At 42.7% G+C, this 144,179-nt stretch overlaps 1 protein-coding gene and 1 non-coding gene across 2 annotated transcripts; both read left to right on the top strand.

Moving 5' to 3' along the window:
* The first annotated feature begins 7,570 nt into the window (after nt 1-7,570).
* Nucleotides 7,571-100,122, top strand: LOC147894764 (uncharacterized). Its single transcript, XM_087385233.1, has 22 exons — nt 7,571-8,738; nt 8,872-9,175; nt 22,032-22,286; nt 25,017-25,141; nt 25,261-25,305; nt 44,079-44,160; nt 47,865-47,933; nt 48,008-48,178; nt 48,399-48,464; nt 66,093-66,161; nt 66,296-66,403; nt 66,554-66,630; nt 66,922-67,209; nt 69,319-69,464; nt 69,569-69,648; nt 69,737-69,781; nt 85,007-85,123; nt 85,226-85,277; nt 85,485-85,555; nt 98,512-98,573; nt 98,694-98,745; nt 99,017-100,122. The coding sequence occupies exons 2-22, from the start codon at nt 9,005-9,007 to the stop codon at nt 99,098-99,100; spliced, it is 2,235 nt and encodes a 744-aa protein (XP_087241359.1). The 5' UTR covers nt 7,571-8,738; nt 8,872-9,004; the 3' UTR covers nt 99,101-100,122.
* Nucleotides 100,123-112,223: 12,101 nt separating this feature from the next.
* Nucleotides 112,224-112,297, top strand: TRNAE-UUC (transfer RNA glutamic acid (anticodon UUC)). The gene has a single exon. It is a non-coding gene; the product is annotated as a tRNA-Glu (tRNA).
* The last annotated feature ends 31,882 nt before the right edge of the window (nt 112,298-144,179 follow it).

Raw genomic sequence — 144,179 nt, forward strand, 5'->3', positions numbered from 1 at the left:
TGAGCACAATTTGATTCAATAATGCTAAAGTAGATTATTTATCCATAAGATGTATAAGTTAACATCGACATGCACAAAAGCATGCAGGGACACACACATATGCACTAGTACAAACTTAGTAGAGGATGTTGTTAGCTTGGATAGTAAAAAGAATAGATCACTCGAAACAAGATTATGCTCAAAGAGCAATTTTACTATTTACTCTAGGCAAGAGGAGCTATGTTTTTTGGCCAGTTAGTATGTAAGAAAAGATTTTCATTTGACATCTAAGAAGAGCTTTTCAATAATCTAGTTTGTATAAATGTCTCATGAACAATTTTAAAAACATTTTAAAAATAAAATAAATAGATTAAGATCTTGCTATACAAGGCTTTAAAAATTTGTGATAGATGACGCTAGCCATTCCTTCAATTCACTTAATAATCTCTTAATGTGCAATCAGCAAGAGGAGTTCTTATAAAATGAGATGCTTTCTACTCCTTTTGTACCTTGCTTGTGATGCAGAATGAAGTCACGATGTTAATTTTGACATAAAGTTATGCATGCCTTTAAGCTTTTATATGATTACATAGAGTTGGGCATAGGTGTCATCACACTCACGAACAACATTAAAGTGATTTGTATTGGAAAAATATCATGATCAGAATATATAGTGATGTAAGGTCAACGTTATGCATGGCTTTAAGAAAAATGGCTTTACAACAAGTGCATGTGAAGACATCATAGTTATCGTGATCTTACTATGACATGACGTAAGTTAAAAGCTAGCATAAGCATACATATGTATTATTGGCTTGAATGAGATGAGGGCTTAAGAGTTAGAGAACAACAAATTATAATTATGATTTCGCATACCAATATTGTAATGATGATAGATCTTTGTATTCTCAAAGTCAGCGGAAATTCTTTTGCTTTTGCTATCCCTCTCGAAAATGTGGACAAGTCATGCCCAAAATATACAAAAACGAAAGCAAGAATGCACCATGAGGACACAATAGGCATGCATGATTAGTATACAACATATTTCAATCAGCATGCCATAATTCACATGGGAGCATGCATGCATGTGTGTACATGCATTCCAGTTGCACTCAAACACATGCACAAGAGTTCTAAGATCTTGTAGACTACACAAGCTTAAAGCTAAATGATTCACTATTTACTTTTCAATATCTATAGAAGCTATGGGAGATTTGTTGAACTGCTATAGCTAGTTATACTTTCTATAAAGTCATGAAAAACGAGTGCTACATTGATTCAAAAGGTCGAGTAATTTTGAAGATATCTTATAGCAATAGCGAGCTTTTGAATGATACGTGCACGAGGCTAGCAATAGATCCCAAATGCAAAAGGCAAATCATTATCTCAAAGCTAAGTAAAATGATTTAGATCATTATTTGTTATAGTTGAAAACATACCTATACTTTGGTTGGTGACGTTTGGATAAGAGTATAGCACATAAAGAGTGCTTTTCTCGATAGTAGTTATACATGCATTTCTCGATAAAAGTTATACATGCATTATAAAACCCAGACATGGCCTTTGTGATGCATAGATTTTCACGTTCTTTACATCAAGGGGGTTAAGCTTTCATATCTAATAGGAGTGCTCATTTTCATTCCTTGGAATATATAATGGATTTCTTTTCTACGTTGCCCTTTTCATGTTATGATGAGTTAAAAGTCATCGTTAAGCACTATAGAAGAGTGCTCTTTCCCTCCATACATGCATTATAAAACCCATAGGGTCTTTGTGATGCATAGATTTTCACATACTTTACAACAAGGGGGTTAAGTTTTCATATCTAATAGGACTACTGGATTTCATTCCTCGGTATATACAATGGATTTCTTGTCTATGTTGCCATTTTCATGTTTAGGTCAAGCTAAAAGTCATCATTAAGCTTTATAGAAGAGTGGTCTTTCCCTTCACTATTCCTAACAAGTTTTAAACACGATCTTGTGCATCCACATGAGATCATAAAGCTTTTCAGAGAAGATTAGTGGTTGATATACATTGCATGTTGTTAAATGAATTGACATGGAAAATAGTCTCAAGTAGGATGTGGAAGAACAATTCTCTACATGAAAAGGAATATTTTTTGCCTTTGATTTCTCTCTTTGAATCAGAAAGAGTGGGAAGATTGATGAGCATGATATGGAGACAGGGACATGTATTTAGGAGGCAATAAAAGCAAAGGTGATGAATGAGGTACATGGTAAAGGTTACAACACGTATAGGTGGTGGTTTAATCATGGGAACAAAAGTTAAGGTAGGTGGCGATATGATGCGATGGTGGACAAAGGAATGGTGTTTGCTGATGTGAATGTTGGGCTACTAAAACTATTTCCAAAATGGCAAACTAGAATCAAGGTTGGGGACTAGAGACCGATATCTATGCTCAATACCTAATTGCCAAGGTATTGTCTATGCGGATCAAGGATCTATGCATAATCGTGATGGATTGGGAACAGTGTGGGTTTGTTAAGGGTAGGGATATATTTGACAATATGCTAAATGTCACTACTTCCCTGGATTATGCAACCAAAACTAGTCAGAATATAATCATGTTTAGTGTAGACTTGGATGAAGTCATTTGGTGGAGAGTAGCGCTTAGGCAAGACCTGTTCACCTTTCATGATCTAGCAAGAGCACGAAGTCTCTATAGGAAAGGAATCAGGAGGTGGGAGGATCTTGGGAATGGGCGGGAGGCTAATTGGCTTCCCCTTGAGTTGTTGGTTGTGCTAAGTATCGCCTCAATCAGGGAAATTTTGATTTAATCTAGGGTGTGATGGAAAAGGTGCCTAAAAATTGGCCAACTAACTATATCTCCACAGAGGTTTGGAGAGTGAAACAATGGTTTGTTGGCAGGTCGAGGCTAAGTAAAATTCTAGCGAAGGATGCTTACACATGTTTGATAAGCGATTTGTCTTTAGTCCCATACCTAAATAAAAAATGGTCTACGAGAAGGGGTAGCATGGTGGAAGAAGATTTTCCAAGGATTTTTGTTATGACTAAATATATCCTACTAATGTGATGTAATAGCATAATTTTATTTGTGCCTTTATTTTACTCGAAACCAAGTAGGTGGTTTAACTCATAATATTTACTAACTAGAAGCATGTTTGTTTGTAAAGAAGACAAAGCATTTTATAAGCTTGTGGATTAGCAAGGGAGTAAAATATTCATTTGTAACCTTTCATACAGTAGCATAATTTGTTCAAATCCTACTAGTCCTTCAACAGCATGATGTAATTGAGGGGACCGAGAGCTAGAGCTCCCCAACTTAAACAAAATTTATGTTATGACTAAATATATTCTATTAATGTGATGTAATTGTATAATTTTATTTGTGCCTTTATTTTACCCATAAATCTATATAAGGTGAAAATCTTGATCCTAATACTTTTTGCAATTTGGAAACCAATTAAATGGTTTAAGGGTTACACATTGTATTTATGAGCACAATTTATATTCTCATGCAAATTGGACAAAAAAACTTGATCCAAGAAGTTATTCAGATAGTATGAAATGCCATATTATTCCCAAACTTTTGTATTTTATTGACAAAGGCTTTGATTGATTGTAACCTAGATTTTATGAATATCGAAAGAGCAAACAACTATGCCATTATTAGAAATAAATAGCTGTAAAAAAGAAGAAGAAAATAACCATGCCATTGTCAGAATTTGATTGAATGTTTATTTGAAGACTAGAGTCCCGAGTTACATTGTTAGTACAAAATAGTCGAAAATCATAGTGTGTGGTAATGTATTACTATGAGACGAAGAGATGTAGAAACGTGTTTCATTTATATTATCAAAGAGATAAGGGATGGATATGAAAGTTTCCCTTTTATTTGAGCCATTACTAGCGAAAGGAAGTGTCACCTCAAAAGATTTTGCTTACATCAACATATCTCTAACCTTTTTGCTTTTGATTACAAAAATCATTTTGAGACCTTTTCCTTTTTCATCCAAACAAATACATGATTAGAAGATCATTAGGCATCCAAATATCTATTTCGCTATAAACTTATGAAGTTTTAAATATGTATTTGGCTTTCCTTCTTTTTTATAGATATGTTGAAAAAAAAAGAGGCTTTCCCACTTTGATAAAATGGAAAAGGTTCCTAGTCTAATCATGTAGCTCAAAATGTGTCTTACCTTAGCTTACATATTCAATTGAATCTTGCTACACTTGCATATGCCTTAAAAGAAATCTCATCCCATGCTATAATATTTTTTAAGATATTGATGGCATGATGTTGGAACGTTTTTGGGTTGCATGTATAGGCCATTTGTTTTGATAATTTTAAATAAACACAATTTGATTCAATAATGCTAAATGTTTAGATTATTTATCTCTATGATGTATACGTTAAGATGCACATGCACCCGCGCATGCAACCACACACATGCACACGTACACATATGCGCTAGGACAAACTTAGTAGAGGATTTTGTTTAGCTTGGATAGTAAAAAGAATAGATCAGTCTAAACAAGATTATGCTCAAAGAGCAATTATACTATTCACTCTAGGCAAGAAGAGCTATGTTTTCTAGCCAATTACTAATGTAAGAATAGATTTCCAATTGCCATATAAGAAGAGGTTTTCAATAATCTAGTTTGTATGAATGAATTGCGATATAAGAAGAATTTTTCAATAATCTAGTTTGTATGAATATCAAGACCTTGATATACAAGGCTTCAAAGATTGGTGAGAGATCATGCAAGCCATTTCTTTAATTCATTTAAAAATCCCTTAATGTGCAAGCAGCGAGAATTTTAAAAATACAAGAGGAATTCTTATAAAATTAGATACTTTGTACTCCTTTTGTACCTTGCTTGTGATGCAAAATGCAGTCACGATGTTAATTTTGACATAAAGTTATTCATGCCTTTAAGCTTAATGATATCATTACAAGAGTTGGGCATAGGTGTCATCACACTCACGAACAACATTAAAGTGATTTGTATTGGGAAAATATAATGATCATAATATATAGTGATGTAAGGTCAACGTTATGCATGGCTTTAAGAAAAATGGCATTACAACAATTGCACGTGGAGAAATCATAGTTATCGTGATACTTACTATGACGTGATGTAAGTTAAAAGCTAGCATAAGCATACATATGTATTATTGGCTTGAATGAGATGAGGGCTTAAGAGTTAGAGAACAAGAAATTATAATTATGATTTCACATATCAATATTGTAATGATGATGGATCTTTGTATTCTCAAAGTCAACGGAAATTCTTTTGCTTTTGCTATCCCTCTCGAAAATGTGGACAAGTCATGTTCAAAATATACGAAAACAAAAGCAAGAAAGCACCATGAGTACACGATAGGCATGCATGATTAGTGTACAACATATTTCAATTAGCATGCCATAATTCACGTGGGAGCATGCATGCATGTGCCATGCATTCTAGTTGCACTCACACACATGCACAAGAATTCTAAGATCTTATAGACTACACAAGCTCAAAGCTAAAGCATTCACTATCAACCTTTCAATATCTATAGAAGCTATGGGAGATCTTTTGAATTGCTATAGCTAGTTATACTTTTGATATAGTCATGAAAAACGAGTGCTGCATTGATTCAAAAGGTTGAGTAATTTTGAAGATATTTTATAGTAATAGCGAGCTTTTGAATGATACATGCATGAGGCTAGCAATAGATCCCAAACACAAAGGGCAAATCATTATCTCAACGCTAAGTAAAATGATTTAGATAGTTATAGTTGAAAGCGTACCTAAACTTTGGTTGGTGATGTTTGGATAAGAGTATAACACATAAAGATTGCTTTTCTAGATAGTAGCTATACATGTATTATAGAACCCATACATGGTCTTTGTGATGCATAGATTTTCACATTCTTTACATCAAGGGGGTTAAGTTTTCATATCTAATAGGAGTGCTCGATTTCATTCCTTGGAGCATATAATGGATTTCTTGTCGACGTTGCCCTTTTCATTTGATGACAAGTTCAAAGTTGTCATTAAGCGGTATAGAAGAGTGCTCTTTCCCTCCATACATGCAATATAAAACCCATACACGGTCTTTGTGATGCATAGATTTTCACATTCTTTACATCGAAGGGTTTAAGTTTTCATATCTAATAGGACTGCTCAATTTCATTCTTTGGTATATAGAGTGGATTTCTTGTCTACGTTGTCGTTTTCATGTTAGGACAAGCTAAAAGTCGTCATTAAGCACTATAGAAGAGTGCTCTTTCCCTCCACCACTCCTAACAAGTTTTAAATGCAACCTTGTGCATCCACATGAGATCATAAAGGCTTTTTAGGAAGATTAGCACATGCATTAGTTGAGTGTGTTGTTTAATAAATTGGGATGGAAAATAGTCTCAAGTAGGATGTGGAAGAACGATTGTTTACACGCAAAGGAATATTTTTTGCCTTCGTTTTCTCTCTTTGAAACAAGGAGTGGGAAGGTTGGTGAGCAAGATATGGAGAGAGGGACATGCATTTAGGAGTCAATAAAAGAAGAGGTGATGAATGAGGTACATGGTAAAGGTAACAACACGTGTAAGTGGTGGTGTAATGATGGGAACAAAAGTTAAGGTAGGTGGTGGTATGGCAACCCATAGAGGACACGAAAAAAGACTTATAAGTGCCTACATATCCTTCCTCACTTTGATGCACATAAACACAAGCTAGATAGAGCACCTTTTCTCTATTATAAATATAGGGTGTGAGCTAGGAATGCAAAGTAGGTTAACAAAGAGCTACCAAGTGTTGTCTTCAAAAGTCCTCCCTTGTAATGGCATGATTCAAATGGAAAATCCAACTTCATACTATTAGTTGATTTGTTTTTCATAGTAATCCAAAATAAGGAAGATCCAACTTTGTACTATTGCTCGATTTATTTTTTATAGTAATCCAAAATAATTATCCTATATGTACATGAAGGGTGACCGTTTCGTAATGGGTGAGTAACACCATACTCTTAGTCACTTTGTTTTCATGTAATCCAAAATAATTGTCTATGTGTACATGGAGGGTGAGGTGTTTCATAGTTGGGCTAGCAACCCCATAGTAATGGTTTATCTACATCAAGAGTATTGATTTTTGTGGCTTCAAACCAGTTTTTCTTTAAATTTGATACAGCTTGGTTGGTATTTTGGTTCAAGTTCAACAACTTCAGCTCATGTGCTTCAATCTCTTTTTGCAGTGTTGAGAACACTCTTGATATTATGTGGGAATGGGTGCACTGGTGATATGTTGTGTGGGAATGGGTGCACTGGTGATATGTGAGAGGATGATTAAAATCTTTTCACACACACACACACACATCCTATTTGCTAAAAAATAAATAAATTATTCATATCGGCTGAGGAGGAGAAGTGAGTTGAGTGTACAATTGGTACTAAAAAGATCCAACAAAGGTTATAGATGTTAGTGTATCTATCTATTCTCATTTAAGCACAAACAATGTGAGGAGGCCAAGGGAGGAGGGGATCGTTCACAGGGGAAAGTAAAGTTGGGGGGAGGGCGGGGGTTATTCAGACCGGGTCTTGCAGCTGGGAAGGATCCATGAAGAGAAGAAGAAGAAGAAGAAGAAGAAGAACAGAGCAAGCTTGGAGCTTCAGCTCAGCTTCCATGGCGTTTAGGGTTTTCCTGCACTCCTAGCCTTTTCCTTTCCCCATTTTCCTGCTTTTCCTTCCCCCTTCGCCGCTTCGTTGCTCCCTACGCTTCCTCTTCGCTTCCAAATCGGAGGATTCCTCCTGCTCTTCCTTTCCCTGCAAGTTTTTCTTTCCCATCTTTAGGCGCAAATTCACCTCTTTCCTCACAGCTTTTTGCAATCTGTGGTGGGAGCCTCGGTTTTTTCACGGATTGAGCAGAATCCGATTTGCGGCTGGTGGAGGATGGAGGAACCGTCGCAGCAGTTGGCAAAGTTTTGTTACGGATGTTGATGAGGATGCAGACTTTCGATCGGTAGGAGACGCATTTCTCCCACCGGTGAAAGCATACAGCGACAGTCCGAGGCCAGTATCGTCTCCAAGCTTTGTGATTTCTTTTCTGAGGAAGGTGACGTGGGAACAGATTCGTCCAGACTCCACAGCGTCCTGCAGCAGCTGGGCTTTGCTCCGGCAGCCTGCTCCTTGGACCGTCGTTTGACCCTCGGAACGCATAATTGAGCTCGAGTCACAGTGCTGCGAATTTGGAAAAGCAGAAGGCAATGGCGTGATGGATCAATGGATCGATGATCACGCGCGTGCTGCGAGCTCCCCTTGAACGGATTCAGTCGCTATCACGTCGCTACGTCAATCGCCACTCAGCCTCCATCTTTTCCCAGTGGACAATGGTGGGCCTTCGCCCATGCCATCCACACCACTTGAGGAGTTGGTGACGTACTTATCCACGTAGCACGAGGCTCTTATCTAACAGGCTGCTGCAGTCAGACTTCTCCCCTCTCCCCCCGTCGATTTCCGCTGTTGGCGACCGGTGGCGTGCGGTCCTGGTCCACCATCAGCCACGGGGCCTGCTTTTCTTCGCATCTCCTTGTGAATGGCGATCCTTGAACATGTCGAGAAAGACTGTATCCTTCCTCGTGTATCCGAATCAGCAAAGAGCTCTTTTCTGAAGGCCAATGGAGATCGACGTCGAGATGTAAGACTGCAGGTGTTGTCTGGATTGGCACGGTTTTGTGGTCGAAAAGATCGGCAAGTAGCGTCAAAGATGCTCGTCGGTCACGAACGTCACGGGTAAAAAGATTACACAGTTTTAGTTCTTTGATCAGCTTTGCAGATTCAATTATTTGGGCAATTCTTTGTCCAAGTTTTTGTCGAGCTGCAACGGTACTTTAGCCGGCGCTTCAGTTGGGTGCCTCCACTGTAGGCGTGGACGGCGTTACAAATCTGGTGGTGGTCATCTGGGAAACTTCTGGCGACCAAAATCATACATGGCCGTTTCAGCTTTCGACACAAATCTGTAGTTTTTGGGACATCAGTGCGATAACGTCATTACCGACATGGAGCAGAACCCAGGGAGAAAAAAGTACCCTCTCGCAGCTTCGTCATATACCTTGCTCGAAGAGGTCGGGCAGGGTGCTAGCGCCATCGTTTACAAGGCGAAATGCATTCCATTGAACGAGGTCGTGGCAATCAAAGTTCTCGATTTGGAGAGATGCAACAGCAGTCTGGTCCGTCTCTCTCTACGTCTGTGTTAACATCTGTCATCCAACTCTCGTGCAGCACATATTTTGGTTTGTAGGCTGTGAATGACCTTGCCGCCTTTTGGAATATTGTGGAATATTGGGTAAAGGAAGATGCAAGATGCAAAGGAAACCTTGGTTAGCAAATCAAACTCTACATTGATGGTTTTATTCCATGGAGACCTCAACTATCTAGCAGTATAAAAGTATCTGTCCTCGGACATGGGGATCCTATGGTGCCATTGGCCTCAAAGCTGAGTTGAGGCCATGTAGCTCGTTTGAGCCTGTTCATGCAGAGTAGAGGTAGAACAACACTGGCCCTCCTCGTGTGCATGGTAAAACACGAAGAGTAAAATCCCTGACAAGGTTTGACTAATTAATTTTGTCTTACAGCTCATAAAAATTCTATCTTTTAGAGTTTACACGAATGAGAAAAACCTCTGAACACCCATTGCAAATGTTTTGGTGACCGAATGCGTGGCTGAAAGAACAGCTGTACATTTACATTCAATGGTTCTGGAATTGCAATGCGGCAATTTTTTCCTAATTTGTGCTGCGAAATACAGACATTGTGGACAGTACAGCTCACCCAGACAGGAGTCCAAAGCCCGACCTTTCAGCCTGCCAGTTTTTTGGCTTGTGGCTTTGGTTTACACTCCATCCTGTTGATGGAGATTCGGGCAATGGCATGAGATAGGCCTTTATGTCTTTGTCTTTTCTGGAGGTAGTGTAGCTTCCTTTTGGGAGGTAAAATCCAATATTGTCGCGCAAGATATATTAAAGATATATTATGTATTTCTTCAAGTGGTCGTATTTATAAGCCACGCTTTTAGCTGAACGGTCAGTTAGATCACTAGGTGGACTTAGGTGAGCAGTTACTGAGATCTAAGTGCAACGATTAGAGGGTGCAAAAACATTGGATCCTCACCTGTGAAGATCAATATATAGAAGGCACCGGTTTAAATAGAGATAGAACTACATACTCAAGTCATATCGGGGAGATCCCAACAATGCCTTGATTTTTAATAGAAACGAACGGAGCATTACTCGCCCTGATGGGTGGGTTTCCATTTTGCTTGCCAATACGACAAGTCCAACCGTAAACCTTTGGGAAAACTGTGAGAAACATGTGAACTGAAAGGTTGAGCTTTCATCACTTTAATTTGTTCTATTGGATTACTTGGGTGGGTTGATGTCGCCCTTAGATAGGGACCCTAACGCTCCTGAACCATAAAATTTTTAACTAGTATAGGATAGAGGCTGGAGACTTTGTATTGTTTCCTTTTGTATATTTGCCATTCATAATCCTTTGGTGGGCTTGCTCTGAGTGTATGTAAATCCCAGATACTAAAATGCAACCCAAATCTAAAACAATTAAAAAGAAAAGAGACAGAAGATCTCCCTTTTTAAGTAGCGGGCCTCCTTCATTCGGTAGTATGCACATACAGGTATAGTGAAAAGATAAATTGCAACGATATCCTATTTATTGGTAGATACATCCCATACAACATGCCCCTTCGACAACTCCAAGGCCAACAAATCCCTCTCTTGGACACCACTGGATGTTGAGTCCTTGGAGTATTTGCCCCTAACTTTTAGAAGCCATGCGTAAGCTTGCCTTCCTTTCCTTAGCTTTCCCAAAGTAGCATGTTTTTCCTGGATTAACTTTGTCCTTATTGGACCAGCTCCATCCATACGATCTAAAACTCATCAACGGTAGTCCGAGTCTCAACCTTAGGTTAATCCAGACCCAAGGTTAGACTGAAGCTCTAGCCCTTGGTCATCACCTATAGTGGGTTAGTCTAGTCTAAACCTTGGCTACGATGAACTCTGGGTTAGGCTACCATTAACCTTAGACCCAATCGAGTTCCAAGATTGATTTGGCTTTAATACTATATTCTATCAAACATTGCACATGAAGCGTGAAACATGTGATAGCAAGAGAGAGAAAGATTGGAAGCCAGAGATGAGGCAAGGTGCATTGATATAGTGCATAGGAACTATTGTGTGTGTGTGGAAGTGGGTACACCAAACAGAGGAGGAGAGGCCTATATAGTGTGAGTGGAAGTGGGTACACCAAACAGAGGAGGAGAGGCCTATATATAGTGCAGCTGAACAGCTGACACAAGGGGTTGCAGTGGCCGCCCACCCTAGAGCAGGCAACAGCCGACTCAAGCCTAGTTAGCTGACCTAGGTCAGGCCGGTTGACCGGACCATAGTAGCCGGTTGACCCAACTAGGGTTCAGCCAACCCTAGTGCTTTGATCAGCCGCTCTAATCTGGCCCCATTACTTGGGAAACACGCCCTAGATCTAGCTGGAATAAGACCCCAAACTAATTGGAAATCTGACTTTTGTCTTGGCGGGCACTGTGAGAGTGGAAATGAACAGAAAAGAGAGAGAGAGAACGCCTCACACACACACCACACTGAAAGGGAGAAGGAAACAAGAGAGCTGCAAGTGATCTCTGGAAAAAGCCGCGCTATACCTGGGGGAAAACCTCTGCACAACAGGCTGCTCTAGAGCTGAACACAACCGCTCAACAACCTCCACAAGGAGCTGAACAATGGTTTGGAAGAACTGCTCCACAACCTGCTCCAAAAGATGCACAACCGGGGCTGGAAGGACTGATCCAGCTGATGCACTACGGGGCTGGAAGTACTGCTCCAGCTAGTGAGGAATGAGGGCCGAGGGGAGGGCTTATAAATAGCCCCCAGCCCCTTCCTAAAGAACCGACCAGCAGGGGGGCATATGGCCGACCCCCTGCCCTAGATAGCCGACCAGCAAGGAGGGTGGGACGCCCCACCTCTGCCCTACATAAGGGGCTGGTCCCCTGTGTCACATGGGCTGACTGGCCCTCCTCTAGGGCCGACCCCTGCTGCCCTCGCATGGGCCGACCAACATGCCTCCCTCAGTATATAGGGGGTTGCTAGGGCCTGCCAAAACAGCCCTACTGGCCCAGCCTCTAGGCCTCCCAAGTGCGCAGCAAGATGTGCCTACACAAGGGCTTCCATGGGACAGCATGTAGACCAACAAGGGGCCTAGGAGGACCATGCAGTACCTACCCTGGACTACCCTCACGGGGGCGGGAACACCCACAACACAGGCCCTTGCTCATCCTACCCTAGCCTCACACTGGGCGGGCACACCCACAAGCAAGGCCCTCTCTCTGTAGGTGACATTAGGAGATGTTGACCTCCAACACCCCCTCTCAGCTCCTGGATGGAACAGAGATGCTAGGGAGCTGGGTGTGCCACTTGGAAAAACCATTGTGTGATTCTCCATCATTGAAGACTGCCACAAGTACTGTCAAAGAAGCCCCCTCTTGGTGCAAACTGCCCTAGCACGACCACTGGAAACCTGGAATTGTGGCTCCCAAGCCACAGGTGCTGGGTACACTCCTCTGGTCTGGTACTGGTACACTGGTGACTGGGTCATCTGGTACAGCAATCCAACTGCTGGTATCACTCCAACAAAAGGTACTGAAACAATAATCCAACTGATACTGCCACCTGTGCAAGGTCTGCTTCCCTGCATGGGCACCTGTATCTCAGAGCTAGGTAGATCACTCTGAAGCCCCCTCTCAAATCCAAAGTGGTACACGGTCGCAAGATCGATGAACTTCAGTGCTCCAATGACAACGGGCATATAACAGCTCACAAGGATCAATCAACTGTTTTTTTTTTTTCCGAAAAAACAGTGCTGATTATATTACTTCGAAAACAAGATACAAAAAGAGGTCAGTTTTGCAGCTGACGGGGCTGCGCTCACAAATCGGACGCAGCCCTAAAAGGAAACAGAAAGCTCTCTCTCACGGAGGGATCAGGCGAGTGTGAATGGACAGCCAGAGAGGTGGTGAATAGCGCCACTGAAGGCCCTGAGAAGTATGCTTGAAGAAGAGGCCCTGCGTATCCCAATCACGGAGGAAACGTCTCCGCTTCTCCCGGCCAGCCCGGGAATCTCCCTGTATCTGGTCCCACTGGCCTCTGAGCGTGTGTATAATCTCACTCCAGATGTCGGTCATGACCTGGGCAGTCGATAGAGAGGTGCCACCGAGGATCTGCGCACAGCGCGAGGTCCAAATGTGCCATCCAGCGATGCTGCTAATAATCTCCCAGACTGGCTGCCTCTCCTGAGATCCTGTATCAGCCTCTGCCAGGTGCGGCGGAAAGCCCTCTAGCGGCCCTCAAGTCCCCTGTGTGATAAGGAACATGGGGTCCTGTGGGCCTGCCTTGAACAACTGATGAAAGCCAGGTGTGGTGCTGCACCAGCAGAACGCACCCCAAGTGATCAAACCTAGCTCCGGTACTGCGCGAGTAAGGATCCCGAAGGTCCACCTCCACACTTCCTGGGCGCGAGTGCAGCTCCACAGGCAGTGTTTTGGTGACTCCTCGTCCTCATGACAGATCTGACAAAGTCCATCCTGACCAACCTGCCGCAACAAGCTCCCCACTGGAAGACCCTTGTGGGCGAGTAGCCAAAGGAAGTAGGAAATCTTCCGCGGCCGCCAGCTCTCCCACAAGGCCTTCCAAAAGGCCTGCAAAAATAGCCTGGAGATACCCTGAGCATACCAACTGGGCCGCTGGGTGGGCGGAGAGGGAGGCGTGATAAGAAAATTCTGAGCGGCGCTGGAGAGTCTCCTCAAGAAGGGCTCTGGCTCGAAGGGCCTGGATCCGAAGCTCCTCCGAACCCGGAGCTGCCTACTGGAGTCGCTGAATGGAGGCGATGTCCCTACGCAGAGCTCTCTCTCTGCCCCACCACTCCTGGCGAATCCGAAGGGCTGCGAGCTGGCAAATCTGGCTGGACTCCTGCAAAGCCTGCGCCACCGACTCTACCAGATCCACGCACTTGCCCCAATCTCTGTCCCAAAGGCTACCGATCCTGCTGCGCATCTCCTCCCTAGAGAAGATGGAATCGGGAATCTTGCACGAACGGGGAGGAAGGGACTGAGCTGCCGAGTCTAGTGATAAGAGCACAGGCACGTGGTCGGAGAGTGTCGTCCCTGGCACTATACCCACCTGACCACCTCTGCTGATGGCCCAATCACTGACATAAAATCTGTCCAGTCTCTCCAGGAGTCTGCCTCCTTCCCTGCGGAAGCCCCACGAGAAGTCCAAGCTCCCGTGCCATCGGCGGAAGGACGGGTCTCTCCAGCTGTCCCTACCTCCTGTTGTGAAGATAAAGGAGTCCCAAGCGGACTGCTCTGCCTGAGCTATACCTGTAAACTCTGGTCCTCTGCCCTGCTGGTCCTCCAAAGTCTCCAGATTGTTGAAGTCACCTCAACAATCCATGAATCCATGTCTGGGAGAATCTCTGTGAGTGTTCTCCAGAAAGTAGCTCTGCATCGGAGGTCTGTGGGTGCATAGATGTTGAGGATTCCTAGTTTGGAGCCCTCCAACTCTAGGCCAACCCAAAGTGCATGGCCTGGGATCAACGTACCATGACCAAAAACTCCCGGGCAAACGACTTGCAAACGGAAGTACAGACACCGCCACTCCTCCCCTGTGCACCGATCGAGGGCTCCCAATAAGTGTGAGAGCGTCCAGGGAGGATCTTCCCGCAGCTAAGGGAATGAGCCGTTGAAAGCTTATGCTCCTGGAGCAGGAGTATATCCAAGCGACCAATCACTGCTGGCTGAAGTTTCTGTCTCAAGATAAGCTTCCTAGGACCACGGGTGCCAGAAGAATGAAACTCGTTCATGTTCCAGGAGACAAGGTGTAAGCTCATGATGAGGACTGGTAGGCTGCGAACAACTGTCTGCTCGCGGCTGATGTCGATGAAGAAGCTGACATTTCGAAATGAAGGCGCTGACGCTTTTGAGAGGGTTTGGAGGGGGAGGCGGGGTCGTCCTGCCCGTTCTTCAAACCTCTTAACAAAGGTGTGAGACCTTTAGTGCCATGGACAAACGCTTTCTCGAGCCAACTCTAGATCTCTGAGGTAGTCATCCCGTAGAAGGCTCGGAGTTTCTGAGGAGTCCAGGCTCTGACATCCTGGGGAAGGGGCCACGACAGAGGGGGCCTGAGGATCACAATCAATCTGAAGCGCTTGGCGGCGCAACGCCACCGCAGGCGCACGTCACCCTCGGACCACTGAGTCTCGAGAAGCTGTCCTCCCGACGGGCCTATCCAGGAGCAAATCTGAGCGTGCGTCTGCTCTCTGAGAGCCTCCCAAACCGAGTCGTCTGTCCAAGTCTCGGTGCCGTCGCTGAGAAAGGTGAAAGCAAAGCTAGGGCCATCCCTCGGGGCCAAGGCTGCGATCTTCCCATCCGCCCCTTTACGGAGCAGGAAGATACTGATGTCGAGGCAAGCAGGGAAGGTCCCAAGGTCGGCCACATCCAAGTAATCCCAGGGACCAGATCTGTAGAAGTCGCGAGGAAGCTCTCTCTCCTGAAGCTGAGGCCCGCCAGAATCTGCAACTGAGGGGGTCGGGCTAGCAGACAGGGAAGACTGCTCCAGGGGTGGTGTAGACTCGGGGTGCCCTGCCTGGGGTGGGGAAGGGGAAGGAGGCTGAGGGGTAGGCAACTCAAACTCCACGAAAGCGACTAGCGGGGGGGGGGCGGAGGGGGAGTGGGGGCTACCCGCGACTGAGGAACCATCGGTGCAGCTGACACTGCAGGAGAGCTGAGAGGGGTGGGGGAGGGGCGATGGGGCTGAAACTGGGACTGGGGCTGAGTAGGAAGAGGCGGGGGCTGAAGAGGAAGAGGCGGGGGCTGATGCTGCGGGTCGGGAAGAGGGGCCTGCGGCTGGGGAAGGGGCTGGGGCTGAGTGGGAAGGGGCTGGGGCTGAGTGGAAGGGGGCTGGGGAGCGGAAGAAAGGGGGACCTGAGGCTGCGGAGGGCGGGCTACAGTCGAAGAAGAGGCTCTCCCAGGACCCTGGGGCGGCTGCCTGTCAGGTCTCTGAGGCGCTAATGCAGGTTGGGTAACCTCTGCCTCCTTGCCTTTGTCAGAAATCTTCTTATTCATTCCTCTTTTCCTTCTGACCTCTGTCCAGCCGCCAGCCACTTCTGGACCGGACTCTGGCTGCCTCTGCTCCTCCTGACGTGGTTGCCCTGGGGGGGGAGGGGGCGGGGGGGGCCGAGAGGAGCTGGAGAATCGTGGACAAGCAGCAGCCAGGTGCCCAAAGCCGTGACACCTCAGGCACTGGCCTGGCTGTCCTGTGACTACCATGCTTTGAGTAATGCTGCCAGCATCTGTCACGATCTCAATCACTGCAGGGAGAGTTGTAGGGTCTGCCACAGCCACACGGACTCGGGGCGCTCCTGCCGCAGTAACCGCGTCGACGAAAGTGTCATGCATCACCCAGCCAAAGTGGGAACCCAGGTCCCTGACTATCGGCCGCAACTCAGCAGCAAGGCCTGGAAAAACTAGCGTCACTGGGTGGCGAGGTATGCGGAAACGAGCATCAAAGTCCGCTGTGCTGAAACCACGGTACCAAGGGACTATCATGATGATCTTTCCATCCACAGATGTGGGGGAACCAGCAATTAGGTTGCTCGCAGCTTTCGCAGTGGAGAGTTTAAGCCAGAAGATGCCCCTTTCCATAAGGGCCACCTCCTCGATGTGGCTATCCTCTAGCATGAGGGTGGACTGGAGCCAGTCCCTGATGGCTGATCTGGAGGGAGAGTGTCTAATGACTCTGCCATAGACAGAAGTAAGGGCAAAGTCATTGGCAACCTGTTGTACCCGAGACGACTGTTGCTCTGTCAAGATCACGCGGTAGGCATCTGGAGAGGGAGGGTCCAGCTGGGCCTCCGGTTTCGGGTAGGGAGCCGCCATATCGCCAAGACAAACTACGAGACCTCCGATGAAGAAGAGGCTGCCACAAAAAAAGGGGGGGGAGATAGACGAGGGATGGAGCCTGGGTGTGACGGAAGAGGATGAGGTGAGACGAATCGAGGCGGGCGGGGGAAAGCGGAGGCGAAGGCGGGGGCGGAGGTGGAAGGCGGAAGGGGGCGGAGGGCAGAAGTCGGAGGCGAGAGCGGAGGGCGGAGGTCGAGGCGAGGGAGAGGGACGGCGGCGGAGGCGAGGGCGGGGGGCGGAGGGGTGAAGGCGAGGGGCGAGGGCGGAGGGCGGAGGGGCGAAGGGGGGTGGAGGGCGAGGGCGGAGGGCGGGGGGGTGAAGGGTGAGGGCAGGGCGGAAGGGCAGAGGGGCGAGGGGTGAGGCGAGGGGCGGGGGCGAGGCGAGGGGCGAGGCGAGGCGAGGCGAGGCGGAGGGGTGAGACGAGGGGGCAAGGCGAGGGGCGGGCGGAGGGGTGAGGCGAGGGGCAAGGCGAGGGGCGGGGGGGTGAGGGCGAGGGGCGAGGCGAGAGGTGAGGCGAGGGGCGAGGGGTGAGGGCGTGGAGGCGGGATGAGGCGAGGGGTGAGGGTGTGCGGCGAGGGTGAGCGGGTAAGGCGAGGGCGAGGGGGCGAGGGAGAGAGGCGGAGGAGGGTAGGGAGGTAGAGGCTGCGGAAGGGAGGGAGGGGGGCTCGCAGGAGCTTGTCAATCAACTGTGTCTGGATTCCCGCACTGGCAATTTGCTGACCCATCCGGATCTCCAGCACCATCAGACAATAGCTGCAGTAGAAGACTAGGAGACTCCCTCTGGATCTGCAAGGTCATAATGTCCAAACAAATACATACTTGTAACATACTGCCACCTGAGTCAGCGGGAACAACTCCTTGTGGCTCGAGGTCCTGCTTGAAAGCCTGCTCAAACAAACGACTCCCTTCCCCTTGCACTAGATTGGCAGGTCCCGTTACCACAACAAGCAAGCAATCCTCCCTTTGGATCCAGAAAACTACTGGCAGTGCATCCTGCCTCGTGCTACTAGAAGGTTGGAGTATACATTGTCAGGGCGGTAACACTATTGGCCAACTGGTTACCATTCTTTTGGGGACATTGCCGCCAATAATGACCTTTCTAGCCACATCGGTTGCACGTACGGGATGCCTTGAGTGCTTCTCGTTCCTCAGCTGTCAACTGCTTTCTGCCTTTTTGCTCAGCTGGCAAAGCCTTAGGCTGATCCTCATAGGTATGATCTACAAAGCGCTCCTAGTCAAGCACCATCGGGACCAGTTCCTCCCAAGTCAACTCATTCATCCTGCCACTTGTGATCAAGGACTAATAGAAGGCCCCATATTGAGAGGATAACTGGGATAGTTGAGTTATGGCCATGTCCTTGGGTAATATCTGCTTCCCTGCTTGGAGGATCTCCTGTTGAAGTTCCTGTAGACTTCTTGGGATTCAACAACTGGAACTGGACTTCCAGGGAAACCCTCTTCATGGGAGAGGTTCGGTTATACAGGGACACCAAATGCTCCCATATACTCTTGGACACTATCATGTGCTTCACGTGAATTTTGATTAATCACTTGAGGAGTACAATTAAGAAAAATGAACAATCTTACCCTAGCATTGACACAGTCCCAGAGCTGAAAGGGTCTCAGCCTCATACTCCAGGATGCCAAGATTTGACGCAAGGGGATCTGGTCGAGCAACACCTATCAATATGAAATCTGCCAGATCGTATGACTCTAACATAGACTCCATCATGACCGCCAGACGCCGTTATTGAGCCCATCCAACTAATGGTCAACTGGGAACGTGGGCAGAACTGGAATTCTAGTCTTGTTCTCTACCATCTCGGACAAAGTCTCCATGTCGGAGTGAAGAGGAAGCTGAACTGAAAGAGGTGGATGGGATAGAAGGGGAAAGAAGGTTGAAGAAAGGAGAGGGCTGGAGAAGAGGATGAGGGGGCTGACAGCCCAATGTCCTTGCTATCTGTCCCTTGGGAAGACCTCTCTGATCTGAAAACACCCTTCAAAGTCACCCCTTGCTGTGCACCCGCCGAACAGTCCACTTCTCGCACACGCTCCTCCTTGAAGACACCTCTGGACAGCACCCTAAACCTCCTCTATGTGTGCTGGCTCAGCACTCCCTCCGCTCCTAGGGTCTCAAGCCAACTGTGGCTCTGATACCATGTGAGACAACAGAATGAACAGAAAAGAGAGAGAGAGAGAGAGAGAGAGAGAGAGAGAGCCTCCCACACACGTGACACACCACACTGAGAGGGAGAGAAGGAAACAAGAGAACTGCAAGTGATCTCTGGAAAAGACCCACTACACCTGGGAGAAAACCTGTGCACAACAGGCTTCTCTAGAGCTGAACACCACCACTCAACAACCTCCACAAGGAGCTGCACACTGGTGTGGAGGAACTGCTCCACAACCTGCTTCAAAAGATGCACAACTGGGGCTGGAAGGACTGCTCGAGCTCCCTAAAGAACCGACCAGCAGGGGAGCATATGGCTGACCCCCTGCCCTAGATAGCCGACCAGCAAGGAGAGTGGGCTGACGCACCTTCGCCTAGCCTCCAAGGGGCTGGTCCCCTGTGTCACATGGACCGACTGGTCCTCCTCTAGGGCTGACCCCTGCTGCCCTCCCATGGGCCGACCAGCATGCCTCCCTCAGTATATAGGCAGCTGCTAGGGCCTGCCAAAACAGCCCTATTGGCCCAGTATCTAGGCCTCCCCAATGCGCAGCGAGATGTGCCTACACAAGGGCTGCCATGGGACATCATGTGGACCAACAAGGGGCCCAAGAGGACCACGCAGTACCTACCGTAGACTACCCTCACGGGGGCAGACACACCCACAACACAGGCCCTCGCTCATCCTACCCTAGCCTCACATTGGGCAGGCACACCCACAAGCAAGGCCCTCTCTCGCTAGGTGACATTAGGAGATTTTGACCTCCAACAGGCACAAGCCCTCACTCGATGAGATGCCCTAATCTCTAATACCCTAATCTTTAATACCCTAATCTTTAATACCCTCTTTGCAGCTCATAGTGACTACATATGTTGAAGAGGAAAGCAGAGGAAGATGCAACCATGGACCGTCCAGCATCGCAAATAGTGGAATCACCACTTGATAGCTTGGATCCTCGAAGCAAAATGCAATGTAAAGAGAGCTGCATTTCTTTGATTTCCCATGCAAGTGTGCAGTGAATTCCAAGGGAAAAATGATGAGCTATGGAACAGACCACTCCCAACATCCTTTGGTGAACACATCACGTCCAGAATCCCGATCAATGAACTCGGAACACATCTTGTCCATAGTCTCTGTAGCTAATAAGCAATGAACTGGTGAACACATCTCGTTCATAGCTGTGTGACCTGAGCCTTCCTTGCCTGCTAGATACTGGTTTGTGGAGCTGTAGTCAGCCCGCTCTCCTGCCCACAAGCCCTCTTTGGCTGTGGCATGTGGGGGATCCATACCTTAGTGCTCGAAAACAGGAACAATCTGAGTATTTTGAGCAAGGGTTGCCATAGGATCATCAGTCTCGTCCTTGTCTTTTAAATTTCACTTGTTCTTTGATCGGCAATCTTTGGCCAGATGTCCTCTATTTACGCATGAATAGCACTAGCTCCATCCTTTCTTCTGCACTATTGAAAGTGCGTGATCACCACGTGGAGTTACCTGAAGCTTACCCTTTGACAGGAGCATTGATTCCTCCTCCAGGCTCAGGGGGAAGCTTCGTGAGAATAAGGGCAGCCAAATTGAAGAGAGGATAAGGCAGCACCCATTGCTCTAGAAGATGGTCACGGATGACCTTGGCCTTCATTAAGAACAGCTGCATGAGAATCCATGTGGGGATTTCGAGACTGTATAGTTGACATTGCAAAGTGAGGTTTGCATAGCAAAATCCGGGGCATAGAGATCCTCCAATTTAGCACTAGTCAATGTTTGTATTGCTAGAGAGACCTCCTTTGTAATGGTGCGTATCAATGCCAAATGTGCCTCGGAGTGATGGGTCGCCCAGGCAGCATGCCAATGGATCGAGTTCTTGGGACATTCGGGCTTCTGCTCAACTATCTCCCATAGGCCCTTGTGAACCCATAGATTCCATCTGATTTCAAGAGGCAATGCTCAGATTATGGTAGCCATCGATCAATTGTAAAATGACACTTTTTGGCCTTGCCTTTGCAACAATATGGTACTTTCTATCCCACGGAAAGATGAGAAGCATGTCCATAGGTTGCGTCTTGTCTCCTCTTTCTCAAGAGGCAATGCTCGTAATCATCTAACTGAGTTTGGCATATTTTTTAGCTCATATATATATATATATATATATTTGGTTTCGTCGTCTCTCTTTGGCACTTGCTCATGGTTGCGTATGGTCTTTTGATGTTTTGAGTAAATCCCCTTCTTTTTGGGTGTGTCTCCCGAGTCCCCCCCTGCCACCCCCCCTATGTTTCTTTCACGTTTAGTGTATGGGCAGAACAAAAACAATTTAGATATTTTGCCAGGGAAGAATTGGGACACTAGGAAAAGAGTAAAATTTTTTGCTACATAAGAATCAAGCACATAGAAATCTCCTAGCAAGGAAAGCATACAAAGGTGTCTTGCCAAAAAACAATTTATGCATTTGTTAGCCAAGTCTGGTATTGTTAGGGTTTGCAGGCTTTGATTGGGATTGAATGATGCAAGTTTGCAGGTGCCATTGGCAGTTTTTATTGCGACTTTCCTCCTTCCTCCTAATTTGTCATAAAAACAAAAAAAAACTCTCTCACGTAGTCAAACACATATACATGCACAATCACATACGCTTTCATGCGTGCATGCACCTGCACACAAAAGGTCACTCATGTTGAGAAAATTGTTGTAATGCTTAATTTGTGTGTGTTCATGCACTTACCCACATGGACACACGTGCGCACACAAATTGACACATGCACACACATGTACATACACTTGACACATACACACAGCCCACACATGCACACCAGCATGCATACATGCATGCATGTGCACATGTTAAGAAAATTGATGTATGGCTTACATCTTTGTTTGTTTGGATCTGTGTAGGATGACATACGTCGAGAAGCGCAAACTATGAGTTTAATCAATCATCCAAATGTATTGAGCTCATATTGTTCATTCGTTGTGGAGCACAATTTGTGGGTTGTTATGCCGTATATGGCTGGAGGTTCGTGCCTCCACATAATGAAGTCAGCCTACCCCGATGGCTTTGACGAACCTGTGATTGCTACGATTTTAAAGGAGTGCCTCAAAGCTCTCGAGTATCTACACAGCCATGGTCATATTCACCGGGATGTGAAGGTATACTTGGCTTACGTTAGTGGGCTTTTGACATTCACTGCTCCTCCTACTCTAATGCACTCTTTAGAATGTAGCACCTGCAATTCCCACTTTGCCTCTTTTCTGGTTGCTGCGCTGCACTTTGCTTTGTTGCTTGTATGTCTAGTTTGGATAGTGGATGATTTAAATGCTGCTTGGTGAATTGACTTCCCATGGAAATTTAAGCTTTCAGACAAATAATCTCGTTGTGCAAGCTATTATTGAGGTACGAAAGAGAGATACATGGTGGTGAGTAAGGTGTTCCATCCTATAAGGTCTACTTCAATTTTACTTGATTTCTATTGATTGATTTTGGACTGTGCTTCATAGCCCTATGCCCTTAGGTTTGAATATCATTGTACTTTCTTGACTAAAAACATCAAGTTGATTGCTCTCTGTATGGCCATGGTTTTTCACAAGGTCCATTAAAAAGTAGGATTCTTCATGTACTCATGCTGAGTTGCAATCTCAAGTTTTGAATCTGTCATCTTTATAGTCTAAAGCTATTGCATTAGCTTATAGCACTCTTACCTTTGATCTTCACGTTAATTGTGTCATTCAACCCAAAGATATTGCGTGCTTTATATATGTAGGTAAACAATGGCTATCTCCCTTTTTTCAAAAGGTATGTCACGATTCATTAGTTGTTTTGAATATTCTATTTTCTTTCTAAGCAGTGAAAGGCTCAACTTCCTTTATGGAAATCCTGCTTCTGAAACTTTCCCAAGCTTTGTTTTAGCTATCTGCAGGTTCAATAAACTTGTGAGCAGGGTGCTGAACCTTTTCCGTGATACAACTGAATGTAAACTGTCCTATAAAGCAGTGGGAGTGAAGGATTAATTTGCTTTACAAAATAGATGAAAGGATCTGTAACATGATAATGATGTAATGAGTCTCCATTGGTGTCACCAGAACATACAACTAGGAATTTGAACTATGAGCTAAAATGTGGCTGAATCCTAATGTGAATCTGGCACATGAACCATTGATCCCAAGGCTTGCTGGTCGAAAAAGGGCTGGAAAAGAACCAAGCTTGACCCACTCTTTCCCATTTGCTGGTTGCTTCTTTCACGAGACCTCCCTTACTCCTTCCCTGGTAGGTCACTACGGTACACTGCTGGTATTGTGATAATTCTTTCTATCTTAAATGGTGCGTTGCCCTATCAGCTAGATTTAGATTTAGATGCTCGTTGGGGAGAGACTAAAATGAAAATGTTTAGACTTCACAAGCAGTTGTAGCTTGAATGAAGAGATTTTGGACTACCTTTTGATTAGCCTTCTCCTTTAGTGCTAGCCTTCATCATGGCTGAGTCTACCCTTCACCTCCGGAGTGCCGACAGAAACTCAGTACGAAGACTTTGTATAAATGGATGCTCAAGTATGTGTGGGTGTGTGGATTTGTATGTGTGAGAGCATATTTTTATACTATGGTCTACACCCACTGTTGGGCGCTGATGACGTCAGTGGGGATGTCATAGTAGCTAGTCCCTGCTATGCATGATGGAGTTTATGGTTTTCAACCTTGTGAGTGACTATCATGAGATTGAAACTGCACTATGTTGTGTTTTTAGAGGATGAGTTTGGGAATGTTCCTGGATTCATCTAGGTATATACACTTGCATGCAACCCAGCACAATGGGGTAAAGGAGAGAAGCAAGTCATTCTTGCGTTTCAGGGAGCCTAGTTCCTAAGAGAGGGCCTATTGCGGTTCTACAAAATCTTTCAGAAGATCAATCTTGTTTTTTGACAGCGTTAAGAAATTTCTAGTCTCCCTTTTGCCTGTGGGGTTACATGGGCCCTAAGGGAGATCTATTTTGTTTCTTTATTTTCCTCTTAGAATTTTGATCTTTCAAACAACAAAAATCTGAATTTGTACGATTGGATATATTCTAGTATTACAAAGGTATATCTTTATTTTCCTCTTTAGAATTTTGCTACTTATTTGAATTTTGAAGGTGTATGGGAGTACTTCATACATAAAATGGGTCATTTGAAGTTAATCTCTAGGTACGTGGAAGAACTTCTGAGTGGTCTTTCTAGTGTTCATTTGGGGTTTGCTTTGATCAACTGTCCCACATTGTCTAAATTGGTGTTACTAGTTTGATCTTAATGATATATGAGAGTCCAATCTACCTTCAAGGGGTATCCATAGTTCACCTTACTGGTTGTGGATCGTTCCTCTCTTTTGGCCCATGTTGACAGTCTTCAAGGAAGGAGAGTAAGTATGGTTTGGGCCCTGGACCTTGTAGACTTTTATTTAGAGAAAAATAAAGCCATATCGACAGGGCATAAATGTGGCTTTCTTATAAGGCTTCTATCTTGGGCATTGCTATCTAGGTAGTCTTAAACCAACCTTGCGCTTTTGGCTTGAAGAAGCCTCAATAGTTCAATAAGCTCTTTCAAATCCTCTCACTGCGATAGAGTTGAGATAATCTCAGTCTGATGACTACAAGTTGTTGGGTATTAAATGCTTGCTTCATTCTTTGACATGTTGTCCATCTATTTTGAAACTTTGCAGTCCGTATTTGTGGTAAAACATGTGTGGGCATTTATGCCCAGAGGCATTGCAACATTTGATGTGTCTTTTTTTGCCACGTCTTTAGAACCAAATAGAAAGAATGGAAAATAAAAACAAAGATAAAGGTTTTGGAACTATGAATTATTTTAAAATTTTGGCAAATTTTACAGTAGGTTCACTTCTTTTGTATGCAGGCTGGGAATATCTTAATTGACTCTATGGGTGCTGTGAAGCTAGGCGATTTTGGTGTGTCAGCATGCATGTTTGACACTGGTGATAGGCAACGCTCAAGGAACACTTTTGTTGGAACTCCTTGCTGGTGCTTGTGCTCTTTATGCCTTAGCGTGCTTGATGGAAGAAAGTCTTTGCCTCTTTCAAAGAGAGTTCCACATGGAATTTCCCCTTCTCACAGAGTACTCAGTAACGGTTCTTTTGCAGGATGGCACCTGAAGTTCTAGAGCAGGTGCATGGCTATGATTTTAAGTAAGCATTGACATTCTCCCTTCAGAAAATGAATATTCTCTCAATTTTTTTATCGTGTCAATTCCTTTTCGTTTGTGCTACATGGTAGCAATGACAGTGAAATTCCCTCAAGGGTAACAATACATGTAAGCATTATATTTAAGTCTCAATACTAACAATATTATTGTCAATTAGGCCTTCTAAAGGATTTCTTTGCCACTAGAGTTCTAGGAATTACATCGGCCATGATCCGTTCATTTTTGTGATCAATGGCCAAGACTCTCATGCTCCTTGGTAGCTTAGAGAGAGCCTTTTAGAAATCACGGCTTCAATGTGATGTATATGAAATTGACCCATGGATTTGAATAAGATAGAATACCAATGGTGTAATGCTCCTTTTCACTTCCTGTTTCTACAGGATACTCGTCCTTGTCACTATTTCTGTACTTGTGGGAGTAGACTCTACCATGTGTCACTATTTAATTGGCAGCTGAGGTGAACTTCAACAGCATAAGCACTGTTGATTATTGCGCAGTCCCTACTCTCTCTTTCTTTTTCTCTCTCTCTGTTTCCATTGTGGAAAGAAGTGCACTCCTGATTATTGTGCAGTCCCTATGCTCTCTCTCTCTCACACGCGCACACACTTTTTTTTATAGTGAAATCTTTTATTTTTGTGTGGGAAACCCCAAAAAGAGGTAAAAGCCCACCAATAGCTACAAAGAAAAAATTTACAAATAAAGCCTCAGAGAAAAACTCATGAGGCAGCCCAGTAAAAAGTTACATATCCACTGGAGGAGAATCAAACAAAACATCCTCCAGTTTCAGATTGTTGCTTTGTAAAAAGTGATGCAGTGGAGTAACTGCACCATCAATAAAAACTAGCTGCTTTTTGCCCTTGTGATTCTTCTTAATATAAGCTGGTGGTCCGAATTTTTGAATCACAGGGTCAAAAACCTGTTGTAACCAAGGATGAAAAGAATCCAGAGAAAAAGGAACATCTGCATCCTGAACAGAAATAGACTCTGGCACGATCATCACAGGCGAAGGAACTGGATCAACATCAGTACCATGTGAAGAAGGAGCTGCATCAGATAAATCAGGACTCGTCGTTTCAGTTTCAGCTTCACTCCGAGTATCAACCTGAGATAAAACATGTACAGCATCCTGTATAATCCCCTCTTCAAGAGGAACATCCATATCCAGAGGAGGCGGCGGTTGGTAGTGCTCAACAAGAGACTGAGCCTGAGCCTGAGCTTCTTTAGCAACATAAAGATTGGCATGAGATTTATCTACCTTCCTCCAGTAATACTTCGGAGCAGTGAATGAAGACTTATCCAACGAAGCCATAGCAGAGACCGGAGGAGGAGGGGGAGTAATCTTGACTACTGAGGAAGGAGTAGGAGGAGTGGTCTTGGAAGCAGAAGGGCAAGCACGCGCAAAATGACCAACCTGGTGGCACCGATAACAGGTTGTAGGAAAAGAGACAAAATGCAACCGAATGCGCATTGGATGGGCAAAACCCAGATCAAGATCCAAAGTAGAATGCACTGGCTGCATCATATCCCATAGAACACAAATACGAATATCCCGAGTGGCTTGTAAAAACCCACCAATAAGTACAAGAAAAAAGTTTTCATAAGTAAAACCTAAGATCAAAAGTCATGAGGTAGCCAAGTAAAAAGTTACATATCAAGCTGGAGGAGAGTCAAACACAGCATCCTCCAGCTTCAAATTGTTCTGCTGTAAAAACTGATGCAGTGATGAAACCACACCATCAATAAAAACAAGCTCTTTTTTGCCCTTGTGATTCTTCTTGATATAGGCTGGTACGCGAAATTTTTGAATCAGAGGGTCAAAAACCTATTGTAACATAGGATGAAAAGATTCCAGTAAAAAAGGTACTTCTGCATCCCTGACAGAAGAAGACTCTGGCACAGGCATCAAAGGCAGAGAAGCTAAATCAACATCTGTATCTTCCGATGAAGAAGATGCATCTGATGAAGCAGGGTTCAGCATTGAGCTTCATTCGGAGGATCAATCTGAGTAAAAGCAGGGGCAGTATCCTGAGAGAGAGCATGCATGTCATCCTGTAAATTGCCCTCTGCAAGGGGTACATCCATATCCTGAGTAGAAGAAAACTGATGGTGCTCAACAATGGTGCAATCCTGAGCTTCTTGAGCAAGAGGAGGATTTGCTTGTGATTTATCAACCTTCCTCCAGTAGTGCTTCGGAGCAGTAGAGGGCTTCGCCAAAGAAGCCATAGCAGAAACCGGAGGAGAAGGGAGAGTAACCTTGACAGCTGAAGAAGGAGCAGGTGGTATGGGCCTGCATATAGAAGGGCAAGCACGTGCAAAATGACCAACCTGTCGGCACCGATAACATGCAGTGGGGAAAGATGCAAAATGGAGCTTGATGCGCATCGGATGAGCAAATCCCAAATCAAGATCCAAGGTAGATGGCACGGGCTGCGTCATATCCCACAGGATGCAAAGACGAACATCACGGGAGGCTTGCAAGAACTCCTGACTTGGAATATGGAGAGGCCTTCCCAAAAAAGTTGCAAGAGTTGGAAGATGCTGAAAAAGAGGCAGAGGCAGCGCTTTGAGAGTAATCCAAACCGGAGAGTGAGTCAGAAGTGTTGCAGAAGGATCGAAAAGCGGATCCCAGGGCATAACATAGGCGAAGAAACCCGCTCCAGGAACGCCAACATCATTGACAAGGCGCTCTACCACCTCAGTCGAAGTGCATTGGGCATAGTAAAATCCTTTCCCTAGAAAGACAAAGGAAGAAATACAATCCAGACTCACTGCAACATCAGCCCAATGACGAAGCTGAGCTGAAGATAAAACCCTATCCATGAAGTATAGGCAGACTCCAAATTGAAGACCAGAGACCAAAAGGGCAGAATTCAAGGAACAAACAAGCGGGAAACGCGATGAAGGAACTTCTGTAATAGAGGCAGAGCACAATTGTCGAAGAAGATCCAGCTGGAGAGAAGAAGAAGGGCCATCAGAATTATCCAGCTTTGCCGATTTGATGAAAGGGGAGGCAGGTAGACCACCATGCTTTCGCCGAAGGAACACACGAGTAGGAGCAGAGGCAGAAGGAGGTCTCGAGGCCGAGAAAATAAAAGAGAGAGGAGATTGCGCAGGGGACTGTACATGTTGTATGGTCTGCCGTATAGACTGTACGGTCGACCGTACAGACTGTACGGAAGTCAGTGTAGCAGGAACGGAGGGTTGTACGGGGGGTCCACAGGGTACGGGAAGAGTAATTGAGATTGCGCAGGAGATTGTACGGGCGGCGGTACGGAAGGCAGCAGCTTGCACGTCAGCGGTACGGAAAACCGTACAGTTGACGGCAACTGAACTAAAGACAGAGGAGCCGGCAGGGTCAGGGATTGTACGGATGGGGATTGTACGGATGACGATGGTACGGATGGGGATGGTACGGACGGAAACAAGGAGGGAGAGAAGGAGGGCGCCATCGCGCCACACACACTCTCTCTCACCCACTTTTTTTTTTTGGGTGAAACCAGTGACTATAAAATTAACATAAAATCAATGTACATGACATTAGACTCCAAAAGAGAGCCTAATGGAAGCACTCAAAAAGAGTGAGAAAACACTTCACGGCTAGTAGCATCCAAATCCCTCACAGCATAACTATCATATAAAGATTGCTTCAGGGACATTCTGAAGAAAGCATATGCCTGAGGGAACTGTTGTCCCATCCTAAAATGCCATCTCTGTGTCCAAATAGTCCATAGTACCAAAAAACGAGCCTAGTGAAAGAAAAGGAGGAATGGAGACATCTGAGATGAGAAGCATCCAAACATCTAGAAGAGTTTCCCGAATCTGATAGAGGGAAACCGAAGCCGCAGCAAATGAGAGACATGAGTGATCAATATCCGAGAGTGCGGGCAAGACCATAATAGATGGGGAACTGTCTCACGATGATGAGAGCAACGGGGGCAGGAAGAGGAAGCAATACGACGTGCTTCCAATTTCACCCCAATGGAAAAAGCTCCCACTATACATCCCAAAAGAAAAGCCTCTGTTTCAATGGCAATTTAGCTTTCCAAATTTTCTTGAGTTTTCATTGCCACCAAGATAAAGGCCTATCCAAATTCCAAAGAGTGTTGGCATGCTTATCAATCCATGGCGGTGGAAGAAGAAATCTGTAGACCATCGAAGATGTCAAATTATGCATTGAAAGTGAACTGGTAGCAGGAGACAAGGAAGTCAGATTCCAGTCCAGTAATCTGTCCTGTACAAACAACGGAGGAACAGGAACAAAAGGCTGCAACATAGATGTAAGTAGCCTCCAAATGGGCCTATGATGCAGACCCAAGGGGAATGTTCTGCAAGCTTGTGGAAATGAAAGCACATAACCATGTTGATCCACCACATCTCCGACAAATCTTATGCCCAATTTCATAAGATTATATGCTTTAATAGGTGCTTGTAAAGCAAGTGGCGAATCAAACACCTTGCTCCAATGGATACTTTCCAAACGAAGAGAATTACCATGATGGGAGGAAGCACCTGACCATTTAGCATAAGAGAGAATTCTCTTCCAATCATGAATAAAAGCAGTAGAAATAGGACAGCCAGGAATTTTCCTCTGAAATGTAGTCATTACTGCTTCCCAATGATATGTAATCCAATGCCCATATGCGTGAGACTTCTTGTTTCCACATATAGCTGCTAACATAATAGCCCATGGCTGTTTTTGCTGAAAAAAATCAGCAATCATAGTGCTCTTTCTTGCCAACATATGAAACGGAAGATTGAGAATATTCAGTCCCCCATGAGTCTTAGGAGAACAAACAGACTGCATGGGAAGTAGTCGCAAAGCCTTCTTGTGAGATTTACTTTTCCAAAATATCTCCATAGCCTGGGACATATAGGAAGCCAAGTGCTTAAAAGACCAGTGAAGAAGAGGCAAATAAAATTGCACATATGCCATAATGATACACTGCACTATCCGAAGTCGAACATGTAAAGGCCAAGTTGACAAGTGCCAATATTCCAACTTCTTGTTAATCTTTTGAAGCACCCATTTAAGCTGTTGTTGAGGGGTAATATTCCAGCCAATGGGATACCCTAAATGCCTCACAATGGTATGGGAAGAAATAATGTGGCCTGGCCACAGAAGTGCATGCCAATCAGCTTCTTTCAAAGCTAGAAGATTCGATTTCTGAAAGTTGATATGCAGGCCAGCAGCTATGCCAAAATCATGCAAAGTATGCATCAAATGAGAGAGGTCACGTTGAGAATTCCTGGGCATAAAATATGAATCATCAGCATATGCCTGTGCAAGAAACAGCTGTGCACCTGGAATTTGCAAGCCATGAAGCTGCCCAGTATCTGCAAGATGGGCCATATGCAACAATAACGGATGAGTAGCAATGGCATAGAGTAGCGCACTAAGAGGGCATCCCTGTCTCACTGAGCGGGTCATAGTCCATGTCCTTGACAACCCACTGCCAAGCAGACACTGCGCAGTGGCTTGAGAATACAACCAGTAAATAACATGAACCAGCCAAGGGCCAAATCCCAATTTATGCATAGTCTGAGAAATAAAATCCCAATGGACAGTATCAAATGCTTTCACAATGTCCACTTGTAGAATGAGAACATCTTGTTTAGAATATTCGGCATACTCAATTGCAAGCAAAACATTGGAGATATTGTCAGTAATCTGCCTTTTGGGAACAAACCCATAGTGCCTAGGATGAAGTCCTGCCTGCAAGATAAATCGAACCCTAAGGACAATCATCTTGGCAATGAGTTTGTAAATGAGCGGCATAAGAGATATGGGCCGCCAATCAGCCATTGTCTCACACAACCTTTTTTTTGGGATCAATTTGACAAGGCCATGCTTCCAAGAAGGAGGAAGAGATTGTTCTGCCCAAGCATGATTGATCATAAGAAGAAGAGTGTCCTTGAGATCATCCCAAAATGCAAGGAAAAATTCAACAGTCAATCCATCCCAACCAGGGGAGCTGCCTTTACGTAAATGACTCAAAGCATCATCCAGTTCATTAAGCATAAATGGCTGCTCCAATGCATGAGCTTGTTCCCAAGACAATATAGGCTGAACATGCATAAGAAATTGAGACCTAGCTGCATTCACTTGCATCGAATAATCAGGCCGAGGAGAAAAGAGATGCTGAAAATGACTAGAGCATTGCGATTCCAATTCTGATTTGGAGGTGGTCCAGGTGCCATCATCCTACAAATATCCTCCTTTTGCCGATCACCTGGACCACCTACAAAACTTTTAAAGAAGGCCTTGGAGGAGCAACCCTTATGATGCGAGCTTGGATTTGCCACTCCTTTAATTTGCGAAGATCATTTTGATGGATGATATGCACCGCATAAGCCCAAGAATCCTGTTCAGAGGAAGTGAGCTGCCTATAAGAGGTAATTACATCCATTTGTTGCTTGTGAGATTGAGCCCATTTCAGCTTAAGCCGGAGGTTCTCCATGTGACTCCGTCCATAATCTTGAATAACAGCTTGCAGGCGATGTGCAAGACTGATCCAAGCAAAATCCATATCCTCCTGAGCATGTAAGAGGAGGGGGCGGACAGCCACTCTCACTATATTCTGAAATTGTTGATGAAGCAAATAAGCACTGTTAATATGGAGTAGATGACGACCAAAAAAAGGCAGATTATCTGTCAACGGTGCTATAGATAATGTCAAGCATACTGGAAAGTGATCAGACAGCAAGAGGGAATGATCAACCCATAATGCACATGTAAAACTAGCATACTGCTGAGCATGCAACAAATACCATCTGTCAAGTCGAGCCCAGTAATGAGTGAAAGCATTATGACGGTATGTATAACCCATATCTCCATCCCTTGTTGAGAGCCATAAATCTTCTGCATGCATGGAAGAAAGCATATCCTCCCAATGTCGAAGCTCAGTGGGGATCATGTGAGATCGGTGAGTGGTGTTGTCTTGCATGGCAGGCGAGTTATTAAAGTCCCCACACAAAAAGGCATTAGACATCCATGGATATTGCTTGAGGGAGGCCCACATTTGGGCTCTTATCGCAGAAGTTTGAGAGGCATAAACTGATGCTATTTCATAAAGATCAGCATGACAGATGCATCTGATTACCATCCATCGACCCTGGGGGTCATTGTAAGCAACCGTGGGCTGCATATCGTGTTTCACCAGCATGCATACCCCCGAAAAGTGCATTGTACCAGCATAAAAGATGTCATAACCAGCAAAGTGGCCTTACTGGCCAGCCAAGAAGTGTTGATTGTGTTCCTGTAAGGAAATAACATCGGGGTGCATTCTATGTACATAGTGCGAAAAAAGTCTCCACTTGTTGACATTGCAAAGACCTTGGACGTTGTATGTAATGCAAGTAATTGAAGCAGACATAAGAGATATATACAGTCGAACCGAGAAACACAATAAAGGTACAAGGTGTCAGGCATCAGCCATGACATCGACATCCACCTGGCCTCCTGGATCAATAGCTCTATCGTCCTCATCATTGTCACATACAGGAATACCCTTCTTGAGCACATCAACCCACAGTCGAGAAGTCAAGCTAACAGCAGGGGTAGAGGCCTGGCCAGGGGTGGAAGTAGAGAGAGGCATCCCAATGCCGAGATTGTAACGGTTGTGGCTTAAGCGCAAACACCTTTTTGGGCTGCTGCCAGACACCTTGGGGAGAGGCATTAGATTATGGAATTTTGCCCTTTCCCTTATCCTTTTGCTTGGTTGAAACATGGAGCACACTTTCCTTGGGAAGAGTAGATTTAGATGTCACATCACCCAGCTTGCTAGGCATAGCCTTAGGCGCCGGACCATAAGTTGGAGGGGTAGTATTTTCTGGAGCAATAGCTGTGGGTGGGAGCTGATGTAGGACTGCAGGACACTGTGAAGCTAGATGGCCAAACTTATGACAAGTAAAACAAGCACCTGCAAAGACTCCCCATTTCAAGTCAAAATATTTTTCGCCCAAGGGAACATCCTCCACCTCTACCGCAATAGAAGGAGGGGTTGGGTGATCTGTGTCCCAAAGAACACAAAACCGAATTCGATTACCCGAAGGACGGGGTGGGCATACAACTTGCCCCAAAGTAGCTGCCAGACTTGGTAACTCGGCCCTCATATAATCCGGAAAATCCACTACCTCAACCCATACAGGGCAGTGACGTCGAATGAGACCGTGATAATCCTTATTTGGCGACTATGGCATGACATGCACCATTTGTCTACCATAGAATAGAGGGGACATCTCCAATATCTGCTGACGATATGAGGCATCCAAAAAGTGCACTTCATAAAAACCTCGAGAAGCAAAGTATACTCCTTCAACAAAGCAACCTCCCAACAAAGCCTGAACCCACTGAGCCACATCATTTGCAGAGGGTAACTTCCCAGGGAAAAAAATGATAACCGCTTGCTGAGAAAACTTCCGGAGAGGAGTAACCAATGAGGGCAGCTTCAACTTATACTTAAGTGCCGGGGGAGGTTTGGCCCACTCCTTTCGGCTCTGGTGGAATTCATCCTTGAGCATATCGAAAACATAGTGAGCATCTTCAGAAGCTGAAGTAGGCAATTCAACTTGCTGTTGTTTGGGGTCCCGGAACAAGTCCTTTTGAGAATAGCTTTTGATATGGTCCTCCATGGAGGTAAGCAGGGCAGGACTGATATAGCAAAATAAGAAGAGAGCAGACAGCCGGAGGCCAATAAAAGCCAAAATCAGGACGAAAGAGGGCAGCAGGGGTTATGCACAGGTAGGGAGTGGGTAATTCACAGCAAAAGGGAGCAAATCAGGCGGCAAGAAGAGGCGGACAGCAGCGGCTAGAACAAGCAGACAGCAGCAGCAGAGGAAAGGAGGAGCTAGAACGGGCGGCTGGATCAGACGGACAGCAGCGGCCAAAAAAAAAGGGGCGACGTAGATGAAGGAAGCTCCTGATGGTCGCAGGGGCAGAGCGGGCAGACCTGATGGGCAGCCAGAAGGGCGCACAGACAGATGCGCACAGGGCAGCAGCAGCTCTGACACTGACTTCACGCCTCTCTCACACACACACACACGCACGTGCACGCACACACACACACACACACCCCTTTTTTTTTGGGGGTGAAATCCATGTAGCTTTATATTTACAAAGAAAAGTCTCCAGATCGGGAACAGGGAATTACAACATAAGAAGATGTCATTGTAAGACAAGGATGCAGGAGAATCTATCTGATCAGCACACAGACAACCGTAGAAAGATTGTTGTAATGACATTCGGAAAGAATGGAACTCGGAAGAAGTTGGGTCACCAAAGACTCTATGACTTATGTCTTTCCACAGGGTCCAAAGTGCCCCATAGTGAACCCAAGTGAAGAAAAGATCAAATTCCAGCCTGAGTGGGTGGATTCCAAATAGCCAAAAGGACTGCCAAAATGAGCAGTGGGAAATCGAGCCTAAAGGTGCTGCTGCAGAAAATGTAAGAAGTCATGAGTGTGAGGGAAATGCCAAAAAGGATGAGGCAATGATTCCCGTGGAGCCAGACATCGATTACAAACGTTTGCATGCTAGGAGTTGACCAAAGGGAATAACTTCAAGCATCACCCACCACAAGAAAACCCGCACACATGCACACACTAGCATGCACGCACGTATGTAGAGACACAGACACATAGAGACACACACATGTACCACAGTTCAAAGAAATGTATACTTAGAAATGTGAAATGTTTCAAAAGATGGGGCAAAAATATGCAAAAGGCTAAAAAGGTCTCAAATGGCTTCATACAATACCTATGATGTCCAAAGATTTTGGAAGTACTCTAAGGTGCTACAGAAAAGTTTCAAGGGTTTGCAAACTATTTATATCATAATTCATTCCTTAGTGTTGACTGAACATTAAAGTGTGAGCTTTAAACTAACCAAATCAGTAATATAGAGACTGGATCACAAAGGTCAAAGTGCAAAATTTTAACTACAGCTTACTGAAATATTAAATAATTTCAAATTTTCGTGATCGGTTTGACAATTTAGGTATGTACAGATAAAGTACTACATGTTTTAGTGGTAACGAAACACGTTTCATTGTGACTCAGACAAACACACACACTTTTTTTTAAATAGTGAAATCTTTTATTTTTGCACGGGAAACCCCAAGAAGAGGTAAAAACCCACCAATAAGTACAAAGGAAAAATTTACAAGTATAACCTCAGAGACAAAAACTCATGAGGTAACCATAGTAAAAAGTTACATATCGGTTGGATCAGGATCCAACAGGACATCTGCCATCTTCAAATTATTATCTTGCAAAAAAGGATGTAACGAAGTGACAACACCATCAATAAAACATCAAAAACCTTTTGCAAACAAGGATGAAATGACTCGAGCAAAAAAGGAGCATCTGGATCTGAAATGGAGAGGCTTGGTAAAGGAGGAGGCATTTGAACAAGCGTCTCAGTGGAAGGAACATGGAACTCCAGAGAAATATCTGCATCCTGAATAAGGGTATCTGGAGCTGAAGGAGACTGTAGATGTTCTTCTCCTCATGCAGGTCAACAGAGTCATGTAGCATTGAAGAAGAACCTGACAGAACAACTTCAGTTGTCGAAACAGCAACAAGAACTGGATCACAAGGGACCTGTAAATCTGAAATTGGAGGAAGAGCATCCAGAACTTATAAAGCAGCAAAAGGATTGGAATTTTGAACCATCGGAGCTTCCTGAACTTTCTTCTAGACTTTAGAATATTTAAAACGCATGTCTTCTTGTGTATTGGAAGAAGAGAGAGAAACTGAAAGAACTGAAGCAGAAGGAGCAGGATTTGTCTGAACAGGAGGCAATAAAGAAGAAGATGGGTAGGCTCTAGTAAAATGGTCTAATTGGCGACATTTGTAACATGCATTAGGAAATTAAGCAAAGCGAAGGGCAATCCAGAGGGAATGAGAAAATCCAAAGTCCAACTCTAGGCAGGAAGGAACCAATTGCTCTATATATCAAAGAACGCATATGCGAATATCTCTGCTCGTATTGCGATAATTCTTTCTATCTTAAATGGTGCGTTGCCCTATCAGCTAGATTTAGATTTAGATGCTCGTTTGGGAGAGACTAAAATGAAATCGTTTAGACTTCACAAGCAGTTGTAGCTTGAATGAAGAGATTTGGACTACTTTTTGATTAGCCTTCTCCTTTAGTGCTAGCCTTCGTCATGGCTGAGTTTGCCCTTCACCTCTGGAGTGCCGACAGAAACTAAGTATGAAGACTTTGTATAAATGGATGCTCAAGTATGTGTGGGTGTGTGGATTTGTATGTGTGAGAGCATACTTTTATACTATGCTCTACACCCACTGTTGGGCGCTGATGACATCAGTGGGGATGTCATAGTAGCTAGTCCCTACTATGCGTGATGGAGTTTATGGTTTTCAATCTTATGAGTGACTCTCGTGAGATTGAAACTGCACTATGTTGTGTTTTTAGAGGATGAGTTTGGGAATGTTCCTGGATTCATCTAGGTATATGCGAATATCTCTGCTTGTGACCAAGAACTCCTGTTTTGGAATGAAAAGTACACGGCCTAGCAGAGCTGCAAGAGAAGGAACATGCTGAAAAAGCGGGACTGGTAGATCTTTAAAGGTAACCCAAACAGGATAGAAGTGGAGAAGGGAGCGTGCTGGGTCAAAAAGAGGATCCCAGGGCATAATTACTGCAAAATGACCCGCCCCGTGACTCCACCCAAAGTCAGCAAATGGAAAACAGTGTCCACAGAGGCACAATGAGCAAAATAAAACCCCTTTCCCATGAAAACAAAAGTGGTAATCTTGCCAGCACCCACTGCAATTGAAGCCCAAGCTTGCAAAGTAGTAACCGCCATAACTCTTCCCATAAAGTACAAGCAAACACCAAGTTGTTGTTCCTGGCGAATGCTTTGAAGTAGAGGCTGAGGGGAAATGGCTGAAAGAGACCAAAGGATGGCAAAGAAGAAATGGACTGCAGGGAATCAGATACAAAGGGTGGCTGACAGGGTACGGAAAGCAGCGGACAGGGTACGGATGGCGGCTGGCAGGGTACGGATGACAATGGACAGGGTACGGACGTTGGCTGATAGGGTACAGCCTGCAGAAAAACAGGTACAGAAGGAGGAATCTGTATGGCAGACGGAACTGGTACGGACAGGTTCTGATGTGACGGGTAGGGCAATGGATTCTGTACGGGATGCTGGAAAGGTACGGATGCTGGCTGAACAGGTACAGACGAAGAATGGAACTGCATGGAAAAGTACGGCACATGTACGGTGGGAGTTGGAAGAGGAATAGATGAGGGCGGGAAGAAAACGGGGGCTGATGGGACTTGTACGGACAGAGGTACGGGGAGCAACGGGGGAGCAGCAGCAGGAGAGGTCTCCATGGCTCTACAACACCCACACACACACACACACACACGTGAATTTTGCAATGAAAAATCCAACCAACAAACACACACACACACACACACACACACACACGCTTCTCACACACATGCATGTGCACTGCATGGTGATTAGAGGTTTGAGTCCTCTTCGGTGCACATACATACATACGTGCATACATACATACATATAATATGTGTGTGTGTACGTGCGCGTGCATGCATATACGTATAGAAATATTCTTGCTTCGTCAATTTTATCGCGGGCATTAAGGCATGCTAACAGGCTAACATGCCGCTTTGAGCATGTTTGTTTAGTACAAAGTCATATATGCTCGGTGGATTTGATTCCTCAGTCAACATACACATGGTCTCATGCTCGTATCTAACATGCTGTCATTAACTAAATAGCAAGCTCCCTAGTGTGTGTCACGAGGACGTGAAAAGAGGACGTGAAAAGTGATGTAAAGTATCTTCGTAACTCAACCTACGCTTAACCCGGGGTTAACCATGGTTAAGTGTTGTAATGGTTTGGACGTGAGGGACTGGCTAGAGGAAGTGCACACTTCCTAGAAGTTCCTAAGGGCAAAGTCCAGGTGCACCACTAGGTCCTAGGGGCAAGGCAAAGGCTTTAAAAGAGGGGTCTAAAAGTTGGGCCCAAGGACAACCAATGTTGTCCTTGGTATGGGGGTTAGGACTTTAATGAAGGGGCAAATGGCAAGGAGGAGGTGCCATTTGTCAAGCATGTGTATGCATGCCCTTCCCCCACCTTCCATCTCTCTCCCCTCACTCTCCGAGAGGTGTAGGACGTTTTTTAGTTGTTCTTGTGCAGTTTTTGAGCTGTTCGAACTGTTTCAAGCTTGCTTTCAGCCGTTTTAACAATGTTTTGACTGTTCCAAGGCTAGTACGCACTTCTAGGAAGTGCCAGGACTCTTTTATGAACTTTTGGAAAATTTTCGTACGGACTGCACGGACGCCCGTATGGCTGTACGGAACCCGTACAGACGTGTTCAGCTGCCTCCAGTAGGTGCTCGGAGTTGTCTTTTGCTGTGCTGAACCTTTGTGCACATGTTTTTGGCTGTGTGGAGCTGTTTCGGAGCTGTTATGGACCAGTGCAGGCTGCAGGAGGAACTTTCCCTGTTGCTTTTGGCACCTTCTCTTAGGAGAACTCAGGCACAGATCCCGAGGCAATCATTTCGGGACAGATCTGTGAACCATCTTTCCTCTACAGCTCTTTCTTGTTCACCCTCCGCTCTCTACCTTCATTTCTCTCTTCTCCTGATTGCTGGAAGACACCTGCATCCTACGGGGAGCTTGGACAGAGGATAGGTGCGAGGAAGGAGCTCGCCCCTCTGCCACAAACAGCGGGAGTTGGTTCCAGGTTCGGTTTTTCCTTGTTCTTTCTTGCTTTGCAGCTTTTTGCGGTGCATGCGTGTTGTGTGCAGTCCTTTCAGGACTCCAATAGGTTCTAAGAAGCACCCAAAGGCAAGGGTGATCCTGTGGAAGGCCTAAGGACAGTGTGGATGCATGTGATAGCCTTGAGGCTGCCTTGAGCTCAGTTTGCCAGTGGTTTGGATGCCTGAATGCCTCTAAGTTGTGTCAGATCAGAAGTGAATGCCTCCTTGCCAGTGGGAATTCTAGTGGTGCACTGGGATTAGATGCCTTGAAGACAAGTAGAGGATTTGCAGAGAGGAACAGTGTAAGGTTGAACCCTTGTTGTATGTACCAATTTTATTCCTAAAGAAATAAAAAAATACCGGAAGGGGTGCCAAGTGTTTGGGGCCAGTGTGGTGTCTTGTACTTGGTTTCATTGAGCAGGGGCATTCTAGCCTCCATCCAGCTATTTCTCAAGTTGTTTCTAAGTGGTATTGTTTAAAGTTAGTGGTTGGAAATGATGCAATGTGGCTGTGAATAATGAATATGCAATGCAAGTTATGGTCTACTGCTCTTTAGGAAACGGAAGGCCGGTTACAGTGGTTCCATTGCCGGGATATCACCATCTTCCTACAGAGGTGAGCCCTGGGAGTGTTGGGTGAAGACAGCCCCATTGCAGTTTTGTTACAGCCCTACCATCAACAATCATGTCGCACCGCGAGCGATCTTTGCCTACCTCCGAGCAGGAAACAGACAGCTTTGATGAGGAGCACAATACCAGTGAGGGGGAAGAAGAGCAAAATGATGAGGGACATCATGTTTCTCTTGAGCATGCCACTGAGGATTCGCAGGACCAGGAGGATGAGACAGAGGAGCTTGATCCCAATGCCCTTTTTCAGTTACAAATGCAAAGTGCAGTGGGAGCCCTATCACAGCTGCAACAGACTTTCTTGGAGATAATGCAAGCTTATCCTGGTGGTAATGCTCCCCCTGCAAGCAAAAAGACAGCTGAGAAGAAGCAGACAAAGCATAAGAAGACGCAGAGGCGTGTATCTTTCAATTGACAGCCACCCGAGATGCCCACAGTTACCCCTGTAGCGTGTAATGTCGATACTTTTCATTCAGTTAATCAAGGACAGCAAGTCCTTCCTCAGCCCATGAAGCATCCGGGATATTTTGGCGGAGGATCAGTTTTTCAGTCAATGGTGGGACAGCCCACCGAAGGGCTTAGTATGCCTGGTACATACTTGGGTAGTTTCCAGCCAGGAATACAGAATTTGCAGCAGCATATGGAGGGTGGAATGCCCCCTGCAAATGCCAATATGATGTATGCAAACATAGGGATGCAGCCCGGTATGCAGACAGGGATGCCAGGAATGATAAGCAACAGTTGGAGTGTGCCACAGATGCAAGGAATGGGATCCGGAATGGTCAACCCCACCATGGGCACAGGCGATATGGTACAGAATATGGGATCCACGATGCCTCCACCATATTTTCAGCCCCCAGTTTATGATAATCTTACTCCCAAAGGTAAGCTGAAAGATTATAAGGAGGGAGGGGCAGCTGTGAAGTTTGAAACCTTCAATGGGATGCAGGATAGTTGAAGGCTCTGACATTTGTGCAATAGTTTGATACTGCCTATTCCGGTGCTCATTTCACAGAGTCTTCCAAGGTACGAAAGTCAGCCACCTTCTTGAAGGGTAACACACTGCAATGGTGGACCAATTTGCTTTTGCAGGGTAAAGCCCCTAACATTTGGATTGAGTTCAAGCAAGTTTTCTCATTGAAGTGGATATAATGACAGCATGGCATAAGCTGGATGCCGCAAACTGTAAGAATCTTGAAGAGTATAACAAAAAGTTGTGGGAGGCCTTATTGCCAGTCAGCTCGTATAGGACCGTATCATTGTCTGAGCAGGTGGAAAAGTATTGTTGTGGGCTGCCAAAGGAGCTTCGTGATTATTGCACCAAGACAAAGGTCTCCAACATCTCTCAGCCGATTGAGAATGCTACTACAGCCTATGCTCTCATGCAAGGGATGACTCCAGGATTCAAAGGTAAGCAGCAGGATGACTCTTTCATGAAAAGGAAATTTGCCAAGACAACCAAAGTCAAGTTTGATGTGGACCAGCGACCTAATAGTAAGCCCAGTACCAAAGAGAGATTGTCTCCTGAGGAACAGCAAGCCCTAATTGAAGCTGGAAAGTGTTTCCTTTGCAAAGAAAGCATCAGGCCAAAGATTGCCCCAATCGTAAACGGAAACAACCTATGGGAGCACATGAAGTGAAAGAGGACAGCCACACGCGCTAGGAGATTTGTTTTCCTTTGGTCGAAAGCAGTAATTTTGGTATGAATAATTGTAACAGCCAGAAATTGGAGAGTCTCCTCTTTCTAGGCTGCTTTGTTATTTGCAGGATGGTTCTTCCGTGCTAGTTTTGTGGATTTTTGTATCAGTCAGAAGATGGAGAGTCTCCTCTTCTAGGCTGAATGGTAAATTGCTGAATAAGTAGTCCTTGTTACTGTTGGATTGCTCTTGTTGCCCGGCATGGCTAGAGCAGCACATCCATGTATCACATGCCTGTTTTGGATGCTCTTGTTGCCCGGCATGGCTCGAGCAGTAAATCCATTTAGTACATGCTAGTTGGTTTTTTTAATTTGAACCATGAGGCAAGGATCCAAGTCTAGCATAGATTGGTTGAACCGATTCAGCTTGCGGTGATGCAAGTCTAAAAGGATATCGAGTACTAGGATCTATGTTCCTAGGATCCATTATTGCCATGTGTGTGTGGTTCAAGTTATTGGAGGCGAGTGAACTAGCAGATTTCACTCAGAGTGGTGTAGTCCACTCAGTTGTTGTGCTTTGAGCTGACTTTGGTTGTAGCTCCTTCAGGCTCAGCAGAGCATAGGTCCGGAGCATTGCCTGATGCTTAAGAGGGGGGTAGTTCCTCCACCCCCTTGTCAACAGACAGGCTCACGGTATCTAGAAGTCGCTTGGTGACACTATATGTTTCACCCGAGGTATTGTTTGCTGACAATACATCTGCTATGAGACTTCTATGATGAGTGTACTAGTCACTCCACACGGATGATGCATTGATATATGGATGGACACGTGCGCTCTCCTAGACCATATCATCATTGCTGGTGGTTTATGTTTATAGCAGCAAACTTGATAGTTTGCTATTTCAAGAGGAGGGTATGTCACGAGGACGTGAAAAGTGATGTAAAGTATCTTCGTAACTCAACCTATGCTTAACCCGGCGTTAACCATGGTTAAGTGTTGTAATGGTTTAAACGGCCGTGAGGGACTGGCTAGAGGAAGTGCACACTTCCTAGAAGTTCCTAAGGGCAAAGTCTAAGTGCATCACTAGGTCCTAGGGGCAAGGCAAAGGCTTTAAAAGAGGGGTCTAAAAGTTGGGCCCAAGGACAACCAATGTTGTCCTTGGTATGGGGGTTAGGACTTTAATGAAGGGGCAAATGGCAAGGAGGAGGTGCCATTTGTCAAGCATGTGTATGCATGCCCTTCCCCCACCTTCCATCTCTCTCCCCTCACTCTCCCAGAGGTGTAGGACGTTTTTCAGTTGTTCTTGTGCAGTTTTTGAGCTGTTCGAGCTGTTTCAAGCCTGTTTTCAGCCGTTTTAACACAGTTTTGACTGTTCCAAGGCTAGTACGCACTTCTAGGAAGTGCCAGGACTCTTTTTTGAACTTTTGGAAAATTTTCATACGGACTGCACGGACGTCCGTACGGCTGTACGGAATCCGTACAGACGTGTTCAGCTACCTCCAGTAGGTGCTCGGAGTTGTCTTTTGCTGTGCTGAATCTTTGTGCACATGTTTTTGGCTGCGTGGAGCTGTTCTGGACCAGTGCAGGCTGCAGGAGGAACTTTCCCTGTTGCTTTTGGCACCTTCTCTTAGGAGAACTCAGGCACAGATCCCGAGGCAATCATTTCGGGGCAGATCTGTGAACCATCTTTCCTCTATAGCTCTTTCTTGTTCACCCTCCGCTCTCTACCTTCATTTCTCTCTTCTCCTGATTGTTGGAAGACACCTGCATCCTGCGGGGAGCTTGGACAGAGGATAGGTGCGAGGAAGGAGCTCGCCCCTCTGCCACAGACAGCGGGAGTTGGTTCCAGGTTCGGTTTTTCCTTGTTCTTTCTTGCTTTGCAGCTTTCTGCGGTGCATGCGTGTTGTGTGCAATCCTTTCAGGACTCCAACAGGTTCTAAGAAGCACCCAAAGGCAAGGGTGATCCTGTGGAAGGCCTAAGGACGGTGTGGATGCATGTGATAGCCTTGAGGCTGCCTTGAGCTCAGTTTGCTAGTGGTTTGGCTGCCTGAATGCCTCTAAGTTGTGTCAGATCAGAAGTGAATGCCTGAGTATGCCTTGCCAGTGGGAATTCTAGTGGTGCACTGGGATTAGATGCCTTGAAGACAAGTAGAGGATTTGCAGAGAGGAACAGTGTAAGGTTGAACCCTTGTTGTATGTACCAAGTTCATTCCTAAAGAAATAAATAAATACCGGAAGGGTGCCAAGTGTTTGGGGCGAGTGTGGTGTCCTGTACTTGGTTTCATTGAGCAGGGGCATTCTAGCCTCCATCCAGTTATTTCTCAAGTTGTTTCTAAGTGGTATTGTTTAAAGTTAGTGGTTGGAAATGATGCAATGTGGCTGTGAATAATGAATATGCAATGCAAGTTATGGTCTACTGCCCTTTAGGAAACTGAAGGCCGGTTACATGTGCATGACTTCCAAGCTATCAGGCTGGTTCATATTCATATCTAGGTTAAACTTATTTTCACCATTGGCATTTTCAAGATACATTTTCATTGAAACTTTTTGTAACCGTTTTGGTTGTCTTTGTCTTGTTTTTCCAAGTCAGTCAGTCCTTGCATTTCCCAAACGTTGTTAAATGATTAAAATGACGGTCATGAGTATGTATCTCTTACTTGCATCTGCAGGGCTAACATTGTTAAGCGATTGTAATGACAGTCATGAGTACCTATCTCTTGTTTGTATTTGCAGGGCTGATATTTGGTCTTTTGGGATTACAGCCTTAGAACTTGCACATGGTCATGCCCCCTTTTCAAAGTACCCTCCAATGAAGGTTAGTGTGGTGATCCTTGAATGGCAAAGTGTTGTTTATTATTCATGTAATTTTAACTTTTCACAAAGTTAATCTTTATGCAACTTTTTAGTGTTTTATAATGTCTATAACATTTTAATCTCTTTTTCTACTCTGTGTTTGCAATGAAGCTTTGAGTTTGCTATATGCATGTGTCTTAGCCAGATCATAACAGCAGTGCAAACTTGATAGGACCTATTCCCTTCTAGACCTCCATCGAGATGTCACTCTACTTAGGATTACTCTTCTCAACCTCGTGACTCCACCCACTAGGGTCTACTCCGACCCATAGGTGAGTCCCCAGCTAATTGGAGTTAAGCTAGGTGTGTAACATTCTTCCCTGCTTCAAGTGTTTATGTCCTTCCTCGCAAATGAATACTTTTCTTTGAGTCAGCAACTCTCTCCACTCCATCTTCATCTGCATTTGATATAAAACTCAGTAATAATCCTATTCCTGAGTTGTTCTGTCTTTTATCTAGAACTTTTCATGTATTCTATAGGTCAACTCTGCCTAAGGCAATCAGTGATTCAGGTTTGAATCCATACATAATCATAAATGTACTGTACTGTGTAGCCAAATGCTTAGCACTATTGTAGGCAAATTCCATCATTTGGGAGGCACGTCTCCAAAGTGATGGTTTCTTGGAGACATGCTGCCGTAACTTGATTCACCCTCTCCGATTGCCCATAAGTCTGTGGATGATCAGCCCATGGCTAATTTGGTGTGCACACATTAGCCTAAGGTTTCATTCGAAGCATCTAGAGTGTTTTGGAATGCTTTGAATCGTGAGGTGTACTTTTTTGTTCTTTTTTGGGTTTTTGGTGGTTTCGTGATGATGCAGCTGTCACGTGCAACTCCTTTGCATAGGCCTTGGCATTCGTTCTGCTCTTGGGTTTGCTTGAGCTCTGGAGTCTTGGATCTCTCACAACTCTGTCAGCTCCTTACGTTTCTCAGCCCTTAGTCAGCCCTCTCTCAACCCCTTTCCCTCTCTCTACTCTCACTTACTGCTCTCTTAGCTCTTCTCATCCCTGAATCTTCCTCACCCCTAAAGTTCAGCCCCCTTTCATTCTCAGCCCTCCTCTCGAGTCTCAGCCCCCTCTTATCCCCTTTCTCAGCCCCTTAATCATTTTCCAAATGCCATGCAAATATTTTCTCTCCCCTTCCCCTTTTTTTTAAACTTTAGAAAAACTAAAATTTGGGATCTCGCACCTAAAATTTCAGGAATGAAATTCTTGGAAGCTCGCACCTAACGTGCGTCGACGTTATGCACCTAAAGACTTGTACAACCATGAATCAGCTGAGCTCGAACAAAGTAGTTTCCGATTTCTTGAAGCTGTTTCCAGAAGTGTCCAGTATACTTCGAGTCTTAGCTACTAACTATGTCACTAGGCAATCATAAAATCAAAAAAATTATTCTATATGTCTTTAGAAACCCAATAGAGCTGCTTATGCTTGGGCACTGATGATGACATAAGTGTCTACATTTTTTTTTTGGTTTTTTTTTTTGGTTATCTCATTTTTCTTCTCTTTCGTTTTCTCTTTTACTTTCTTTGTAGAATTTTGGTCACAACAAAAATCTGAATTTGTACGATTGGATATATTTACTCTTACAAAGGTATATATAAACCATGTAAGTTTGGTAAGTGGATCTATTACAACCTAAACTGCATCATGCCCTCTGCTTGTCCGGGGTAACCTTGTGACACAATCCATAAATACTTTCCCACTTAGCATCGGGAATCTGTACAGGATATAACATGCCTCCAATCTTAAAGCATTCCACTTTGTTTAAATCTTTTTCATATCAGGTATAAAAACTTTACCTGTGCAGAATAACAATCCATTACGGATTCTATATTGATTTTAAACCTCATTCTCAAAGGCAAGATTCTCATTTTCCTGAGAATCCATGTATATATAGAGCTTCCATCTTGGACTTCCTGCCAAATCCAACTGAAAGCATTGGCCTTCAAGAGAATGGTAGAAATTAGTTCCTATTTCAAGAAATTATAGCACATTTTCTGACTACCTTTATGTATGTAATTTGGAAGTGAAACTCTTGCATCAACTCTAGCCATCTAGCCTGTCTGTCTATGAAGGAGGCTCCTCCTCTCTGCCATGTGCCTCTATGTAGACTTCAATAGCTGCTCAAGGATGAGCATTCCTGCAAAGATATGCTCTGACGGTGTATTGCAGACAAAGCTCCCTTTGCCGCACCCCTTATGCTCTCCCTACTTTGAGTAGTTCTGCACCTAGGTGTACTGCAGACATCTGGACTTATGCTCCTACAACGACACTCCATGTATGTGGTACTGTTGATGTAGATCCATAGGCTCACCTCTGCACTTCTGCTCCTTAGCAGGTTGGAGTGTCCAGAGAAGTGCTTAGTTCTGCAAATCTGTGAATGGTTTGAATGCTGCCAAGCGAGACCTTTATATAGGGGCTGACCTGCACTCTGCAGGCTGACCCAGAACAGCCAATCTGGAGCAGGCCGACCTGCTCCAATCTTTCTGCTGACCTGGGGCCAGGCCTATAAAATGGCCCCAGCCCCCTGTTGTCTGCTGCTTCTGTTTTGCTGGTCTGCACCAGCCCCAAGGCCCCATGAATGGCCACATGGCTTGGTCTGTTCCAGTCTATGAAGGCATATTTTGGTGGCCCTGGCTCTTTGGCCTGCCCTAGATAAACTCTCAACAAGATCTGATCTGGTGCCTTTGTAGCAGCCATGTTGCTGCCCACATGTCAGCCTCATCCCCCCTACAGGTTCCTCTACCCACATTCCTATGTAGGTGTCAAGCTCGTGAGCTCTCCATTTCGGGGATCACAGGTGGGGCATTGACCCTATACCTCTAACATGTTCAAGCACTTGAGAAAAGTTGCATAAAGTTGGCTTTTACTTTATGTTGCTTGCATTATTGGTTCTCAGGCCAAGGGAAAACTTGTTTACAGGTACTGTTAGATTACATCGTCTAGCAGGCATCAGCTTGTTGGGTCAGTACATTTTTATTAGCTTAAAACAATTCAGGGCAAGTGAATTTTGTGGACGATTTGTGCAATTTCTGAGAGTGATAGTTTGTGTAGAGGAGCTTTGTCTCAAGCAGACAAGCTTGATGGCACCAATCACTCCATGTGGAGTTTCATTGTTAAAAACCTTCTGGTTGCCAAAAGATCATGGGGACTTGTAAGTGGGGATGGTTTGCTAGTAGATCAAAAGGGGAAATATATCCTACACTTTGAGACTTTGGCTCCCTTTTGTTGGAATGTGGTAGATGGTTTCAGCTTTTCTAAAGCATTGGGTTGTACTTATTCATGTGTTGCTGGCTATCTTATGCAATCCATAGTGTCAATATTGATGAAGTTGACTTGTCAAGATTTTTTCATTTGAAAGCATCTGCGGGAGTTAGATGCATTGCATGTTTGTGTTATGATGAGCTTTACATACAACAAGCATTAAGGAGGTTGGTATGCAGTCTATCTACTTTTTTGATAATTGCTTTATTGTCTTTGATCTTGGGTAATGTATTTTTTTTGCTAGATCATAGGGAAGGTTTTCCATTTTCCTATACTTGAGAAAATCGGATTTACAAATAGGAAAAGCGTTATTGGATTCTCTGGCTAGCCTTGGAAAGTGACTTAGGATTTATATGTTGGATGGAACCCTTAAGGTTGTTCTCTTTTGGTGATGCAGGTCTTACTGATGACTCTGCAAAATGCACCACCAGGCCTTGATTATGAAAGAGATAAAAGATTTTCAAAGGTAGTGTGTTGACTAATCTTGTTCAAAAAGCAAATCTGTGGCAATGAATTCGTCTCATAAAGGTACGCTTGTAGTCTTTTAAGGAGATGATCGCTATGTGCCTGGTCAAGGATCCTACCAAGCGGCCAACTGCAGAAAAACTCACGAGGCACTCGTTCTTCAAACATGCTCGTTCATCTGACTACATTGTTCGCTCCATTCTTGATGGCTTGGGACCTCTCGGTCAAAGATTTAGGGATTTGAAGGTTAGACTGCTCAATGACATGCTTTTATACCTCTTGAACCACAAAGATTGCAGGAGGGAGTTATCTGAAGACTATTTTTATATTTTTTGATCCCAAACCTTTTAAAATGTCTAGAAGGGGTTTCTGTGTTGGCTTTGTGGAGATGCACTAGAAAGGTTGATGGATGGTAAACTAGAAACTACCATGAGCCTTTGACACATTTCAGCTATCTCTGTATCAGGTGAAGGATGCTGAGAGACTTGCCCAAAAAAAGATGCCATTTGGTGAAAAGGAAGAGAGGTCTCAGGTAGTTGATCCATAAGCCTCTCTTGCTTATTTTTATGACATTTGTGCATGATTTGCGTTGGTGTATAGTGAACACGTAAGCAGAAATTTTTTGATTCACTAGTTTTATGCTATATTTGTTTCATGTTGATTATATCATGTGCGACTACTTTACTTGTGTAATCAATGTTAATGCATGGATTGCTGTTAAAGATTGCTTTGTCTGGGCATAGAGCACTGAAGTGCTTGCGCACCTTTGCCCTTGCCTTCTTTTCCTTCCTTTGTGGCTACGAAGGCAACATGAATTTGAGATGGACATAGTTATGAATGGGCTAGTCCATGGTTTGGATTACTTGAGTTCCAGCAAGATGACAAAGGAGTTCAAGATTATGCTGGTTGGTACAATGAGCTACTTATGCAAAGCCAATGGCTTGGTAACATGAAGAATTCATGGTTTCTTCCCATGTATTGAAGGATACTATATGATTTTTATACTCAAGGAGAGTCTAAAGTCTTTGAATGATGGTGGGTTTGACATTGGCATGCCATGTGCGTAAGTACTTTGAGCCACCCATGGCAAGACCCTCTTCCTCTTACAGGAGTAAGTTTGTTTTGTGGACAATAGGCCAGACAAAATGGAAGGCAAGCATATGGGTCTTTTGAGAGGCATAGGGCAGCCACTTAGGAATAGCCTGCTCTCAGTTTATGGGACAACGGCACAAGGCACAAAGGAACGACAGGTTTTTTGGTTGAGGATTGTCATGAGCTGTCCCAAAAAAAAGAGGAGGTTATTTTTATCAAACTAAACCTGTATTGTTAAGAGTCCTTTCTTTAAGACGAATCATCTTAATCCACATATTGGCCAGTTTGAGGTTTCAGATGAAGGGAACACTTTGGTCATGAATGGATCCACTCTTAACCTTTTGCACGCAGGATTGGTAAAGATACTCGAGATAAGAAGTATTTTTTCGGACTATGAGGTAGGCAGCAAGCAAAGAACCAAGAAGTGCAGAATGTATTGGTTTGAGTGTAACATGCAATGGTTATCTGATTGTGTAATTCATAGCAAGACCTTCTTTAAAACTTTAGCGAGGAATGAGCGTTGTTTACCATAGAGAGAGAAAGGATATGAGGGTAGAGAGAGTGTAGAGTCGACAACCCATTGGGTCCCTATACCCACTGAGGCCCCCCTCCCCCAATTAGGGGAGAATTTGCTTTATACTTGGAGAACTGAGAAATACAAAGAACACTCTTCAAGAGAGCACGGAACGCGCTTCTGAAGAGCTCACTGTGCACACGTATAGCAGACCCAAAGACCTGAGAGGCAACGCCGACCAGTACCGAGACCTTGATGCTTTCCACACTGACGATGTAGGATGCTTCTGCAAGGCAAGGGAGTGGCTTGTGCTGTCTACTGGAATGCAGGGTTACTGCGTGAGTGAGAGAGTGAAAACTAGAAGTGATAGATCCTATGAGAGTACTGAGAGATGACTGAAATATAGAGCTGAGAGTGAGCTGTGTAAATTGTAAAAGAGAGCTGAGAAAGCTGAGGAAACAGTGTCCAGACCTCTCTCTGTTTGCTGGTCCAAACCTCCGACTGTTGTGCTGCGTGGACACCTTCAGATCAGGCTGAACTGATGGCCAAGGGACTGAGGCTAGAGCAGGGCCAGATATGAGGATCTCAGGGGCTGCACAGGAGGCTGAAGTGGAGCTGTAGGAGAGCTGAAGGCAGGAGCAAACTGAATGAGAAAACATGGCAGCCAAGGGGCCCTTTTATAGGGCTGGACTGAGCCATATCGGCATCTTTGGCCAATAGAAATAGCGCTCTAACTTCTCCAAAGTCCCGTTGATACCTCTGTGACCACCGGTAAGGGCGTCATGGACATCATGAAGAAGCAACTGTCGTTTGTCTTTGAGTACACATAACCTTTTCTTATAGAAAAGCCAACCGTCTTTTAATGAGTAATGGCTTGGAGCAAGCGTTGTGGCTAACTGAAACTGCGTGCCAAACTCTGCTGACTCCGCGTACTGTGCCTTCATGCTATGAAGATCCTTTCCTTTGATTTCGAGCACAGTGGCCTACTCAATAGTCTGGATGGAACCTTTCCGACTGAGAGCGTCTGCAACAGGGTTGTTTTTGCCGGGAACGTACTCGATCATTCCTCCAAACTATTGGAATATATGACTCCACCGTCGTTGCCAATCACTCCATTGCGTACTAGGCATTGCCTGAAGCCACTTAAGGGCTTGGTGATCTGTCTTCACCGTGAAAGTCCGTTCGTATAGGAAAGGCTTCCAATGTTTTAATGCCTTGATGACACCGAGGAGCTCTCTATCATACACTGAATAGTTATTTTCGGCATTGTTACGCTTTCTGCTGTAGTATGCCACGGGCCTATCTTCTTGCTGTAAAATTGCCCCTATGGCGACATTGCTAGCGTCTGTGATTACCAGAAATGGATCATCCCAAGAGGCGATCTTCATAACTGGTGCCGTCGTGGCCAACCGTTGCAAGTCGTGGAAGGCCTGCAAAGCTTTGCCTGTGACTTGAACTTTTTGTCTGCGTGTCTTTATCCCCTTGAGTAAATTTGTAAGAGGGGCTGCGTATGTTGAGAAACCCTCCATGTGCGAGATGTATGCTTGGCACAAACCCACAAAGGAGCGGATCTCCTGGGCCGTCGTGGGGACAGCCCAATTTGTGATAGCTTGGATCTTCTCAGGGTCGAATCGAATTCCTTGAGCACTAATGATGTAGCCCAAATACTGAATTTTCAGCAATCTGATATAGCTGGTTATCATCGTAATAACTGTAGGGCACATCACACATCCTTAATACGCTGCTCGGTTGTCGCGGAAAAGATAAGGATATCGTCGAGAAAGATGAACAGGCACGTCCCAATACTTTGCGAATACCCGGGACATCATCTTGTTGAATGTTGGTGGTGTGTTCTTCAGACCAAAGGGCATGACGACGAACTCGTAATGAGCTCGCTCAGTTTGGAAAGCTGTCTTTAAGATGTCAGCTTCAAAAATCCGGACTTAATGGTAGTCACTCTTGAGGTTAATCTTTGAAAAAAATCTTGCATCATAGAGTCTTTCCAAGATGTACTCAATGCGGGGCATAGGAAACTTGTTGCTTACTGTAAGCTTGTTGAGTGCTCTGTAGTCGACACATAGTCGTGCGGACTTATCCTTCTTTGCTACAAATAGAATGGGTACAACAAGAGGCGAAGAAGAAGGTCTAATAAACCCTGTGCGTAGTAATTGAGACAATTGCTGCTCTAACTCCCCCTCCATAGACTTTGAAAGTTGATAAGGGAACTTACTTGGAGGTGTCGAGTCCGGAAATAGATCGATGCGATGGTCTTCCGGTCGCTTGGGAGGTAGCTGAGGTGGCAGATCGTGCCGGAGCATGATGTCTTTGAACTCTTGGAGTAGATCCACCATTGCTTGTCCCATCGGAGGAGCGACTTGAACTGCCGTGATTTGGCAGTGGACATAGACAAGTGCACACATGGCACCCTTGCGGGCGGCGCGACTTGCTTGAATATGAGAGATTAATGGAATCCCTGGTATGCTTCGATCACCGCGTATCATGGCGGGCTCATGTAAACCTTCCACAATCATGAAGGTGCCTTGCCGCCAATCAGGCGTCGGAACATGCTCACGGAACCACTGAATCCCGAGAATCATGTCGCATCCCATCAAAGAAGTAATATAAAATCCCGCGTAAACATGGCCTTCTGAACTGAAAAAGTGAATTGGATGGCCTTATGTGTGATGTGTATGCGCAAGCCGAGGGTGAACCTGTCCACTGCAAGCTTGTGAGGCACCAAGGTGCACCCCATTGTCTTGGCAAGCTGAGGGGAGATGGCATCTTCTGAACTCCCCATATCGAACATGACAATAAACTGATGCCCGTTAGCTGTGCCGTACGCTCGAATGAGCATCTTTTTTTGATATGAGAAGTCGTGCTCCTTCTTACCTTGAAAGGCCACTGTGGGAATGGCGTTCAAAGCAGGGAAGACGACATTCGTAGTTGAGGATGGAGGCGGGGTTGGAAGAGCCAATACATTGGCGACGGACGAAGTAGGTGCTTTCGCAGCCTTTTCGGCAATCCACTTCGGACAATCCTTCTTGCCATGCCCAACGATGTGGTGGCAATGAAAGCAGCGATGTTCTTGGTGGAACCGCTTCTGCTCGTCGAGTTGTAGATAGCCTCCCATAATACCCACTTTAGCCTTCTCATTCGGAGTCATCTTTGGCTTGGACTCCTTCTTTTAACTAGAAGCCTGGCCGTCTTTCTTTTGGAACTGGTTGTCCTTCTTTTGAGCCTTACCCGTTGTGTTGTTTGACTGCTCTGGGGCATTGGAATCTTTTTGGACCTGCTTGGGCTTTCCCCCGTTCAGCATCATCTCCAAATTTTGTGCGAGAGTCAGTGCCCGCTTGTAATCCGACGGGTCGAAGTTCTAAATGGTAAAACGTATGTTCGTGTCCAATCCTCGAATGAATTGCTTCATCTTGGCGCTTTCCATCACGCCCAACTGTTGTGTCAGTGTGATGACCTTGTTACTATATGTCAACACAGGCAAACCATCCTGGGAGAGACAAGCGAACTCATCCTGCAGGTTAAGTAGATATGAGGGTTGGAGAAAACGGGCTTTGAGGTCGGCCACAAACGTTGCCCAAATGAAATTCGTCTTAAACGTGTTTGGGTCAGTATGCTTACTAGCCCAATGCTGCCACGAAGTCACCGCCTCACCTGTAAGATGAGGGGCTACAAGGTGGACTTTATCTTGCTCATCTTGAATCCGTGCTAACGGAAAATGAGCTACAAACTGATGAATAAATTATAAAATTGTTGAATGGTCACACTTACCATCATACTTAACAAAATTTGGAGTGGACCGAGTGAGTGGTGTTACCTTTGTTGATGGCGAAGCTGTGGCGGAGACGGCTGCTGCGCTCAAACTTGCCTGCATAGCAGCTAACATCCGTCTGTGTTGGAGAAGCATCGCCTCTCGGTCTAGCTTTTGTTGCCTCTCTGCCTAGGCGAGCTCTGCGCGTCGCAGTGCCTCCTCATTTTTGTGTTCCTCACGCATCATCAAGAGCAATTTTTCAAAATCTGTGGTTCCTCTTTCTTCCAGCTGCTTTTTTGCTTCTTTTTCCTCCAGAGGTTGTTTTGGCTGGTCCAGCTGTCTTCTGCTTTCTTTCAGCTGGGATGAATGTTCTTCGAGTTCCTGCAGCAGGACTCGATTCTGCTCTAGAAGGTTCGCCATCACTTCTTGAGCATTTGGCGGAAGCGTATCTTGTTGGTAGTCTTTCTCCTCTTCAAAATCTTCGCGGTTGAAATCTTTTCCTGACCCTTCCATGGCGCTTGATTGTGTGTCCTTTCTGGATCTCAACACAACCATACACTCACGGTAGTCAAGCTGGATACAGACCGAATTTCTAATACCAATGTAACATGCAACGGTTATCTGAGCGTGTAATTCACAGCAAGACCTTCTTTAAACCTTTAACGAGGAATGAGCGTTGTTTACCATAGAGAGAGATAGGAGAGGGTAGAGAGAGAGTAGAGTCGACAACCGATTGGGTCCCTGTACCCACTGAGGGCCCCCTCCCTTAATCAGGGGAGAATTTGCTTTATACTTGGAGAACTGAGAAATACAAAGAACACTCTTCAAGAGAGCACGGAACGCGCTTTTGAAAAGCTCACTGTGCACACGTACAGCAGACCCAAAGACCTGAGAGGCAACACCGACCAGTACCGAGACCTTGATGCTGTCCACACTGACTATGTAGGACGCTTCTGCAAGGCAAGGGAGAGGCTTGTGCTGTCTACCGGAATGCAGGGTTACTACGTGAGTGAGAGAGTGAAAACTAGAAGTGATAGATCCTATGAGAGTACTGAGAGATGACTGAAATATAGAGCTGAGAGTGAGCTGTGTAAACTATAAATGAGAGCTGAGAAAGCTGAGGAAATAGTGTCCAAACCTCTTTCTGTTTGCTGGTCCAAACCTCTAACTGTTGTGCTGCGTGGACACCTTCAGATCAGGCTGAACTGATGGCCAAGGGACTGAGGCTAGAGCAGGGCCAGATATGAGGATCTCAGGGGCTGCACAGGAGGCTGAAGTGGAGCTGTAGGAGAGCTGAAGGCAGGAGCAAACTGAATGAGAAAACAGGGCAGCCAAGGGGCCCTTTTATAGGGCTGGGCTGAGCCAACCCAGTCTGTAAACAGCCGACTGAGTCGGTCTGTTTTACAGACTGGTTGGCCTACAACCAGCCTATAAAAAGCCCTCCCTGGCTCATTTGCTAGGGGAATTTTTGGGCAGCCTTTGCAGGCTGCCTTCCCTGCTTGCCTGTCCAGCCTTTGGGGACCCTAAAGGGACTCCTAACCTAGGCTAAGACCTAAACTATAAGATGGAAACACTTAACCTACTGTTCTCCAGTGGGTACTAGTGAACAAGAACTGACTTACTGACTTGACCTAAGGCTGAGAGACTGACCTACGTAGCTTGTGCCTGACTGTCCCTAGACAAGGGCTCACAAAGGGGTCACAGCATACGACAAAATCTCCTATCTGGGAACTATAATGCACTTGTCGATGTAGCCAGTGTGTCACCTTGCACCCAAGTGCAGGGGTGCATGTGACATTGAGAGTACCACTAGTTTGAGATTTCATGAGGTGTGACCTTTTGCATGTTTTAAAAGAGGGTGGGAGAGGTTGCTTGCTGAGGCCAATGCTCGCCGCACGCAGCGGGAGCTAAAACACCCTTGTATGTGTGCACCGCAATCACACCTCCTTGCTGCTCCTTCTGGACAGCCTGTTGTAAGGCAGTGCTTGCTCCCCGGTCCTTGACCTCCTTGCTGCTGTGAAGGTAGTCCAATGATGAGGCACAAATCTCCCTTGATTGTTGTCTTCCTTGCTGCTCCTGTGCACCACGATCAGCTCTTCTACCCCGGGTAGATCTGCCCCTTCGTGTGCTCTTGGAATGTGTGAAGACTTGAGAACTCCTCTTGCTGCGATCATCCTCTTCTTAGCATGCAACAGATGGCTGTCCTGTTGACTGAAGTGCCTAAAGAGTGAACTTAAGAATGAGCCCCAGAAGGGCTCCTTTTCTAGGCTGGATCTCTGGCCCTAATGCCTGATTGATCTGGACCTACCAGCCGACGTAGTTTGTAAACCCTACAGACTTGTTAGAAATCGACCAACACAGGGTACACACAGTGTAAGACTGATAGAATAGCCCAGGAGCACACACAATGTGATGGTGTGGGTGGAATCACAAACTTCTTTTCTTAATGTGCTTCACATAGATGTGTTGTGCAGACTAGCAAATAGACAATGATCCAAGCCAGATATAGAATCGACCAAAAGAATATGTTTTCGTCCAAAACTATAGACACAATACAATAGATAGATCCAGAGTCCCACCAGGATGTGGTCCTCTGATTTTACTAAAAGGTGCTTCTACTATCTGCCGGATAGTTCTAGATCTCTGAGCCCGTGTGCTCCACCTCGAGTGTATGTAGAATCTCTGTCCAAAGATCTCAGCACCTTGCTGCCCTAGTAGACAGCCTAGGCTTCAGCCCCAAGTGAACTCAGTCTGCAACAACTCTGGCCCTGCTTTGCCTCCTAGATGTAGTGTCACGGGGATGTGATGGCGGAGTGATTAAACTAACCACCATTGAATTTGGCCTTGGGGTGCCAGGCTAGGGGCATTAATTAATGTCCAAAGGGCACCTATGATTGAATGTGCAACAAGTGCAACTCCTAGTGCTATTAGCTTGGTCCTATTCTCTAGGGTCATTGGTTTTGTTCACTAGGGTCGTGTTTTAAAAATTGACCCGTGTTTAGAACTAGTGACCCTAGTAAATAGGACCTCTATGTCACGGGGATGTGATGGAGAAGTGATTAAACTAACCACCACTGAATTTGGCCTAGCGGTGCCAGGCCAGGGGCATTAATTAATGTCCAAAGGGTACCTATGACTGAATGTGCAACAAGTGCATCTCCTAGTGCTATTGGCCTGGTCCTATTCTCTAGGGTCATTGGTTTTGTTCACTAGGGTCATGTTTTAAAAATTGATGCACTAAGAGGTCCTATTTACTAGGGTCATTGGTTCTAAACACTAGGGTCATGACTTAAAAAGTGACCCCATAGGGGCATTAAAATCTCACGTCCAATTTGCCATGTGTCTTGGGGCTCTTTGCTTGACTTGTGGCGCTGGAAGCACCTGGAAGGTCTTGGAGCTCCACCCTATCCTACCCTGCTGTTCTAGGTCTTCATCCCTACCACAAGAGTCTTTTGGAAAAGGTGGCTGATTTTTGCAGCTCTCCCCTTACTGGCTGAAGACGTTTTTGGTGATTTCTCTGCGACAGATTTTCTCCTGTTGGTGTTCGATGATGTTGGCATGCTCCTGGGGCCTGGGCGTCCTCATTCTGGGCCTTTTTTGAAGATTTTCTCGACATTCTTCGCGACATAGTGCCTCCTTTTCCTTGTTTGAGGCCATAATCTTGGACGCCTATCTCCTCGCTTCTGCTTGGTGCTAGGCGCACTGAATTCTAAGGTTGCTGTGAGCTGGAATCCCCTCTTTGGTGGACGAATTCATGGCAGATTTGCTGCTGATTGCTGGACGACCTCTCTTGTGACCTTTTCTGGTGTTGGAAGGCAGTCAAGGACAGCTCCCTCTTGCCAGAGCCTACTATCTGCTGTTCGACCATCTTTTGAGGCTGTTTCGAGCTGAAACAGGCTAGATTTGCTGGCTGAATTCTCGCCTTCTTCTGCTGCTTTGTGCGACTGCTATTCTTGCTGAGTTTTGGAAGGTTGGATGCCCTGCCATTGGCCCGGGAGAGGACTGGGGCACTGGTTGTGATACTCTTCCTGGGGAAGCAGTGGCAAGCCGTGGACTCAGTGATGGCTTTGATTTGCGTGGATGCATTGCTTAGCATGTTGGGTTATTCTACTTGTGATATGCTTGGCTACTGAAGGGAACCAAGAGGATAGCACTGGGAGTTGGTCACGTGCACAACCACGGGTTGGCATTGTATTGGGTTGCACCTGTGGGTGAGTTCAAGAAGGGAGTCCCTTGTAATTGAACTAAACAGTGAATAAATAAATACCGCAAGGGGTGCCAAGTGTTGGGGCCAACAGGTGTCACTGTGTATGCTTATTGAGTAGGGGCATTCTAGCCTCCCTTGCTTTGTATGATTTAGTGATGGTATGCTGTGGAATTGTATGCTCTAAGTATTGTGTTTGGGCAATGGCAATGGAACATGGTGGTTGTATTTTGGTGTTGTGAGAAAGTAGAGTAAGATATACTGCCCTCTGCGAGTCAAAGGCCAGTTACATGTAGGCCGAAAGGTGAGCCTCTTGCTGCTCCTTCTGATCCCTGATCTGCTGGATGTTGTTATTGGTCATTGGTTTGATTCAGTGGGGTCATCCAGGGGGGCATAACAACTTGTCACGTGTCTGTGTGTGGAGCCCTTCCTTTCCTTTCCATGCTGTTTTGAGTCTTCTCCCCTATGAGAAGTTCCTCATTCTGAAGATGGCAGTTTTCTGCAGCCCCCCTCTTGCTGGCTGAAGTCGATTTTGGAGCTTTCTTTGCGACAGTTCTCCTCCCCTTGGTGCTCTCTGTTGCTCGCATGCTCCCTGGACCTGGACGCCTCCATTCTGGGCCATTTCTGGAGGTTTTTTTGACTTTCTTCGCGACAAAAGTCTTCCTTTCTTGCATCTGAGGCCATATTCTTGGGCGCCTCACTTCTAGTTCCTGTCTGAATGTAGTGTGAACACACTCAGGATTTGTCTTTGTCACTACCCTAGCTTTGTAGTTCATTGTGTCGCTGCAATTTCATTCTAGCTTGCCTCAGCTCCATTCTCTTGCGTTCTCTGGCTTCCTTTTTTAATATTGGTATCAGAGTAGCTTGCCCCTTGCTCCCACACCACTCCTTGCGCCTCCACGCCCTTTGGCTTCGATTTCATCGCGAAAACTTGCAGCCAGCTGGTTGCTTTTTATCTCAGTTAGCACCAGAAGCACTTGTCGAAGTGGGCGACTAGGAGGAATTGCGCCATATTTTTTGCAGGTTTTGGACTGTTTCAAGGCTGGTCGATCTGTTTTTTGCTGTTTTCAGCTGGTTTTTGGCTCCAAAATGCTAGTGAACAGAGATTGGCCATGGGTTGAGAGTTGAGGTTGCCAATGGAGAACACGTGATTAGTAGGTTATGTTGCCACAATGCATGGATCCGACTCTCTCATGACTATGATTTTGCAAGAGATCTCTTTGCCTTGGACATGGTCCCATTGACATTGTTCTAGGACGTGATTAGATGAAGTCTCTTGGGTAGTTTAGTGTTCATTTGAATGTCATGACTCTCCATTTTGCACACAAAGGAAAAGCAGTATGTTCTAGGGTGTGACAACCCCAAAGTTGCAGCTGGTTTCAATAAGGCAGCTGGCCAAGGTCCTCAAGAAAGAGATTTCTAGATATGAATTGCATGTGCTTTAAGGGAGCACCCTTTTAGTACACTTAGTGTGCACTTATCTCCAACACCCTCCTTAAGTGGACACTAGGAGTAAGACAGAAAGACAAGACTAGAAGACAGACATAAAGACTGATAGACTGAGAGACAAGATAGAAGACATGACAGACAAAAGATCCTGAGACACCCCTCCTCAAGTGATATCCTCATATGGGTCCACAAGGGTAGGGACAAGATGGATCTAAAACACAGTCAGATTGATAGACAAATAGACAGACAGACAAGACTAGATAGATAGAAGACTGATTGTAGACAAATAGAAATACCAAGACACTAGGACCCCTTGACCTACATCATCGGTGGTCAAGGTGGTAGACAAGACATAGAAATAATCAGAAAGCCCACTTCTCATCATGTGAGGAAGGAACAGCAAGATCAGCTGATGGAGATGTTGCAGCAACATGGGCTGAGGTAGATGCAGGAGCTGATGTAGAGGTTTTGGAGTAGCAGTCCCTCTCCTGGTGATTATCACGGCCACAAATGGTGCATGGATGAGCCTTGAAACAGTCCTTCTCCACATGATTAGTTTTGCCACAATGGGTGCAAGGCTTTCTTACCTTAGAACTTCCTTTCTTTGCTAAAAATGCAGTGTCAGTTACCTTTCGTTGTTGAGTTCCTTCTTCCTCTTGGAGAGCATTGATGATACCCTCAAGAGAAGGATTATTATGATACTTGAAGGTAGTGACAAGAGTAGCATAGGAGTCAAGTAAGCTTTTGAGAAGCACAGCAATAGCAATATCTTCGGAGATGGGAGACTTGACTGACGCAAGCTGAACCATAAGACTGCGAAGATAATTGACATGAGAGGCTATAGTAGCTCCTTCCTGCATATGTAGATCAAAGAATGAGATCATAAGTGCAATCTTAGAGTTTTTAGATCGGGCTCCAAAAAGAGTATCCAAAGTGATCCATGCTTGAGGAGCATACTGTATGTCGGAGATGTGATGAATGTAATCATCTCCAAGGCCGAGCAATATGATAGCATAGGCTTTGTCGTTCTTGGCAGCAACAACTTGCTCAGAAGGACCTTCGGGAGCATCACGGTGAACAATGTCCCAAAGGCCTTCTTTCATAAGATGGCACTTGATTTTGATCTGCCAAGTATGAAAGTTGGACCTATTGAATTTGTCGATAGATATGAGAGAATGAGAGGAAGATGCCATGTGGGAAGGTCTTACCTCTTGCTAGGATGCAAGGGCAGTGTCTATTTCCTTACAATATTGCAGAAATAAATAAGAGGAAGAGATCCCAGAAGCCGGTTCTCTCACCACTTTGTCAGGGCCATAGCATATGGCAGCCCATCGAAGCAGGAGGAACCAGCAAAAAAGGAGAGACTGTTCAGCAAACTGAAAGAGGAAAAGCTTGGTACCTTAATCCCGGGCAGAGGTAGAGGTGCAAAAGAATGCAGATCTCCGTGAAGATGGAGCTGGAGAAGTCGGAGAAGTCGGCCTGTGCAGGTACGGATTCCATATTGTCGTACGGATTGTACGGACAGCTGACGATGTACGGACGGCGAGCAGAGTACGGAGTACGGCCGACGTACGGATGACGTGCAGAGTACGGGCGTCGTACGGACGGCGGAGTACGGACGACGTATGGACGGCAGAGTACGGATGACGTACGAAATTTGGGCGACGTTGTACGGATAGCAGGGGTGGGTGCTAGACTGCGTAGATCTGTCGGTGGCAGCAGGTGTTGCGCAGATCTGGCGTAACAGCAGATCTGGTGCTCAGATCTGTGGCTGAGCTGCGTAGATCTGAAGCGCAGATCTAGCGCAGAGATTTGGAGCAGGAATACATGCAGCAGAGTCGCGCAGATCTGGAGCGCAATGGCGGGGCAGAAAGAGGGGCAGATCTGCAGCAGGGGAGAGAAGAGGCAGATCTGAGTGGGGGGGCAGATCTGTATCTGAGGACAGACTTGAGAAGAGAGAAGAGGGAGAAGAGGGATCAACCTAGCTCTGATACCATGTTGGAATATGGAAGCAAGAACTAAAACTAGAAACTAGAAATGAAATAACAAGACTGAAAGATTAGAAATACCTCGAGAAGAGTGTAGACAAGACATAAGCTAGACTGATAGTTTACAATGATGTGACCCATTGAATATATGGGCCAAAGTACAAGACATAAAGCAAGAGTGCTTATGGGATAATTGTAGAAGTGCTACATGGCACATACTCAAGACATAAAGACTAGACTTAGACTTTTGTAGACTAGGAAATAGTACACTTAGTGTGCACTTATCTCCAACATTCACTGCCTATCGATTGGCTGCTATCTTCACCCGTCATACGTTTACATCCTTCAGAGGACATGGGGCTTTGTAATTGGTTGTTTGATTCGGAACAGAGGTGTTTTTCAGAGGGTTTATGCCTTGTTGAGCCGAGCCAATGTTTATGCCTTGTTGAGCCGAGCATTGGCTGTTTTTGGGAGAAATTCTGAAATTGCAATACATATCCCAGCATGAGACTTTTCTGGCAGATTTGAGGTGCATCCTCAATCTTAGTATAGGCTTTTGGTAGTGATTTCTCTTGCTTGAGCAAAATGTTCACAGCACATGAACTTTGCTGAGATTTGTTTGCCTCTTTTTGTTTGCTCAAATGGCACAACAAAATCCGAATGATGTCTTTCCCAGGAGGATAAGTTGGATGGCACCAACTTCTGGAGTTTTATGGTGTGGAATCTTTTGTTTGCCAAGAATTTATGGGACTATGTCATAGGTGATGAAGCTTGTCTTGTTCAGATTGCACCAAGCATTCCTCCATAGGGAGGGGTAGATCGTGGTGATGGTGCATGATGGGGGCAACAAGGGCAACAACAAGGTGCTCCAGTTGGTCAAGCGTAAGCAACTACAGGTATCACTCCAGAGAAAAAGAGGTGGTCCAAGGCATTGCAATAATTTTTTGTTGAGAAGAGCATCATACATCAGTTTACGGTGAGGTGTACTCCTCAACAAAATGGGAAAGCTGAAAGGAAAAATGGGTCACTTTCGGAGATGGGGAGATGTATGCTAAAAGCAAAAGGGTTGCCTCACAAATTTTTGATGGAAGCTATTATGTGCTCGAATCATATTTTGAAGAGGTGTCCCATAAAGACACTTCAGGTCATGACACCTTATGAAGCATGTTTTGGTCGTAAGCCCGATGTGGGCTGTTTTGGAACATTCGGTCATGTAAAATATGTACATGTGCCTTAAGAATTGCGTGGCAAACTTGATGACAAGGCAGAAAAGTGCATATTTATCAGCTACGATAGTGAAAGCAAGGGCTATAGACTTTATAATCCTGTGACCAAGAAGGTTATCACTAGTCGTGATGTTATATTTGCCTTTACTGGTTTTGATAGAAATTAGGGTCCTTCTGAGCCCTCTGATGGGCTATTGCCCATTTCCTTTGATGCTGCACCTGATATGTCAATGGAAAATCAAAATTTGCTTCAAGATGCTTTTGTGGGTGATGCTTGAGTTTGGCCTATGGCTGATCTTGTCTCTCAGGAAGAGATTGATGATGCTGTAGAACGTACAAGAAGCGAGATTATTACCTCGTTGGGCACTCTTGAGGATAGCAAGCTTTCCGCACCTCTTCCTAGCCCTTGAGGCAAATGAAACTAACTCTTATGATGATACATGAGATAATGTGCATTGGATGCAGGCAATGTAAGCGGAGATTGATTCCATTAAGACAAACAACACTTGGGAGTTGTTGGACTTGCTTGCCGGCAAGAAGGGAATTGGCACGAAGTGGGTCAAAAGAAAATTAGATGGTTCCATAGACAGGTACAAAGCTCGTCTTGTGGCAAAGGGTCATGCACACCCGAAAGGCATAGATTATATTTAACCTTTACGGCTTTACCCCACTTCTTGTATGATGACTGTTAGGTGTGTGGTTGCATTGGCTGCTTTTCATGGATGGAAGATCCATCACCTGGACATAAAAACTACATTCTTGAATGGGAACCTTTAGGAGGAGGTCTATGCTTCTCAGCCGATCGGATTTGTGGAACTTGGCAAGCGAGACACAATATGCAAGCTAAGAAAGGCTTTGTATGGTTTGAAGCAAGCTTCTTGAGCTTCGCATGCAAAGATAAGATGTTTTTTTGTCCAGCCGGTGAATGCAGAATAGTCCATACCGTCTGTGTCTGGAAGGAGTGGGACCCGCGCCCTCTATGTCAGGAAGGAAGGGGGGATTTGGTCATCATTGGTCTCTATGTCGATGACAGGCTGCTCACTAGTACTAATGCTGCAAAAATTGCAGCTGTTGAGGATGAATTACGGCGGACGTTTGAGATGTCAGATTTGGGGTTGCTTCACTACTATTTGGGCATCTAGTTTATACAATATGATAGATGTATATCTCGGTAAGCTCTTGGAATGGTTGAGATTTCAGAATTGCAAACCCATCTCTATTCCAATGGAGCTGGGGCCCCATTCACGATGCTAGTGAATATTTTGATGTCGCTAGGCTGTGGGATGCCTCATTCATTTATGCAACACGCTGAATGATAAGATTATCATTCACCTTGTGTTTCAAGTGCAATAACTAGCACTAAGCAATTTCTATCCACTACCGTGGAGGATTCAAGATGTTCAGTTTATGCAAAGTCAATTTGGGAGGATCTAAAGGCAACGGAGACTTGGAAATCTTACTAAAATCACTCATTAAAAGATAACTTCACACATTTAATTACAAATTTAGTTTGCAAAAAATGTGCCAATCCCTTGATGCACAAATACAGTCGGCTTACATTGAATGGGCGGTCAGCGCACAAAAAGACCTTACCCATGGGGCTGCAGAACCTACAAATTTAGGGTTACTTTCAATTACATGTTTACAACGATTCAGATTGAGCTAGTGATTTTGATACTGGATAGACCACTAGATGTAACTGTTTCTTTCTTGGACACTTGTGCATTTCTTGGTTAAGCAAGAAACAGTGTACGGTGGCTACCTCATCCTGTGAGGTCACCTGATTACAAGGCAGCCTTCATGTCCACAGTCGAGTGTAGTTGGTTGAGGCGTTTGCTGGGTGATCTTCATGCATCATTGGAGGAGCCTACTCCAATTCTCAATGGCAGTCACAATACTATTGCATTTAGCACGGAATCCTATGTTTCATGCTCGTATGATCACATCAAAATTTATTGTCATTATGTCATGGAGCAGCTACATGCATGAGACATCGGCTTGGTCTTCTACCCTACATAGCAAAAGGTGGCAGATCTCTTCATCAAAGCATTGCCTCATTTAAAGTTGAGGCTTTTTGCAAAGCTTTAAACTTATATGCATTTGGTGATTGATGTTTATCTTGTACATTGTGACATTGTCATACCTCGGGGATGTTAGAAATATTTATGTTTCCTAAGGTAGTGGCCAATGTTATGTAATAAGGGGCTAGGGGCACTTTTTTCCTTTATTAAGGTTTTTAATCCCTAACCTTAGTTAGAGGTTGAGTTAGTCACCACACATCTTTTGACCTGAGTTAGGGTCCATCCAAGGGTTTTGTCTCTATAACTACCCTAGCTTGGTAGTTCATTGAGTTGCTACAATCTCATTCCAGCTTGCTTCAGTTTCATTTTCTCACGTTCTCTCCCATCAATTTCCAACACTTTTCCTCCGGTTAGGAGATTTGTTTTCCTAGGGTTATTATTAGTGTTAGTCTCTTATGTAGTGGACACAATCCTCATTTTGGTTATTCTTTCAATATAAAGCTTGCATTCTCAATACAACTCCATGTTTTGGTATTCTTGTCTCATTTCAAAACCCAACATTTGCTCTACTAGCTCAAGTTAATCTTTGCCTCAAGAGAAGGTTCTCCTTTAAGACACCTTCCTTTCAACGATACAAGGGGGAACAACTTGCAGTTATATTCTTTCAATGATTTCAATGAATGAGACTAGGCTAGTAAATAGTATATGCAGTTATATGCTTTCAATGATTCATACTAGGCTAGTAAATAGAATACTTGACGGGAATTGTTTTTTTCTTTGGTAATTCATACATATCTTAGTAAGAGACAATGCGCTGTTCTTACATATCTTAGTTAAGTATAGGGCAGTCTTCACTGCACAATGTTAGATTGTGTATCGTTAAGGAGGTTACTTGGAGATCCTCATGAGTGTCAGCAGATAGTGGACACCCACTACAATTCTCATTGACTGCTAGAGTGCTATGATGTGGCAAGGAATCCAAATTTTCACAGCCATACAAAGCACATTGAGTTCACTATCATTATGTCAGAGAGAGGCTTTTTGTAAGGGAGATCACATTGACCTACTGCTCTACACTGGACAATGTTGCTGATCTATTCACCAAGGCACTAGAGAAATGTTTGAAGCCTTCCGCAAAGCTTTAGTGTGGTGAACACACCCTTGGGGCACTGTTTCCTCTAGGTAGGAGGTTTTCATCCAGGTCAATAGTAGGGTTAGTTTCTTTTGTAGAGGATATAATTGTCATTTTGGTTATCCTTTCACACTCCTTGCATTCTCAATACCACTCCACGTTTTGGTGTTGTCTTCTCATCCCAAAATCTGAGACACATTTAATTCCCTATAAGCCCTACTTCCTACTGTACCTAGAATGTCAAAGTGTGAATCTTACCACGTAGAATAGTTTGTCATTTCTATTTTCCTCAACTAAAAGTGTGGCCCACAAAGATAATAACTAGGGTGTTAGAGTCTTATAATGCTCTAGACTAAGATGCAAAAGTGATGGACAAGGAAAGGAAGGGAAGCTTTTGATATCTTTTTTGGCGAAGTATCCATGAAATAGCAAAAGTCATGAATGGCATGGGAGCTGTTCTTAATTTGTGGCTTTATACGTGAGAGGAGGTTACCAATCTGTGTCGAAGAGCACAAAAGAATGAGTTGGGATTCACGCAAAAGGAAAAAGGAGTTTTGAAACATGGATTCACACATGCATCTTTTAGAATTAACAAACACGCTTCCCATTTGGATATACTGCATGGTAAGCGATTTGCGGTCTATGAGCATATGGGAAACATTGTCAGCTTCCCTTCATGCTATAGTTTCATTGGTATGTAGAATGTAGTGTAATTTCCTGGAAAGTGATGTTTTCCTGATACTGAATGTTTTTAAGTTTCAACTTTTGTAGACTGAATATAAGCGAGGTGTGAGCAGTTGGAACTTTGATGTAGAAGATTTAAAAGCCCAAGCCACATCGGTAAGAGTGTAATTTATTAGGTAGTTGAACTTTTGTCGATTCTTTTGAAGTTTTTAAGGTCCTTTTCTTGTTCAAAAAGATGAGGAACTTTGTCTTCATATGATTAAATTCTTATGGTGATGTAAACTGAGCAGATGCAGGATGATGATGGTTTTGCTGAGAAGGAGTTTGAGAAACTAGATAAACCTTGTAAAGTGCAGTCTGCAGAAAACAGCGTAGATGATATCCATTCGCCTGTTTTGGTACACACTCTCAGTGCAAACTATTGCTGTCAGCGAAGTAATGCGAACTAATTTTCTCAACATAGGCTTCTAAGTGTCTTAGAGAGATGCTTAAGAGAAGTCTTGATAGGTTTACTGATTCGTGTACTACTAACCCTTGGGCCTCTGCAGGCTGCTGCACATGTTACAAGCGTTCCATCAGAGCCGTTGCCTGCTCCTACTCAGCTGAATGTGGTTGACAATTCTAAGTATGCTTCACTTCTGTTGCCTGATTTGATATAATGAAAATGATAGGTGAGCTTTGTCATAACGTTTTATGTATTCCCATCTTAAGCTATGCCATAAAGAATGTGAGGCTGAAATGCTGTGAAAGAGTGTTTAGGCTTGGGGGATTGTTTGCATAACTTTGCTAGTCTCATACTTAATACATCAATTTAAGGGAGGAGATTTCGCAACTGGTATGGAGATGCTTTTCAATAAAGGTTGAAATTGCAGCTGTTGGCCTGTTGAAAAGTGGTTTGCTTGCTAAATTTTGGCAGAAAGTGCTTGAATGTTCATGAGGAGGGCATATGTGAAGATGTTCCAGTATTGAATGATAATCTTGACCTTCAACAGCAACCTATAGCTTTCAAAGGAGTGGATTCCCTGGGAAGAGAAGAGCAATCAGATTTGAGGAAAGAGGAAAGGCTGCTTCGAAAGATGGATGAAAGGGACCGGAAACAAGAAAAAATGCAACGTGAGGGTCGACGTGCTTCAAGTGGCCCTCTTGTATCGGACTATGTTCTTGCAGCATACCGTAACCGGGATGAAGAAAAAGACATTGACAGGTCTTGCACAGTTTTATTTTGATTCACTTTTATAGGATCTTCAGAATCCTTTTCAGACGGTAGTTTTTAAAGCAGGGCTATGGATTGGTTGCTGCTTCTAAGTAAATTATTTTCACAGCTGTTTTGATGCTTTAGGTATCAACTTTTTAACCACTCAAATCTGCCTTTGCATCCCCTATTTTGAGACGGCTCCATCTGTTTTTGGAACTGCAACTGTTGTGAGGTCATGCCCTTTGTGCTCATGGAGGAATTGGATATGGTTGCTACCAGTTGTGCTCGGAATGCCTGTTTGCTTCAAGTAAGCTGTAGGTACTAGGAAGTTCCTAAAAGAGACGATGTAGCCTCAGATCTGCATGTCATTTGAAGACAGCCTTTATTGTGTCTAGAGTCTACCATTAGCCTCTGGAATAATTTTAGAACCTCAGCAAGTTATTATTTAATAGAATAAGGATATGTTATGTGGCATAAGGATTTTTGAACGAACCCAAAAAGGCCTCGTGATATCGAGCTATACTGGTGCTTATGATTAAAATATGGATCGCTTGCACCCAACATTTTGGGATGTACAATGGATGTGTGGGTTTTCCAGACTTGAAGTAGGGATATGCTTTCTCCATTTTGAAGAAATTTATGTGCATTTTCTTAGTGATCAAGTTGCCAATGACCAAACGCAGAAATATTGATATGATTGACCAGAGTCCTAATCTGTGCAATTCAATCTAACCAAAGCCAGGAGTTTCGAAGTCCATTTTATTTTTTCATCTCATGTGGTAATTACGTGTTTTGTGGTCTTGCTATTGACTCTCTCATTACTTTTTTGGTAACAATACGGATATGCTATAACAACATGTGGGACATACTGGTATCCTCCCCATTTATTCCATTAATTGGATGTGCCTTACATACAAAGATAGAAGTTAATCTATTTTTTGTGTTCCTCCCGATTACTGTGCCTAAGGTCACAATATGCATAGGGGCTGCGAGGGACTGTCAAAAAGAAAGAAAGAAAGTCTATTAATGTCCACTAGAGATCAAAATGTCTATGGGACAGCAAGAAACCCTCTAGTACATCTGCTTTAGGAGGGCACATGGCAGCTCCCAAGGAGTGCAATATTTAGTCCTATAGAGAGATTTGAGCTCTCCACCATCTTAATACCTCAACGACCAAGCCAAGGACCTGTAGTTGATACTAGAGTTGAGTAGAGACAAATTAATGTGTTAAAAGAACACAAGAGGGAAAGGAAGAGGTGGAACTACGAGAAAGGGGGAAAGGAAGGAGTGAATATGCAAGGAAGGGCTGTTTCCCTTTTCTATACACACTTATCACCCACAATGATCATCATTGCCCCTCCCTCCTTTTTTAACAAATGAATACCTTCCCCGTCCCGTCTCTCCAATGTATTATCTCTTCCTGCCAACCCCCCTTTCCTACCCACACTTACGTGTGCTTTCCCGTACTTCCCCCTCCCCTTACTAGCTTTAACTAGCAATTTCTGCCTTGTTGTAAATTTAGTTCTTCTGGAATGTGGTGATTTGTAGCTGCACTTTACAGCCTGTTGTGTCTGGTTACATGCAATACATATCTAAATGAACATGGGGAATGAATTTGGTTAAAGGAAAATAAGTAAACTTATTATTGCTTGTGGTGAGGTCTGCCTAATGTAGTCTGAAATTGCCTTTTCTCAATGGATTGTCTGCCCTTAAGTTGCTCGCTGTGGTGTGTGCTGTTAGATTGTGTTTTTTCATCCTTTCATTGAGGTGTACTGAACATGTGCGGGATATGTGGTGCTAATGCTACTTTTGCAATTCTCCAAGTCAGTTTGCCCCCACCTTTTACCCCCCTTTTGACTGGCAATTCCCTTATTGGCAAGGAGCATATCGCTTCCAAGATGTGGTGAACCGAATCCTAGCCTCTTAACTCTACTAGATTATTTTGGTTCTGATTGGTAATTCATGATACATAATGATTATGATTGGAGGGGGCAACGTCGCAAAACTGTCACAAATGTTCTCTTTTTATTGATACTTCAAATGTTTTCCAGCATTTTCTTTGTTCATGAGAGCATCTTCCTGGCATATGGTATTTATGGCTTACCTGCATATTCACAGACAAGCAGGCCGGGGCATTGATGATATTACACATGCAAGGTCCCATTACCGAGAGCGAGCATATAGTGGACCATTAAACTCACATGGGGTTCCTTTAGACCATCGTTTTATGAACGGATTACCTGGGGTTTCAAGACAAGCCTTAGGTATGTGGCTTTAAAGAAACAAAGTGAAACTTGGGAGATGCTTCCATGTGTTTGAAGGGTTACACTGTAAGATTGTTGACTTTGATTATAGTGACTTCCTGCAGGTATGAAGGATGTAGATAAGGGACATTATGTACAGAAAAAAGGCCGATTTTCAGTAACTACGGCAGATGTTGAATTGGAGGTAGATTCTCACCCTTGGATTAGATACGAGATAACTTGCACTGTTAATGCCATCCTGTGTAATTTAAAGTATGATGGATTATGTGCAGGACCATTTGTTGAGCGCAGGTACTCGCAGGAGTGCAAGCCAGCAGGTTATATGCCTTCTCTGTATTTCTTATGCTTTCTGTAAATTCTGAGGGATGTGGTGGATCACGAACATAAATAGGTGCTAACCAATCTGAGGGCAAGTTAAATTAGTCACCAGTGATCCAGAATAATAAGATAGACTCCCCACATCCCCTTCAAGAAAAGAAAAAACTACCTAAAAAGCATATATAATCCAGCTCCCAACAAGCTCCCAACAAAAGGAGAGCAGAGAAGTGATCCATAGCACTGCAAAGGGAATCATTTATCCCCCAAAAAATTTTAACAGCTGTGATTCCACAATCCAGTTTCCCACGCCAGGTAGGAAAACTGTCTCAGGTCACCAAAGGCTTCCAGAACTTGACCTGACAGTATGAAGAACCCCTTCCCTCCCAGGTTAACTGCCATTTTCGAGTTTACACAGTGGCGTCAGAGCAGGGAGATTGTGCCTCCTTGATATGGGGATCAACAAGGAAAATGATCCCAAACATGCATATGGTCAGGCAAATCTAACATAAAAGCTAGCATGCTCAACAGCCTTTGGAGCTAAGGGAGACCAGCAAAATTATTTGGAGCTGTATTTAAGAATGCAGAAATGAAGCAGGAAGAGGCCATTCCAAAAAACTTTCCTGACAAAAGGGAGTGAGTGTCCCTAGTGACATAAGGAGGGCTATCGTGCACGACGACAGATGAAACATGTGAAGAACCAGACTTTTCGAGAATCCAAATGTGTGCAATGCATGCAGAATTTGAATGCCAATTGGCCCTCCAATGGGGAAGAGCGCCCTCGTGAGAGTACTTGTTTCTATTTCGACCTACATGCAAGGTGGGAGAGAGATGGCGGATGAATGCAATGTGGTAGAGAGAATGCTACGTGAGATTCACAATGAAAGGGTGATACCCTTTCATTAATGTCCCTTGAGATCACTCAAGTTCCATCTCTTCCCATTTACACCTATCCTTATCCTATGACCCATGCACCTACCATTGAATACACTCTAATGCACCCTTTCCCTTTCCTATTGCCCCTAGGACCTAGACACGTGTGTGCACATCTTTATTACTAATCATTGGCCAATGTTACATAGTTTTGGCTGTACTATTTACACCGCTTGATCGATGATAAATACAAACATATAACCGCACCATCAAATTGGCGCCTAACAATAATAAGGTTCTAATGACTCTTAATTAACTAAATAATCATTTCCCTTGTCATGACACTCCCTCCTGCTTGAATGAGCAGAAGTCCTCTTCTGGATTATTGCTTGTCTCTTCCTGTTACGTGCACTTTCTCTTGTTACTTTTGCAATAGCATCGCCTCTTTATAGTTTGTGAGTATCTGTGGAAAATCTGTAAGAAGTCTTTCTTTCATCCATTGTGCATCACTAGCTGGCTGGTTTTTAAACTTCAGTAAATACATATATCTCTTCTTTCCACGAGTACTCTTCTCTTTATGGTACACGATCTGTTCCGGAGTAAGAACTTCAGTCCCATCTTCAAGTTCAGGTTCTTCCTGATGCTGAGTATCCAAAAACGCATAAATATCGCCATGGTATCTCTTCAAATTGCTCACATGAAAGATATTCTTCATACGCCAGTGGGCTGGTAATTTCAGCTCATACGCTCTGGATCCGTCTTTTGGATATAAAGCTGCTGAAATCTGAAATGGACCGTAAAACTGTGGTGCTAACTTGACATGTTTTGTACTTCCTCTCACTGACTTGATTCTTCTTTTATCAATCTTCAGTAAAACCTAATCATCCTCCTTGTAATAAGCTTATTTTCTTTTTTTATTGGCTGCCTTGGATTGTTGAACCTGGGCCTTCTTAATATTTTCTTTTACCTGCTCAATAACCTGTGACATATCCTCAGCAAACTGGTCACTAGCAAAAATTTGCTCCCCCAAGTGTGTTATTGGAGTGGGTAAACATTGCCCATAGATGATTTCAAATGGGGCTTTCTTGGTGGAAGTATGTACAGTGTTATTATAAGCAAACTCTAACATGGGTAAGAACTCTGGCCACCTTCTAGGTTTGTCATGGACATAAGCTCGAAGTAAACTAATTATTGTTTGATTGGCATTCTCACTTTGTCCATCTCCTTGAGGATGGAAGGCTGTAGTAAATTTCAGTTTGGTTCCGAGATTCTCTAATAGGGCTGTCCAAAAGTTGCTAATGAAACGGCCATCATTATCGGATACAATAGATTTTGGTAACCCATGTAACCTAAAGATTTCCCTAATGAATAACCTTGCTGTTTGAGGAGTCCTTTTTACAGGGAATAAAATGAGCCTGTTTACTTAGCCTATCTATAACTGTGAAAATCTGCCTAAACTGACCAACCTTGGGGAAACCTGACACAAAATCCATTGTAATGTGTTCCCACCTTTCAAAGGGGATAGGCAAAGGCTGCAAAAGACCAGCAGTCTTACTTGTGTCAGATTTAATGCGCTGACATACGTCACATTGTTGAACAAAGGTCGAAACTTCTTTGCGAAGTTTAGGCCAATGGAAGTACCTCTCAATATTGTCAATGGTCCCTCTAATGCCTCTATGTCCAGAATTGGACTTGCACGTAACTCACTCATGACTAGATACTGAAATGTTTTGGGTACACATATGGCACGTTCCAAAAATAAGTATCCATCCACGATGGAATAAGCCTCTAAACCCCCGACCTCATTACACTGAATCTTCTCATAAATGTCAGCGAAGTCCTGATCTAAAGAATAAGCTTCAATCATTGCTCCTAATGATTTCTTCTTAATCACAGAAATGTGATTAACTTGGGGCTGTCTACTCAAAGTACTAAATTCTCCTTTCCTGGCTGATATTCAATATTTGGTTGCCCAAAGGATTGAATATATTCAACCCATTTGATTTGCCTTGAAGAAACAATGGGTTGAGAAAACAAGTGCTTGATACTTTGATGGTTGGTCTTAATCTTGAAAGCAGAACCATATAAATAATGCTTCCATAACTTTAAAGTATGAATGACTGCTAGTAACTTATTCTCATACGTGATATATTTCAATTCAGCCCCTTGAAGTTTTCTACTCTCATAAGCAATGGGATGCCCTCCTTGCATCAACACTGCCCCAATCGAGGTACCACTCGCATCCGTACCGATCCCCTGCGATCCTTATGTACAAAGCAACAATGATGAGTATGAGGATGAATAGCAGAGTTAAAATCATACCGCCATGGTTTACCTAGAATCATGTCAACGTCTTGTAAAGGAGCTACTAGAAAATCCCTTCGGTCTCTATATTTTTGTATACGAAAAGGAATATTCCGTACTATGGATGTGTCTTCTTCATAGTGTCCCCTAAAAGCTCTTGAGAGCGACATGTTTTTTATAGGTTTTGGTTTAAGATGGAGTAATTTTACCAATCTATCACTCACTAAGTCATAATTACATCCATCGTCTAGGAGAACCACTATTCTCTGTCCATTCTCACGAATCCATACACCTTAAAAAGATCATGAGGCCCAAAGGTATTGGCCGAATGGACAGCATTCACTATTGGCTCAATAGTCACAGTAGATTTTGAGGGTGACAAGGTAGAAGCCTCACCCTCCTGCTTGGATGCCTTGGCTTTCCCTTTTATTGAATTCGTCTTGGCAATCTTAGCCAAGAGAACGGGACACTTATGCCATACATGCCCTGGCTTATGTTTCTTACATCCGAAACATTTTTCTTCCTTAATTAACTTCCTCTTCTCTTTGTCCATCATAGAAGGAAATGGCACCCATCAGGACGTGATTGGCTGTCCACATTCCTTACAAGAGCTTTACCCTTGCCTTTATTATTCTTAAACCGGTTTGGTTTCCTAAAAATGTGTATATTGTTGGTCTTAGATGATGACCCACCCTCCTTATTGAAGGGTTTACGAGGATTCAGTTTCCTCTCGGCTATTTCGCTTAAGGCTGCTAAATACTTCTTTCTCCTATCTTCCTCACTCTTTTTGGGTAACTCTAGAGAGAGTTTTCAAAATCTGGCTGTAAAATCTGCATTACTCTCATTATCGAATTGCCTAAACCTCTCCCAACGAAAGGTTAGGTTCTCTTCATGCCTCGGTGGCATGAAAGTGGCTTTCAGTTGCTCCATGAACTTAGCCCATTCATGAATAGGCTCTTTTCTTGTTTGTGACAAAGACCACCACATTAGAGCATCCTTCTGCAGATGCAATGTGGCAAGAGCAAGCTTCTCTTGCTTGGTCTTGTCTTGATGGGCAAAGTATAGCTCAAAATGACGAATTCAATTGAGGATTTTGTTAGCCTCCCTTGTCCCATCATATTTGGGGAACTCAATTCTATCTCGTGGTTGGAATTTGGACGTCTTAGAAGGGGTACTCAACTCTTCATCCCCAAAGTTTAAAGTCCTTTTAGTCCCTAATCTTGTCATAATGGACTGCTTAATCATATTGCTAAGCTTGAAAATCAGCTTATCAACAGGAGTCTCCTCTCTTCCTCTTGCACTTGGATTATAATCCATGTGTGCTGGGTTTTGAGTTGAAGGCGTAAACTCATCACCCTGTTCTTGGTTGGTCTCATTTCTTTTTTCATTACGAAAGGAGAACTCCCTATCAAGAGGTTCTTGAAGGAAAGACTACTGTAAATCTATTTGTGGGTTATCATACTCAAGATGTGTGTAACTCTCACCTAATTCATCCTCTTCAGGAGGGGGTGAAGGTGTTCTCTCTCTCTCTCCTTGGGGTAATGGAGAAAAAGGAATAAGTTCATTGTTATATCTTCCTTCCCCTTCCATTCTTTCCTTTTAGTAATACAAGAGAGAAAATGACTTGCTGTAATTTCAAAAAAGGGGTTTACTTGCTGTAATTTCAAAAAAGGGGTTTATTTTACAGCAAAAGTCAAGTGTTGTAGAGTTGGTGATACTTATCCGACTCCTGCGTTGTTTGTGTTGAGAAGACACTTGAAATGACCTCCTCTTCCTTCTCTTTTAAGCTTTCCTTCTTGTATTTCTGCTGTAAATTGGTACGCTCCGTTTGGGCTACTTGTTTTGAGCGGATTGGAGCTCTAAATACCGTTATAGGGGGTACTTGATGGGTGGATCACCCCCTTAAAATCTTGTTCCGATCCGACTTCCCGTTGGGGAGAACGGGGGAGTTCCTTTTCCTCACAGTTTAAGGATTTTAAGGGTACATTCACACCGGGGGGGAGTCACCCCGTTCACCATTCAAGACAAAAAATTTTCAGAAAAATACCTTGTTCCAAAACCTCGACAATTCAGGGTTGGTCGGGAAGGAGATGTTTGCAGCCCGGAAAGTAAGCTGCGTTGTGCATGCATGTCGCCGAGGTCCCGACATCAGATTTCGTTGTCTTGCGTTCCCTGGCCGCGCCTTCTCCCGCGACTCTCGTGCTTGTTCACTTCGTCCTTCTCTTCTGTCGTCCGCGGTTGTCGCGGACCATGCCTTCCTCCTACTAGTGCTTCCGCCACGATTCTGCGCGTTGCTCTCTCACCCTCTTCTTGTCCCGCCCGTGGACTGTCGCCGCTCTGATACCAAATGTGAAAAACCAGACTTTTTGAGAATGCAAATGTGTACAATGCATGCATAATTTGAATGCCAATTGGCCCTCCAATGGGGAAGAGCACCCTCGTGAGAGGACTTGTTTCTATTTCGACCTACATGCTGTGAGAGAATGGAGAGTGAGAGAGAGCAAGAGAGTGAGAGCTGAAAGCTGAGTTGCAATAGAAGAGTGTGAAGAGTACAACACAATGAGTGAGAGATAAGGTTTTGTCCTAGTGACAAAACCTTAGTAGTCACTAACCATAGTTAGTGAACTAACTCCGGTTAGGGGGGAAAACCTCTTAAAGAGGGAAAAGTGCCCCTAACTAGCTTAGTAAATTACATTGGTCACTGCCCAATTATATCTATGATTCTAACACCCCCCTGCAGTGTCAATGTCATGTACAAGGCTGATCAATCACCAGACGGATATAAGTTCAGGGCACTACGAAATGCCTCAAACTTTTCACGTGGTAGTGCTTTGGTGAAAATATCTGCAACGTTGTCATGTGTGGACACAAAGATCATACTGATCTCTCCTGCATGCAACTTCTCTCTGACGTAGTGATAGTGAACCTCAATGTGCTTCGTGCGAGCATGAAACATTGGATTCTTTGCCACTGCAATGGCACTCTGACTATCAGTGAGAATTGGAGAAGGACCCTCCAAAGATAGATGAAGATGAGCAAATAGACGTCGCAGCCAGACACATTCAACTGTTGCTGTGAAAGCTGCCCTGTACTCAGCTTCACATGATGAGGTAGCCACTGTAGATTGTTTCTTGCTCAGCCAGGAAATGCAAGATTTACCCAAAAAGAAACAATTGCCACTAGTGGACTGCCTAGTATCATAATCACCAGCCCAATCTGAATCACTGTAGGCATGCATCTGCAAGTCACCCCCCCGGGAAATAGCAAGACAAAAGACTTTGTGCCCTACAAATAACGGAAGATGCGCTGAACTGTCTGCCAATGCATAGTTTTTGGACTATGCATGTACCTGCTCACCTGAGATATTGCAAACTGAATATCAGGTCTAGTGTTGCAGAGATATATGAGGCATCCAACAGCCTGACTGTAAAGTGTGGCATCAACTAATTCTCCTGCATCATGCATTGTGAGTTTCAGCCCCGGCTCCATGGGAGTGGCTATGGGCTTACAATCATGCATGTTAAATCTGTCCAAGAGTTTCTGAACATACTTGGACTGAGACATAACAGTGCCACGTCTCTCATGAGAGAATTGGATCCCCAAATAAAAGTGAAGCAGCCCCAAATCTGACATGTCAAAGTTGGTCCGCAAATCAGCTTTGAAATCTGCAATTTTGTCTTCATTGGACCCTGTGAGCAGTAAGTCATCGACATAAAGAAGGATGACTAAAATTTCCCCCCCATCCATCTTGATGTAGAGGGTGTTCTCAGTAGGACTATTGTGCAGCCCCTTGCTGGTCAAAAAGGCATGGATTTTGGCATACCATGCACGAGGGGTCTGTTTCAGCCCATATAAAGCTTTGTTGAGCTTGCATACTTGAAGTGCATTTGCTGTAATTTCAAAGCTCGGAGGTTGTTTGACATACACCTCTTCCAGCAAGTCCCCATTTAAGCAGGCTGTTTTTATTTCCAACTGATGAACATTCCACTCAAAATGTGCAGCCATTGCAATAACTGATCGGATGGTGGTCATCTGGGATGTAGGAGCGAATGTCTTCTCATAATCTATGCCCTTTTTCTGAGCATAGCCTTTAGCAACCAGCCTTGCCTTATATCTGTCAATGGAGCCATCTGGCTTCCGTTTGATCTTGAAAACCCATCGTGTGCCAATGGCATGTTTACCCGGTGGCAGGTCTACAACATCCCAAGTCTAATTTTTTGCAATGGACTGCAACTCATCGTGCATGGCATTCATCCAATGCACATTGTCCTTTGCCTCTTCGAATGTGGCAGGTTCCTCCTCATCAAGAAGAGTACCTGCATATGCTGATTCCACTGAATTAGCACCTTCCATGTGCCTTGCTGCACTGCGAGTCCTGCCAGGTAACGGAGCATCAATTTTACTCTCCCTAAGAGTCTGTAATAGCCAGTTTGGGACTGTTTTTGCTGCATGTATGTCTGCAATTTCTTGCTGCACCACCTGTTCCACTGCCTGTGGAGGGGGCAAGACATCCTGTGGTGGGACTAAAGCATCTGGAGGTGGCTGTAAATTCTGATTTGCATCAGAAAAATCAGCAGGGGAACCCAAGGCAATGGGTAGCACCCCTCAAAGACATCCTCTGAAGAAGAAGGCGTTTGAAATTCAGCCTGAGTGAGAGCTGAATTTTCAGCAAATATCACATCTCTACTTACTATGATCTTGCGTGTAGCAGGATTGTAGAGACGGTACCCCTTGCTTTCTGCACTGTACCCAACAAATATGCACTTAATGGCCTTATCTGACAACTTGTGCCTAAATTCAATTGGCACATGAGCATAAGCAAGGCATCCAAAGACTCGGAAGTGATCCACTGAAGGATTTCTATCATTCTAGACCTCATAGGGAGTTTTTGTTTTTAAAGCCTTAGTGGGAGCCTGATTCAAAATATAATTGGCACACATCAAACCCTCAAGCCAGAATTTGTGAGGCATGTGTTTGCTTTTCAGCATACATCTGTCCATCTCCATGAGAGTTCTATTTTTCCTCTCAGCTTTGCCATTTTGCTGAAGGGTCAGCCTGACTGTGAGATGATTCAAAATGTAATTGGCACACATCAAACCCTCAAGCCAGAATTTGTGAGGCATGTGTTTGCTTTTCAGCATACATCTGTCCATCTCCATGAGAGTTCTATTTTTCCTCTCAGCTTTGCCATTTTGCTGAAGGGTCAGCCTGACTGTGAGCTGATGCACAATACCCTTGCCTTTCAGAAATGCATCAAAATCTGCAGACAAGTATTCCCCACCTCTATCTGTGCGCAATGTCTGTATCTTGAGTCCGGTTTCATTTCCAACCATGGCTGAAAAGTGTTTAAACACCGTGAACACTTCTAATTTGCGTTTCAGCCCAAAAACCCAAGTGAAATTGGAGTAATCATCAATAAATGTAACGAAGTAGAGATGACCACCCAACGATGGAGTCCTCATGGGACCACAGACATCACTGTGTATAAGCTGTAATTTGCGGACAGCTTTAACTGAACCATTCTTCTTGAAGGGAAATCTATGCATCTTGCCTAAAATGCACCCTTCACAGGCATGTGGAGGAGGTATCTCAAGAGGTGGCAATGCATCAACCATGGAATACTTCTGAAGTGTCATCAAGCTGTTGTAATGCATGTGGCCATATCGGGCATGCCATAATTCTGCATTCTGCATGGCAGCTGTAGGGTAGAAACTGCAAGAGCATGGGCTGCTCTTTTCTCAAAAAGATCAAGCTGGAAAAGCCCACAGAGCAGAGTACCAGATAACCTTAAGGCATAGTCATCTTCCCTGTCTCAGACAGCTCATTTGTCATCCTCAAAGATGACCTGAAATCCAGCTCTGTTAAGAGTGGACACTGAAAGAAGATTTTTGGTTATACTAGGCACATATAAGACATCTGAAAGTCTGAAAATTGAGCCATCAATGGCAGTGAGCTCAACATCTCCTGTGCCACGTACTGAATATGATGAGTTGTTGGCACAAGTGACTTTCTTACCAACGGGAGGTGGATGCAAGGAAGTAAAAAGACACTTCTTAGAAGTGATGTGCTTGGATGCACCGCTGTCAAATACCAAGTGTTCAGTGTTTCATTGACATTGAAAGCAGATGCATCCGTAGAAGAGTCATAACTGCAAGTCAAAAATGCATATGTATCATCACTGCAAGTGGCTGTACTATCCCGAGCATCTGGAACAGCCAGCCTAGAATCTGAAATGCAAGATAAAAAGGCATAATCCTGTCCAACAAAGTTGGCTGCACATCCCCACTGTCAGATGCATGAGGAGCTGAATCTGAAACAGCCATACCGGAGCTATTTTTCTTCTCTTTTGCAAGCCTTTTTCTGCATTCTGCAATGTGATGACCTGGCTTTTTGCAGTAGTGACAAAAACCCTTCTTCTTGGGCTTACTTGCATCATTTTTAGCCTTTTGTGAAGGCTGTCCTAACCCACTGGAAAGCTGATTTACTGATGTCTTTGCGTGTCCCTTTGTTTTTGATTTAAACTTTGAGAGCATGGCTTGTTCACCTGCACGTGAAGCCAAGTTTTTCCTGGTCTACTCTTTCTGAAGCAGAAGTCCTATCAACTCATGAAAAGTGAGAGGATTTGCACCCCCCCTCAATGATAAGTTCAGCGAGGTATGAAAGCTGAGATAAGACTCAGGAAGAGAATTCAGAGTGGTTGTAATCATCTCTGAATCAGGAATAATTTCATCTATATTTAACAATTGCTCTCTGAGATCCTATAGCTTTGTGAGGTGGACTGACATGGAGTCACCCTCTTCCATATGTGTATTACTTAACTCTCTTTTCAAGAAAGATACCCTTGCATCATTCCGGGCTGCATACATGCTTTTTAAAATATCCCACGCTGCCTTGGTGGTCTTACTCGACCGGATATGCGGAATGATAAATCTTTTCACTGAAAGAGAGATGCATGACAGAGCTAAGGCATCCCGTGAATCCCATCTCTTCTGACTGGAGTAGTGGCTATAGCTGCACCAACAACTTGTTCTGCAGCTGCCCCTTGTGCACGATTTCTTCCACCTCCTTGCTGAGGAGGGGTATTAGGTGCCATACCTGCTGGTCGGATCTCACCCCATTCACATAATCCCATAAATTGCGAGAAATCAGAATATTGCGTACCATAAAACTCCAGAGGGAGTAGTTGGTACCATCCAACTTGTCTTCCTGTGAAAGACCACCGAACTGGAAGTCATTCTGATTTTGTTGGGCCATATCTGAGAAAGAGATTTAAGTAGATACAAAACTGAAGTCCCTTACTGGGAATGAAATGCACAACTCCCAAAAAACACAGCCAAGCACTGGCTGTAAATGCAACTCAGATTTCTGTACTTGCACTGTCAGAAATCTGTCCAAGCATCAAAAACTCTCCAGAATCTGCCAAAAGTGCTGCAAAACACTCCAAGAAAGGCAGTATGAACTGAAAACTCTAGAAATTGCTCTCCAAACACAAAAGCCCCAAAATAGGCCTGAAATTGCAACCGGAAAGGGGCAAATTGATCAAAAGCCCCAAATGTTGCAAGAATTGCGCTCTGTCTGCAAAAGCCCCAAATTTCACTGCGAGATTGCAGTGTAATTATAAAATGCCCAAATTTCTTCAAGAAATTGTACTACAGAACTAAAAGCCCCAAATTTCGAGCTTGAAATTGCAACCAGAAAGGGGTAGAAGTACAGAAAGCCCCAAATTTTGCAATTTCAGCAGAAAGCCCCAAATTTCAGACCAAATCTGCAATGTTTGCTCCAAGTGTAGCTCCGAAACTACAAAATGATTGCAGTGTCTGCAACAAACAAAATGCCCCAAATGTACTCCCAAAAAACTGTGCCAAACAATGACTGTCTGCAAAATGTGCCTGCCAAAGATCACCTGCGAGTTTCTCCTGTACGAAATCAAAGGACTACCTGCTGTACGGAAGCAGGTCCAGTACGGAAGTACTGTACGAAAGACGGTACGGAAGTGCTGTACGGCTGACAATACGGAAGTACTGTACGGATGACAGTACGGAGAACGTACGTGTTGGTACGGACGAAGACAGCTAGTTGTGCGGTTGGTGGCGGTGAGCTGTACGACACTGCACGGCGAACCGTACAGTCTGACGACGAACTGTACGGACGCGATGTACGGACGACCTCTGCGAGCTGTACGGACGGTACAGACGCGATGTACGGATGACCTCTGCGAGCTGTACGGAAGGTACGGATGCAGCTGGAGCAGTACGGCAGGTACGGACATGCAGAGACCAAGTGCAGGTTCCGTACAGTCGTACGGACTGTACGGGCGAGATGTAGCAGCAAGAGCGCAGGCTATAGGCTGGAGCTAAACGGGGAAGAGGGATCAAATGCTCTGATACCAAATGTGAGAGAATGGAGAGTGAGAGAGAGCAAGAGAGTGAGAGCTGAAAGCTTGGAAGCTGAAAGCTGAGTTGCAATAGAGTGTGAAGAGTACAACACAATGAGTGAGAGATAAGGTTTTGTCCTAGTGACAAAACCTTAGTAGTCACTAACCATAGTTAGTGAACTTACTGCGGTTAGGAGGAAAAACCTCTTAAAGAGGGAAAAGTGCCCCTAACTAGCTTATTAAATTACATTGGTCACTGTTGAATTATATCTATAATTCTAACACATGCAAGGTGGGAGAGAGATGGCAGATGAATGCAATGTGGTAGAGAGAATGCTACATGAGATTCACAATGAAAGGGTGATACCCTTTCATTAATGTCCCTTGAGATCACTCAACTTCCATCTTCCCATTTACACCTACCCTTATCCTATGACCCATGCACCTACCATTCAATGCACTCTAATGCACCCTTTCCCTTTCGTATTGTCCCTAGGACCTAGACACGTGTGTGCACATCTTTATTACTAATCATTGGCCAATGTTACATAGTTTTGGTGGTACTATTTACACCGCTTGATCGATCATAAATACAAACATATAACCGCACCATCAAATTGGCGCCTAACAATAATAAGGTTCTAATGACTATTAATTAACTAAATAATCATTTCTCTTGTCATGACAAAACAAAAGTATGGAGATATAACACAAGCAAAGGGTCAAGGAAGCATGTGCAGGGCAGCCAAAGAAAGAGAAAGGCGAAAGGCATGGATATGAGAACATCAAGGTTGCAGTTATTGCCAGAGAGAATTAGATCACATCCGATGCCGTTATGGCACTTATGGCTCCACAGGAAGTCAGAGAAATGGATGGAAGCAATGTACTAGGAGCCTCAATGTTAAAGAGGAAATTGAAGGGCAAAGGAAAAAAATTCACAATTCACATGATCGTGGGTCAAATTCCCAAGGATGTGATAATCAGTAAAAGGGAGACCGGTTCTCATTTGCGGGAGTTCAAAATTTACTAAACACTAATTGTTGCTTCCAACGGTTCCATTTCTTTTCTACAATAGCAAGCATTCATGAATGTCTACAATAGTAAACATTCAAATTTAATACTTGTATGAGATCTGCCATGTCCCATTTCCTTCAATCGGTGCATCAATAATGTTTGAGGCAGCAGGCAATGTGGCAAGATGGCAAGCAAAATGGGTAAAGAGGCTTGACATGGAACAATCAGAAGGTTCCAGGGTAGGGGTAGACCACAACATTAAGACGGAAAATCTAATAGAACCCCGAGCTTGTTTTTAGTAAATCTCAAAAAACTCCATGCTTGTTTTACTAAATCGCAAACAGTAAATCCCAAACAACCCCTAGTAATCCCAAATGAGGCAAAATGTAAATCCCAAACAGGAGAAAATGGAAATCTCAAATATTATGCTGATTCCAAACAACTACCGCGCTTGTTTTAGTAAATCCCAACTTCTCCTTTAGTGCTAGCCTTCATCATGGCTGAGTCTGCCCTTCACCTCGGGAGTGCCGACAGAAATCAGTACGAAGATTTTGTATAAATGGATGCTCAAGTATGTGTGGGTGTGTGGATTTGTATGTATGAGAGCATATGTTTATACCATGGTCTACACCCACAGTTGGGCGCTGATGACGTTAGTGGGGATGCCATAGTAGCTAGTCCCTGCTATGCGTGATGGAGTTTTTGGTTTCAACCTTACGAGTGACTATCATGAGATCGAAGCTGCACGATGTTGTGTTTTTAGAGGATGAGTTTGGGCATGTTCCTAGATTGCCTACCTAGGTGGCCTTGTTGGACTTAGTCTATGGGGGTTGGGTCACCTCTGGTAGAAAGAGAAACTGTAAGAGATTTGAAGTAGGGGCCCACCTTATTCTCTTTAGTTAGTCTCTTCTTGCGCTTTCCCAAACACTTGTAACTATTTAGCTCAAATAATTGCATGCTATCACTTGTAGTTCTTAAATGGAAAACTACAAGTACTTGCAAAAGATGACAACAACAAAACTCATCGTGTCTAGTTTGGGATCTCTAGTCATCAGATGTCCTTCTAACTTGTTTCCTTGGTACACTTCTACCAAAGAATATAATTGGAGGGTGTGACTCGAACTGCTATTATCTGCAACCATGTGCAAAACTAGACCTTCCATGCAATCTATCGCCAATCCCAATCATGGAAAACTAGAGCAAGACTATGGTCTTCTACTCACTTAAGATAGCGAATGGTTAAGCTGTGCTCTACTCTATTCATTCCTAAGAACCTATCTACCTTCTATGTAGCATCAACCCAATCTATTGCAACTTTAAATTTCGTTGTGCAATTTCAGATTCTTGACACCGCGTTCTTTGACCTTTACCTCTTTCCTTTGCTTTGGTTCATGCTCATTGCTTTCTAGAATCTCAGCCCACAACAGCCTATAGACAAAATATGTCTATAGAGTTCTTGATTTCGGTCTTGAACAACATAATAATGGTATCCCTCACTAACCCCACATTTTTAAGCTATGTAGTAGTGCTTTATCTTGTTGACACTGAGGTTTGGGAGATTGTGCTTTACCCTCCGTGAAACCATGGTGTGAGATGTTTGGGAACCATCAAGTGTCTCTAAGCAATTGGATCTCCAAACATGCCAAGATGCAATGCTCATTATGATTGCCTAATATGTGTCCACTAAGGCATGTGCAGGTTTGTAGGGAGATGAGGGAACAACGTTCAAAGAGCATAGCCGAATGATGCTGAAACGAAAAAGCCCCTGAGGAGCTATGAATCTTATAAAACACCTGAGTAGAGAGAGCCAAGGCACTAAGCTCTAGTTGATGAAGAAAGGGGAGGGAGCACATGTACTCAAAATTCTCATAATCCCCCTCTAGACAACCATGGCTTGTCTGCAATCCATAGGCCACGCTGAATTGACTCCTTAGCAGAGAGGAACATAGGCACGAAGAGCGAGTCCCAAACCTGTACCTCCAATAATTTAGTGCAATCCCTCCATGAATAGAAAGCCAAATGAAAGAGTGATTTTTTTGACATGCAACTGTTTGTGCTTTGAATCCAGTTATCTTATTTGCTTTGGAACAACAAAAGGTTTACATTAAGAAGTCAAGCAAGACGTTCTTTCATGCATAGTGCAGCTGTACGTCTTGGGTTATCTATTTGGCTTAATCGCTTTGTATGGATAGCTGTGTCGAATCTAATCCTTGCAAATGACAGCTTTGTGCAACTTTATTATTAGAACAGTGTGGTTTATTGAAGTTGAAGTGTCGTATATTCCCCATGAACAATGCAAGCAGCGTGTATTTTGTGCAAAGGGGAAGGTAGGGCTTGTTTTATGAAATTAGTGGTTTGAGTCTTTGCTCATCAGTCTAGAGGACAGTGGTTTGGGTCTCATTTCATATTTAGGGGATATGACTTCTGTTCAAGTGGGTTGTGGTTCCTCTGTCCAGTCTTCTTTCAAGCTACCTAGACATGTATCTCACTTATGCACAACATTTCTATTGCTGTGTTTTCTAGGTCAATCAAACAGAAACTCTCTTTATGCAGGCGATTAACCTTTTTGCTGTAAATTTTATGTGTGCACGAATAGCTGGCCGTAAGGCTTGTTTAATGCTGTGTTTGCTTAATGCATCGGTGAATTGTGTTCCTTCTGCAGACTCTTCCACAGCTAGCATCCCAATCTTGTACAACCTCAGGGCTTAGTAACATGATCCCGGCTTCTGCAGTCCTTCCATACTTGCAAATTATTTTGCAACATTCTGCCTCCCAGCAGGTCCACAATAATAGAAAGATTCATGTCTCTCTGTAACTAGTTTCCTTTTTGGAGTTTGATTTATTTGGTGTGCAAGGAAACTAATGGAATTATTTTGTGCAGGACCTCATTTCAAGTTTGATAAATAGTATCGGACGAGGTGAAGCCGTGAATGGTAAGGTCATTTACAATCCCTACAGTGGTATAATTGTACCTCCATTGGAGGAGGTAGCTGCTGCATTTCATTAAGTTAACTTTGCTGTGCTTCAGTAGTACAAAAGCATTTCGAACATTGTCTACTGGCGCAGTTGCCCTTATGTTGGGAGATCCATTCCTAAGCAATCCCTCACATTTGTTCGTGATACGTCTGCATGTATAACAGCTCACCGTGTGAATGATTTGGGTTCAACGGCATGGCATGGGAGTTTGGGCATGTGCACCTCAGATTCTCTGGTTTGTAGATTCTATCTAAACTTGTCATTCTTGTTTAGTTTGGCAGTGAATATACGTACATACAGAGAGACAGACATATATATATATATATATATATATATATATATATAGAGAGAGAGAGAGAGAGAGAGAGAGAGAGAGAGAGAGAGAGAGAGAGATGTTATGATATGATATGATTGGATTAAAGTCCGTGGGAGACCCTTCAGGATCTATGGGACTGGCGATCACTATCAACTAATAGTGATTCCTTACGCGTGCTAGATCCAGTACGTTATTGCGATGTTCCAAAATCTATTTCAAGTAGCTTCCCAGCTTTTTGTCTGGCTGCTCCAGCAGATTCTTTAGATCTCTGCTGTCTCCATAGCCTTCTCTGATTGTGCATGGGCTCTACATGCTGTTCATTTTCTATTTCCCTTGTGGGGCATATTTTGCAGTTTCTTTCCTCTCTGCTAAGGAGCACACAATTCATACAACCCATGTAGGCGTCAAAAATTGTACGGAAATCCATACATGTGTCAGAAATTTTGTATGCTGAAATTTTGTTCTTTCCCAGCCCATATAGGATCTTTAGCACATGCAACATAAGGTTCTTTCCCAGCCCATGTAGGCGTCAAATTATACGGAAATCCATACATGTGTCAGAAATTGTACGGAAATCCGTACATCTATCAGAAAATTCTGTACTTCTGTCCGGTTTGTCAGAATTTCAGTACATTCACTGCAGTACGGACCTGCCTCAGGATGCGCACCAATCATTTCTCAGATTTTCAGCATTTCGGAGCTGTCTCGAGCTGCGTGCCAGCATTTTGGAGCTGCCTCGAGCTGCGTGTCAGCGTTTGGAGCCATTTGGAGCTGCTGAATTGATCCGGAGACTTCTCTTTGAGCCCTTCCCTCCTCATTTGGCATCCCTTTGCCTTGGGCTGCGAGCTTCTCTCCATTGGATCTCTTTCTCTCCATTTCTACGTGCTCTCCTCCTCGTGGGAACACTTCTTTTGTTGTAATTCTCATTTCCAGTCCTCATTTGCTCGCTTTCAGAGCCTGTCACTGCTGTTCATCATTGGGTAAGCCGTTGTTGCATTGGTTTTTTTTCCAATTTCTGCTTTATTTGAATTTTGGGAAGGCCTCGTGTTGCCTTTGGGGATTTTTCTTGCAATAGGTACACCTTGGGACAGCAGAGTCTTTTGCAGACATAAGCTTTGAAGCTTGAGCAGTTTTTTGGCAATTGATTTTGAGAGGTTGCCTTTATCTCATTTGCTTTGCCAATTGGTGCATTTGCCTTGTATTTCAGCACCATGTCTGGTAGCAAAGATGATTTGTTTGGGCTGATTGGGGCCGATGACAAGCTTGATGGCACTAATTATCCCATGTGGTCATTCATGATGGGACATGTTTTGGTTGCCAAGAATCTATGGCATATTGTTTCAGGTTCTGAGGCTAGGCCTACACGCACTGTTACTGGTGCTACACCTGCAGCCTCTGCTTCTTCAGGTGATGGGTCTTCAGGTGATGGGTCTACTCCTACAGTCAAGACTCTTGCACCTCTTGCTCCAAGTGCTTTGTCTCCTTTACAGGAGTAAATTTAGTGGAATGGTCGTGATGCCAAAGCAGATGCCTTGATTGCTCTTTCAGTGAAACGGGTTATTATCCCTCATATTCGGTCTTGCAAGACAGCTAAGCAAGCATGGGATCAGCTTGCATCTTTGTATCAGGTGCGGAATGAGGCAAGGGTTGCCTATCTTCGGAGGCAATTGAAAGATTTAAAGCTTGATGAGGGTGGTAACATGGATGTCTATCTCACTAATGTGAAGGATTTGAAAGAACAGTTGGCCAACATTAATGAGATTATTCCATTCCACTGTCATCTCCGTTCCTCACTCAGCCACCGTCCAGTTTCCGGACTCAGTCCCACTCTTTCATGCCACAGTCACCACAGTTTCAGCATGGACATGGGTGGACTGATACACTAGAGGCCCGTGAGACTCTGCTAACGGAGATACATAGTTTTTGTGAGTGTGAGATGGAGCTGACTCGCTTCGCACAGGAGCAGGTCCGCTTCAACCAGGAGCACAGCTGCATCATACAGGAGCAGGCTAGGGCCATTTGGGAGCAGGCGGGCCTTATTCAGGGACTCAGACATGATATCATGCAGCTCCGACAGGAGGTTACAGCCATACACACTGCCCCAGGGAGTACCCCGTTGGTCGAGGCACAGATTGCGAGCATGCAATCTGCTACTGAGGAGACTTCCATTGGGGTTGACGTGGCCAAACGGGAACCCGCAAGGGTCACCGTTTCGGCTACCCTCACGGAGCAGTAGCAGAGAGCCAGTAAGGCTCTCAACATCAGAGTACGCGGGATCCCACGCACTGAGGCTACACCGATGGTAGATGCGACTGCGTTCGTGATCGCTACCTTGGGTTTGGTTGAGCACATGATAGAGAGGGCATGGCGGGTGGGGAGAGATCTCAACCGAGAGCAACCCCTGATCATACGATTTCATGACACTCAGGCACGACTTTCAGCTCTACGACGCAGGTCAGTCCTTCGAGATTAGCCAGCGATCTCTATGGATGAGGACCTCACACCTCTACAGGTTGAGGAGTGGCGCTCTTTGCTGCAGCAGCGGGATCAGGCCCGGAAGGAGGGGAAGTGGACAGTGGTACGAGAGGGACGACTTCTTACAGGCCCCCGTAGGACACCTGTCCCCTCCCCTACATAGGGAAGCGGGGTATATGAGACTCAAATATCTGAGACCCTGTCCTGCACCATTTGGAACTGCAATGGTATCTTATGGTCAGAACCAGGGAACTTCTGGGAATCCTATACAGGTCACGACATAGTCTTCTATACAGAGACACATGAGAGTCCAGAGCGCTCTCTTCCAATAGTCAGCGGATATACATGGGAGTCTGCCTATAGAGATGAGACAAGGGGTACAGGAGGAGTTCGAGGTTCAGGTGGAGTTGTAGTCCTTTTCAGATCCACACTTTGGGGGATCATTTCAGTAGAGCAGAGAGATACACATTCCAGATTTCTTTGGGTCCGGATACGACACATGGACAGCCAGGATCTGTTTGTCGCAGTTTGCTACTTCCCCCCGGAGACCTCCCACTTTGCCAGAGATATTCGAGGTGATGATGAGACATCCCCATTTGCTGTCCTTTATCAATCCATCGTTGACTTTTCTAGCCGCGGAGAAGTCCTTCTAGTGGGGGACTTCAATGCGAGGACAAGGGCCCATCAGGTACCACTTCTTGATTACAGAGATGATTCCACTCTATTGGCAGATGTTGACCTTGAGGAGGTAGGTATGATACGCTTTTCGGCTGACAGGCGAGGTCCATTCTCATCCTATGGGCAGGCCTTATTAGACCTAGGCAGGATACATGATCTCACTATCTATAATGGTCTTGACAGATGGCCCGCTTCAGGTGCTTTCACATGCTTTTCACATGGGGGGGGCTCCAGTGTTGATTACATCATGGGATCCCCTGTCTTCACATCTCGCATTATTGACTTCACTGTAGCACCTCTCCCCTAGGGGCTGATCATACATACCTTTTCTTTCGCATCTCCACCTCCCTTCGCACAGCACCTTCCATCCCACTCAGTGCTTACTCCACCTACCACGATATACGCTTTGATCGGGATTACTCACCTTCTTACTCTGGCCGTCTGTACATACTTCTCGCTTATATTGACTTCATACTCCTTTTAGAGGATTGTGCTGCCCTTGTCACCCGCTCACTACACGAGGCTGCCATTCACGCTTTTTCCCACACCACCTGCTCCACCCGCCCACCACCCCCTGGAACCGTATCTCGTAATAGTTGGTACGATGATGAGTGTAAGGCCTTACGCCGTCAACTCAGTTTCAAAACCAAAAACACTCTTTCCAGTGCACCAGATAGGCTACCTGAATACCGTAGATTGGTTCGGAGGAAGAAACTAGACTTTGTTCGTCAAAACGAGGAGCTACTGAACATTTTGTTTAGTAATAACTCTAAGGACTTCTGGCGGAAATTTCTAGAAGGACGGTCCCCTCCGCCACTCACTGACACCTAGATCTAGTTTGATTATGCACGCACACTTTATGACATTCCAAATCAGCCAGTCCCTAGCCTCTCACACGTGCCTCGTCCCACATCCTGCACCCTCTTCACTAGAGGAGGGGTAAAGGATGTTGTAATGAAACTTCATAATGGTCGAGCGAAAGATCACGAGGGACTATGCACTGAGTTCATTGCATATGGGATTAACCTCCTAGCCTCGATCTTAGCAAAGCTTTTTAATGAAGCGGTTTGTTTGGGATTTCCACACACTTGGACCATTAACACTATCTCACCCATCCACAAGGCAGGGGATCCCATGAGCCCGGAGAACTACAGGACCATTATGATTGGACATGTCATGTCCAAGATTTATGCATCAGTACTTGACTCCAAGGTCAACAGACTTGCAGAGTGTTGAGGAATCAGAGCAGCACGACATGCCGGATTCTGGCATGATCATGGAACTGTGGACCACATTCTGACGCTCAGAGGTATCATCGAGGAGGCAAGGTCACGGAAGCAGAGGGTTTATTGTTGCTTTGTGGATTTTCGCAAGGCATTTGACACGGTTCCGAGAGCCCGCCTCATACGGCGCCTACAGGACTTGGGTTATGACCTAGAGATCATTTGGGCTGTCATGGCACTTTACGAGAGAGTTTTTGGCAGAGTTCGGGTAGGATCCGGGTGGACAGACGAGATCATGAGTACCATCGGGGTCAAACAAGGGTGTCCTTTTGCCTATCTTGTTTGGCCTCTACATTGACGAGCTTGAGACAGTGATGTAGACACAGGGCGATGTAGGTTGCTCTGTTGCGGGCACGCTGATCCAGATTTTTCTCTATGCAGATGACGTGGCTCTTGTCTTCCTCAGCAGAGGGGCTTCAGAGACACCTAGACGCACTACAGTCCTTTTATGAGTCTCATGATTTGAAGGTCAACCTGGGTAAAACCAAGGTCATGATCTTCAATACATCTCGAGCCATCATGAGTCAGGAGCAATTCACATTTATGGGGTCATCTCTTGAGATGGTTTCATCATACACTTATCTTGGGGTTATCTTCTCCGGACCGAGCTTTACTATGAGACCCGCGATGTAGGCACGCTTGAGTAGAGGGTATGCCTCATTGGCCAGGCTAGAGAGGCAGTGCTTCCGCTCACACTTTTAGGATCGACGCACCAAGGGGTTGCTTTTTGACTCCTTGGCTCGCCCAACGGGAATGTACGGTAGCCCTTGTTGGGGGCCAGACTTGTCAGATACAAAGTGGGCTCGTGTGGAGCGTTACAGGTTCTCATGCTATTACGGATGATTCGTGGTAAGTCATCCGTTCCTCACCAGATCATTCAGGCTGAGTTTGGGTCGCCCCCTTTACAGCTAGATGTTGCATTTCAGGTCATCACATATCTGTACCAAGTTAGGGAATATGGGGATTATACCTTAGGGTGTAGCAGGCTACCATGGATAGCTCTATCCTCTTCTATGGCACTTGCAGCAAGAGGAGATCAGAGGTGCTGGTATGCACGTACAGAGAGATGGTTTGAGCGACTGGGGCTCCACATGGATAGACTACCTCCCTTCCAGTATAGCATGGATGCTCCGTTCTCTACCCTCTTATCACACGAGGTCAACCAGGTTATTCGTGAGGATCTCTTATCCAGACGAGCGGTGTTTGGCATGTTTCATTCATGAGGCACTTAGATACCGCGAGAGGATACTCCGAGCACAAAGACAGGAGCAGACTTCTTCCTCGGTTGATCCCTCTCAGAGCTCTATCAAAGAGTTCTTTCAACTAGATCACATGGATCCCAACGAGACGAGGCCTCGACATGACCGTGACCCGGAGCCCGTGACCCGACAGCTCAGACAGAGGGTCGACACACAGATCACACTTGGAGACATCCCCTCCTTGTTTAGAGTCGGAGCCCGACGGACGGGGATCACAGTAGCCCTGGTTAGACGCAGAGCTACGACCAAGAGACATGCCAGGACTACAATTCTGAGTGGCCGACAGCACTCTATTGCTGACTTCATGCCTCCACTGCCTCATCCATCGTGATATCTTGCTGTTGCTGGGGATGATGATGATATTGTTGATGATGCTGAGATTGATATATAGTCAACCATCGACATGACTATGTTGTACTTAGGACTTAGTACTGCCATTCTGCATTTTTGCATTTTGCATTTGTATGGACGCTCGTTTAGTAGCTCCACTACCACAGCTCGTTGTATTAGGATTTTCACAGTCTCATAGACCCATCGATCTTCCGAAGACTTTAATAAACTTTCTTTCTTTCTTTCTTTTTTCTTTCAACTGGTTTCTAATACCCTTGATGGGTTGCTTGATTCATATCAAGGCTTTGCTACTACATTGAGGTTGGTTGCAAGGGGTGATGCCAATCATTTCTCATTTGACTAGCTTATTGCTCTTCTTCTTCAGGAGGAGCAAAGCCGTGTGAATCACAATGCTACTATGGCTAGTGATCAAGCATTTGCTGCCCATCATAAACACAAAGGTAAAGACAAGGTTTTAGATGGAAAGCCCTCTCATTCCCATGCTGATCATTCACATGGTGCCTTTTCTTCAGGGGATCACAAAAAGAAGAAGAGATGTAACCATTGCAGGAAACCTGGGCATGATATTTCTGAATGCAGGAAGGGCATAGCATCTGAAAAGAAAAAGAAAGAGTTTGGTCTTGTAGTATCTGGTTTTTCTAGTGCAGAAGATCGACAGGAGTCCGCTAATTTCGCACAAGACCACCATTGGGCTTTCTTGGTTACATGTTAATATAATCTTGATGTTCATGATGCTTGTATTGCAGTTTCAGATGTTCGTGATGCCTGGTTCTTTGATAGTGGTGCTAGCAAGCACATCACTCCCTGCAGGAAGTTATTCAGCTCATTGGAGCTTACATCTAAGGGGGGTAAGTGTCACATGTGCCAATAATGCATCATATACCGTGAAAGGTATTGGGCAAGTTGCTCTTACTTATGTCTCTGGTGATATTGTCACTCTAGAGCATGTGCTTTATGTTCCAGGCATTCGTAAGAACCTCATTTCTATTTCAGCCATTGCTACATGTGGCTTTAAGGTTATTTTTTGATGGTGTGAGGTGTGTACAATGTTACACATGCCTCTACCTTGGTTTTGACTGGCACGTTGTCTAGCGGTCTTTACAGACTTGATGACACCCTAAAACTATTGCACAAATCACTAAATTTTGTACATTATTGCTTGTCTTTTAGAGTACACCTAGGGTTTATAATCTAGAGTCTAGGGTTTAGAGATTATGTTCTAAGGTCTAGGATCTAGGTTGTAGGGTTTACGTCTTAGGGTTAAGGATTTATAGCTTTGTATCTAAGGTTAAGAGTTTAGAATATAGAAAGTAAGTTGTATGGTTTACGGTTTACAATTTAGGGTTTAGGGTTTAGCATCTAAGGTAAAGGGTTTAGAATGTAGAATCTAGGTTGAACGATTTAAGGTCTAGGTGCAAGGGTTTAGGGTTTAAGGTTTAGCATCTAAGGTAAAGAGTTTAGAATATATAATCTAGAATATAGGTTGAATGATTTAGGGTCTAGGTGCAAGGGCTTAGGATTTAGCATTTAGGATGTAGGGTTTAGGGTTAAGAATAATTTCAAATAGTAAAAAAAAAAAGTAAAATATGCATTCTAAATCATGCAAAAGAATGGTTTATGACAGATGTTGAGATGATGATGCTGCACTTGCCGATGCACATGCCTTTGCTATTGATTCTACCATGGCAGATAGATACTCATTTGTGGCATGAGAGGTTTGGACACCTCAATTTTAGAGCCCTAAGTTATATAAGGAAGATATGGTTGTGGATCTTTCCAAAATGCATATGCCTACCAAACATGTTTGTGAACCATGCTTACTTGGTAAGATGCACCATGCTGCGTTTCCCAAGGATGGGAGAGTTGGTGCTTCACGTAAGTCTTATTTGGTTCATAGTGATGTTTGTGGACCCATGAGGGTTGCAGATCTTGCGGGGTTCTACTATTTTGTTACTTTTATTGATGATTTCACTAGGTACACTTGGATTTTCGCATTGAAATCCAAGTCTGATGTTTCTTCATGCTTCAAGCACTTTATTGCCTTGGCTGAGAATGAGACTGGGCTGCACATTGCTCACATTAATACAGACAGGGGAGGTGAATACATGTCGAAGGAGTTTGCTGTTTTTTTGGCTTCCCGTGGCATTAATCATCGATGCACGGTGCCTTATACTCCTCAATAGAATCCCGTGGGTGAGCGGAAGAATAGATCAACAATGGAAATGGCAAGATGCATGTTGAAAGGCAAACATTTACCTAATAAGTTGTGGTTGGATGCGGTCATGTGTGCAAATTGCATCTTGAATAGATGTCCTACAAAAGCATTGCAGACTATCACACCTTATGAGGCTTGACTTGGGAATTGTGTGATTTGCCTTATGGCAAGAATGCCATTGGAACTAAGTGGGTTTACAAGATCAAACGGAAAGCTGATGGTTCAGTGGACTGTTACAAAGCTCGCTTGTTGCTAAGGGCTATGCTCAGCAGCATGGCATTGACTTTGAGGAGACTCTTGCTCCCACTTCCAGGATCACTACCATTCGCATTGCTATTGCCTTTGCTGCCCACTTTCATTGGCAGAGATATCAGCTTGATATTAAGACAGCTTTTCTTATGGGCATTTGCAGGAAGAGGTCTATGTTTCCCAACCTCCTAGCTTTGAGGTTAAAGGTTCTGAAAGCAAGGTATGCCGCTTGAAAAAGGCCCTCTATGGATTGAAGCAGGCACCTCGGGCTTGGTATTCGAGAATTCATTCTCACTTGCTCACACTTGGCTTTCAGAACAGCCCTACAGAGGCTACCCTTTACATCCGTAGGCGTGGGACAAAGTTGCTGATTTTAGTCCTTTATGTGGACGATATGCTTGTAACTGGGACACATGCTCAGCAAATTGCAGATTTTAAAGTTGGTTTGCAGGAGACATTTGCTATGTCATATCTTGGTCCTCTGCACTACTATCTGGGCATTCAATTTGCTAGCAGTGAGGGGGGCATTTTGATGTCACAATCCAAGTACATTGGACAGCTTTTGTAGTGTTTTCAGTTTGCGGATTGCAAGCCAGTGTCCACACCATTAGAGACTGGTTTTTACTTCTCTTTTGAGGATGGCAGCGGTACATGTGATGTCACTCTCTATCAGCAGGCAATTGGTTGTTTGATTTACCTATGTCATACGAGACCTGATCTACAATATGCTGTCTCTTAGTCAAGCAGATATATGCACAGCCCATCTATGCACCATTGGCATGCCGTGAAGTGTGTTTTCAGATATCTTAAAGGCGCTCAGCAATTAGGCCTTCTTTATGGGGCTGATACTTCACTTGTCATGCATGGGTTCACTGATAGTGATTGGGCTGGTTGTTTTGACACTCGTGTGTCACATAGTGGCAACTGTTTTATGCTTGGTACTTCATGTGTTTCTTGGTTCAGCAAGAAGCAGAGTACAGTTGCTACTTCTAGCTGTGAAGTTGAGTACAGAGCGGCTTTTACAGCTACAGTGGAGTGTGTTTGGCTTCGGAAGGTACTTGCAAATCTTTGTGCATGTCAGACTATTCCTATCGTCATCTTCCCTGATAGTGAGAGTGCTTTGGCTACCGCACGAAATCCAGTTTTCCATGCTTGCACAAAGCACATTGAGGTTCACTATCACTATGTCAGAGAGCGATTATCAGTAGGTGATATTGAGTTGTCTTATGTTCCCACTGAAGACAACTTGGCAGATCTTTTTATGAAGTCTCTACCTCGACCTAAGTTTGAGGCTTTTCGGCAAGCTTTAAACTTAGTACCTTTTGTAACTTGATATGTCGTACTCTGTACAGTCATAGGTTGCTATATCCTACGGGACGAACATGTGCAATCATGACACTAGATATTCAGGTATCCTGAGCCATGTCCAGGATACTTCAGCCCATACCATGGAAGGGGGTTTGTAGGCTATCTCATGGCTATCCATAGATGCCACTTATACCTTGGTATGAGCCTTGTAGGCCTAGTTATAGTCAGTTACGACTGTTGTACAATTAGTTTATGTACCATCTAGGTTAGTTAGGACACTTAGTCCATTTAGGCCAGTTAGCCCTAGGGTTTTGTTATGTTGGCTCTCCCTTGAGCCTCCACACTTCAGTTTTGCAGCAATCTATTACAGCATCTCGTTTTTTCTCCATTGTGCTTCCATTGCTTCCAACACCCAACAAACTCCCCTATCAGTGATCTTGGGTGACAGTGGCTGTGGTGAAGGCTAGCATCGTTGAGAGAGGAATGCTAGAAAGATTTATATTTCCTAAGGCAGTGCCAAATTTATTAAGGGTTAGGAGCACTTTTTTACCTCATAAGGTATTTTCTTCCTAACCTCAATTAGAGGTTGAGTTTATGGGTGAATTAGTCACTTTAGATGTTTTGACCCTAGCTAGGGTCCATCCCATGATTTTTTCTCTATGACTACCTTAGCTTTGTAGTTCATTCTTGTTGCTGCAATTTCAGTTTAGCTTCCTTATGCTAGAGGTGTCGGTGTCAAGTGCAGATGGGAAAACATAGCAAATGAATTTCTAGTCAGTATACCCACGACTCAAAGGGGACATGATCCCATTTGGTCCATTATGCATAGGCTCACAAAGAATGATACTTGAAGATTCAATTGAAGGATAGGAGTTGGGTTGGGAATCTATGAAGCAGGTGTCGTGTCAGTAGTAGAGATGCTAAATTCACAAATCTGTTTTAGCAAACTGTGGCTTTAAGAGTTAGACAAACTTAAATCCAGTGGGGATCACCTTTATCAATAAGTACAAGCAGTAATTAGAAGATATGTTACTCCAAAAAGACTGTCAATGGAGAGTTTCCCCACGATTGTGTGTGCTCATAGCTATGTGATTTAGCCTGTTTCTGCTGACATAGGGCTATGAACTGAGAGCCATATTGACTGTTTGCGTGAATGAGGAAAAAAACATCAAGCCAACTTCTTGAGGATATGTAAAGTAGGGTGCAAGGTGGTGGAGACGACTCAGAGGAGTGCAGCAGGCATAAATCTAAGGCAGATTTGTGCAGAATGTATTAAAAGAACAAGGGGGACAAGCTATGATTCCAGACGCTAAGGCCAAGATGCTGCAGAAGGCGGAAAAGCCATCCAGTCCTTTGACACATAGTTCACTAACTGATGGTCTAAAGAATATGATTCCATGAGATTGGTGGTTTGAAGGTGGGACTTGAGATGAAGCTTTCTCTAAGCAAGCGAAAGGCTGACTTTGCCTTGCAACATTGTTAGTAGTATTCAATCTTTCGATCATGCACTTTTTTCTTCTTAAACTAATATCACCATGGTATCACAACATTTGCAACTCTAGAGATAACGTAATTGAAGCATTTGTTGACTGTAGGAGATGATGGTACCATATTAGATTTTGGAGTGTCCTGTGAGTTTTCTTAATGCTACCACCAAGGATGTGATCCCTTGTAAGAAATGGTTATGCTATACCCTAACTCTTCAGGATTAGCACGGTGAAATTCAAACTTTATATCAACATATCAGCAATAATGTTTGTATCTATTGCTGTCAGCAACTGAGACAATAACTAAGGCATCTTATGCCATCGAATTATTTGATAGAATAAATAGAATAACGTGTTCAGATCTTGGGAGTGAGGTATTGTTGAGACACATACATTGCCTCTTCAGTAAGCGATTAGCTTCAGTCTGGAGTGGATCTGTAGTACCGAGTGATAATTCATCAACCTCATTCTCCTTAGATAAGGTATAAATACTTGAGTTACACTATGCTTAATGGAGGTTTTCTTTGCTACAACCATGACAAGCTTTGGCTTGTCAGATGTTTTTAGGATCTTTAGGCATTCTTGGAGCTTCAGACCCCTTGCAGAGCTAACTTAGTAATGGCATTGCTTCCTATGGCACCGTTGGGCTTTTGCCATCTTGAGGATGGCATCTATCAGACCTTAAGTCTTAGAGATACCTGCTGTTCTAGAAATCTTTGCAGTTTTCCAAGTTATTATTAGGGTGGGCATATAAATCCTGATAGTCTTCTTATGATTGGCCTAGCAGCCAGGTATATAGATTGCCCATTCCATATTCAAGAACCTATAGGGATGTAACACGTTATATCGACATCACAATTGGCTCCCCTTTCAGTTATGTTTTTCTTGAGAATGAGGCTGAAAAGCAATCAATAAATGAAGTGACAATGGATCTACAGTTTGGTTGTGGCTTTTGCTACATACATTATCAGTATCATCCCGGGCTAGCATGTAGGTTGTTACACGGATTAATACTGTTCTCGATAAGGCTGCGGGTGTGGTGCAGCCTGCAGTGTCATAGTTTACTCGGCAATGACAGCTCAAACCCCCTCTTCTCCTGTTAAGGAATACAGAACATCATATGTAGCATTCCCTCTACCTGCCAAGTGTCTTTGTATTAGGAAAAAGCTGATGGCAGTGAGATTATGCTGAGATATGGATTAAGACACATATTTCTTGGCAGTGGGGAGGTTGCATGGATCTTCTAAAGCTCTGGAGCCCGTAGTAGTGGAGACTTTTCTTCGTTTTGTTTGAGGGGAGGGTACATGTTGAGCATGATGCCTAAGGATAGGAGTGCCTCCTTACCTACATTATTCCTTGATGCATGTGTGCAATATATATTTTATTCCTTTAATAGCAATGGCTCCACAATCACAAGGAAGGTCATATTTTCTCCCACCCTTTTGTTAGTGTTAAAAGTTTACTGAAAAATGTCACAAAAGAACAGAGGCCGAGGTTATTAGGGTGAGTGATGTATTTCTGAAGTGTTTAATGGATTACATCTTCTCTGCCTCTTGTTTGCGTGTGGCAGGTTGAGATATCATCCAATCGGGAACATGAACTCTTACAGCAGGTGGAAGATCTTCAAAACAGGTCAGGTTTTTACATATTCAGCTGAAGCTTCTTTTGGGGTGTGTAGGTGGTTTTGGGGTGGGGGGTTTTGTTGGGGGACTGGTTCTTTTGGCCTAAAGGTTTACTTGGGGGTTGGTTCAGATTAACCAATTTGGTGGATGAGGTGCAGACACTCAAGCTCAGAAATGTCTCTGTAAGTCTCTTCTCCGTTATTAGATTACCTGCAGACAAAAATATTAATAGAGTCATGACCATTCTTGCCTACTGATTAAAATCATTATGTCATGGTTACAAGCATTGTGATGCAAGTTAGACAACTGTAATAAGACTGTTCAAAACTTGGAGAATTCTTTTCCAACAAATTCTCATGCTACTAGCTAGATTACCAACAGTCACTGCCCGCTGTTGCCTTTGACAGTTAAGGTTTTTTAGCTCCTTACAGAGAGTGTTCTTTGACTAAACAGCTTGAGCGGCAATTGAATGCCATATACAATAAAGAAGAAGAGGAGAGAATACGGAGAGAAGATGAAGCTAAGGAGGATGGGTAGTGAAGCATCTCTGGTGGGAGTTGTGCTGGCTGATATTCTTCTCCATTGGTGATCATGCCATGGTTGATGTAAGTGCAATTGAAGCAATAGCCTTCCTCAAGGTTGCAGTATACTAAGAAGCCTGCATAGCACTTGAATCTGGAGGGTGAAGGATCTTTCACAACACAGGCTGGGTGATTTTGGCTGTGTCCTGGAATACAGCCAGGAAGTCTTTAACAGGCCGTACCTGGTTCAAGATAATTATTGAGTCACGTGGCAGATTCTGCGAACTCCAGAGTGAGAAATTCTCCCAACGTAGGTGGTGCTACTACACCCAGCAAACAATTACCAAGCTAGAAAAAAAGTAGAGTTTGTATATGAAGGCTAAATGGCATAAAATCCAGTTCTTGTTTGTATAGAATTGAGTGGGCCCTGCATGTCAATGCATACATCAGCATGAAAAATGCAACGTACAGGGTTGATTTCTAAAAGCTTTTAGTCCTTGAGAAGTATTGAACTATATATTTTGTATACTACAAAATTCTCTGTATGCAGAATATGCATATGGCTTGAGTTTAAGCAAAGAAATGAATATTATTCGAAGTGATTACTGTATCATTGAGCCTATGCTGTATGCCAGCTGGAAGTCGAGCTCTGAGTGGCAATGTATTACTATTTCAGAGTATCATACCATTCCTCAAGAGGTTGGGGTATAATTGGATACAACCTTTTGATTTCTTCTACTGCTCCTTATTGATGTGCCGATCATGATCATTCTGTGAAATTGTCGAGGAAGTGAAATGATCATGTTGCATAAAATGTGAGTTTATAAGCTTATAAGATCACAGGGTAGAGGAATATCTGGATTCTGTAGTAGTAAACAACTTGTGATTACCCATGATTATGGAGAGATCGTGATCTTTTTTAAAGAAAATTTGAAATCTGTTTAATTAACCAAGGTAAAGCAGAATATCAATTGGCGAGATCTTTGGGAAAAAAATAATCAATTGGCGAGCTGATTGAAAGTCAGAGTCGCAGAACCATGATCATTCACCGAAACATGGACGCCCTTTCAAACCTACAGAGTTGTGACCTTATATCCTTATGGATTGGTCAGTATATTTGTTCATCTAGATATTCAACTAAGACAACATTTTTAACATTCATTTGCTGTATCAGCCAACCAAAAATTGTTGCCAATGTAATTATTGTTGTTATGTTTCAAGGAGTACAAAAGTTCTTCATAATGTATTCCATATTCTTGTGCATGTTCTTTTCCACCTTGGATTCATTTGAGTTCATTCTTGGGGAATGTGTTTTTGTATTTGTTCTAGTGTCCATTTCTAGTTCTTTAGGAGTGCATCTACTCCTTGTCAATGAGCCAGTTCCATTCTAGATGTTTTGAAGCTTCTGTTTTTGAACGATGTTGATTTATCAGCTCCCATAGCTTCCATCATAAAGCAGACTTGCTTCTTCATGTCCGTCTAGGTCCTTTTTGTTTCTTATATTTTTTGTCATTTTGGCTGCTTAATTCTTGCTTACTCTCAGTGGTTTCTTGTGCTCTTTGATCTCCTTTTGTTTGAGTTGTTACAGTCAATTAAACACTTCAGCTTGAGTTGGTGCTCATTATTATTGATAATGGTGTTGCTAGAATTGATACTATTGTGGTTTAGTTAGTACAAAGTCGTTTTACTATGACTACATCTTTGGGAACAAGAAGATCATCTCTTATTGGTCCCATGGGAATAAGCCTTTACGCTTACATTGTACTTAATAAAGACATATTTGATTGAGTTCAAATGACATAGTACAAGGTCATTTTACTATGATACGTATATCTTTGGGAGCAAGAAGTTCGTCTCTTATTGGTCCCATGGGGAATATGCCTTTTCTCTTCGCTGTACTTGATAAGACATATTTGATTGATTTCATATTCTGTTTTTGAGTTCATGTAGGATGCGAGCAATAAGCATAGGCTATTGATCTAAATACTTTTATATGATTGATTGTCTTAACTCTTTTGAATGCCTCTTCTAGTATCATATTCCTACAAGATAGATATTGGAGATATGTCCAATGAAATATACTAATGTTGTACATGCTTTTGCCCTATGCGGTCTCATTCTCAATTAGCATGCATCTAGTAACTTTTACAGAGAATCTTTTCACAATATCATGTTATTACGGTGTCTTGCAACAAGTAAATTTCCTATTGGTGTTACAAAACTCGCGAATTTGATCGAACTTACTTAGACTTGTATTCTCTCCTTTGTGAAAACTAAGAATCTTATGTATTTGCAATTGTACTCCTCAACTATCACTTTAAACTCTTTGAAATGCCTACCATTTCTTCTAGAGTAATCATTTATGAATGCGATGACATATTATGCTCATAAAATGAATTTGTTGAAGCATTCTCTATGTAAATGATTTGAAAATTGGCAATACTCTTGATTGATGAGTTCATTAAAGGTTGTCAAGTCTTTGCTTGTGCATACAAAAGGATTAACACATGCTTTTAAAAGTAGACCTATGGAAGAACTTGATTTTCTGAAATTTAGTTGAGCAGATTCTGTAATAGCATGCTCAAATATGTGTTGATTTTGGTTAGCTCCCATAATTTTGTTGCATTAGGATGGCTAGCATGCGTTCGAACAATTTTTAAAAATAAATCTCTTTGGATTGTAATCTAGTTATATCCAATGCTGCCTATACTTGTTCATATGAAATGGAAAGGTTATCAATGGAATTAAGTTCAGGAGGTGTGATATCCATCTTTTTTGGGGGGGCTATTTGTACGTACATGCAATTGGTCATGTGATTGAGTCACCTCTATTCTATTCTTTGTTAGATCACATTGCATAGATAGAAAATACAACCTTCTTTGCATTTTAATGATGCAACTTCAAGTCAATAGTAGATAATATTTGTATAGATAACTTAACATTCTAGTGGACTTTAGTTTAGTTCTCTTTATTCAGATGAAGTTGATAGAATGCTAGCAAAAGCTAGATCATTTGTCCTGAAATATTTGATTAACTAAATGATAGTTGCTTATAGAGTCTTAAAGATCCTCACGGTTGTTAGCCATAGACTTGTATACTTAAAAATTGTTGCACGTTCTTAGAGTTCACCTCCTAAAATGTGTCCTTGTGTTGCTCGATCACCTAGCAATTGATATCAAATTTCCTTTCAATTCTAAGCAAAGTTGCATCAATAAAGCATTGGCAATAGTGAGATAAGCCAAACAAATTGATTTTGAAATAGTTTAGTAGCATTATGATAGATCCCAATAGAGAGACAAGCATGCAAGCCACCTTATCCCAATAGATAATGATAACCAAAGGCAAAGGTAGAATTTTCAAGCTTACTAGTTGAGATGGTAGCAAGCTTTATCTTGCCTCTTTTAATTGATTGAGGCTTCGTAGCTCTTGAGGAGGTGCAGCTGTCCCCTTCAACATCATTAGGCTTTAGGAGTGATGGGGGAGTTCAATGAATATCCATAATCCCTTTCCCACTCTACCAGTTTATGGTTTATGGTTAAGGAGCTTGTTCATCATATAAAGCTCACCAATTGCCCATATAGCTTGCACTAGGGATAATGAACTGAGTGACCCTGTGGAAAGGCAGAAATAAAGCACAATTGATCGAGGTGGAAGGTGAAAGAATAAAGGGAGAAGAAGATTTTGCAGAAAGCTAGGATCGAAGGAGGTCAATAATGGCACATTCGATGCTCACAAAATGTCATTGAAGGGAGATGTTATTTAGTCTACATATATGATTGCACCAAACTCAAGCATATGTTCGTCTAAGCAATATGAGAAAAATCATAGTGCGTGCTACAACAGAATTGATAAAACAAAAATTTATATCAATGAAGATAGGGTTTGCCATCATTTCAAAATTGAAGATTTAATGGAATTGTAAATTGTGCTAGCACTATTATGTAGAATGGTATTAAACCAAGAGTAATTCAAAGATTGGTTTAGGCCTTATTTTCATGATAAAGTGCATCATTTCTAGACTTAAAAAACTATCAAAAGTATGTTTTCATAATAAAGCTTTGCTTTGCCATCTATCCTAAGAAAAAAAGGCGACATAAGTTACCACACCCTATGCGAAAAGTTTTTGGTGTGAGCACTATTGTGCATACGCATGCTTGCTACCAAAGGCTCCATTCTATCCACGTTGTCAATCTCCCTATGCTTGCTATCCTATGATTGATCTAGTCAACAAGGTTCCTAATGATGTCATCCATAGTTTCGTCCTTTGGAATGTAGTTTGAATTCCCTTCATGAGTACACACTATGACAACCAAACGTCAAAGCTGCATGGGCTTGGCAACTGGTCCACAATACCGTCATGGGTACAAGTCACGAAAGTCAAACAATAATCATTTTGCGAGCATTAAAATATAGGGTATATATGAGAAGGCTATTCCTCATGAATGGGTAAAACTTCAGGACTTCACAAGAGTATGAACTTTAAAAATGGATTTGTATCCTCTTCTTGAGAAAAGTTGACAAGATGTTATTTTAAATTTATCTTTATTGATGCACAATTTCACCTTGGCTAAAAAGGCACGTGTGGGTATGATAGAATCTAGGTCTTCTTCACGTGAATGGGATCTCCATTCGCAGATCAAGCATATAATCTAGGGAGTAACTTTTTCATTAAATTAAAAACAATCTTCTTCCATATGCCAGATCCATTTATTGGAAAAGAAAAGTAATCTTCTTCCATGAGCTGTATGCTTTAGTTCCCTTTTCTACAAAAGGGAGAAATTCATTTTTCCATATGTGATCACACATGGAGGAGCATCATTTTCACTTTCCCAATAATGGGTTGAGAATCTAATATTTGGATTATATGCTTGATATAGGATGGGGAAGACGTTCTTGAGAAGAAGACCCAAAAGACCCTCTTTCCATTGGATTTTATTGTACCCATGTGTGTCTTCTTATGACCCATTTTTAGGATATTCCATCTTGTTATTATAGCTTGTAAACAAAAAATTTAGGCAAAGAAGAATCCAAGGAGAGCACTTGTTTTCTTGCAAACTCAAGGAGTCCTCTTATTTGACAATGACAAATCAAGCATTGTGTTTTTTTTAGGCTTCCTATCAAATTATGTCTCTTACTTAATTTTTTGCCATTATATATCCATGTGTGTCTCTGGAGTCAAATAAGCAAAGGAACTACAAAAGCCTCTTGGAACAAATCTCAAACGACCAATGTAAACGTTAGGAGTAAAGGAGAAATTGTGAATTGCACATGGAGTAATATGATTTTTTTTTGGGAAAGAATTTGAGAGGGAAGCATACATCAAAATTAGAAGAGCTAAAGAATAGTTTTTTTAGAGAGCGAAGATCTAAACGAGAACTCAAGGGCTGTTACCATCCACAACAATTGTTATAGTCCATACGATCCTCAAGAAGAAGCATATTACAACAAGAAACGAAATTGGAATAGCAAGTATCAAACCAAATGAGAAACATCTTTGCGATGTTACAAAAAAAAATGATGTTGAGGTAGCCCAAAAAAGGGTGAAACTTGACTATGTCATGGCTAATCAAGGTTGTATGATATAATGTTTCATGAAGTTAATATATGTAATAGACAAGTGTATGGGTGGTTTGATGTGTGTGTGTGTGTGTCCAAAAAAAGGGTGAAACTTGACATAGACATGGCTAATCAAGGTTGTATGATGTAATGTTTCATGTAGTTAATATATGTAATAGACAAGCGTATGGGTGTTTTGATATGTGTGTGTGTGTTTGTGCATGTTAATCAAGAAATTTTCTTGCTTTGTTCTCTCATGTTCTAGATTTGTGGATGTGTGTTGTGATTGCTAAGGTAGAAGAGGAAGCAAAGAAGAGAGGAGTTTCAGGGGGGGGGGGGAGAGAGAGAGAGAGAGAGAGAGAGAGAGAGAGAGAGTGCATCATTTGTGTGCCGGAATTTGTCTATTCTACTTGCACCAAATCATAAAATTTCATTACATGAATTGAAAACTCCATCATTATATTTCCCTCAAAGGGGATCAAAAGCTTTATAACTTCGGGTTACATCTCTGAGCGACTAGAAGATTTGCACCATCGACTCACCTAACTACACACACACACACACACACACACACACACACATACTATTCTAATTTTATCCTTTTTCCTTGCAAATTACTCTTCTTTCCTTTATAAATCCTTTGACAACCCTTTTTAAGCTACCTCTCCCTCCCTCAATAATAGCCCCCAACTCTCTCTACCCTTCTTCCTCCCCCTTTTTTCTGTTAAAACCCTCTCTTTCCAAACTTGTCCCCTCCCTTTTCCCCTACTCTAGCTCATTACATTTCCTCTAATTAGTTCTTAACTTTTCATAGTTTTCTTTTAATTTTTCATAATTCTATTTTGTCCTTTTCACTCCCTAGCGTAACCACTTTAATATATTTTCCCTTAATTAACCTACTTTCTTTTCCCTCAAAGTCCCTTATCTTCCTCGTAATTTGTCTCTAATTTTTTCCTTATCTTTTCTCAATCTCCCTTATTTTTCCTAATCTCTCTCTCTCTCTCTCTCTCTCTCTCTCTCTCTCTCTCTCTCTCTCTCTCTCTCTCTCTCTCTCTCTCGTCTCGTCATTTCTCTCCCAAAACCCCCCCTTTCTCTTTCCCCATAACCCCCCTATTTTACCTATTCATCCCCTCTACTAAGTATTAATTCTAATCTTTCCTAATTTTCCCTAAAATTTCTTAAGTCTCTTTCTAACAACCCCCCCTTTTTCTCCTTTATTATTTGGTACGGTCCCCTATTTTCTTTCCTAAGTTTGCTCTTTCATATCATCTCGAATTATTTCCTAATTGTTATTATCCCTCTCCTATTTCCCCTATAATTCTTAGTTTCCCCTATTTCTTCCTCATTTCATAAAAACACCTAATTTTCCCTCATTTCTTCCCTTTCCCCCTTTGTTTTTCACTAAAATTTCCATTGATCCATCCTACTTTTTTGTTTATTTCCTCCCCATTAGTTTCTCTAATTTCTCCTAAATTTTCTTAAATTTTTCTCTAAAATTTCTCCAATTTTGCCTAATTTTCTCTTCCTAATTTCCTAACTTTGCCTAGTTCGCTATTTTTTCTCCCTAAACAAAAAACCCCCCCGACTATCTATTCTCCCCGACTTGCTAGCTTCTTCTACCCCCGAATTCTCTAACTACCTCACTCCCCTCACCTATTTAAGCCTTTCCCTCCCACCTCCTTCTCCCATCTGCTCCTACTCCCTCACAACCCCCCCGGCTGTCCCACTGCCCTCGCTGTCACGCTGCCTTTGGGTCTCTCTCCCTGGATGTACAAACTTTACTTCCCCCACGGTGCCCCGCACATGTGCGTGTTATGCATCTTTAACTATCTCACTATGGACCTTGGTATTGCGACGCCAGCCCACTACTCCGCGTTGTCCCCGCCCGCGTCTTTTGGAGTTCTTGACCACGGCCACACGTACGCTGCGACTTGCACCTCGTACTAAATACCCACAGGTTCCATAACCCTTTCTTCCCCCCTCCCCCCCCCCTCAAGTCTCTAAGCCCCCTTCCCAAACAACACCCCCCCCTCCCCCTCCCTCTATGTTCTCTCTACATCTTTTCACCCTCCCCTTCTCTAAAAATTTGTTTATACTTCTTCTAAAATCTACCCCCCTCTTACTTTATCTTTTCTTTTTCTTTCTTTTTATATCCCCCCCCTCTTTCTCTCAAAGATCTCTCTCTCTCTCTCATCTTTTTTTCTTTATTCTATCAATATTTCCCTTGTCTAAATTGCTCAAATTATTAGCACTAAAAACCTAATTCCTCACTCTTGCTATACCCCCTCACTTCTCTCTGTGTTCATCATCTCACACAAGCAAAAATCCCCCTTGCTTAGTTTTTCTTTTTTACCTTCCCCTCCCCATTAGAATGTATCACCCTCCCTCACTTTGATTCTTTAAATGTTAGTTCCCAAGATATTGTTTAAAACCTCTCCTATATACTTCTCCCACCTAACCCTTCTATTTATTTATTTTTCATTCAAGTTTTTTCCCCTCTACCCAAGACCCTTTCCTTCTTCCTTAATTTTCCCCCTTAACCCCCCCTTTTCTTCCCCTACTTGTCTATAATTCCCTTACAATAGATTACCCTCCTAAATTAACCCTTTTTTCACACTACATTTTGTTACATCGAGCATGTTAAGTATATGGCAAAGCTTCTATTTTATTGTGACCCCGATAATAAGGGAGGGGTATCTATGACACGTGTCTTCCCAACCAAAGTTAAGCTGGTTCTTATCATGTTTGCTTGTTGGATGGTGACAAGTAGGCAGATTCCCCTCTTCAATAAAAATGATCCTGCTAATGACTTATCAAAGCTCAACTCCTCACATTTCCTTTTAAAAAAAATGCTCACCCTCTAGTGATGCTACTTCATTCATAGTGGATTTTCTATTTATTTTAAAGTTTGTCAATAAAATATTTCTCATTCCCACTCTAAATTGTCTTCTCTTCACTATGGAAAGGGGTGTTGTAATGTCTTCTACACACACACACACACACAAGAATTGATGATCTCTACGTGGGCTTCCATGTAGCTAAGTGTCTTTATTCTATGCGACCCTTGGGGACTTTGCCTTCACCTATCACATTCTCCCCTCGTCTAGTGCTTTCGCCTTCATTGCTGGTGTCTCATACTCCAACTTTTCCCTTGTGCTTCCGCCTTTGCATTTTGCCTTTATCTTTGGCCTTTTGGAGTTGGAGCTTCATTGTTATTCCTTGGCCTACTCACATTGAGTAGATCGTTTGTTCATCAATCTTCATCCTACAAACTTTGTCTTTTGTCTTCGCTTCCCATCTTTGTCCTTTGTTATGGATGCTAACACTGCTTTTCTTTGGTGTTAACATTTATTCTCCCCTTGAATTCATCCATGTCCTCATGGACCTCGCTTGGTGTGCTCTCTGTCACATAACACCTTTCGTTAATGTTCATATTGTTGGCCTTCTTTTGGTCTTGCATAGCCAATGTACACCTTGTCGGTGCTTGTAGGCATCATGAATTGTTTTGGAGGTTTCCTTCCTCGAAGCTCATAGCTTCTTCATGCTAATTACCTTGGTTTGTACTTGTGATGGATCTGTGATTCCGTTGGTTTTTCTTTGGCCCTTCTTCAATTTTCGATCATCCATCTTCAGCTTTGGTGTTGACCCTTGTCTTTGGTTCTACACCTTTGGTTTCCCTTCACCTGCTCCTTTGGTTAGAGTTGTTTTCCCTTTATGTATTTGTAGGATGAAACCATTCACGCAAAAATCCCTTGATATGAGCCATGTTCATCTTAGCAACAACTAGCTTATAGAAGATAGACATGAGAGTAATGGGTCTCCAATCTACCAATGACTCACATAGCTATTTTTCAAGAAATAGATTAAACAATCCTATCTTCTAAATAGCTACCATTTGTTGAGTTTTGGATGCATGATTAACCATATATATAGTCATGCAAGTGAAATAGCAGCCTAATATTGTAGAAAAAACTCCACCATCAGAACAACCCATAGACTTTTCCATTTCCCACGTGTTGTAATGGGATCTTTCAATTCTCTCTCGTTGAAAGGAATTTCAAGTTGCAAAGCTTGTTGTGCGAAGACAAAATTGAACTAACATGCTAAATAAGCTCTTGTCGAGCTGACATCACAACCTATGATCATGAATCTGTGCAAATGTTCAGAAAAGTGAGATACAAAATCCTTTGCAAGTTTCAGTTTGGATTTGGTCCAAGTAAGGTTTTACTCGACAAATATTTGTAATTTGTTTCTTGTAATGCAAGCCTTTAAAAAACTCCTTCTAGGAGAAGCCCTTATTAGTAAAGCCCTTTTCTTTACCTTGGTTTCTCATTTCTCAACCTTCTTGTGGTCATTGCATTGAAGGAAGTATGTAGCCTAACATAGGCAAGCAGCCTCATCTTAAGAAAACTCCTAAAAATGACCAAGTTCTCTCATTTGTTGACATGTGCTTTTACCTTTGGCAACATCCTCTCTAAGATTACACATAAAATTCTTTCCATAGTCATGAATGCCATGCTGCATATAAGTGGCAAAAGTTGTCCATGCATAATCAATCAACGTCTTTGCGACAATGCATCCAAAGAGGAGCAATAGCATCATATTTTTGTATTCCTCATTTTGCAAATAACTATTATTTCTCAAAAGCAGCCTTTTATTTGACAATCCATCCTATCGGATATCATAAAAAGATACCTACGACAACAGAGGAGCATGATCTAATTGTGAGAAAGCATAATTATCCCACATATTACACATGAAGGCACCATATTGATGCACGTTCAACATACATCGACGATCTAAATGGGCTCGATCAGCACAATAGATTGGGCATTATGTTGAAAAGTATAACCAGGAAGCAAAGGTACTGTCTCTCTTTTGAGGTCAATAAGACCAAATTGAAAGAGAATTGAAAGGTAGTATCTCTTTTTAGAGGTCAATAAGACCAAATTGAAAGAGAATTGAGACCATTGCAATTTCTTAGAGGCAAGCATATGCTTATGAACAAATGTATGATCTCCTGCTCCAACACATTAATGAAATTCCCATAGAGAAAAGCATTTTTCCTCCAAGGATATTGCAACATATCCTACCAAATCAAAGCTCTATGATGTGAAGAATGTGGGGCATAGACCGAAGAAAATTCAAATATGTCTACTTGCACGAGGCATTGCATAATAATCCAATGAACATCCCTATCATTAAAGCTAAGGTTGTTGAAGGGCATGTTTCACAACAAGCACTACTCTAGAGAAGGAGTTATCGTCTGCATAGAAAATGTCATATCCCACGAAATGCCATGTCTGGCCTACATAACCATGCTGATTATGCTCATACAAGGCCACTATATCAAACAATAATCTCTTGACATATGCCTATATAATCTTCCATCTTTGCAGATCACATAACCCATGCACATTATATGCCAAATACTATAGTTTTGGTAGCATATCGATAGATTTACAAGTATATACATACTATAACACCCCAATAAGTAATCATGATTGCACGTCCACCTTAGGATCCAAAGAATGATCTTGAGGTTGAGGCAATAAGAGGGCAGCTTCATCTTGAGGGCAAGTCAATAAGAGGGTAGCTTCATCTTCATCAATGAAGCCCAAGAAATACCCATACCAAGTTCCAACATTCTCAACGTGGGTATGTCCATTAGAGGATGCACCCATCCATGTATGGTGGAAGTGTCCTCTAAGCTAAGATTCTTCATTTACATTCATCATTGCTCTACATCACATGCTATGACTTTGTCTTGCACTCTTTTAAGCAATACTTGTGATTGTTGGTGCTGTATTTTAAAGCATTCATGGGCACTGTTGGAGCCATGTTTCTCTTCCATCCTTTGAAGCAATCATGGTATTTGTTGTGATTCTTAGTGCTATGATTCTCGTCCACTCTTTGAAGCAATTGTTGCAATTATCCTTCCTCTATAGTAGGTGTTGTTCTACTCCATGCTCCCCACTATGATTTACACTCTATACTAATAACCTTCGATGCTTTACACTCTTTTTCAATATGCTCTCATTGAAATCTATGTTCTCCTCTAAATACCCCACCCTGCTATCCATTATGTCTTTGAGAAAGGCCTTCTTAATCGAACAACATTGTCAAAACTACCAAACTAGCATTTCTTTCATTTACTAATGCAAACAATTATTGGACTTTTTCCTTTATAGTATCTTAACAATCTTCCTTATATGATAACACTTTTTTAATAGTATCCAAACACACTCCGTACAACTTCTTTTTCTAAACAACAAAAACTCTCTTTCTCGTCCTCTATTTGATGATTAACTCTCCTGTCTGTGAATTCTATCAGATAGTTTATGTCTTCCATGCACTTATGCATCTGTAAAAGTCTTTTATTGTTGACCGAGCTTATGAGTAACCTTAGCCATTTGCCCAAAATCCATATTATATTTGCTTTTCCAACTATCACTTCTTTTCCTCTACAAACATACTACTTTATACTTGGGTCCTTCCATTGCTTTAAATTTTCCTTCTCTTAAAGATTTGTATGTCTCAAGTGATTTACTTCTTCCTTAAAACTTTGTACTCTTGCAGTTTTGAGCAAATTTTTGTTGTGATTCTTAAAAAAAAGATAAACTAAGTCAACACTAGTTCTCACCCATGTTTCTTGTGGATGGTGGCACGTACCTTCGATAAACAGTTAATCATGTTGATCTTGCTTATGAAGCTCACTAGTTACCCTGTTGCCTACAAACTCTTTTCTAGTTTGTGAAATTTGTAACAAAAATATTATAAAACAATTTCATTTTTCCATTTCTGATTATATACTTGTAAAGCATTCTACTTGTCATTAGAGATCTATTTTTGCTAAAATACTTCCTTTATTGACTAGCTTTTAACTACAAAAGGGGTCTTCTATGTTTTGTACACACCTTGCACATGCACATCGCCCACACATACATATGATTGGGCAGACAGATAATTAGAATTCTTTCTCATGGGTTTCAAGAAGGTCCTTAGATTCCACTCCACAATACCTCTTGGAAAAGATTTTCAAAAATGGATGTGGTAGTTTGTCTCTAGTTTGTGTGGATATCTATTGTTGGTGGATGTCCATTCGTGCATGTCTATATGATAAACGTCCACATTGATTGGAGTCTATAATTTTCAAATGTTCCATCAATCTGGAAAAAAAACCAATAGAGCAAGGGAATTCACTTTTGTGAAGTTCGAACAATTATATATCATAGAAATGTAAAAGTCTTTATCTTTCAATTTCCTAAGTTTGAACATTTATACGAAAGATTCATTAAATAGTACAGCAGTGTGAGAATAGTGAGTTACATAATAGCATGTACTACACCAATGGAGTCGTGTGAACTCACTCACAACCATAAACGTGAATTGTTATCATGATGCAAAGAATTTAGGCGCAAACATAACTTAACATATCAAATTTTCTTTTATACCTTCCTAACCCATACTTTGAGCCAGGAATGACTTTATTTTTGGTGAGCTTTACTCAAAGAATTCCTTCGTACATATGTAGGACTTATACTTAGCTATTTATTTTAGTTGATAGGAGTGTGTACCACGAATCCATTGTCGTCTAGTCCGGTTAGGATATCTGGCTTTCACCCAGGCGACCCGGGTTCAAATCCCGGCAATGGAAAGTTTTTTCGCAACGAAGTTTTTGTGTCTCTTGCAGATTTTTCGAAGTCAGTCGTTGAGGTTGATCAACGTTGCCGCGGATCTCGTGAGTACATCACAAATCCAAGATCTTTAGTTTCATTTTATTGCTTCGCCAACATGACGAAAGGTTCCCCCTGCGTTCGGACTGATACGCCACGCTGGTTGCTCTCCGGTTTTTTCGAGTTTTTGAGACCCACGAATATCTCATCATGCAAAGATGGAAAGTTTAAAACGTAAAACAATGCTGTTATGGCATGTGGAAACTTGCAAATTTGGTAATAGCATCCTTTTGGCGTGTGCATTAAAGAGACAAGCGACTCCAAACAATAAAAAATAATAAAGTGCATTCCATATTTGTTATAAATAATAATAAAGTACATTCCATATTCTAGAATTCAAAAGTCAAAATGTAAATAGAGACAAGAGTTTCATGCTTCACGAAAGTGCTAGGCCTTACATCTAAAGACATCACTAGAGCACTAAAGTTTCCACTTGAGTTTAAAATGGGTAATGAGTTCCTTCATCAATATTTAGAGCTCTTTTCTTATGCTCCTTAGGAGGGAGGAATCCGAATGATGCATAATTCCTCCTTCATAAGGAGAAAACAGAATGATGCATGAATCTTGTATATAAGCCTATAAATTTCCCTTCAAAAGGATATCTATGAAATTGCCGATGCTTAAGGACAAACTTGACAAGGAGTGTATATTTGTAGAAGCAGTGAAACGTATCCATAGTATCCAAAAATCTAATATAAAAGTAATCCCTACATGTTGATGAAATCATATACATACACCATTAACATTCTTGATCTACCTTTGTCATCTCCATGCCCAAAAGCACATGCAGATCATAGGCTTCCAAAAAGCTAGAGAAGTACTTCACAATGAAGATCAAGTGGTTTGCTTGCCACCATAGTTGCCTCCTCCAATATCTCTATGGTAATCATATCGTCATCCCTTCCTTGATTGCTAAATTGATGGTCTACCATGTTCCTTGAAATTGTACCCTTGAACCCGTACACACCTACATCTATTTGAGGGGCTATACTGGAAGTTGATTTCGAACTTTTGCCTCTTGCACTTGAATTGTGTTAAACGAGGTAGAGTCCACCACCAATAAATTGGAAAAGCCAATATTGAGAGAGAATCCTTGGATTGCACAAGCTATATTCATTGCATTTGAACTAGAGCCTTGAACTTGAGAGGAGAAGGGATTTAGCTAAAATCTTGTGTCTTTAATGGTTATTTTCCCTATTTGCTTTTAGTTTTTGGATCTTTTTTTAAAGTTTTTTATCTTTTTAAAAAGATGTTTTGATTTTCAATAAGCCTATTATTTATTAATCCATGGCTTCATAAGGAGCAAGGATCCTTTTTCTTCCTCTGGAATACCTTGTGATTTTTTAAATTTAATGATGCTCATGCACTTTTTTTGAGTTTTGCAACGCCTATAGCGAAGCCCCATGAATCAATCATTTTCTCCTAACAACAAGAAATAGCATAGTTGTCAACATACTATGGCAATTTTACCACATTGCCTACCTATGGCTACACAAGTCTCATTGGTGATGAGTAAAACTTTTCATGCCATCCTTAAGTCATAGCTCTTTGACCATCACTGGGGAGCATGCACTTCTAGGTAAGGTTTGCCCCATGTACTTGAAGGGTCCATAGTCCAAGTGTATAATGTTAGGGTGTGTGTGTGTGTGTGATATGCATACACACACACACACATATATATATACTCTCTCTCTCTCTCTCTCTGAGAGAGATCTTTGCATAGAATCATAACAATACGGGGGGGACAGATAAAATTTTTGGAGAGCAAAGTGGTGAGGGGGGAACTTCCTCTTCCCATTGAGTTCATGGGATTCTAAATGCTAACCAAGTTTTTGTTGATCCCTAAAATCTCACCATAGAAAGCTCACCAAAAAATCACCCTTAGATAGACATACCTTAATGTAGAAATCAATTCGATTTATTCTATAGAGACTAGGACAACTAAAGTCCTAGTGATAACACATTAAAAAATATATCAGGGTTGACTATTCAAGCCCCCTATGTATAGATTTCAAAGAGGATCACTAGCAATGATCCTTAACCTTTGAGATGCTATGCTTCCTAATAGCCACATCACTGTGTTATTTTTTATCAAGTCTTTTGAGCTAAAATTGAGAAGTTAAATTATAGATAAGATAACTAAGTAATAAATTAATTATATTATATAAAAATTTCAAAGAGAAGGAGATCAATGGGTTGTTTGGAGTATCCAATCTCAGGAGAAAAGGTAGAGGATGAGCATTTACTAACATCCATTTAAATTACATTTTCTTTGCCTCAATATTGGATGGCTATAGATTTCTATTTAGGAAAGCTTGTGTAGGATCTGGAATCGTTACATTAGGCTAGTGATTTTAGAAGGCCTAGTAACTATTTATTTGCAATTAGTGTTTACTTAGTGGGTAGTCTAAGAGATTGAGTGAATTGCAAATTGTGCCTACAAGCTTAACACCATGACTAAAGAAATTAGACCCTGGAAAAGATCCTAGTTTTGCAAATTAATATCCATCATAGAAGCAAGAAGGACAAGGGGTAGAGAAGAAGAGAAATCTTGAGAGGTCTAGGGGGAGAAAGAGAGAGCAAGAGGTGGAATGGAAGAACAAGCTTGGGAAGTAGGAGGGCAAGAGATAGCGAGAAGGATTAAGAGCAAGAGGAGGAATAGCAAGCTTGGGATGTAGGAGAACTAGATATAGCTAGAAGTAGTAAGAGCAGAGGGGAATGGGACAAGCTGAAGAGGAAGAGCAAGAGGGAGTAAGAGCTGGAGAGGAAGAAGAAGAGATGGGAACCTCAAGAGGAGAAACACGTTTGGGTTAAAGAGGGAGGTGTAGAATTAAATGGGCCTACTCATAGGAGTTTGGGGACGAAAAGACATTTCTAGAATTTGAGTGTACCATTCTTAGTGACATCTTTTGCCAAACCTATTGACTATATTAAGGATACAAAATTGTGTAACTATAATATGTGTGTGCGTGCATGTGTGTGTGTGCATGTGCATGTTCACATGCACACACGCATGTGCACGTGTGTCACACACACACACACGACCCAACCCCCCACCCCCACCCCCCTCCCCCCCACACACACATGCATATACATTTAGTGACCCTTTTGTAATAAATTGGTACTTGGGTTTATTAAAACCTACCTTGCTATTTTTACTCTGTTGGAAGTTTTTATGGATGGGGTCCATTACTAAGTTTAGTGTTATATACACCCCAATACCTATTTGTGCATCCATAGCATTGGAAAAAAAAAAGAGAAAATGTTATATACACCCAGATGCCTACTTGTGCATCCGTAGCATTGGAAAAAAACAAAGAGAAAATGTATTTAAGTGCATTGTCATTCATTCAATAAAAGTTTCTATCTATATAAATAGAAGAACAACTTGTTGACATCTTTACAAAACCACTTTCCCCAACAAATTCATCTATTTTGACATCACGAGTTGCATCTCTGACAAAACTATCATAACCTTAAAAAGGCAAGTGATGTTTAATAAGTTGTATTTTATGTAGATTCTTTCATTGTATATTGATTGTGCCTAGCAAATTTTAACATTTACTACTTTGAAATTTGCATTATTTCTATTTTCCAAAATTTTATTTCAAAAAATCCAAAAATATTGAACCCTCTAGTTATGTAGTACAATTTAAGAGGGGGTCTTGGAACATCTAAATTTGTCTTCTAGTCCATATGTATGAAAGGGACTAGACTATGTGGATGAACGGACCTTAACCATATCCAATCATGTATCTATTTATAATTTTATTATATATAAAGGAGTGTATAGGCAACTACTTGGTTTCTACACTCAGTTCTCTCTCTTATAGGGTCCTTCTAGCATCTACATCATCTTATGATTTTGTATATGAGGTTTTATGTCTAAAATATTCTTGCAAATTGTCATCTCTTAAAACATTCTAGCTTCCTTTATGACCACATCAAGTCATAGAGATTTACTCACAAAGGTGAAAATTTTCACCTTATTATCTAGTACAAGATTACAAGTTTGTGTCGTACATTTGCATAAGTACTTGATGTCCAAATTTCAGAAGCATTAAAATTTATGGGTAGCTTCACTTAATGATTATTATAGAGAGGACCATGATGACAGCTTTCCTTTTTACTTCTACAAAGCTAGTTGAAAATAGGCATAATGTCTAGTAGCAATTCTAGAATGGTTCATCCAATATAAGGTGTAATAATTTCTTTTTAATATTTCTAATACTGTGACAAAACTATAAACTTAAGAAGACAATGCATGCCAAATAATTTATCATCTAATGATATCTTCTATCCACATGCATCCAAAAAAACTAAAGAAAATAGAGCATGCAAAAATATATATCATCAAATGATATTCCCTCTCTACATGACACAATGAACTAATAGTCAATCAACTTTATAGTAGTTGTACATCTTTTAAAATTCATACATGTGCATTTTGCAACCCAAATAAATTAACTGTTATTTATGTAGGTGGTTACTCTAGATATCAGCATATTGAGAATAGAAGAAAATGGAGCAAAAAATAGTAGGAAAAGAAGCATAGAAGGGGAAAAAACTGTAGAAGGACAAGGAAAATAAGAATTTGGTGGTGAAGTAGGAAAGGAAGAAGGAGAAAATAAGAAGTACATGGTGGAGGTGAAAGGATGTGGAAAAGAAAAAGGGAAATGAGGATATATACACCTAACCCATATTTGATGATTGAGAGCCGAGACAAAGAAATCCTACTGCATCCGAGCTATAACATGATAGTAATTTGGCACTTTGCATGCTACTGGAAGGCCTAAGAGTTACCTAGGATGTTCTAAGAGCATATTATTAGCTGAACATCTAGAGGAACAAGACATTTAGATGCCCCATAGTCAACGAAGTGGAGGAAGAGGTCATGAGGGGGAAGAGGAAGGAGGCAACAATGGGTAAAATCCAAGGACAATACATGGACATTCCCATCATTTCTCCTTTTTAATTCCTTTGCAATGTACATAGGAACATATACACCTGTTTTCATATACATGATGGTCTTCTCATATGAATCATGATAATAATGGGCATGAGTGCAGTTGTTTAGGTCATGAATGACACACACTCTTCAATAGTGAGACAATAGAGGATTGCCCAAACAAGAGCTACTTCCTAGATCATTGTCCATGACCTAGAAGAATTGAATTTTTTTTTGATAACCTCATAGGTTGCACAAGTTTGTATGTAACACAAGAGATAAAAATAAGGAACTCTTAGTCATTTAAACATCTTCATTATCTTTTTTTCCCAATAATATATTATGGTGGTCATCATTAACATTGTATGATATAATAATCAATATTTATTTCAATTCTATGATTATGATAAAGACATGTATATGTCCACTTAGAGTGATACTTGAAAGAAAATGAAGCTACGCTTGTTGAAAATTTACACGAGAGAGAGAGAGAGAGAGAGAGAGAGAGAGAGAGAGAGAGAGAGAGAGAGAGAGAGACTAATATACACATAAAAAAGGATGGATAATATCACTTTTATAACACTTTATATGAAAAAGCCTATTGGTCTTTTATGACTATTATTGGTGGTCAAGTAATCTTGGCTTATTTTATTCAAATAAGTTTGTGGCAAAACTATTTTGAAGTCCAAGCACTCATTTAAGACCATTATTGGTATTTTAAGACTATTATTGATCAAGTCTTCTCTTGGTTTATTTTATTTGAATAAGTTTGTGGCAACTGGTCTTTGACTAGACTATTATTGGTCAAGTCTCCTCTTGGATCATTTCATTTGAATAAGTTAGTGGAAGCACTATTTTGAAGGCCAAGCATTCATTTAAGGGGATTATTAGTTTTTAAAGACTATTACATTGGCCTTTTAATAACCATATTGATCAAGCGTTCTTTTGGCTATTTTTTTTGAATACTTTTATGGTAGCACTATATTTCACAAAATGTGATAATTTATTCCATTCAAAACGAGTTTGACAAAAGGTGGTTTAGTAAGAACTCTATGCCTAGATTCTACAATATGATAAAAATCCAAGGGGTGGTCTAGTGTTAAATGAAAAAATAGAGAGCAATCCCAAGTCCTCGTGAATGATATCGATCTCCTTGCACTGTTGCAGAGGACCTAGTACATCTCTCGCACTAACTTTTGATTGTGAAAATAAGGTCCTCCCAAATAGAAGCTTGTGTATCAATTGTAGTGGATGGATGGACTCCTAAAACATGTGCACATTTTGAACACTAGATATGGCATAATGTAATGCTAGAAACCACCTCCCAACAAGCCAAACCTACTAGTGAAGAAGCAAGGTATTTTGAGATGGAATAGGAATTATAAAAAAATCCTACAAATCCATGATGTTAAGAAATATAGGTCCACAAGATGGTGCTACATGAAGAAAGCATGGGCAACACCCTCGAACTGAAGAAACCTAGCCCAAGAAACCTAGCCCACTACCAAAAATAGCTACTTCCCATGTCATTATGGAAGACTTGGATGTAGTATAAGAGAACAATTTTAAAATCTAGTCCAAACTACTTTTTGGGAGCCGATAGCATTCTTTAATCTTCCACAATCAAAATCATAATTGTCAGTGCCATCCCTTTGCATGTAGACAAAATTCTGTTTAAGATTGTTTAACAACCTTCTAGGCTCATAGCCACCACCTTGGTATGCATTAATCTCACATCCTTTGGACTCTTTATGAGTACCAACCCTCTGCAACTAGATAAGATCACTTTAAGGTTGTTTTGACAGCCTTCTAGGCTCATCTCTACCATCTTATTATTGGTGCATACTTGCATCCTTTGGACTCTCTAGTGACATGGTTCCTTCCGTTCACATACTCGCCCATTGTAAGTCTTCAATGAGCATGAATTACTCACATAGTGTGCAAGATATTCCTCCATCTTCTCCAATAGATCTCGCGTGAGTTTCTTCACTAAAAGCATTGCTTTTTGTCTAATAACTCACATGTCACCATAAAACTCATAGGAGTGCCTTTCTTGACCTCTCTAAGGATGGGCATTATTGTTCTTTGTCAACCCCAACCTTTTATACTTGCACACTGTGATGCCTCAACTCAATGCTTCTTGCGTGCTTGACTACCTAGGACCTTGTTGATGCTACACCTCATCTTCCACCCTCTTTGATATCAAATTTGCACGAATTTGTGCCCTTTTTCCTTGCACAACATGTCATCAACCTTACTGATGCTCATGACATCGTCTTACCACTAGAAACCCTAAAGTCAACTAGTAATTAAGCCAACTAGGGTCCCACTAAACCTAGGTCTAACTAACATGATCATAGGCTAGATTTGTAATTCTAGTGAAGTTAGTTTGGCTAGAGGGTAATTAGTGATAGATGTTGGAATGAAATCACCCAAGGAGGTGGATGCAATAAGGCATGTATCTCCACATGCTATTAAAGAAGTGAGAGCCTTATTTTGAGGACTTATATACATATCTGCATGATCAAAAGCTAGAATCAGATCCTTGCAATCATGTGATGGTTGTACATTACAAAAATTAGTCTGTAGTGTTTATGTAGGTGGAAGAGCTTCATGCTAATGCCTTAGCTACAATTGTGTATGACAAAACAATGGAGGTTGATCTCCATACAAGCAGTTGATAAATCTTTTTACATGTTCGCAAGAGCTATAGATTGTTACAACAATAAAAAGTTGAAAGAATTGATCTTTTTACTCATGCACCTCATTAAGAGTTATGACTAGAATATCATTACGATGATCTATGTGTGAATGTCTCCACAAACCCTAATCCTAAAGGGCAAACACACACACACACACACACACACACACACACACACACACACACACACACACACACACACACACACACACACACACGCGCACACACATGCACACACACACACAGTGTGTATAGTTAGTTATCTCTTGTGCATTCCCTCTTTCTCACCAACATGCTATCATTTCCACTCATGATATATCCTTTGTAAAGAGACTACAAGCCCTTGCTCTTGTCAAGGTGTAATACCTAGCTCTTGTCAAGGTGTAAGACCTTGCTTTTATTAAGGAAAAAGACCTCCTTCTTGAGGCATCTTTATCTTTTTATAGATCACTTTGTAGAGCCTTTCTTCCTCTTTGATTTGCTGTAGAAATCTCATCATTTTGAACTATGGAGGAGAGTAATGATCCTTTGAGTATTCTTCTTCTTTGTAAAAGACTTGCAAGTGTTTTCTTGTAAGGAAAGTATTCTCTATGTGTTTCTTTTGAGTTTTGCGTGATTTTAGAAAAAGAGAGAAGAAGAATCATGACCCTCTTCATTGTCCCCCCAAGCCTCATGAGCATGTCCAAAGTTGAAGGATAAAGGATGGAGAGCAAACGTATGGCCAGAAGATGAATGACTAGCTCCAAATTTGGAAGGAGGAACGGAAGAGTAACAGGGGAAATGGGTATTGACTGCATGAGACAAGAAGAACATAACATCAAGAAATATTTGAGCAATGTGGCCTCACAAGAAGAAGGAATAAAGAGGCCAAGCAAGCATGAAAGAAGGCTGTGCGAGACCAAAACAAGGCTGACAACAAGGAGCTTCAAGCAATGCATTTTAAATGGGAAAAAGGAAAGAAGAGTTAGATGGCACGAAGAAGACACATCTTTGATGCAACTTCCAAAAACCATGAAGTAGGAGTGTGTTGATGTGGCCTACTTTACATGCATAGAGCCAAATGAAGGCTGATAGAAAGGGGGTTAATGAAAGGTAACTTCACAAACTCATGTTCATGGAATCCAATGGCCAAAGGATGAACCACAAAGTGCACAACAATGAAAGGATTGGCAAAATACTGAAGACCAAAGGGCAAACACTTGCTTGTCAAAATAGAGTGGGGAAGCACCAAAGTAACATACTTGGACTGTGCACAACCAAAAGAAGGCCAATAGCCCATGGTGGTGAATAGAAGGAAAATTTAAAATCGTATGTTCATGGGAAAATGTTAGCACAAAGAGGATCAACTAACAAAAAATGGTCCAAAAAGCATACAAAAATAATCAAGGAGACCACGAGCAAAGACCAAAGACCAATGAAAAAAGGATGAAGACCAAACTCAAAGAGTAAAGAAGGTCAAAAGACAATGACTAAAGGACAAGGGATGACCATGAATCATGAAAGAGCCAACAAAGAGGTACCATTACATGCACAACACTAAAAGAAGAACGGCAACAATGAAGTAATCAAATGATGACTTCAACACCACACGGCCATGGGAGCAACAAGCCATCCATGAGAAAATGGAAGAGATCAAAGGAGCAGATAAATGTTGACATTCAAGAAAAGTAGTGTTAACATTGAAGCAAAGGTCGAAGCTCAAAGATGAAGGATGAAGGACAAAGAGCTAAGGTCCATCCAATTTAGCTCCACTTTTTTCTATTAGCAATTGAGAGACTTGATGCCTACAATAGCATCAACTTAGTAAATGCAGAGCAGAACAAAGAATGGCAACCATAGTGACTCTAGAATGCAACACATAACCAAGCTACATCAACAATGATAGACTACACAAGACCACCTCAATAATGATGCCATGAATAGCAACATGGCAAGAATAGTGATAGCAATGTGCAGAGCAGAACAAGCAATAGCAATCATAGTGACTCTATAATGCAGCACATAACAAAGCTACATTAGCAACAATGATAAACTACACAAAACCAACTCAATAGTGATGCCATGAATGGCAACATGGCAAGACCATTGAAAGCATATGGAGTACAAAGTCCATCAATATACACATCCTTGATGCAACATATAGCAAGGGCAATAGGCAACAAGAAATGTGACTTCAACATCCCCACCTATTGTAGTCTCTAAGACAGTAGCCTACAAACAAGGAGACACAATAGCTACAAGCAAGCAAGCATGAAGTAGCTAACAAGATAGCTACAGCACACATATACATATATAAAAACTACATGTCTTACAAGGAAACTACAACAAAAAAAATAAATTTCAAGCTTTCCATCATCATCAAGCTCATTGGTCACATTGGATCTTGGTCAACAACAGGCTCTACTTGAATAACAATTACAGTGACACATGACAAGATGCAACATAGAAGTCAAGATAAATAGATCAGCAGTGCAATTAGCATGCAATGATAAGCAAATACAATAGATGACCCAATGAAGCACTAAGCTATAGTTCCCCTTAGAAATCAATTTCCTTCTATCCTTGCATTTTGTCATCATAATCCATAGCTCCACAAATCTTCTCCTACCTTCACACAATTCCACCACATAGGCCATGCAACAAACTACCATACAATAGATAATCTTATTGATGGATAGCATCAGTGGTTGGTATAGATAGCAAACGGCCCAATCAATAGGTATAATTAGTTGACTACCCAATCAACTAGAGTTGGAAAAGTTTCTAGCCACCTTGTGAAGGTAGCTTCCTTGATCAGAATGTAATCACTAAAACCTCTACACCTAGGCCTAGCTCTTCTTCAAAGGTGAAGGAATGTATACATTAACCCAAAGCTAGACTAATTCTATACTCAGTGTAAGCATGGATCTTGTAGAACACATGTCACTCTACCTTTGAAATTACCTTCCAAGGGTTTTTTTTTCAACTATCATCTATGGTGCTTGCAAATTCTCATGTTACTAATTATAGTTTATTATTTGCCTCTCTTTCCAAGCATTCTCTATTGAACACAAAATTTCGCCTCCTATACATTCACAATAGTGTCTGCATGTATCTCACCTACATGCAGGTGTTCTCCTATTGATTGCCATAGTGGCATCATCATAAATACAATATTTTGACCCAAAAATTTAAGCTCTATTTACATCACAATAAGTTGATCTAAACCTCAGACACCATTTTTTTTCATGTCTTGCATACACCCTCATAGGTCATCTCACTCAGCCAACAAATTGTGCCTTAGCTCTTCAATTAATGTTGCCACTCACTTTCACTCAAGGGAGAGCATGGACTTGGTAGACTAACACTCGTTCTACAACTTACGAAGGCTAATCACAAGCTCCTCTACATCACAGTTCCTATATTCAAAATCCTTAAGACTTTCCCTCCCTTCAAGAATTGAGATCCTTGATGGTTTGGGCAAGTACTCGTTCAAGTTCACATAGTATGTTAATGAGGAGAGTGCTCACAAGAGGGGGAGGAGAGAAGAAGAAGTGACCACACAAGAAACATCCAAAGGGGTCCTAGCCCAATTTAATTTTAGCCCATATGAGTGGTACAAAGCCACAATCCTACTCTCCCTTTATAGATGTAAATGAGAGCTATCTCTCTCAAGATAAGGATGATGATAAGCCTTTGTACACCCACATATGCATCTAGATCACATGCCTAAGGAGAGGTACCTATGAGAGGGATATTATAACATGCCCCCTCAATGCAATATTGCATTATAGTCAAACTCCCAAATCTTTATAGACTATGTCTTTATAGAGATAGAAATTTTCATACATGGTGCTTTTACCATAGGTTTACAAGAAAATATAGGCTCAAAAGGAGCCCTTTAGGTAGGTTTGAGTAGCTTGTGCATAGTTGCCTACTTCCTTAGATGAACTACCTCTGAATACAAATCACAATGATGAGAGTGACCCCTTCATAGATTCCCATAAACATTTTGATGTCAAAATAATGGAGAGGTCTATTATCAACATGTAGCAAAATATGAGCGCAAACATTCTCACCCTCCTTTGAATCAAATGCACTCATAGGATTGACACTTCTACCAAAAATATACAGCAAGAGACTCTTGATTACCAAGAGATGTTGCATGAATAATTTCCATACATAGAGTTGCTTGCCATACAAAAATTCTTGAGTCATAGGACCCAAAATATTGAAGAATGTTGCCAATATACGAGAAAATTAAAGAGTTATAGTTGCCTTTTAATGGTTGCCAAGAAGGGTGAAAAACTAATGATTTTAGATTGTTGTAACACACTTGCAAAAGAGTCAATCAACCTTGTGGCTAACCAAATATTGGACCTTGTAAGAGGACTCGATCGAATGCCATATGTCTAAATATTAGAGCCTTGGCTCGATAAGGTTCGTTAAATCTTTTGTGAATAGTGGAATGGTCGTCTCATTGTCTCAAAGACGATGGAGAGACCTTCACACCCAGAAGAACAACAGTGTAGTGGCTTCTAATGGACACCAATCATTGTAGCATAGTAGCTTTAATAATTCTTCCCTAGATGAATCAAGAAATGGTGATGTAGAATTATGTCAAAACCTTTGACTGTACTCAAACAGCCACCTGGCATAAAAATCAACAAACAATTGGCCTAGAAACCCAGCTGATATTTTCAATAGCCTTCAGTGATGAAGATGAACCCCTTGCTTAACAACATGTCCAGCCACAACACACAATGATATCATAATAGGGCTCTGAGAATCAAAGCATTGCTACCTCAAATATTATTGGAGGGAACCAAGCTCTATTTTTAGGTACACTAGGCAAAAGAAGCTACAAACTAGAGTGCACACTTGAGAAATCTTGTAGTGAATTCTTGAAATAACAGAGACAAAACCAGCACTATCAAAGAACAATTGTTGAAGCTCCTTGCAATGCATAGCAGTAGCGACAAAGAACAATTGCATCGATTGGTTGTTTTGGCTACAAACAAGAGCATATACAATATCCTAGCAACCAATAGAGTCATAGATATAGATTTGCAACAACACAAAGAACAAGCTCTGGCAAACCTTGAAACTTGAAAACCATCATCCCATTAAAAAAGGCATTGTAGATTAGAGGGAAGAGCTATAATGATAGATGACAATCTCTTGGCACCGGGTAGAAAGATTGACTCATAAGCTTCTCCAACAACAATGTGTAGATTGTTTGAAATATCAATGGTAGCAATCAAGTAAGAAATGTCGATGGTAGCAAAGAGATATAAACCACAAATATATAAACTTCCTCCATTGTCTCTAAAGGAAACATCACCACTCAAAAGCTACAATGTACAACCATGCCAATAGTGATATAGCAAAGTAAACTTTAAACTTAGGAGCACAAAATGATCTTATTTGCAACCTTAGGTAATGTCTCAATCCTCACTCTCATACAAAAAGGAAAGAGTTCAAAAAATGGAAAGAGGAAGATAAAGCCTTAGGAATGGCAAGAAGATAAAAGCTATGATTGGAGCTCTAATACCATATTAGAAATGCTAGAGTGCTCACAAGAGGGAGAGGAGAGAAGAAGAAGCAACCACACAATAAATATTAAGGGGTCTTGGCCCAATTGAATTTCAGCCCATATGAGTGTTACAAAGCCATAATGCTACTCTCCCTTTATAGATGTGGGTGAGAGCTATCCCCCTCAAGATAAAAATCCCGATAAGGCTTTGTGATCTCATATGATTCAGGCATCTAGATCACATGCCTGAGGAGTGGTTCCCATGAGAGGGATATTTTAACAAGTAGGCCTTTCATTTGCACTTCATATGTGCTAATTCTTGGACCATTGTAATCCAGTTCAACTTCAAAAACATACACCTATGTGGCTTCTTCTCTATACCATCTTTCTGCTGGGTTTCTGTGAACTCTTGTTTGTTAGCTTGACCCTATGGGTGTCCTGCATGTATACTGAAGAGGGCGTATGCCTCCTACAAAGCTTGCTATCCAAGACCTCACTGGCATGCTATTGCACTCTCCACTAATCTATAAATGCATTGCCTTTCATTGCCAATTCTCAAAATACCCAAACCAAGTTATCTCCAAGTCCCAAGTCACTTGATTCTCTTGAAGATAAACATGCTGGCTACCATGTGCATGCTTCCAAGGAACTCCTCTGACTATTCATTGGTTGGATTAACTTAGGGGCTTGGTAGTCAAATGACTCTTCACTAGTCTCCGTGTTGCTGATTGAGTCCAAGAGTCATCTTCCTTATGCTTTCACTCATTTCTAAGCAATGTATATATGCATTGCATGTGAATATTTCATCCATTCATTGTACATGCATGCATTCATTCACACAATGTGCTATATCAGCCTTACCATCACCAAAGACAAGGTGAAGCAAGTGGCCCATCTCAAAATTTTCAATTCAATCAAAGGCAAAGACCATATCTTGAACCAATAATAGCTATACTATGACTTGGCATTGTGTCTTGAATTGAAGATTACATTAAAAAATATTTCTATGACTATAGTCATGTAATTGGATAGGCCCAATTGGGCCAATGCATGATTGGTGTAGCCATTTTGTTTAAAGTTCAAGGTATATATTTCATATGGATGACTTTCTTGATTAGTAGCTTATGCATTTCTCAATAAATTTTGACAAAATTGGTTTCTAAAATAATCTTCACATTCTAAACTTGAATTTGAGATCAAACACTACACAATTGGCATCTTCTATGAGATTATTAAACTATTGCAAATGCTATAATGCCTATCAAGCATGCATATTAGAGGTTCTACACATATATGGAAGCAATTATTCATTTGAAAGTGCACTATTTGAGCTTCCCACAAACCAAAGGATGCAACCAATTGAGAACTTTGTTATGTTTTAGAGGGTGTCCAATACTATGCTGCAATTGTAAATTGGTTGGAAAGGTAAACTCTTTTAAAAATTCACTCCACACTTATTGAGGTACTATATGGTAGTCTTGAAACTTTGAGAGAGAGAGATAATATTTTTTTGAAAGTGAAAACCACCATGCTGTTTGTGCCTGTTGGTATTCTTTTACCTCCCAAATCAAAATACTAAGATTAAATTTCTTTTTCATCTTTTGAAATTGGGTATTGCAAACAGAGAGAGAGAGAGAGAGAGAGAGAGAGAGAGAGAGAGAGAGAGAGAGAGAGAGAGAGAGAGAGAGAGAGAGAGAGGAGGGAGAGGGAGAGAGAGAGATGTGTTTTGCAAGCAACTATCATGGTGGTTGAACTGATAACCACCACCATGGTGGTTAAAACCACTACGTTGGTGGTTGCAACTTGCAAACATCATGCTCCTGCATAGATTTTGAGTCTTCTCTCTATAATTTATTGGATGAGAAATGGAGCTATACCTAAGATTTAATGCTGAGAACCATGACATAAGGATTGGGTGGAAGACCTTTGAGCATTGCAAACCCTAATATGCCAAGAGACACAAAGATAGGAATGTGTGTTGCTCCAAAACACACATAGACTTTGACCTAGCCCAAATATCTTTAAATGACCTAATATGTGGTCTTATTAGAGAATTACTTCATGGAGATAGATGCCCACATCTCATAGGTGAATGTCTCATCTGTTAGCCACTTTGATCCTTAGCATGTGTTGCAATGGCAATCAAGTCTAACACACTAGGTTCTATATGGGAGCCAACAATTTGTCAAAAGGGAGATTCCAAATTGACTACATTTGTGGCAAATTACCATGGTGTGGTGTGAAGGCTAAGCAATTTGTCTACCCAAATGAATCAAGAAGCATTGCAAATGGAGGAGTTATGAAATGGTTGATGTTGTAGGATCAAACAAGAAGAGATGTCTATTGTCATACAAGACCACTCCACCACAAGAGCTTATCAACCACACATACCAAGTCCATCCCAAAATATGTACTTCACAATCTCACTGCATGTAGGCAAGATAAGCAATTCAGGACATGCCTTGCCAATTTCCCCAAGGACAAAATTATCTTTGTGATTGTGATTGATTAATGGCACAGTGGGTACATTAGAAACACAATAGGAGGTCTAGTATGGCCACTTAAAGTTGCATACTTGGGAGTTCTGAACATGCAAATTTTTGAGGATGCTATGGTGGGCATGACTAGAATAGGAAAATAGTAGAAGAGAAATATTTTATCTCATAAATAGGCAGAACTTGGTAAGTTTTGGTCTAGGGTAAAGTAACGCCGCACGACAAGATTCATACCCACAATTTTATTTACAAATGGTAAGCTACCCAAATAAAGGAATGTTTGATAAATTTTCCAAAAGATGTGATAGTATCAATCATTGACTTTGCTAAAAGTCACTCCTTCATAGAGAAAAAGGAGCCCATTCAATGCATTAGCACATATACAATGCACTCTCTTGGTACATATCATTTACTATCACAAACAAGATGACAACTTAATAAATTGTTTCGAACCTTTTTATGGGGGGGCTCCTTAGAGCACAATAGAAGCGCCAAGGTCAGATGGAACTTTTGTACTCTACTGAAAGCAAAAGGGGGGCTAGGAGTGGTTGATGTCGAAAAGTCATCAGCAAGATTCATGGCTTAGTGGATCCTAAAAGCCTACCAAAACCCAGATTCAGTGTAGGCTTCTCTATTATTGAAGAATGTAATGAAAGTCAAACTTGACCGGTGCAGACACTGGAAAGAGATTCCTCTAGGATCACTCCTTCTCGAGCAAGAAAGATGCATCACAAAAGGTTCAAAGCTTTGGAAAGGGATGTGGAGGGCCGAGGAATGTATGCGACCTTTCTTGAAATGGAAGGGATTTACAAGGAAAACAGGCATGTTTTGTAGCCAAGACTCAATTTGGTTCTCAATCTTGTTTAGCGCCCATCCACTACTACGAGATGACCAACTTAAAGTAGCTCTCAAACTAAGCAAGAGACGGATAAATGTTTGGGGAGATCTGTGGGACCGTGCTCAAGCTAAGTGGTCCAATGATAATTTCCTATTGGAATCACACAGATTAAACAGATTCAACCTCCCTCTAATAAAGGAACAGCAGGCTCTATGGGCCAGAGAAAACCTCCCCTAGCTAGGTGGTCATCTACTTCCCACGATGAGAGAATTTAGATGGGCAAGCCAATGGAATCTTTCTCCAGTTCCTATCATCAATGATGGCCAGGAGGAGTTGATAAATAGACTAAAGAGATGACATCAGCATTTGGTCTCATAGATTCTCTAAAGTCTGGGATCGAGAAATATCTGAAAAGCAATAGTCAGATATCAATGCTCCACTCTCGTGTAACTATGTGGGAACCAGCTAACTCTACTTGTAAGCCCCCCATATGAGAAGAAGGCATTTGAGTAGCTTGGCTATCTGGTAGGTCCTGGTTTGGACACCAGATGGGGGCCATGTGTGGCCTGATGGCTGGACGGCTTTAGATAGAGTTGGCACACCGCTAACTAGGCTACATGCAAGTGTGGGAAGGCATCCCTTGACTGACCGCACTGAGGGTAGATGGAGCATTTCCCGAGGCAGCCACTCTCAAGTTGCAGGGCCCGTTTGGAGCCTCAGATGATTTTGGATGGCTCTAGGCTGAACGGTTATATCGTATGGTTGGTGGCCTGACCCCCAGTCGACCGTTTTGGGCAGACCGAGTCGGTCACCCAATTGAGCCTAGCTGACTACGATTGGTGGCTATATAAGAGCAAGCCCGTGAAGCCCATTTCATCAATGGCTACAGCAACCCTGATTCCTTAGCATCCAGCCTCCGTCTTCTACTGTTTTTAGCTTGCCATCAAAGCTTCTTTCACAGGAGCGCACGGTTGGGAGGCAGCACCATCTATTGTATCAATTCTACAGTAATCAAATTTTTGATCCTCCATACTATCTTGTTTTCTCTCTTGCATACGAGATCTTGTTATCTGTTGAGCACAGACGTATTATTTTATTACATGGTATCTGGACTCTAGCAAGAAGATTTGGTAGTGTGTTTTCTCTTTGTGAGCAGATTGTGAGAGATGGCCCAGCCCGCAAGACTGCGAATCCCACCATTCGATGAAAGCGAAAAGTTGGACAGCTCTAAATATCCACTCTGGAAGTTCAAGATGAAGACCATCCTAAGCACATACGAGATTTGGGACACTACTACTGGGGTGGACGTGAGGCCAATTGCGAGGCCAGATCCAGCCAATGTAGGATAACAGATAGTACCAACTGCGGATGAGATTCTCGCGTGGACAAGAAGAAATGCAGATGCATTGTGTTCTATTGTTTGCAGTGTTAGTGATTCTGTCATGGCGTTAATTCAACATGTCACCATAGCAGAGGAGGCATGGACGGTCTTAAAAAATCAAGACGAGACCATGAATCAGACACGGATTCAGAATCTGGAGACTCAACTTGTGAACAAGAAGTTGTCTGAGTCTGAAGCGGTAGAAAAGTTCATCACCAAGGTGAAGAATCTGTGCGATCAAATGACTGCGATTGGCATCACCATCACTAGCGAGCATCTAGCACGAAGGTGCATACGGATTCTCCCACCAAAGTACGACGGTCTTGTTATGGCGCTGAATACACAGAACAAAAATCCGCCCCTCAACTTTGAGGATTTCAACGCGATGCTTCTGGAGGAGGAGATGCGTCAAAAGACGAGGACTGGAGAAGATTCGACTTTCTAGGCCGGATCAAAGAAAGGTAAGGTTAAGGACTCTAGTAACCCATCTTATTCTAATGATAAAAAGAGAAAGAAGAAGATCAAGTGCTTTTATTGCAACAAGGCAGGGCACAAGCAGAATGAGTGCCGAAAAAAGATTGTAGATGAGAAGAATGGAGTAAAGAAAGAGTCCAGCAATAGTGCGCAGGCAGTACCAATAGAGCTGTTCATCGCAATTGAGGAGATTTGCATGGAGGCAGTTCATGTACCTGTGGATGAACCTCGGATCATTGATAGTGGTGCATTGTGCCACATGACCAGTTAGAAGGATTGGTATACCTCTCTACAGCCGGTAGGAATGACATTCTAGTAGCAGTCGACAATGATGCAAAATGTCCAGCAAAAGGAAAAGGTACGATTGCTCTTAAGTCAGATGGATTTGTAAAATAGTTGTCTGATGTTCTTTATGTGCCAGATATCAAGAGGAACTTGTTGTCCATTTCTGTGATCACGGATCGAGACCTCAAAGTTCAATTCTATAAGAATGGTGCATAGATTCTGGATCTTCAAGGGAAGGTCATTGGTAAAGGTACACGACGCAACGACATTTGCAAACTCTCAGCTTTCAGTGCTCGAGTAGATGTGAAGAACACTAAGCTGTGGCATGAGAGGTTTGTTCATCTAAACCTTAGTTCTTTGAAGGAGATGCATAAAAGTAGAATGATTGCAGACCTACTAGAAATTTTAGATCTGCCTGATGTATGTGAAGCTTGCATGATGGGCAATCAGCATCGGCAGCCCTTTCCTAAAGAGGCCAGTAGGGCAAAGGCTACTCTAGAGCTCATTCACACGGACCTCTGTGGAAAGATGGAGACGGAATCTTTGGGTGGTTCCTACTACTTCATCATGCTAATCGACGACTACAGTAGAAGGATATGGATATACTTCCTAAAGACTAAAGATGAGGCTTTTAGTAGGTTCAAGGAATGGCATGTAATGGTCGAGAAAGAAACGGGGAGGAAGGTGAAGAAGTTGAGATCAGACAGAGGTGGAGAGTTCACATCAACTGAATTCGAAAGTTACTGCAAAAGTCATGGAATCAAGAGGCAGAAACCCCCACCACATACATCACAGCAAAATGGAGTTGCAAAACGCAAGATGCGCGTCATCTGTGAAATGGGCCAGAGTATGATGAAAGGGAAAGATTTGCCAAAGACTTTCTAGGCAGAAGCATGTAACACTACAGTTTACATCCTGAATCGTAGCTACACAAAGGCTGTGAACAGGATGACTCCAGTGCAAGCCTTTTCTAGTAAGAAACCTTCAGCTACACATTTCATAGTTTTTGGATGTGACTGTTTTGTGCATGTCCCTGATGCTACCAGGACCAAATGTGAACCGAAGAGCAAGAAATGTATTTTCTTGGGCTACAATGAAGAGGTGAAGGGTTATTGTCTCTATAACCCTGTTACCAAGAAGGTAATTATAAGTTGCGATGTGGTCTTCTCATCAATTGGAGGAGGATGCTTCCTTCCCAGACAACCAGGACTAGGATATCCATCCAGTACCACCACCAATAGCAGACCGAACTCCCCCAACGGTGCTTGGGAGGATTCAAGACAAAGAAGATGAAGAAGAGCCTGCAGAAGAACCACAATGGCAATGGCCATTCCCGAAGTGGGTAAAGCAGCATTTGGACGACAGAGAACCTCCAGCCATTGAGGAGGAACCATCTGAACACCGCTGGTCCAAGAGATTAGAGGAGCAAAGAAGGGTGCAGGAACACTTGGTCAACTATGCTTTGATGATAGAAGTGATCCATGTTGATGAACCCAAGTGTCTTGAAGACGCACAGGGCAATGATAGGCGGATGGAGGCTATGCAGTCGGAGTATGGCTCCATAATGAAGAACAACACTTGGGACCTTATGGATCGACCTCCAAAACGCAAGGTAATCGGAACCAAGTGGGTGTACAAGACCAAGTCCAAAACTCCGATGGCACGTTGGATAAGTACAAGGCTCAGCTCATGGTAAAAGGATTTGCACAGGTACATGGTTTAATTATCAAGATCGACTAACCACAATTCACAGTGTTTTGGCTTTAGCTGCCTAGGGAAGTTGGCCCATGTTTCAGATGGATGTGAAATCCGCCTTTTTGAATGGAGATCTCAAGGAGGAGGTATACGTGGAACAACCACCAGGTTTTGAGATCCCCGGTTCAGAAGGTAAAGTCTGCAAACTAAGGCACTTTACGGGCTGAAACAGGCCCCACGAGCGTGGTACCAGTGAATTGATGCCTACTTTCTACAAAACGGGTTTAGGAGGAGCCCATCCGATGCAAATTTGTATATCTTCAGAGAAGGAGGCAGGTGTATGATCGTGGTCCTTTATGTGGACGACCTTGTCATAACAGGGAACCATCAAGAGAAGATTTCACAGACGAAGCATTTGCTAGGAAGAGAGTTTGAAATGACAGACCTCGGACTGATGCATTTCTGTTTGGGGATTGAAGTTTGGCAGGAGCCGAAATAGATCTTCATTTCACAGCTGAAGTATGCTGGAGAGATACTGAAGGCATTTGGCATGGCTGAGTGCAAGACAGTTGGTACCCCTATGGAGGTTGACGCAAAGCTCTCAAACGAGGATTCATCACCACCGGTGGACAAAGCGAAGTACATAGGGCTTGTGGGCAGCGTGATTTACCTATGCAACACATGGCTGGACATCAGTTTTGTGATTGGTGTACTAAGCAGGTTTTCCAATAAGCCCCGGGAGAACCATTAGAGGGCAGGGATGTAGGTGCTGAAATACATCAAAGGCACACTTGATTATGGCATCACCTATACCAAGGGCAACATCTTGACCGGATTTTGTGACTTGGATTGGGTAGGAGATGTGGACAGCAGGAGATCAGTGATAGGGTATTGTTTCTCACTTGGATATGGAGTTGTGTCATGGGTTAACAAGAAGCAACCCACAGTTGCTCTTTCTTCTACCAAGGCCGAGTACAAATCTACATGCTTTGCTTCTTGCGAGGCAGTGTGGTTGAGGAGGATTTTGGGGGACATGGGTGCAGTGCAGAACAAGCTTACGCAGTTATCATGTGACAATCAGAGTTGCATGGCGATTGCAAAGATCTCGATGTTCCACGCTCACACAAAACACATTGAGATTCAATATCACTTCGTACGCGAGCTCATCATGGATGGAGAGGTCGACTTGGTGTACTGTCCGACTACAGAGAATGCTACGGACATCTTCACGAAGGCTCTTGGAAGAGACTTGTTGGAGAGGCATCTTCATCGACTTGGCATTGGGCCGAAAAAGTAAGTGGACATTGAGGGAGGTGTTAGATATCAATGCTCCACTCTCTTGTAACTATGCAGGAACCAGCTAACTCTACTTGTAAGCCCCCATATGAGGAGAAGGCATTTGAGTAGCTCGGTTATCCGATAGGTCCTAGTTTGGACACCTAATGGGGGCCATGTGTGGCCTGATGGCTAGATGGCTTTAGATAGAGTTGGCACACTGCCAACTAGGCTACATGCAAGTGTGGGAAGGCATCCCTTGACTAACCGCACTGAGGGTAGACGGAGCATTTCCTGGGGCAGCCCACTCTTGGGTTGCAGGGCCCATTTGGAGCCTCAGATGATCTCGGATCGCTCTGGGCCGAACAGTGATCGTAGGTTAGTTGCTCTATTTTGTGCACTAGTTCTATCGTATGGTCGGTAGCCTATTTCGGGACCAACCCCCAATCAATTGTTTTGGGCAGACTGGATCGGTCACCGACTACGACTGGTGGCTATATAAGAGCAAGCCCGTGAAGCCCATTTCATCACTGGCTACAAACCCTGATTCCTTAGCATCTAGCCTCCATCAAGTCCAATGCTTTGGCTTTATCATAAAGATCTTGGTTCTCCCTTTGAAGATCCTGCATAGAGTTATGCATTGCAACAATGGTGCTATTTCCTAAATGTGCTAACATCTCTGCTTGGGCTCTGCACATCTCGCTTGCTTGCATAGCCATTGATTGAGCATTGTTTAACCGATTGCAATAACCACAAGCAACCCCGCATGTCCATTTCCAACAAACCGAACTAGCTCATGCATTGTATGGAAAGAAGGGCTCTTTTGGTTGGCAGGATCTAAAGGATACAAGGATCCTTCTACCCAAAGGTTGAGATGCTTCTTTCCTTGCGAACGAAGACTATGGATTTTGGAAGCTCCCCTCAATCCTAGACTACGTGTGCTTGCATATTCAGCCTCCAACTCTAAGTGTACTATCTTGTTTTCTCTCTTGCATACGAGATCCTGTTATCTATTGAGCACAGATATTGTATTATTTTCTTACAATCATGCCTTCTCTGGCTCATCCTACACCGAGGTATCTGGGACCGTGGCTCAAGCACAAAAGATCGGTCACGGGAATGGTTGATGCAGAAGATGCAACAGAGCGAGAGAGGATATCCCACACTTGTTCCTCAATTGTGCCTATTCCAAGGAACTTTGGGACTTGATACACTGACACATAGCTTCCTTCCCTTTTAGCTACTTGATCATTCTACTCGGAGACTCTCCTAATAGAGCTCCACAAAACTAGAACGTCATCAGATCCTCAGCACTCTGGTCAATTTGGCTTCAGAGATGCAATAAACTGTTTAATAAAGTCTTAATGGATACTCAAATTGTACTTGAATCATTATGTGTGCTCACAGGAACGAAGAGATAATGTCAAGAAGCTCGGCCTTCTCCACACTCAAGCCCAAGATTGCTTCAAGATTAAAGAAAAACTTGCAAATGAGGAATTCACGCTGTTGGACCAAGCCAGGGCACTGGCTGAGTTAGTGGAAGCTGAAAAACAAGAGTTCATGTGGAACAGTGGCACCTCATCCCTAGCCCTAGTTCCAACCCCAACCCCAGCCCTAGCCCCCTCTGTTTTGTCGACTCCTCCTCCTCCCTTTTTAGCTCCTCCTATGTCACCTCTCCCTATATTGCGGGAACAAGTGTCGCTGCTACTGCGTCAGTGGATCCGATCACGCCTCCTCCCGTGGGTCCCTTCAAGAGACCAACCTCGTGCGCAGATCCTTCCAAGATCTCATACAAGGTTTGTCGAGAAGCACTTACTGGTGGCTGAAGAGTTTAGGGAAAGAATGCACAATCCTGTTGCTCCTCCACCAGTTCTTGTGGCTACTAATCCCTCTCTATCAGCTCTTAATCCCTCTCTATCAGCTCCTACTAAAGTCAAAGAAGAACTGGAATAGATGTTTAGCTTACAAGGATGCCATCTTCATTGATCGGGTCATGTTTTGGGGTATCTCTTGGGACTATGTGTTTGATCTCACACATCTATGTTTTGACAGTATGTTTGCTGCCTATCACAGTATGTTTGTTGTCTATCACAGAAAGCTTTTTTGTTGATAACGCACAGCTGTATATAACTTTTCTGATAATATAATATAACCCTCATTTTTGGAAAAAAAGAAAAAGAAAAAGATGACAACTTAAATGATAAAGGAGATGAAATTCTACATGTTTGATGACAAGAACCATGATACATTCTTTGTGCAACATTATTTTCTAAGTCATTTAAAATGGTTCGAAGGCCAAGGCTTGTAGTTTAAAAAGACATTGGGTGTGATCAAATGGGTGTGCAAGCCAGTTCAAGTTTGTTATGCCACTTTACTCTATTAGAAGGTTCTATGCCCTCACAAACTCGAAGATGACATGGAAGGTTCTATGCCCTCACAAACTCGAAGATGACATGGAAACTTTTTCCTCTAGACATGGAAAGGGTGAGTAAGTGCAATAAAAGAGGAAGACCTCAAGGAAGATGGTGTTGAAACAAAAAACGCCTTTGATGTTGTTTCTTTTCTTAGGGATACACTCACTAAATATACAAGCACTACCTTTAACAAGAAGAGGGAATACATAATTTGAACGTTCTATTTGGATATAAGCATTAGCAATGTAGACAAGTCCAAATTGTATAGTTTTACATGATTAATTGGCTCTCAATTACTTCACAGCATATGTGGATACAATAAGAATGCTCCAATCCAAACCAAAACAAGGTAATACATGCCAAAGCTGTATGAATAGGACTATGTAATGAAATGGAATCAAGTTTTGTTGAATCTAGTAGAGAATGATGAACACATCGTTGGAGTCATAGGATCTGAGTGCAAATTTTAGGGCCATTAAGGCTTCCTTAGTCATTTTTTGAGTGAAGGAAACAACTTCATTGTAACAAAAGAGCTTGATAATGATGAAGCGGTAGAGTTTAGATTTTAAAATGCTCTGAGATAAGACAAATTGCCACACATAGTGTGACAAACAAACACTCAAGTACTTCTCTTCCATTTCTTTTCCATTACTTTAAATTGCACTTCTCAATACTTCTTATTCTCTTCGGGTAGACAGTAGGTCATCACACTAGGTGATGACCTACTATCTCACCTAGTGTGTTGTATCCTATTGGGGCAAAGGTGGGTATACACACATACACACACACACACTTACTATCCCTTCCTCCATTGGTTTGGCCACTTGCTCATTAGACTCCCCTCGACAACCCCCCCCTCTTAATTTCCCTAATTTCTTTTCCCTCAAACTCCCTTATTTTCCCCTTAATTTGTTTCTAATTTTCTCAAAATTGTTTTCTCAATCTCCCTTGTTTTTTCTAATCTCTCTCTCTCTACATCTTTCTCTCTCTACCCTCTCCCTTTCTCTCTCTACCATCTCTCTCTCTCTCTCTCTCTCTCTCTCTCTCTCTCTCTCTCTCTCTCCCCCCCTACCCCCTTCCACAATTTATCCCTACTATACCTAATTTTTCCTCATTTCTCCCTATTCTTCCTAATCCTTTCTATTTTTTCCTATTCTCATTTTATCAGTTGTCCATGCAATCTACCTTTCCTTCCCTTATAATCCTTTGAAAAATCCTTTAAAAGAATACCTCACTCCTTAGTTCCAAATTACCTCCTATTAATCTCCACTTTGTAGCTTACCTTTTACCCCTAAAACACTAAACCTTTGCTTAATTTTTTCTTCTTAATTTCCCTTAAGTTTTTCCTATTTTCTTAATGTTTTTCCCTTTAATTATTTTATTTTTTTCCCCTTTTTTCCCTTAATTTCCTTTAATAATGTTCCTTTTTTTTCCTTAGTTTTTTGTTTTCCTAATTAACTCTTTGGTTCCTTGATTTTTTTACTAAATTTCTACCTTTTTAGATCCCTACTTGGTATTTTATTTATCTCCCTTATCTCCTATTTTGATTTGCTATTTTTTAATTAAACTCCTAATTATCCCCTCCTAATTATTTGCTAAATTACTCCCTAAACAACCCCCTAAAAAACTGACTCCCCTTTCCCCGACTTTGGTTCCCGATCCCCCTTCCTCGACTAAGACCCCCTCACCTATATGGACCCTCCTCCCTGCCTCACTAATGCCTATCATTCTAACTACGTGCCCGCGTATGCCATGCCCCCCATACTAGTTGCCTCCCACCCCTTGCTCCTTCAAAGCTCGCTGAGTTGTAGCTCATTAAAGACTGTCGACTTGACACTCCTTTCTTCCCTCCACCCGTGCGAACTGTGTGGGTTGGCATTGCCCCTTGAGCCTCCCATCCCATACCATCTACTGCATTGCTTAGTGCTGTGACAGTACTTTTTGGTCCAAGCTCCCTTCACCTATTGCACTACCCTCAAAAATCCCAGTCTATGGTAGTCGTGCTGCACTACTCCAGTGCCCATGTGGTGATTGTGGTCAACTCCAAGCAAACTTGTGTCGCGATGTGCATCACTGGAGTCTGTACTACATAGTACAAACTTTACCTTGCTCTTGATAGCCCATTAAACACGTCACCTTCAGGTTCATTTAAACCCCCCTTTTTCTTTTATCTTTTCTAAACCCGCTCATTATGGTTTGGTTCCCCCCCCCCCTCGACTCTTTGTAGTTACATATATTATTTCCCCCCCTCTATATTTATGTAATACTCCCCTTCTCTATTTAAGTATCCCCTCCCCTCTCTATCTAGAATTCCCCCCTCTTTTAGTTCTAAATGTTGTTTCCTTACATTAATATTGGCTAACAAAATGCCTATATGTCCCTTTATAAATTTTAAATTTCTTTCTATATATAAATACTTTTTACCCTATGCCTCCCCCCCCCCTCTCTTAGCTCTAATTGCTTTTTCTCTTACAGTATTACTATTTAACAAAATGCATATGTGCCCCTTTTATTAAAAAATTTTAATTTTTTCCTATATATAATTACTTTTACCCTATGATTTCCCCCCTTTCTATAAATCTCTCTATACCCTTTTCTTTCCCCCCCTTGTTAGCTTACCTTTTGTTAAATTATTTCTCTCAATTTCCCCGATTCTTCTTTCTATTAAACTTCCCTGTCAAGTTGTTTCGATGTTTGAAAACTATTCCTTCTAGCACCACTATTCCTCCACAACACTTACCCTAATAAAAAAACCCTCCTCCTTCCCTTCCACACTCTTCTCACCCACTCCCCTTCTACAAAGGTTCAATATTCCTCTCCGTGTAAACATTCCTATCTTACATTAAGCTTGATAAGTGTATGGCAAAGTGTTAATTTTTATTGGGACTCTGACAACAAGGGAGGGGTGTTTATGACACCTGTCTTCCCAACTTAACGTAAAGCCGATTCTCATCGTTTTTGTTATTGGATAGTGGCAGGTAGGCAAACTCCCCTCTTTAATAAAAGTGATGCTTGCCAAGACTTATCCAAGCTCAACTTCCATATAGTTTCCACAAAGTCATTTCTACAAAAGTGCCCACTGCTAGTTTCCTTTACAGGGATTCACCGACTTGTACAAACTTTTCCGTTAATGCAATTAGTCCTATTTTATTATCTAGCTTCGCTCTTTTGTCTTTTCACTACGCAAAGGGGTGTTGTAAAATCTTACACACACACACACACACACACACATGTAGTGCAAGTACCTTAGGGCTCTTCTGCCAGGTGAGCATATTCATTTCATATGCAACATGAGCCACATTGCAACCACTTGCCGAGACTTTTGAAGATACGCACTTGAACCCTATGCATCTACTTGCCAAGGTTACATATGATTCTTGTTGTGCTTTCAAGCATTACTCATGTGCATTCTTGTACACCATGTGCTTTTATGTGTATTCTATTGTGATTTGAAGCAATCCTCGTGTGCTTACATATGTGCTTTCAAACATTCCTCATATGCATTCTTGTACAACCTGTGCTTCTATGTGCTTTCTATTATGGTTTAAAGTAGTCTTGATGTGCTTTATTGTATAATATGTGCTTCCTTGTGCTCTCTATTGTGCTTTGAAGTAGTTCTCATGTGTTTATATGTGTTTTCTATTGTGCTTTTAAGCATTCATCATGTGCTTTCTTGTACAACATGTTCTTTGATGTGAAGCCCTCATGCTTACATATGTTTCTATTGTGATTTCAAATATTCCTCATGTGCTTTCTTGTACATGTGCTTCATATTGTTCTTTAAAGAAATCTTAATATGCTTTCTTCTACATCATGTGCTTCCTTGTCCTCTCTATTGTCCTTTGGAGTAGTTCTCAGGTGCTTATGTATGCTATCTATTGTGTTTTCAAACTTACTCATGTACTTTCTTGTTGAAAGTGCTCTCAACGGAAGCAAGAACGGAAGAGGGAGAGAGAGAGACAGAGAGTCACACAAGTTTTGGTGGGTGTGGAACACCCTAATCTTCTTTTTCATTCATTTATATATGTGTTTGAGTATTGTACATAACTAGGGTAAAGGCACAATGACCTTTAACCCCCACAACCTCCCACTTAAAGGACAATGTACATTTAAGGGAGAACAACCACTGAGCATACTATCCAATGCCCATCAATGCATGACAATACTCAAACCGCTGACTAGGTAGACTGTTTCTCAGCATATCTATAGGGTTATCATCTGTATGAACCTTGACAAGCTCTATGCGCTTGTGCTCAAGTACCTCCCTGATGAAATGGTATCTGACCTCAATGTGTTTGGTCTTTGCATGAAAGACCGGTTACTAGGTGATCTATTGATCACATGCACTGCAGTCTTCATTGCCTCAGCCCAAAGACCACCATAAAGACTTGCATTGGAAAGCATGCATTGCAACCTTTCTTGAATGGTACGGTTCATCTTTTCTACAACTAGATTTTGCTCTGGAGTACGAGGGGATGTGAGCTCCCTCTTAATCCCACGTGTATCCCAGAAATGTTGAAAGTCATGAGAGAGATACTCTCCACCATTGTCAGTCCGTAGGCATTTAAGCGTTCTACCTGACTGATTCTCAACCAAGGATGGGGCCATTTCTGAAATACCTGGAACACATCACTCTTCCGAGCTATAGCATAAGCCCACAATTTCCTACTTGCATCATCAATGAACGTCACATAGTATCTAGCCCCACCTAATGACCGTGTAGGCATGGGACCACATACGTCTGAATGTACCAAATCAAGCTTTTCAAACTATTTCTTTCCCCTTCTTTTATGGGCTGATTTAGTCTGCTTCCCATAGAGACAGTGCTCACAAAATTCAAAATAAGAGAAACTCAAATGCGGTACATAACCCAAACGGCATAATAGTTTCATTCCATTTTGGCTCATGTGCCCCAACCTGCAATGCCACAAAGAAATGCTTGGTTGCTCGGTTATTGCAACAACATGATCAAATGCCCCTGATACATGTAAGGGATACAAAGTCCCACACTTGGCACCCCTGGCCAAAAGCATAGAGCCCTTCTGAATTTTCCAACTCTGAAAGCCAAAAGTGGTGTGAAAACCAGCATCATCTAGCTGACCCATTGAAATAAGACTCTTGGTCAGCTTAGGCACATGTCTCACATGTTTCAAAACAAATGCAGACCCATTTGCAAAAGAAAACTTTATGTCATCTGCTCCCACTATGTCACATGCATAGTCATTTCCAAAATGCACACAACCTGTCTTTCCACTATCATAAGTGGAGAACCATTCCCTATGGGGAGTAACCATCCCCTATGGGGAGTAACATGGAATGAAGCACCAGAATCCAATCCAATCTTGGGAATATGCATCATTTGAAGTGGTAAGCAACTTTGCAGATAAACTAGACATGAAGAGAATGTCATTGTCACTATCATGTGTGACTACATTGATCTCCTCGATCTTCACTTTTCCTTTGTCCTCCCCACGACTATCTTCCTTCTGATTTGCACCCATATATGCATTCTTTTTCTTATCCTTTTGCTGTCTTTTCAGCTTGTAGCAATCCTTTTTCATATGGCCCTTCTTGCCACAGTGGTAACACTCAATGTTCCATGCCCTGGATTTGCTACGAGATTTCCCTCTTTCTTGGGACTTCCCCCTGAACTGTGACCTGCCCCTTTGCACATTTAAGGCTTGTTGCCATCCATAGACTTCTGTCTAATCTCCTCGGCCAACAAGCTACCCACAACATCATCAAATTTCAGTACTCCACCAGGTGCACAGTTACTGACAGCTGTACGGAAGGTATCCCATGAGGATGGCAATGAACATAAGAGAAATATTGCCTTAGTCTCCACATCAAAATTCATCTTTTGAGCCTGAAGCTGGCTGAAAATAATATTGAATTCATTCAAGTGAGAAGCAATGGAGACCCCTTCCTTCATCTGCAGCTCAAATAACCTCTTCATAAGGTAAGCTTTATTAGAGCCAGTTTCCTTCTCATAAGTGGCACACAGTTTCTTTCACAAATCTTCCGTAGTCTGCTCATTTACTACTGTGAAATAAAATAACTCTGCAAGATGAAGTCTAATAGTAGACTTTGCTAATGCATCCAACTCATTCCAATCATCCTCAAACATATTTGCAGGCTTAGCTTCAATCCTTGCCAAGGGTTTAATCTGCTTCTTTTGAATAAGCACATCCCTTATCTGTTCTTTTCACAAAGAAAAGTTTGTCCCATCAAACTTTTTAATGTTGAAAAACTCCTTTTCAAACATGGAAGAGGATGCCATGATGCAAATAAAGCGAAATTCCAAATGCTAGTGCCTGTAAGAGAGAATCACACCAAATACCAGGTGCACCCAAATGTGTATGCCACAATAGACTGAAATATCACCAAAACTCAAAGCTCAAAGCATCAAAAGATGCAGCTGACTCATGTGCATGTACTATGCATCCATATGAGCAAATCTGGCTCAAAAGAAAATGCCAACTGCAATGGCAATCCAAAATGCCAATAGGTGCCAAATGGCTCAAGCATAAACATCGTCCATGGGCATATGCATCAATAATATCTCATCCAAGAGAGCATAACACTATCAGTGCATCACCTACAATGTGTCAAAGCTGTCCCTCAGCATACAATAGCATCCATGTGCAAAGCGTCCATAAAAATAGCATCCCATAAGGCAATCTGGGCCTATCAGCACATCTAATAAGGATCCGAATGCATCCAAATGGCCTATAAATCATCCATTGCAACCCAATGCACACCATGAATGAGCGCACATGGCTCAAACTATAACCAGAGTGATCTGCATAAGGTATGCTCAAGAAATCATGGTCCCACGAAAAAGACCGCTACTGAAAATAGAACCTGAGATGCCTCAAAACATGGGTGCCATTGCATAATCACACCCAGTAAGAAAATCTGCAAATATCTCTCTTCTGTCGGAACTCCAAAATCCCAACCGATGAGTGAGAAATGGGAGTCAACACTTATCCATTGCCATGTGGCATAAATCTGAGGTTTCAAAACCTTAGAATGAAAAATGCATAACAGAGAGACAAAATCGAATATACAGAGATCTATAACTCTGAAAATACTCCACTGAATCATGCAAGAACTGACAGGTAGGGGTTTTGGGCATCCGAAACGCAATGGGACAGACGGTTTTGGAAACTGTGGTCCCAATCACTAGGTCCAACACACGGATTGAAAAACGTTTTTGGAAACAGAACTGTTTGTAAACTCCACCAAAGTGCGAATGATGAGCAACATTGAAGTTTTAGGACCTCCTAAGTCCACCGGAACTGACAAATCTACAAATGGTTGCTCCAAACTTGAGTTCCAATACTCGGGCAGAAAAACATAGGAACTAACATAGTGAGTCAGAAATCCATTGAAATGATCCCAGATTCAAGAATGAAGATATTTCCAAGCTCCTGAAGTGAAGTGGACACCAAAAGCAAGTAATAGTTGCCTCTACAAGTCAATACGGAGTCTCTGTCGTCGAACAGAATAGGGAAAATCTTAAAAAACGACTTTTTCTTTGAAAACACTTAACAGGCTCTCAAAACCACTTCACAAAGCCAAAGTGACTTTTCCAAAGGTTCCTCCAAGATCTCTACACACTCAGATGCAAGTAAAGTCACCCACAAAGCTTCCCATAGAGCTTCTCCTTCCTCCCATAGATATGCTGAGCTTCCAGGCATTCACGCACGCTCAGCTAGATCACCCGAGCTCTGATACCAGTTGAGAGTGCTCTCAACGGAAGCAAGAACAGAAGAGGGA

The sequence above is a fragment of the Dipteris shenzhenensis genome, chromosome 14 (genome assembly GCF_047967505.1).
Source record: "Dipteris shenzhenensis isolate YYH24624 ecotype China chromosome 14, Dip_SZ_1.0, whole genome shotgun sequence".
In the NCBI taxonomy this organism is placed as follows: domain Eukaryota; kingdom Viridiplantae; phylum Streptophyta; class Polypodiopsida; order Gleicheniales; family Dipteridaceae; genus Dipteris; species Dipteris shenzhenensis.

Coding starts and splice junctions, on each gene's coding strand:
- LOC147894764 (XM_087385233.1), top strand. CDS start 9,005: ATGGAGCAGAACCCAGGGAGAAAAAAGTACCCTCTCGCAGCTTCGTCA. Junction 9,176..22,031: donor AGAGATGCAACAGCAGTCTG/GTCCGTCTCTCT, acceptor GGATCTGTGTAG/GATGACATACGTCGAGAAGC. Junction 85,556..98,511: donor TGTGCACCTCAGATTCTCTG/GTTTGTAGATTC, acceptor TGCGTGTGGCAG/GTTGAGATATCATCCAATCG.